We start from the raw sequence: 144,179 nt of genomic DNA on the forward strand, positions 1-144,179 counted from the left end.
CATGTTTTCAAATAACAACATGAAAGTAAAATTTTCTAATAGCCATGAAAATATTTCAACAGAAAGGAGTTAAAATAATTTCAAACAATATCATGTAATACTAGTTTCATCTTTAGGCTTTGGTTAGTGTTTAAATGGACATGATACCAAGTATTTTCAATTTCATAGTTAAAATACAAAGAAAAATCAAAAGTGACATTTAAAATATAATCAAAGAATAAACATAGGATATCATGGAATGAACATTGCAATTATAAAAAAAAATGTTTACTTATCAATCGATATTATCGGACATTCCTAAAACATTTGCTTGCTCGAAATACCCATGAGGTGAAAGAATCACGAAATTGAAAACATCAATGGACAACCTATGCTCAAACCATTTTTAATTTTGTCACTAAAAATTTAATTGAAACAAGATATAGTACTCATCTCAAACAACTTACAAAAAAAAATCCTTAGTGGCACAAACTCTCCCAATATTTGTATTAGAGCTTAGAAGAATTTTGTACACTCCTTTCAGGACTATTTACAGTACGCCACTTCTCTTTAGTAAACTTCAACAACATATTGCACTCTTTAAATATAAAATTAGATACAATTTCAACAAACAAATTAAGAAATTAAGAGTGAAATGCACATGGACACTGAAACCATTGAACACACGTTGTGTTACTAATAATAAGATTGTTTTTAAGAGGTTAAAGGAGGACAAAATACCAACCTACTATGATTTAAGAGCCTTTTGAATATTTCCATACTTCTTTCTCGTGGACTCTTTCAGCATGCATTCGAAAGATCGGGTGACAAAGTAACCTGTAGTTCAAGCCATTGAATTAAAATAAGAAAATATTATTTTTAGCCTCTCTCTCTTGGGAGTGTTGGTTTTGCATTGCCCCTATTTCTGATTGTGTTGTCCCATCATCCAACCTACATAGGGAAAACAAATATATTCGAGTTTTGACTATATTGGAAATCAAATGTAAAACTAACTCAACTTGATCTTTACATGGAATAGGCGTAATGAAATGGTGCAATAGAGGGATGCTAACACAGAAACAAGAGATGATAAAAGATAATAATGGATCATTGTTTCATGTATCAACATATGCTCATCAATGGTACATGCATTTCCTTACTCCATGAAATCCTTCACATCTGCTACCCTCTTACTAGACATGACCCTCGATCCCAGAGCTCAAGCGTAGTGAGAATAGAGCTTCTGCAGGCATGCATGTAGCTTCATATTCATAGTCAAACCAATGAATGTGGTAATGACATTGAGATTTCATGTTCTTGGCCAACATTGTTTTCCCAGAACAATGTTCTTGGTAACTAAAATTTCTCATTCTCATTCTTGTTACATGTTTCCTGCATTGGTCATCATAGACAACTTGATGTCATCAAATCAAATAGAGAAAGAAATTTAATCATAAATCCTATAGTCAAATATTAAGGTCTATCTTGCATAATTAATTTTAAGGAATTGCTCATCATATCTTGGTAAATTTATAATTTAAGATCCTAATATCATGGACTATAATCAATATTATTAGCCTCACATAGTGCATCACAAAAATTATTCTCCTTATATAATGACCCAAATTTAAAATTAAAATCATAACCTTCACAGTTGTCAATTACAACCATCCATCATTAGCCTCAAATGAGGGTTACGTATATTATGGATTTAAGTGACAACTATAATCTAATTGAAAGATACAATATATGAAACATGTATAAATATTTGAAAATGTAATCAATGTGATGTGATTTATACATGTTTAAAATTTAAAGATAAAAAAGAAGTTAAAATAAATAGTAATAAGTAATAAGTAAAAGTAAATAAATAATAATACGTAAAAAATAAAAAGTAAATAATAATAATAAGTAATAAGTAAATAATATTAATAGTAATAAGTGGATACATAGTAGCAAGTAAAAATAATACAAATAAAAATTTAAAAGGTTTACATAAATACACTATTTTTTACCCAAAAGTTTATACATTACTGATAAATGTTCTTAACATTTATTTAAATCAAGTTGCTATAGGTGTGTGGGAGGCTAAGTTGAAACCAAGTGGAATTTTAGAAAAATATAAAAATAAAAATAAAAACAAAAAAGACAAGTGTATTAAAATCCACAATCTATGTAAGTCCAAATGCCTGGGAGTTTGGGATAAAAATAAAATGAAAAATTTATGTAAGTCCAAATGTCTAGGATTTCAGGATGAAAATAAAATTACCACTCAAAGAATAGCCAAATATCTCGGAGTTCAGGATAAAAATAAAATGAACAAACAATGCCCAAATGTCTGGGAGTTATCGATAAAAATAAAATAATCAATCTATAAAAGTCCAAATGTCTAGGAGTTCAAGAGAAAAATATAATTAGCACTTAAAGAATACACAAATTCTGAAGAAGAACTGATGATGCAGAAGGCTTTTAAAAATAATAAAAACTAGTTTCTTTGAAAAGCATCGTCTCGAGAGATTAAGAAGTTCAAGATATTCTGAATAAGAACTGATAATGTTGAAGGTTGTTAAAAATAATAACATCTAGTTTATTTGAAAAGCACGGACTGAGGAGATTCATAAGTTTGAGAGGCTAGGGTACGCAGGCTATTTAGCATATTTAATCCTCTAAATATTTGGATATCTGACTTTAGATGGCTAGAAAAGATTCATGTTGGACATTTTATTTGCAAAATCAGTATATAAAAGATTTATCAAATGAGAAATAATATTAAGAAATAAATTATGCCAAAGAAATGCGTAGATCCATATATATCCGAGATCTAAGGTGTAAACAATCTCGTAATTTGTAAAAATGCCCGTAATGTGTAAAAATGCTCGAACTCCAGATCATGTAAGGAGAAAAAACGAACTTTATTAGAGAAATTCATATAAATTGGATTAAAACCAAATGGTGTTTTCGAAAAAAGTGTGGAATGTAGATTTATAAAATATCAAACCCTAGCTTGTGCTTTACAAGTACAAACTAGAACTGCGGTTTCTCCACCTTCCTCATTCTCTGCATTAATATTCAATGTACTCCTTATTTCCTATGGATTGTACATATACACACACAGAGAGGAACATACATCATCCTCGCTTAAACGTCCCGCCTAGCAAATGAGCTCAAATATATCACCACTTGCTGCATATTCCATGAGTATAGATATGTGGGTGAGAGTCAGAAATACCTCCTTGAAGCCAACTATGTTGGGATGTCACAGAGATCTATGATTAATAATCTCGTGCCTCAAATTTTCATTAATCTTCCTCCGCTTCTACGCATGTTCCTTCCCCCACCAGACACCAACCACCTCCCATTAATATCGAGCAGTAACCACACGAAACTAGTAGAAAAGATCCCTCTTCCGTATGCTCTGTTGGGAGAAGTGAGTGCCATTATGGTGACACATGTTAACGAAAATAGCACAGGAAAATACGGAGCAGATCCACCAAAAATCTAGCCTCACCACAGAGATCTAGATCATTGCTACCATTCCAAAAACGGTCCCAAGTTGTAAAACAATACGAATTATCACAAAAGGATTTACTATCTATAACCCCTAGGGTTTACCACCAAAGCACCCAAAACCCCAAATTTACCACCTCTACATTTTAATCATTTTTTTGGTGGTGATCAACCAAATTTTGGTCCACACAATTATACCATGGCGGCAAAACCTTCTCAATGAGAACAAAAAATTCAATGAGAAAATAAGAATAGAGGAAAAAATCAAAAAGAAAGCAAGAAAATTGAATTGCGAAAAAGAGAAAAAAAAGGAGTGAAAAATACCTCAGAATCTCAACAATTTTGACCTAAGCAAGTGTGAGAAGATAGCTAGAAGAATTATCTAAATTGGAGAAACTTATTGATCTCACATGCATGTGTTACAATAAATCCAACTTGGATCCTTTTTTTGTTTCATATGAGCCCCTCATCATTGCTTTCCATAATCAAAATGCTAATTTTTACATGTAGCATCCAACTTGTTATGAAAATTTAGTGAAATATTTATTTACACCCCTCTCACTTGCAAAACAATTTTATTTCAGCTGAATTGGGTACATGGGCCTAAATAATCTATAATAGGCTGGTGGCTTATAATAAATTATTTTCATAGCATTTCACGAACTAGATTTTATTTATTTACACTTTTCACAATAAATTTTATTTTACCATTAAATTTTATTTTATTGAGTTTCCTAAAATCATATATTAAAATTGATTCTCAAATAAAATAAAATGGATATATTTTTTAATATTAGAAGTTAGTTTTAATTTGCTCCATGGTGTAGATTAGTTGATGATGGAATGGGATGTTAAGGCATTTTTTATAATGTTATTGGTTTAAACTTAGATTAGCTTAGTTTAGCACCTGTCAGGTAATGTGGGTATACTTGGAGGTGATTGTGGTAGTGGAAATCAGATGTGAAAATTGATTTTCAAATAGAATAAAATGGTTATATTTTTTAATATTAAAAGTTAGTTTTAATTTTCTCCGTGGTGTAGATTAGTTGATGATGGAATGGGATGTTCAAGAATTTTTTTTAATGTTATTGGTTTAAATTAAGATTAGCATAGTGTACCACATGTGAGCTAATGTGGGTATACTTGGAGGTGATTGTCGTGGTGGATAGAATTGATCCATGTCATATAAGTATGAGCTCGCTCTAGTTGTCTATTTTTTCCATATACAAAAAATAACAATAATAATAATAATGTTATTTTTTTAATTTTATTGAATTAATTATTTATAATCAAAATTATATGTTATTAAAATCTCATGATTTTATTGGAGTTAGTTTAGGTGATGGAAATAAGGTAAACTAATTTTCTTGTAAGCATTTTCTAAATTGTCTCACCACTCAAACACTCCCATAGAAAAAAAAGTCTTAACCCCACCTAGAATGACTAAAAGACAGCTCTCAAGCAATCCACCCAATGTCACCTTTGTGGCCTTCTCTCACTCTTTAAACTATAGAGAATTATTTCCTTCTTAAGGCGGGAATCCATAAAGATTGAGCTAAGCTTGGTCATTGAGTAATGAAGGAAACTTACTTAACAAAGACTAGTGATTTGATACTACTCACTCTCAAAGTAAAAGGTCAGGGATAAGTGTGTGAATAGTCAAACAAACCATGAATTATGGACAAATTTTGAATGATTTTAATTATAAAACTATGCTTATTCATGAAATGCAATTATACTTGAAAAATGAATAATAAAACTTGCTTAATTAATGATATAACAGGAGATGCTAGTGAATCATATATACAGTGACACAATAAAAATAGAAAATGAATCATAAATTGTGTCCGTACAATTAAGGCATTAGATCATTCATTCATCGTATTCATCAGCATTTGAGATTGAGATTTGGTTATCATCATCAAGAGACCATTCCATAATTAAGATATCATACACCCATAGTATTAACTATGTTTGAGAAGTCAAAGAGTTATGCGCTTGCAATGATAAATAAAGGAAATATTCAAACATTTCATTGCTACTAAGCACATTGAAGACAACAAAATTGAATGTGGACCACTTATACATTTTTAACATTCAAATGTCATCCATTTATCATCAATTTATCACCAATTATAGTTGGGTAGTTTGTAACTATATAATTGTGACCCAATGATGTATTTGTAACATTCCAAAGTGTGCAATTAAAATTAATGAACCATGAAAAATACCATTAGCATGTGAACACATTAACCTTTAACACTAGAGATCAATGTAAGTTTTAAAGCACCCCTGAACAACAAGAAATTCCGTATCATGTCAACATAAAATATTTAAGAATTGAGTGCATTGTCTAAATTGTGTGCAAGGTGCAACATTAATGGCACTGTTGGGCTTCGATCACTATCTTGTTAATGTGTGTTAATATGTGATATTTAAAATTGTAAACTGATCATACATATACAAAAAGGAAAGCAAGTAAACTGTCAATATAATCTAAAAATTGTGACTTGTTAGCCTTATGAACCAAGTCATTTCATGTTCTCATTAATTGATTTGTGTAAGGGTGTGGTTAAAATGTCAGATGTGTTAAAAAAATATAAGAAAAAAATGTATCAAGAAAAAAATTTGACCATGATGCAAATTTGTAAACCCTTTTCACAATTATTAAAGAGCTTAAATGTCAATATGTTTTACAAATTCATGTACTCATGTGAAGCTTAAGATTGTTTACTATGTCATAGATACATTACCTAGATATGTCAAATCCATTATGAACAAGTATAAATATGATAATGTGTCCTTACAAGTAAAGCACTAATCATTTTTAATTTATCCTCATCATTTTTTACTTTTCCACTTATTCTCTAGTCATATATTTTAGTCCTAGACTAAATGAGTAATTTAAGTTAGTCACTTTTAGTTGAGTCACTTAATATATAGTCGTATATTTTATCTCTAGACTAAATTAGTCATTTAAATTAGTGATTTTTAGTTCAGTCACTCAAAATTTCTCAAATCTAATAGTAATTCACTTGAAATAATTATGGTGACTAAATTTTTTAGTCACGTAGTCACTAATGCAGCATTTTGTACTAGTGATATTTAAGGTTGTGACAACTTATATAAATGGAAGTGGAAACAAAAGGATACAACCCTGTACTTTATATGGAGAAATATTTTTTATACTTTTACATTTTCTTGAGATTTCTATGTGAATTTGAGATACACACCTCGGGAAGGAGACCTTGATAGAGTCGATATCTAGCTTGTTTCCACCATGAAGACTCATAATTAAATTGCTCCTTATTAAACATTACACCACTCCTTTTGCGTGTAAAAAAAAAGTATTTTCTAAATGGAGGCTCAATCTAACATAATAATGACAAGAAGATTTTACGTCTATTTTCCTACTATGCTCATAAATAATCGATGTGGATCATGTAGGTGAATAAGCATCATGCATATACCCACCATTCATGATTCTAGAAATTGAAATTCAATAAACCAAGTTTATACATATAAGAGGAAGCATGTTTATTAATTAACAATAATTAATTAAGGAAAGGTTATTGGATATTAAGATTTAAGTGAGATTATCAAGCTATCTACAATAATCAATAACAGTGAGCTAAAGACAACTCACTTTACAAACATAGATTTTTCCTATCTTAAAATCATCAATATCCGTACATGACATTCACCTTGGGAAGAATTTTCTCGTTTTGCATAAATGGATGCCAATTTAACTGTATTACCAAATACTTCATCCGTCTAACAATAATTTTAATTTAAAATTATCCAAAAATATTGCAAAAGGGAAAAATAAGTAAAATAGAAATGCTCTAGAGGATATGTCAAGCATACATAAATGAGATGCTTCAAACCCTCAGATAATAAACTTGAAATCCACAGTGGTGGCCAAGTATAAAAATCCTCAACATTGAATATTACTTATACCCATTAACATTAATGGAAATATTTAGTTCCATGATGTGAAATTATATCACCACCCATGATCAAAGGTGCAAGCTAAGTATTAGAAGTTTTTGTTTCTTAAGCAAGATTCAGGTGATACAATTTTTGCAAAAATTATTTGCTAATAAAAAAATAATTATTATAAACCTACGTGTTTTTTATACAACTATTCTAATAGTACATCCTCCCTTTAAAAAATGCATGATTATACATGACACTATGAATTTAGTAGCTCATGTGATGCATATTGCACCTGATCGATGGAGTTGTTGATTCAATGGAATATCTTCTATGACATGCTCACTCTGTTCATGGAGATCCATCACAAATAGTTGATTCTTATCAAATTTTCCAACTAAAATTAGAGAGAGAAAACCACTCAAAGAACACTGCACTCCCACTCTTTCAATTCATATCAATTTATAACATCTGTTACAATAATTATGGATAGTAAAAATGTGAAGTGATGCAACGTGGGTTGGTTGAATGGACAATAAATAAACCATAAGAAAAAATGTAATCATATAACACTTAGTTTTATAAATAAGAATAGCTATTTCAACAATATTTAATAAAAACTAAATATATCATTATAAGGTAGAGGAATGTGGAAAATAGTTTTTTTCTATAGTCATAAATTTCCGCTATTAACCTTTTTGTAATTTTAAATTTATTATTTATAATTTCTATATTTATTTACCTTTTTACATTTATCTAATATAATTATAAATTTTCACAAATTTATAGAAAATCTGATCCAATGTATTTATGTTTTCGTAATCTAATGAGAGACTCAATTCGATTCAATGGTTCATAAATATTCTCAATATAAAATAGCATTGATGTTAAATATCTAAAAATTTAATTAAATTTACTTACTCATAAATTCTCTTATTGTAAATGCTCTCATAAATTTAATTAAATTTACTTACTCATAAATTCTCTTATTGTAAATGCTCTCATTCTAAATGTCTGTTGACATTTTGAATTTTGAAATGAATAAACACAAACAAATGACATATATCAACCACCAAAATGAAGCTATTGTTACAAAATAGTCTTCATTTAAATTTGTCGTATGTATTTGTGTATGTGAAAAAGAGACAAAAATTAACAAACACTAAAATAATTATTTATGGAACTATGTCTTGTTTATATCATAATATATTTAATTAAAACTAAGGAGAATATATTTTATTTATATAGAATATAGATTTGATCACTTTTCTAGTTTATATGTAGCAATTATAATGTAATTAAACAATGTATCTGGTGTTTTAGATAACACTCTTTTGTAAACTTGATAAAAGATAATGATCAACATGAATCAAACCAAACGACATATATCAACCACCAAAAGAGAGGTAATTCTTACATAGCTAGTCTTGATATTATTGCATCTTATCAACCACCAAAAGAGAGGTAATTCTTACATAGCTAGTCTTGATATTATTGCATCTTATCATATGTATGTGTGTATCTAAGAAAGAGACCAAAATTATAAAATTATAAAATAACTATTTATGGACCTATATATTTTTTGTATTCTAATACATTTAATTAAATTTATGAAGAATATGATATATTTATATAGAATATAGATTTTATCACATTGCTAGCAACTATAATGTATTTCAACCAAAAAAAAAAATCATAAAGGATATATATATATAGATATATATATATTACCTTTTTAAACATATATAAAAAAGAAAAAAGAAAAAATAATATATATCGTAAACTTGGTACATTTAATTTAAGTCTTATATCACTAGTGTTAGCACCTAAATCTGCCCTAGGCTGAAGGAAGGTAAAATTCAGGGTAACCACAAACCACGCTCAGTCTGGTAGCTAGCCCTATCAGAACAGGAGAGGGCTTTCTCCGAGTCACGCTCAATGAATAGATAAGCAAAAAATGGTCTGAGGTGACTTACAGTGAAATATTGATCTTAGGCTAGTAAGTGAATAGGGATACGAGAAACGATTTTTATGAATGAATGAGCTTCTAGGATGGTATGGACCAATGGTCAACAAAGAACAGAGAATGTAATACGAAGGCACAGATTACTTCGTGAGGCAAGGTAGGCGGAAAGTGTAGCAATTTAGTTTGAAATAACGCGGAATGGAGAGATTGTTTAGGAGAGTGAAAAGGGCATAGGAACATGAATCCTTTTCAACAGAAGAAGAACACTGAACATGAAATTTTCCCTCAGGCAGAGCAATAAAATTGAATTCTACCTTATCTAACTCAGAAAATTTCACTGGAAATGAACATTAATTGAATTATGAAACATAACGAAATACATATGAAAACATAATAGACACATTTGCTACACTCACAACCACATGAATCTCATGAAACAGAGCTGTTGCCTTTCATTAATTTTCTGTCAAAATATACAGTGAAGAAACAGAGTTTCTTTCCCACAGTCTCCAAGAAGTTACAAGCCAACCAACCCTTTGCAAATGGTTTGCATACAATATATAGAATGTGCCATGAAGAGATATAACACCCAAGGGTTGGGGAGTTCCTCGAATCATTACAAATGGAGATGAAGAGCCAACCATCAGCTACAGGTGCAACGTTACAAACATGAAAAATGGCTTGGGTGACTGTTTGCCTTCCTTCGCCACTTGGATAGAAGCCAATCTGGAGAGAAAATACTTTAAATGTCACCTTAGGTGCCAAAAAACTGAAATGTAGATGAGCGGGCCCACTTGGAGAAGTCGCGAATCGAAATTTCGCGAAACGGAAGCAAATTTGGCAATTTTTCCTGTGTGCGCCACGCCATTTTCTCTGTGCACCGCGCTACTTTGGAGCCTGATTTGAGGCACTTGCAGGTGTCCAAAATGTGCCCAAGTGTGCTTGTTGGAAAGCCCGTCCTATCTACTTTCTAACCCAGATAGAATTTCTAAATCTGGTGCTCATTTGCCCCTCCAAATTTTCATTCTCCCAAGACTGCTTCGTGTGTGTCAAAAAAGGGGCAGAGAGGCCATTTTATGGGTGTTTTTGACCTCCTAGAGACTCAGATCTTGCCCAAATTTCTTGTCCAAGCACCAATACTCGTTATTTTCCATGCTGAATCCAATAATGCAAACCATTCTTCATTTGGAGCTCGTAATTTTTAGTGCCGCGCCACTGGGAGAAAAAACCTGTGTTTTGCCCAAAAATTTGTCATGTGACCAAAATTTCCCCAAATTCCTTGAAATTTGGGCTGGAGGTTGTCTATGGGGTGCTATGCTGTGCCAAAGAAGCCTCAACCAAGATTCAAAGCCGATCTTTCTCTTTTGCCTCTTTTGCCTCTTTTGTTACTTTGCTCAATTTTTCCTTCAAGTTCCTTATCCAGGCCTTTGCACTCATATTTCGTGTCCTATAATGATAATCCATGTGTCTCAGCAAAGCATGGTCCTTGTCGGCTTTTTCTAGCAGCCTCTCCAAGTGCATGTTAATGCTCTCGAGATGGGCCTCTCGGTCCTCATTGATCTCTTGCTGCAATGATGTGAGCTCAACTCTTCTTCTTTGTGCAGCTTGGCGATGCTCTCTAATGTTTTGTAGCTCCATGATCACCCGCTGATCCTCTAGCTATTTGTTTTTCTGCTCCAGGTACTTCATGTTCCACTTAGCCCTCTCCAAGTCAAGGGATAAGGCCTCAATCACTGATTGCTGCTCCTGGATGATCTCTCTAAGCTCTGGATTTGTAGGTTCTGTATCTGTCTCATCATCATGAAGGAGAACAAATTCTGTCTCTCATTCACCTGATGGCTCATCTGAAGGCCCCTCATCATGAATGGGCTCCTTACCTTTGTCCTGTTCCTGTGTTGTCGATGTAGGAAGCGAGGCCCCTTCCACCCCGGGTGGAGATAGCACTCGCTTTGCCGCTGCAAACAAATGTCTACTGCCTCTCTGATAGGTGATGAACACTGGCATAGTAGCGGCCTCATGGCGCTCATACTGATGAGAAGGACCACCTATCTCATGATCTGCCTCTGATACTACCTGTGGAGTGCTGAAGAAGTCACAGGAGATGAATTCCTCCCAAGAAATGCCCTACAATCCCAACTGATGATCCACCAAAATCCAGATAAGAGCAAAGTGATAAAAACTGTTGAGCTGCTGTTGAGGGGTCTTATGCTGCATGAAATTTTTCATCCTCTCTATGTTTCCGCAAATGAAAAATGGGAGGTTCATCATCCGAACCCTGGTAAAGTGCATGAGCAACCTGATGTGATAGGCATATAGGCGAGAGAACCTCCCCTCACAACTGAAGTACTTCATGATCAATTTCATGAGCGGAGCATACTCATCTTTCAAAAATATGAATTGGAAGACTCTTGTGAGATGCCTCAAACAATTGGCCTTAATGTAAGGCTCATAATGATGCCTATCCACCTTCTTCTTCTTATGCCACTGTTCTCCAACATTTGGTATGCCTATTGCCACTGAGATAGTTTCGGGTGTCAATGTGAAAGTGACCCCGGCCAAGATACACTGACCTCCACGTAGGTGAAGCACAAACAGACGGGCCAACTCATGATGAACTCTGACATTTTCCACCCTTTGACAAAATTCAAAACATGCTAGGTGTTGGAAACATGACATAGCAAGAGGGCATGCCTACAACTCAGTGAGGGTGTTTGGCTCATCCCTAACATGTTTTCCCCTCCTATGATGTCTCCGGGGAGCCTGTTATCTTGAAGGTGTATCACTCTAGGTCTCCACCTCATACTCTGATGAACCCTCAGATGCCATGACTACTGTTTATAAACTGTATTTAGACTGCCCCTTTGATGATGGTGAAGCTGGGTGTTGTTTGTGATATCTGCCGCCAAGGGGAACAATGAAACAAAGGGAGTATTAGGAGGTGAGTAATGTAATGGGAATAGGGGTTATAGGGAGAATTTTGTTTAGGGATATGTATGGGTTTTGGGTATTTTGACAAGTTAGGGTTTGGGGTTTTAATTGAGCAATAGGACAAAGGGAAAGGGACTATGGGTTTGGTAGTGTTAGGGTAGTGATAATAGGAAAAATGGCATAGGGGAATAAGGAAAAGTGGTATGGCAGGAAAAATAGAGCCTTGGAATCAAAAACACAATGGCACAACCCTTGCAATTTATGTGCTTCACAAAACAAAATTGAGGGAGTTTGTCAAATTCTAGGTGCTTTGTCTCTGTGCGCCTCGCACAAAACCCAGTGCGTCGTGCTCTGGGTGTACGCCGCACTAGTTAAGAATTTGCACTGCAGGTGGGCTCTGTGTGCACCGCGCCTTGTTTGTGCACCGTGCCCTGTGTGTGCGCCGCGCCCTGTGTGTGTACCGCGCCCCTGCCTATATGCATCGCGCGCCTTTAATGGCCTCCAAACAGCTCTAGATTACGCGCTTGCACACCCACGACTTTGCAATGCTTTCCTTTTGCCTTTGATTGCACAATGACTTGGATTTAGGTGGGAGTTTGTATATAAAGATTTGGAAGTGATGGGTTACATTTTTGCTTTTTCAAAAAACCCATTTTCTAATGTTTATGTTTGACACTTTTTCACTGACTTTAAAACAACCCTGATTTTCACTTTTCCTCTGAATTTTGGCTCAAGTGATGAAATTTTCGGCACTCTTTGCAGGGATTGCTTGGTAGGACATTTGGCCATGGAAACCATGACTGCACTTGAAGAAATCAATTGAAGACCTTTTTGAAAATTTTGTCACCAATAACACTATTTGACTTTTCTTCAAAACAGAGTTTTGAAGAATAGTCGAAGTTTATCAATATGGCGATGAAACTCTCTAAATCATTACTTTGCAAGGGCATCACTCTTGCCTGCATGGCTTTACTGGACATATTTAAAGACCAAATTGATTTAATCCCTAGACCTAATGACTGCAAATTACCTTTGTCCATTAAAGGACCAGACGTTGACTGTCATGGACTTTGGTGATCATTGACAAAATACCTAAGCCAGCAGGGGCCAGACATGATGGGAAATGACTAGTATGACCTTCTCCATCAGATCATGGCATGCCCCTAGTGGAATGCAACTGAGTGAAGGCAGCGGGACACCTAAAAATGAAATGCATAAAGAGTTTTGATCTCTAACGGAGGACTGACCAGACTGACTCTAACAACTAGTACAAAATGGCTAATTACAGTCTAAAAAATTAACTAAAGTTTCCATATAAATTATTATTTTTCAGTCGGTGACCAATAGTGTCTAATTTACACTATCTTATAACGCGACCAACTTTTAGTCATTAATTTGTTGTCTCAATTTTATCATCTAGTAGTATATTTAGCCATAACTTTGGTCATTAATTGCCACAATTAATGACCAAATATACAAAAAAATATATTACTATGTGACTACCCAAGAAAACTAATTAATGACCAAAGAACTCTGACCAAAATGTTGGTTGTGGTATAAAATACTATAAATTTCTTCCCTTCTAGAAGCGTCTAATATATGTTGCCGAATTATGGATCGCTCATGTAAAGATGCAGCCACCCCAATGTCTCGTGCCCACAGGAATCGAACACAGTGATTAGCACCATGACCGGTGGTCAGTTGAGGCAATCAGTAAAACAATTGGTGTTGCCCTTCTTACACTTAATTTTCCAATGGAACTGTTCTAGATAGGTGGACCATTTCTCATGACGATCATTCTGCAACTTGTCGTGTGTCTTTATGAACTGTAGAGGTCATTAGTTTATGTGGATGACCGTTTCTTTCCCCATAATATAATTCTTACATTGACGGTAGGCCTCAACAATGGAATAAATTTCTTTATCATAAGTGGGATACCTTTACACTGTGTCTGAAAGTGTCTTACTATGGTAAGCCACTCGATGCACATGCTAGGTATGAACCACACCATCACGTAGTCGGAGGCATCTGTCTCAATCTCAAATGGTTGTTGTAGGCCTAGTAATTTGAGCACTAGTGTCGAACGAAGATGATTATTAAACTATGGTAATGCTCATTGTTGGGTTTCCAACAAAAAAAAAAAAATCTTTTGTTGCACCCTTTGTGACTTTACTTAAAGGCCGATTGATATGAGAGAACCCCAACATGAACCTATGGTATAAATTGGCAAGACCCAAAAGCTGCGAAGAGATATTAGAGTGGTTGGGGCTGGAAAATCCTGAATGACTTGTATCTTAGATGGGTCCACATGCACACCCTGCTCATCAATGATGTACTTGAGATATTGAACATGGGTCAGGCCAAAGGGGCATTTCTCCATGTTAGCACACAACTTTTGTTTTCGAAGGGTTTGAAGAACCTATCAAATATGGTGGAGGTGCTCTTCCCGAATCTGGCTGAAGATCATGATGTAATATAAATACACCACCACGAATTCATTGGTGAAAGGTCACAAGATGCCATTAATCAATCTCATGAAGGTTGCAGGGGTGTTTGTCAATCTAAAAGGTATGACCAACCATTCATAAAGACCCTCCTTGGGTTTGAAGGTAGTCTTCAAGGTATCGAAGGGTTCGATAGGCACCTAGTGATAGCATAAGTTCAATTCAATCTTGCTGAAATAGTTTTCCCCCTTGAGCTACTCCAGAATGTCATAAATTTGTGCGATTGGTTACCTATTCCGGACAGTGATATTTTTCAGTGCCCAATAGTCAATACAAAGCCTCCAGGTCCCATCCTTCTTTTGTACTAATACAATTGGGCTACCACAGGATGATGAGCTTGGCCTGATGTCCCCTTTATGCGGTAGTTCTTGAATCTACCTCTTGATATCATCATTCTCAAGAACAAAGCATTGATAGATCGATCCATTGGGCAGTGGCACGCCTGGGGTCAGATCGATGGAGTGCTTGACATGACAGTGTAAAGGTACCCCTATGAGCGAGGGAAAACTATCCTTGTACTCCTCCACGACATTTTCCATCTGCTGCTACTGTGCAGAGGAGCCTTGTGTGGAAGTTGTGGCCACAAACTTCTTCTTGTGTTGGGGGTGAATCATAAGGAAAACAAATTTCCTAGTCTGGGAAATGATCTTACTACATTTTTTTGCAGTGCTCAAAGAGATGGTGGTAGGTGGGGCTACCTTTGGTAACATGTACAACTTATTAGCCAAAGTAATAATCACAGAATGAGGTATAGACTCATATATGACATGCCTCTTCCACAAGTATGGTTTTCCTAATAATACATCAAAAACTTCAAGAGGAGCAATGACATACAGTACCTCATCCATGAAGGGCTTCATGTTGTAGGGAAGGTGGCACTACTCACTGATGCAAAGATCTCGTCCTTGGTGAAGCCACCCAATGGTGTATGGTTGTGGATGTGTTGTAGTATTTAGGCCCAACTGCTTCATGACCTCTACTGAAATGAGGTTCTTTTGGCTCTCATTGCGACAATGAACTGTAGCAGAGATCCCTTCACCCACATATGTGAATGGAAGAGGCATTCCCCCTCCTCTAGATCCTTAGGTTCAATTTTTTGGATCTTTGTGATGGTCACAGTGGCATTAGGCTCTACATCAATGATCTGCTTCCCTTGGTTATTTCCCTTATCGGGTTGTGATTCAAAGTTAGAACCTACATCTGATTCGGAAGCCTTCAGCTTAGCCACAAGTGACTGCTTGGCCCGACACTCACTTGTATTAAGAGTGGAGCTCTTATGGAACTCACACCATTTTCTCGTGTCCTTCTTCATCTTCATGGTGTTCGTATTTGCTTGCGTCTTTGGCGGTTTGTCCTGGGTAGACCTACCTTGGCTTGGTCCTTTTTTCTATGGTTTGGGGGAAGATTTTCGTTTCTTTAGATTCATAGATCCAAATTCCTGCATTCTTCTGTTTAAAATTCTGCTCAATATTTATAGCGTGCCGATACACTATGTTGAGCGAAGAGATTTCCAAAACTCCATCTCATCCTGGATGTACTTGTGTATAAAACTGTGATACTTGAGCACCAAATGTTGCTCAATATCCTTGATATCTAGCTTCGTATAAAAGATATGGAAATTATTTGTGAACTCTAACACTGCTTGGTCCCTTTCCTACCATAGCATGTTCTACTTTATGCATTTATCTTCATATCTCTCAACAGGGTAATAATAGGGTTCACTCTGAGAAGTGAAAAAGTAATATTTTCTGGATTGGAAAAGTTATGAACTGAAAAATATCCTTCTAATATATTTAACCATTTATCTATGGTGTTTGATTCTACTAGGCCTTTGAATATGGGAATATGAAATTTAACTTCTGTAGTGCCTCCAGAGTTGCTGCTAGATGAAGATGCATTGCCTATGGATAACCGTCGAAGGATTTGCGCAAATTTATCCATCATCGCATCCCTCTTTCACTTGAGGGATTCCTAGAGCAACATTTTTGAAAGGATATCCTTCCCCCTCATCTTTATCTTCTTCTGGCATGGCAGGTTGTCGGGATTTGTGAGGTTGATCCTGCAATTTCTCAACTAGATAGAGCCCTAATTCCTTATACCCTGACTTCATTGGGGACATGCACAGAAAAACAGAGAAAAAGAAGACTACTCTGATACCACTAGGCTGAACTTAAATAAGAATAATAAAACTTATAGATATAATCATAAACATAGAGATGCAGCAAAAAAACACTTCGTTTCGTTAATAGAAAATTATTGAACTACGCTTACAAATAGAATGGAAATAAGATAACTCGGGGCATGGTAGCTTCTCTCTAAGAAGAGATGTGGTGGCTACATACCTCTAAACTAAATTACAATGAGGCTGAAGGGCCTTTTTGTTACTGGACAATAAGGGAAAACCCTAAAAAGGAAAAAGCCTAACCCGAGTAGATGTAACACCAAGAGCTTATGGGCCCCATTGGGGTTAGTTGGGAAACCAACTTCCCAAGGTTGTAACTTGGTCATATTATCTCCATTTGACATGTATGATACCCCATTGGAAATATATCTCCTAGGAATACAACTACTGATGCAATTTCTATAGAAATCGTTAGATTTCTATTTTGCCAAAAAAAATGTTGTTTAGGGCCTCAAAACGGCTTTGGAAGTTTAGGACCCGAAAACCTGTGAAAAATAGTAAATTGTGCTACATTTAAGGAAACTGAAAAACTGAAAGAAACAATGGTGAGGGTCCAAGTGGAATAGGTGGGTGGCCACCAAAATCCACTTGGATCACATCTTCCATCCATGATAGTTGGATTTATCATGGAGCTTGTCTTCTGTCGGGAAGTAGGATGAGGAACCCATTGAACCTTTTGTCCTTGTCCAACTATATTTGGTGATTTCCCTTTCACTCTTTTGTGGGATTTGTCTTCACCTAAACTCTAATTCCATGTTAATTTTAGGAAATAATGGTATGTTCTATGCTTTATAGTAATTTTACTTCAATTTCCTAACTAGCCCAATATCAATATTCAGTTTAGCAATCACATCAACATGATAGTAAAATACAGATAGAACGTAAACATAAACAATAAAAGACAAGAAAAGACAAGAGGAAACAATATGTGGCACCATCCAGGGACAATCCCCAATGTGGGGAACCCTTTGTCATTTCTTCTTATAGTCTTCAATAGTTCAGGAGAGTGAGAGATAGTACAATTTACAAATCTGATAATTTATAATAGCAGCAAAAGAGCCATAACCATGAAAAGTCAACCATGGTCAACAGCGAAAAATTTATCCTCAACAATTTGGTCAACTTTAGTCAACTTTGTCCTCCAAAAATCAAGATGAGTTAGCCCTTAAAATAACCCAAAAACAACTCAGTCAAAACTTGGTCAAATAGCCCACCTGCAGTCAGCCCTAGTTGTAGTCAATGCTGGTCAACATTCAAAGTTTGGCCTTGATTTCTATCCCCATAAATGTGGCCTTCCCAAACAGAGATAGACCTCACAAAAATGCAATCAAAGGTGGTCAATGCATGTTGGTAAATGCTTGGTCAATCTTTCCAGAAATTTCGTCTCCTGAAAATTTGGCCTCCTAAAATTTCATTCTCCTGAAATTTCAGCCTCGTGAAATTTTTCTCTATTGAAATTTCAGCCATGTAAAACTTCAGCCACCTAAAATCTCAGCCTCTTGAAATTTTCCTGTCCTAAAAGTTCAAAAATGTATCAAGAGAGAGGTCAAGAAATCCATACCCAATCAATGAGGAGAGAGAGAGAGAAGTGTGAAGATGAGCATGTCCAAATGAGGCTAAGTCACCCTCGATTTATATGCAATGTTGAGGATGAATAGATGTGATTGTTGGGCTTCTGAGCCTATATAAGTTTGTTGGCTGACCTTGAAAATTTGAACATAATCAAAATAAATTCATAACCTCATTTGTACATGTTAGAATCAGATGATATTTAGATAAATCCTACACCTCTCAGATAGAGGAATCTAAGAAAAATATCATCTGTCATAAATAAGATGACCCATGTGGATTTTGGCCCTAGCTGCAAATTTTAACAAATAGCCACTATGTGGTTGAGATTAAAAACTTTGTTTTCCTTAGAGTGGTGACCTGCAAGTATAATCTTTGTCCCATGACATGATTTCTAACAATATGTAACGATGATCTTTAGAGGAGCTACATTACCTCACATTTACTTTCTTTCACTCCAGTCCAAAATCATATGTATCACTTGGATCCAGCAATGATTCATCTGCTAGGTATTACCCTAATATTTGAAAGTTGAAGCACACTATTCCAACTTTGTTCCCCATTCTAATATACGTTTCCCTTCTCTGGAAAATAGAGAAGAGTTAAAGTCTCCCACAAATTCGGGCACATAATTTTTTAATGCACCAAAATAGAAAGGTGGGAAATAAATAGTCTTTTCTGCCACTCCGCCTTCACATTTTCCTTTTCAATTCAAATCCTAATATTCCCCTTCTCATATTTGGAAGAAACATATTCTCCATTATAAAAAATCTCTAAGTAACAACTCCATATACTCTACAAATTACTCCTAAAACTAGCTCCAGAAAAAGACTTATCACATAATTGACGAATGCAACAACCTATAAAAGTAGGCAATAGATTGTCTTATACACTACTCGTCTCCATATTTTCCCTATCAATTCAACTCTAACAAACAAATATATATATTAGAAATATTGAATTACTGAGCAATGTGCTACAAGATATATGGATATCTTTATTATATAGTAGGTAAAATCATAAATGTTAGATATTTTCTCCAACTGTTGAGATATGGACATGAAACTAAGGAAAAATTCAATTATTGTCAGAAAATTCTAATGCAGCAAAACCTCTTAAAGTCCATCAAGGACTTGATGTACTAAAATATGGGTGTTTGAAAGGTGAGAGTGATTAACAACTCAATGGTGGTTATCTAATCCCTCCTTGAAACTCCCCTACTTACAAACCTGAATCTTGCCAAATTATGTTAAACTCTAAATGTTGAAGAAAAATAAAAGGCTGATGTACTAAAAGACAAAGGCTTTTGAAAGGTGAAAAAAGTCAACAACTCAAAGGAGGTTATATAAACCCTCCTTCAAACTTCCCCTAATTATAAACCTAAATCTTTCCAAAATATGTTAAAGTCTAAATGTTGAAGAAAACCAAAATGCTATTTAAAGGGTTAAAATACAAGGAGTTTTTTTGTGTTTGAAGGAGGGGTTAAGAGACTTAAGCTCCATGTGCCGACTCACATGAAGTAGAAAAGTGTTAAGACAGGAAACCCTTCCCATAATAATTATCATATCATGAGGTAAATGTGGAAGATATGGCTTAAACAAACTCACCTTATAATCTTATGCACTTTATTTGATTCATTCTCTAAAGAACTATATTTCGGTGGAAATGGATCCTACATGTGGGATTAATTGATTCATCCAAGGGTGAATTTTGGTCCTCTATGACATTAGAGAAAGCCTTGGTGAGAGGGATAAGGGCTCAACTATATGACGATTACAATTGTTTGTTGTTAATGAATTTGAGGTTAGGGCTAATACCCTTTATGCCAGAATCATTGTGATAATTGCATCAGAATTGTAGGTGGTCTTTGGCTATAAGTGAGGGTAAAATATTGGTAACTCAGTTTATGTCCTTCTAAAAGATAATGAGTGCATTATTTGGTGGAATTTATGGAACTATGATGCAGTGTTTCCTGGCATAGAGGGAATGGGATGTTGAACCTCAGGCCTTGAGTCGATAAATGATGGTTGGGTTCACATTGGTTCACCTCAACCTGCCTCTAGAGGTTGAGTTATGTTCCACTCTCATCCTAAGAAACACCTTTGTATACTCTACCTCCTTTTCCATACAACATTCTATGGATACACCCTAACCTATCATATCTCAGGGATGTTGGAAGGCCCCACTAAATATAAACATGTGGCTATCTACTTTGATTCTAGCTCTACAACAATGAAATATGAACACCTAGAGGCGAAAAACTTATGTGGACGTAGTAACTAAAGCCCAAAATGGGCATTACATTTTTTTATTTCTTTTAGTAACCTAGTGTGATTTTTTAGTATCATTTACATTATCCCATTATGTTAAGAAGTATACCTATGGGCTTCTAAGAGGAATCTATGGATATGCCTCCATAGATATTTTTTCTGGCTACTTCAACCTTCATCCTTGGCCGGGAATTTGAGGTCATGGTTGTTCAGGACTACATATTTTTTGTAAACTCAAGTTGTATGGTATGGCCATAAATTTTATAATATAAACTATACCTCCCAACCTTGAATAAAACACTTTATATGTTAGACTCATTTGGAAGTTTCATTTTTTTAAATCTTGTAAATGACAATGCATTTTTGGTCCTGAAATTTACTACATCACCCATTTTCTCATGACCGTTTTTCACTTGGGAGAAACAAATACTAATGGCATCTCGAAAATTTAATGAAAAAACACCAGAAACAATGATCCTAGCCTCTTTCAATTGGATATATAACTTGAAAAAACTAGATGAAAAATAAGGAGACGAAGGAAGCGACCACACAAGGGTTAGGGTTTTTTTCTTGCAGCTGGCGACCTGATTTTTTGATAGTTCTGCCCCCGTGACCTGGAGTCTGTGGAGTCGTTGGGCCATTTTCATCACCGTATGGACATCCCAATTCCTATTCTACCATTCCCTATCAAGGGTAGGCATTTCCCAAGTTCCCTCTTCTGTTTCATTCTACCTGCTCCCCATCCTCAACATCGACGAGCACAATTTTTTTTGGAAGGCAGCTGGTGTGGGTTTGTCAAAGTGGTTATGGAGGACTTAGTAGATTATTTGGAGGACTCTTTGGAGGGCACCCCCATATAGACAACACCACATGCAAACTTGTCAGTCCTGCATCGATTTACCAATGATCTTTTGGATGAGATAGAGACGCTACCCTCTTTCTCTGGGCCATCGAGCTCGTTTGCTACTCATCTAGTGCTCACCCCCACCTGGTCGCCTTTCTCATCCACTCTTGAGCCACTGTTAGCCCAAACCCTTGTGTTTAACACCAAAGGAACCACTCTTGTTGGCTCATCTTCAGGCTTTGCTTCTTTCCCCCCATCAGCAAGTTCAAACATCCTCCCATCGGCTCCCCCTGGTCTCTCAATAGGGACCCCTACGACCATATTCTCCATAGCTCCCCCTCTAGGTATTTTTACTCTAATTAGGCCAATCTTCGGAGATTTCCCAATGGGGGATTCCTCAGAGCCCTCAATCCCTAATCCTCCCATAGCCTCGCCTTCTAGAGGCTCCCCACAAGATCATTTTGAGGTAGGGCTCCGACCAAATAAGAAGCAGAGGTGCATAAGAACTAAGGCAAAAGAAGCAGTCCTCTATTTGGGAGAGGACATCCAGTTGGGAGACTCAATGGAAACTATAGATAGGGTTTTGGTTGACAGAGTACAAGGAAGAAATTACACAGTAGCCATGTTGAAGCAATTGGTGGCCGAAGTCTGGGGCCATCATCTAGCTAACCTCCCTTTCGTTCAAACCTTTGTTAAGGGTTGGTTTGCGCTCAGATTTGCACGAGTTGAACACACGAACTAGGTCCTCTCATCAGTGTGGCACATTGAATAGGCTCCTATCTTGTTGAGAAGATAGAATCCACTTTTTTATCTAGAGAGTGAACACCTGGGTGAAGGCCCTCTTTTGGTGTGATTACCTGGTCTTCCCCTTCAATTCTGGTCTGAGGATGTATTTAGACACATTGGAAATACCCTTGGCACATATTTGGACCATGAAAAAGCCTATCTATCAACTGGCATGATGGCTTATGCAAGAATCTTGGTCCATTTGGACACCAGGGAGGGCTTACAGGAGCACATTACTCTTCAATGGAGAAATATTTCAAGATTGCAGATATTGGATTATGAAGGGGTGCCCTTCCATTGTAGAAGGTGCCACAAGGTTCGACATGTTTTTTGGGATTTCCCTCTTAACCCTAAGGCGAAGGCCAGGGAGATAGGAAAGGAAATTCCAACAGCGAATCATCAAGCAAAAGAAAAACCCCCTCCATTAGGAGAGGCAAAGACACATGCTCACTCTGAAGTAGTCAAAGGAACCCCTTCCAAAGAGGCCTCGAAGAAGTGGGCTAAATCATAGTATCGACCTCCCTATCCTCCATTCACCAGGGCAAGGGTGGTAGCAAGGGTTGCGGGTATTCCAGGTAAGAGCTCTTTAGTTCCCTGTTCCTCTCAAAATTGTGCTCCTTCTTATAGTACCTCTCATTCTGCATCTGCTAATTTTAAGATTAATGAAGTTCTGACTCATTTTCCCACCCCTGCAACTTGTGGTCTCCTTCCCCCCTCCCCTCTATCTCCTTCATCCCTCCCTCCATTTCGGAACCCCCTCCCCCTTCCCTTGCTCAGGAATCTAGACTCCCTCCTCCCTGTTACCCGACCCGTTCCAAGACAGTGAACCTTGTCCTAGACCTATTAGGCATTGATCTTGACTCGACTCCTTTTGCTCTTAAGCCCCCCCATGGCTGTCCGTCTTCTCTGTCCAAAGCTAAATTACAAGCCAGGGAGGACATAGCCTTAGGAAGGAAAATCACTATCCACAGGGCCCTTAGAGCATTGAATGCCATGGCTGAACCCCCCTCATGAAGATCCTCTCTTTCAATTATAGAGGGTTAGCTAGGCCAAAAAATAAAATAGCATTTAGAACTCTGAGCATGGAAGTCCCTGTTGATGTTATTCTCCTACAAGAAACCTTGGGTAGCACTGAAGCTATCTCTGGTTTGCTCGTTTTGATGCTCCCGAGCTGGTCTTTTTAGGCCCTTGATGCATCTGGGAGATCAGGAGGCATGGCCCTAGGCTTCAACACCCAAACCATCAATCTTATTCACTGCTAGGGTGCCCCTGGGCATTTGGGGACTAATCTATTCCTAGTAGAATTAGATACTGAAATAGGCTCATTAATGTCTATGCCCCTTGCCACCATAGGACTGAGTTTTGGGAAAATATTTTGAGCTCTGAGCTGTTCTGGAAGGACCCACTAATTCTGGGAGGGGACCTTAATTTCTCATTAGGCCACTCGGAATCCTAGGGTCACCATGCCCAGTCTGACCCCCTTTCAGATTTCTTTGAGAACATTTTGGAAGCACACAGTATGGTGGACATCCCCCTAGCAAAGCTGCAACCCACCTGGAGGAATAACAGAGTTGGGGAAGCTAGCCTATCCAGAAGATTAGACCGCTTCCTTCTTAAGGAAGGCCTTCTTAGCATAGGGTTCAACCTCAGGCAATGGGTTGGCTCAGGAGGACTATCAGATCATCTACCTATCTACTTTGAAATCAGAGGAAGGATTGATAAGCCTAAGGGTCCTTTCAAATTCAACTCTTCCTAGCAAAAAGAGGCATCCTATGCTCACATGGTCAAGACCTTCTGGTAGGCCCAACTTCCTGATGCTAGAGGGAATATTGCAGAGGGCTTTGTGTCTAATCTAAAAGAATTGAAGAAACTCTCAAAAATTTGGGCACATAACAAGAGAATGTAGGATGATAGAACCCTCTGGGAGACAAAAGCAGAGATTGCTAATTATGAGAATGACAAGGGTGGAGTCTTCTCCTCAACTGATCAAAAGGACAAGCTCACATCTCTATATGCCTCTCGAGGCAAAATTTTAAAGGATAGAGAAGAGACATGGAGACTGTGAAGCAGGGAAATTTGGCTGCTTGAAGGTGATGATAACACAAAATTCTATCACAAATTTGCAAATGGGAGGAAAGCAGTTAACACTATATGGCAGCTCAATAATGAGAATGGGATCCCCTTAAACACTTTCCCTCAACTATCAGCTTTGGCTACTTCTCACTTTAAGCAGACTTATAGAGCTCCCACCAATGTCTCTCTAGCGGAAATCATTCAAGTAGCCCAACTAATCCCCCATTCTGTGGATCAAGAGGAGGCACTAGATTTGGTAAAGGAAGTCTCGATGGGCGAGCCAAAGGCTACTCTCAAGTTCTTTAATAGAGACAAGAGTCCAGGTCCAGATGGCTGGAGAGTGGAGTTCTTCCTAACCTTCTTTGTAACTTTAGGCCCTCATCTCCTCAATGTTATTAAGGCCTCTAGGAGCAAGGGTAAGATGCTGGAAGCCTTCATCTCCACTTTCATTGCCTTCATCCCCAAATCAGCCAACCCTACCTCCTTCGATGACTTTCGACCCATTTCTCTGTGTAATTACATCTACAAAATCATAGCTAAGATTATAGCCAATCACCTACAGCTTATTCTATCTTCCCATATCTCCCCAGAGCAATTTTCCTTCCTCCAAGATAGGCAAATCCACGAGGAAGTTGAAACAACACAAGAGGTCTTGCATACCCTTCAGACTAAGAAATTGGAAGGAATAATTCTTAAGGTGGATCTCTTAAAAGCCTTTGACAGAGTAGACTGACTCTACTTTAAGAATGCTTCTAACTCATACAAGGTTCCCCTTTGTTTTTCATCAAATGGATTATGTGTTGTATCTCTAACATACCTTTCAGTGTGCTGATGAATGGAGCGGCTTCCCCCTTCTTTCACTTAGAGAGAGGTCTTAGACAAGGATGCCCTTTATCCCCATTTATTTTTTTCTTATCATGGAAGGTCTTAGTAGGATCATCAAAGATGACCACTCCAGAGGCAGACTCCAAGGAATCAAAATCACTGATGGATGCATTCTGACTCACTTGTTATTTGTGGATGATGTCTTGATCTTCCTTAATGGAGGTATAGGGGACTTGACATCCCTGAAGAACTCTTTCTCCCTTTTTTAGACAGCCACTAGAATGATTGTAAACTGCAAGAAACCAACATTAACAACACTCGGCTGCTCACCCCATGAGACTCATTACACCCTCCTTCGGTTCAACTTCAGTTGTCTAATAATGGAGGAGGGGCTTCAATATTTGGGCTACAAGCTCAAACCCCTGCGCTACAAAATAACAGACTGGGTCTTGCTCATACCAATACTGGAAAAAGGGTTGAATATTTGGTATCACAAGTACTTATCCAGGGTTGGCAGATTAACTCTAATAAAAGTACTAGAGGCCACCTCAGTGTATTGGATGGCCCTGGCTTGGAATCCGAGATGCATACTCACCAGGATTCAAGCCCTATGTAGCCAGTTCCTATGGAAAGGAAATCAACCCGGCATAATTTTTTCCTAGGTCAAATGGGAGGCTCTATCTACTCCAAAAAAATGGGGAGGCTAGGGAATCAAGAAGCTGGAGGACTTCTCCTCAGCATTAGCAGCAAAGCTAGGCTGGCAGCTCATCACCTCAAATAGCCTATGGACAAAGGTGGCCATTTCTAAATACATTGCTCCTCTAAATGTGTTAGATTGGCTAAGACAACCCTCAAGAATCACATCAGGGATATCAGTAATCTGGAAGGCAGTGCTAAAATCTCTAGAGATCATTAGATCTGGCCTCACATGGAGAATACAAGATGGAAACGCTGTGAGGATCGGGGAGGATCCCTAGATAGGATGCGAAAATGCCCATAGACTACCCCCCGAGCTTAAAGTGTGCCTCAGCGAAGTGGGTATTACTCATATCAGCCAAATTGCAGACCCAGAACATACCTCTATGTTTCAACAAGCCTGGAAATCAGCTCGAAGCCTGCTCATTCCTCTACAATAGGAACAGATCTGGAACAACTATAAAATGGAATTTACTAAATCTCAAATCAGAATTCGAGAGGGGGCAGATGAATTAATATGGGCACATGCAAAGTCTGGGAAATACTCTCTTAAGGAGGGTTATTTGATCCTAGCAGATAAATATAAACCTCAAGCTCTCGAGGCATGGCAAAAATATTTATGGAAGCTCAAGCGCCCCCCCCCCCCCCCCCCCCCCCCCCAAGAACCCTACTACTCATCTGGACAATCCCTAAAAAAAATATCCCAACAGGGGACAATCTCCTTAAGCGTGCACAGCATGGACCTTTTTGGTGTTGTTTGTGTAAGTGCAATAATGAAACCGTGGATCACCTCTTTCTGAATTGCTAGGCCACAAAATACCTCTGGAGCATGTCCTCTTCATCTTTATCCACCCCTAGCAGATGGCAAGGTGTGTCATTTAATGAGGCCTAGATAAATTGGTGGGCTAGCGCAGCCCCACCTAAATCCAGGAATCTCCCCCTTCTTATTTGTTGGGCTCTCTGGATAGCTCGCAACAACCTCATTTTTCAGAATATTTCGCCCCACTGGCCTTCCATATCGGCCCGTATCATGCATGATTACAACATTATCCCTGATGAGGAAGTCATCCACCAGCCCAAATCCATTGTCCCTGAATCCATTAACCACCTGCTTCCCTGGGCTTACTTTGATGGCTCTGCTCAAGAGCAGGGCTGTGGGGGTGGAGCCTTACTGTACTTATCAGACTCCCATTACTTCAAACTACAAATGGGCCTAGGAAGAGGCACAAATAACTATGCAGAACTATCCTCAGCCAAATTTCTCATCCAATTTGCACTGGAAAAACACTGTAGAGATCTTCAGCTATTTGGTGATTCAAAAGTTATCTGTGACTGGCTAAATAAAAAATCAATTTGTTCAACTTTTTCTCTGAGACAGATCCTGGATGAGGCACTTCGACTCATTACTTTTTTTGACTCCTTTGTATGCTATCACATTTACAGGGAATGAAATTCAACTGCCGATATCTTATCCAAAGAAGCTGCAGACAGGCCTCCCGGCATCTGGCTGATCCAGGAACAGAGGGACGAGACTCATTACCAGTACTACCACTGGCCGTATATAGATACACTAGTTTAAAGGGCTCATGGGGAGCCTGGAATATGTTTTTTTATCACAAGTTATCATCTGTAAATATTCATATTTGCTTTTAAATTATCAGACATATAACTGACAAGTACTCTTTGACAAGAGTAATTTTGATTAAAAAAATTTGCTGAACTAGCTCATATGTGCCTCCTTGCATGGATCAAGGCACCTTTTTTTTGCTATCATGGACCTTTCTTAAGTGTTGACAGACACTCTTCCTCTTCTACAGCATATGAAATATGCATATACAACATGTAATTTTCTTCTTATAATGAAAATTGTGATTTTTTCCAGGGGAAAAAAAGGATCCGAGACTATGATTTCTTCATTCTGTGGTCTATAGGCTTCAAAGTCTCACATCTGGAAGTTACCATTTTGGGGGTTGAATGTCGAAATAACCAATTTCCTTTTAGGTTTGGACCTTCTATAGATGCTTGTCTAGTTGAATCATATTTTGGAATGGTTGATGAGAATTGGTTGTGGTCATTTCAGCACTGATTCTTTTCTGATTCAGATCGTATCTCTTCAAGGTGGCAATATATGCACTTACTAGATGCTCATTAGATAGCCCTCCATCACCTAGTCAAGGGGATATTTCTACAAACAAAAAATCTTCATCAAAATCATCTGAGGTTTCCATTGAAGGCACAATTTTATTTCCTATTGATTTCATTTTGAAACATGTAACTTTGTCTTCACCAACTCTTTGATATATTAGGTTTGAATCAAAACTTGGGCAGTGTGCTGGAAGTTCCATAGAAAGTCCTAGAAGCTCATATTTGGGGAAGATATGATCCTGGAGAGACATTGTGCTGAGAAATTTTTCTCCCCATTTTGGCACATATCCTTCATATATTTCAAGATGCAGGTCCATTGCATCCACAAAATTTGAACCTCCACTGGGTTTGGATCAAATACAAAGATTGTTCTACTCTAGGTACATCGTTATGTTATATATAGGGAACCTTCAAACTATAGATTATACCTCATGTTTTTGTTCTTTTCCAACAGAGGTGACCAATCTATTTTGGTCAGTACTTTAGGAATGGCTCTTCTATTCATGTTTAGAGCTTCATTACATTTACCATGTTAATGTTACCTTTTCTACACATTCGAGTCATTTTTTGGACAAATTCAGGTGTAAGAATGTCTCTGCTATTTTTTTACAAACAATCTAAATCATATATTAGAGGTCAACAAAATACAATATATGACCTACCTTCATTACATTTACCATGTTATTGTTCCCTTTACTTCACATACGAGTCATTTTTTGGACAAATTCAGGTGTAATAATGTCTCTATTGTTCTTTCTTGAAAGAGTCTGAATCATATCTACACATTCCATCAAAAGAATACAATATATGACCTAGGTCACCAGTGTTTGAGTTCTATGTAGATGTTTTTGTTATCAATGCAACAAATATGTTTCCTGGATCCCATTTTTCCATTCCAATTCTAAATTTTCATCAGTTTTGACTTCATGAGTTAGATTCACCATAGGATCAGGTGCATAGATATCCACCTTTTGAGCTTGAAGTCACCATTGTTCTTCCTTCTCATCATAATTTCTATTTTCATGCAACACTTCAAAATTTTGACAAAATCCATGGTATTCAAAACTCTAATTGAGAAATATGGAGCAACTAACCTTCACTTTACCATATGGATCAGCTAGAGGAATGTACCGATGATCATCATCAGATTTCAGCATAACAATCACATTATTATTTTGCTCAAACTCATATTGAAATTATGTATTGTTGTAGGTACCAATGGCTCCATTTCCCCTATTTTTTGAAAATTTAGATTCCTCTACCTTCAACACTTCACAAACCTTCTCTTCTACCATCCAACTCTTTCATTACCTGATTTCAAGGTTTTGTTCCACCTTTCATTGAAAATATAACCATTTAATGGATATTCTAGGTCATCAGGCTTAGAGAAGTGTGCTATGATCCTTTTCTTTTGTAGTGGATTTCCCAGATAGGCTACAAAAATGGTGGATATTTGTTTGATTTGTTAATTTGTCGTGCAAGAAAAGGCCCGATCCTTATTGTTGTCAAGTGTGGGAAAATTGTCAGAATATGGTACCCCCAATCCATAACTATTGTGAAGGAGATCTGGACTAGAATCATGTTGAATGCCATTTTGACAATACCCGTTGTTTTTATAGGCTACGTATTCTTCTACAAGATAAAAGGGGCTTTGAAAATTGGGCTGTACATATTCATGAGTGCCACATTTCTGGAAGCTTCTTTCCATCAACCTCTACATCAATATGACCAAATCTCTGAGTGTAAGGAAGTATTCCCTCAAAAACCATTGTGAAGTTATGAAGTGTTATGTTTTTAAACTCAGGAGGAGTAAAAAGAAGACTTCCATGATCAGTCATATCATCCTTTGAACATCCATCCACCATTTCAAATTTTCCATCACCATCTTCCTCAACGACATTGATTTTACTTATTATTCTTGGATGTTGATCAGATGAAATAGGTGTGAAGGAGGATCCTTTATTCTCTGGACCTTTAATTATCAAAATATTGCAAATATTAGTTCTAGGAGGAAATGGAACATGAGGGGCCAAAATGTAGAGAAGCACACAACACGATGAAAATTTGAAAACCTAAGTGCTTAATTCTTTGAAGAGCTACAATATTCAAATTTTGGAATAAGCATAAAAATGTCATCAAAACAAGAAAACCTATAGAAGCCTATAAACATACATTATATTTACAAACTAAGATTATTATCAAAAGTCAAGATGATTATTAGAGAAACTGAACAAACCTATACACGTACATTAGATTTACAAACTACAATTATTGTCAAAATTTTCTCACCATAAAATATAAAATAACTTTTTCAAGAATTATGGGAAACACTTTTTCTCAAAATTATGTCGTTCAAGCATGCCTCTACCCATGGTAACAAATATATTTGTGCAGACTTTGTGATTTTTGAAGTTTCCATGAACAACCAACAAGACCAAAAGGGTAGAAAAATTTCATATTCAACAAAAGAGAGGAGAACAAGGAGTCTATGTCCAAAAATAACAACTAAACACCCATGTCCATGAAGCCCCTTTCTTTGTAATGTTTGAAGACATTGGAGTAACTCATATTTTTTCCCCACTATTGTATAATCATTGAATGGTCCCACTAGTGACATTTATTTTTAGAAAGTTGAATAAAAAACAATGAAAATTTTAGTTGAAAAACAATTATGCTAAACAAAACAAACAAAAAGGATTAAGATAGAAAGTTAGATTCCATAAAAATATTATTGAAATGTGTGGAAGTATTGGGTCATCGGTGAGCTCCACAATATTAGTCATTCTATGAATGGTGTGGACGTATAGCATTGGAATGGCATGAGTTTCATAGGGATAATTTTGGTGAGAGAACAAAAAGAACCACTGAAATCAAGTGTAACAACAAAAAATCATACACATTTCCACTACTCCTAGTGATTTTAAAGAGAGGCCATGGAATAGAATCATCATTGACTTTAACAAGGTGACCAATAATCTTTCCAACCATTGGGATTATAGGTTTCCAAGGAAAATCTGCCATGATGGCTATGTGGTTTTCCTGACATGTAAAAGGATCTAACTTCATCCCCTCCAGGCAAAAGGTATATTTTCCATGCATATTCTTCCTTTTCCACTGATATCTGTCATAAGATTAGTCTATCACACCTTTCCAAAATAATCCCTCCACCACTATAGGACAGAAGTGTACATTGCAATGGCAGAAGGTGTGAAGGGAGGTATCATGTCCTCCATGTAAAACCATAATTATGCTTCAAAGTGAACTATGAGGGTGTTGACGGTGCTGGATCCGCCAACATATTAGGTGATCTCCTCAGTAAGAAGTCCCAACTAGACCTTAGACCATTTCATATAGGAGTCCTAGCAGTGGGACATACGATATCATGTTTGACCATGGTTACGTGCAGAGGCAAGTAAGGTGTACTTGTTGGTAGCAAGGTTGTGACATATGCAACAACTCAAGGAAGGTGCACGAGTTGTTTTAACACATGAAGAGTGAGGTGAGTGTGCCCCTTGGAAACATGTGAAAGCATGGAATTAAGGAACACATGAGAAAAGATGAATCACGCACTAGAAGGCAAGTAAGCTAGCAATCCATAGTGATGGTTAAACCAATAGAAAATTTCAATAAGATTCATACATACATATACAGAAAGAGTATATACACACATGGGTAAGCAAAGAGATACATATGTCATTTAGAGTAAACAATATAGATGAAATACAATATGACATATGCATGAAACATGTTTACTTTGTTATATTAAGAAGTGAAAGTTCCAGTCATATAATACAACCATGACCAACAACTAGTTTCGACTGTGGAATGTTACAGTCACTGTTGCCTACTCATCCAAAGAGAGATACTAGCTTTGCACAGTGGAGAAGCCAAGGCTGGTTACAATACTCTCGAGGCTTTCTCTAAGATACTCCTATCAGAAGCTTAGCTAACCATCGGAGTTATGAGGGACTATATATAACAAAGAGTTGGATGGCCCTTGAAATTCCCCTTTATGAGTGTTCATCTACCCTCATGACTCTTAATTTACTCTATGAATGAACAAGCCATGCAAGACATCACTATGACTTGGACAATTGTGGGAAGACCAACTTTTCAACAACCTCACGATGGTCGATAGTAGAGAACTCATGCCAAGCCTAGTAGTCCATGACGGTTTTCATGTACTCTATGGTGAAATCTTTCTGGAAATGAACTCTTACCTCTATAGCATCTGGGTACACTTCTATGGCTCCTCTATCCAACTCGTTTGATAGCATGTGCATCATTGTCTTGAGTGCAGCGAGACTAGCGACATAATCATACATGGTTTCTGCACTGATCACCAAGTCTGCATTAGTGTATAAGCACATCAAACCGTCAAAGTACAAGTCAAGCTCCTATAGGACTTGTGCCTTCGTCTTTTCCTCGATCAGTGTCTTGATAGATGGGATTGCATGTGCGTGAACAACAACATAAATACTCCTGGATACCCGTGCATGGGAAGCTTGCGAACTAGTGATGAGCTGTGGGAGTTCTTCATAGTTTTGGATTTGACTCTGGATGCATGCCTTCAACTTGACCACTCTGGGGTTCATCATCTTGGGCAAGTGTAATGAGGCTCCATTGTATCTCATTGTCCATGCTTGCATGTAGTCAACAATATTATACATGTTTGAAAGGATATGTGCTCTCCTAGTACATAGTTGATGTCAACCATTAAGATAGATAATTCCCTTATGAACGGTACCAAACATGGAATACAAAACCCACATGACTTTCTCAAGGGACAATACTTCATCTACTATCGCATTCTTCAAATCCGTTCAGGCGAATGCAGTAACCAGTTTTATTCCTTGCTTGGCCATATGTAACTCATTAGCCATTTGCTTTTTCTCAATTATCAAGAAGTGAACACTCGAGATAGTGGCTTCGACATATGCTATTGTAGCATCGGCCAATGTTGTTGGATTCTTGCACATGTTAGACACGATCACTCATTCCTCAAACTGCACAAGAGATGTGTGATAATCTCGAGTAGACACTCTGCACGATTGCACAACTCTATGTTGCGACTCGTCGAATGATATGTTGTGCATATCTTCTTCCAGATTGTCTCCAAGGACCTTAGTGTTTCCTTCGTCACTTGGGATATGCTCCACTTTTCGATCTGGTGAAGTTGGTAGGTCAACCTCTTGGTGGTAAGGCATGAGGTCAATGTCTTTCCCTATCTCTTTTTGCTCCATATCCATATCCATCTGCTTAAGTGCTTGCTCAATCTCTTGAGCGCAGTCTTGCACCTACGACTGCTCACCCTATTTGCTTGGTGCCATCTGTTCGAATGATTATACTGCATGTATGGGCACAATTTCATTTGTATGTACATGATTGACCCCCTGTTGTACATGTTCTTACTGTGCTTCCTTCTCCTGTCTGTGAAGATCCTATTCCTTCCAAAGTTGTTCCTTCAACTCATGCAACTCCTTCACTATTTCCTCCATCCTCTATTTTTCTTTCTGCCTTTGCGCATTCCTCCTGTCATGTTGTTTCATCTTCTCCTCATTTGCCAAAGTTTCTTTTTGTACACGTGGGTCTGCTCTCAACTTGCAGCTTTGTTCTACCTCTGCACTGTCAACAATCTTCCTCTTGCCTTTGTCACGTGGTGGTATGTTTAGCTTTTTTTTTGTTGCTCTCCTGGATCCTGTTTTGCTAACCACTCCACAATGATGTTGACTAGTTCATTGGGCCTAGAGAAGCTGTAACAACATCCCATCAGTCTTCCTCTGCCAGGTGACATTCCCCTTGGATCCCCTGAAACTTTACTCTCGTAGTGATCTTTCACAGTACAATGTGGGTGATATGGGTTGAAGCTTCGGATGCCGAAAAGATATTTCTTGATCTCCTATATTCTGACATTTGCATGCCTAAAGCTCTGCATCTTGGATAGCCTGACCCACAATAGAAGAGTGGGCCAAGGTGTCTTCTTCTCCCGATGCAACCTAGATGATACTTCTTGCATGACGAGCTTGTCCATGGAAAACTTCGACAAAATATGTAGAGGCTTCTCCGTGATGTACATCTGTATGAAGGTGTCAGACGGTGAGGCATACCAATCGACTATATTGATCAGTGCCTCCATTGTTGCGTTCAACATGCAAGGTGGATCCTTCTCAAATATCATCTTATACACAGGGGTGATAAATTGATCTAACAGCTATGTGATAACTCTTCTAAAGTTGAATTCCAAAAACAGTTTACAATAAGTGTTGACAAAGCTTTTTGCCAATGTCCATGCCCACTTCATGCTCGAGAACTCCTGAAGGGCATAGATTGCATCCAATATGTAAGCATACATGTCGATTTATTTTTGAGAACCTTTGGGTGGTTATTGAGCTCCTGTTAACTCTTCCTTCAACCTGTAAGCCAACATGTCAGACTAGTTGCATGCTTTTCCTTCATTGGTCAAATGGTCCAATGTGATCACCCAACTATACGGGAAGGTCTCAGTGTTCTCTTAACCATACAAGAGACATGAAAAGGTGATGGAGTATTGATATGCCTTCCGTAGTATCCTCGTCTTGTAAATCTGGTTGGGTGTCATCCTAAATTTGGCCAGATCCTTAACTTAGTTCTTCAATATATCCCTAGAATTGGCATTACTGCTGGGTATGGTGAAGGGTGTCTCCATGGTGATCACTGGCTTCGATAAATGGTACATATGCTAATAATATTATGCCCTGAAGGTAGTAATCTTTGTCCCATTGACATTTCTCAATGTCATCATCTCGAGATTAGTGTGTGAGATGATCCAATGTATCATGTCTGCACATGGGAATGAATGATACCTACATGGAATCTGGTACAAGGCAGAATTGTGAATGTTCACATAGACTTGGCGATTTTCGATATCTTTCGCAAATGTTCCTGAGAATGCATCATTGACCTCATGCCATTTCTTCTTGGTGTATTTTTCTATGATTAGCTTTTTGTCTTCATAAATCAGTAAACTCATACACACTCGGTTAACTACTGCTACAGTTGCACTTCCATCGGTGTCCTTTGACCCTTCTCTCTTGGAGACTATTGATCGTGAACTATTGAGAGATGGATGAACACGTGCTATATTTGGAGACATGGTGACATGCTTGGCAACAAATCTATCAGCTAAAACCAAAGAAAACTTGTGGAATGACATCCAACATACCTTGGGATTGACTAGAAAGGATTGTACAATTTCCACTGGAAGGCAGGGGGACTAACTACCGGAACTGCGCAAAAGGATGTTTGGACTATCGGGAGGCTAGTTGGCTACTGGAATTGCATAATGCGCAATCCAGACTAGCCTTAGTGGTGTTGGAATTGCGTAATGCATAATTTCAATTGGAAAGTGCTGGAGGTCAACGGACTGCATTGCGCAATTTTTTGGGCTATCAATCACTGCCTCTCAGAATTATGCATGGAAAGGCTAGAGGATAGTCACTTATCAGAATTGAGCATTTTCTTGGAGGAAGGCAGAGCCTTCCCTCTTAGAATTGTCTTGATGAGGCAGATTTTAGGCCAAGGTTGCCAGACCTGCCAATGAGAAACTAAAAGTAAATGAAGATGTGAATGTGTGACGATACTGAGTTTTAGGAGTGAATGATCATGCATGCAAATATTGAATACAAGATTCAGAAAATTGATCAACATGCATGTGTGTGAAATGAGTCACTGAATCGGCGACCATTCGTGAAAAGGAGTGTCATGCATTTGAAAACAATGAGATGTTAATGAAAATTCCAAGGATGCTTGTACAAGTTAACATGCATGAAAATGAAAACAAGCATGCATATAAATCAGGAAGAAAACACTCACACAAGACAAAATGCAAAAAGTGACAGAAATGTTGCAAAAGACAAGTTACGTGGACTTACCCGGAAATAGATTAGTTGGATGTGTCAAAGACTCCTGGATGTGTTGTGGGATTTTAGAGCTCCAAGATCGATGTGAAGAATGAGCTCTAAAGCATCAAATAAATAATTTTGAGGCTCATGATCCACATGCCACAAATCTAGGAAAAAGTGATAGTTGGAGAAAAGTTTCTAAAACGATATTTGCATGTAACCTCCAGTTGTTAAAAATAGCTCCCTCAAATATAGTGATTCTTTTTGCATGTTACTATTTTTATTTTGGGAAAAATCTACCCAAGCATGCAAGTTAAGGTTTCTCGGTCCCAGGTAGAACCAGTCAACTTGAGGGCACATGCAACATTCTACCTAAGTGAGGGGAAATTTTGCGCAGTTTCTAGGAGGAAGCTGGGCTGGTTGTCTAGAGGGATCTCATAGTTTCTGAGAGGAGAAACTAACTGTCACCCAAAATTGCACAATTTTTGGGCTGAGCAGCACTGCTAGGCTAGATTGTACAGTTTTCACTAGGAAGGTTGTCTGATAGGATTGCACAGTTTCTGAGCCAAACAACCTTCTAGTCAGATTTCGTAATTTATAGGTGGAAGGATGGTTCCCCTCCAGAAATGTGGAATTTATGGAGAGAGCTTTGCAACTAATATCTAGACGAAGTCCAGAGTATCAACCTGTGAGGGGAGTGAATCAAGCTATCATGCATAGGCTAGCAAGCTACTAGAAAAGCATTAAAGCTCATGTACTTGATAGGACAAGACATGCTACTAAGGATGGTTGGGAGGGAGGCTCCAAAATGAAGCTAAGGAAAAATTTTGGATATTTCTTGCAGCCACTACAACACTTGGTGACACACTAGTATAAATCTAGCTCTTTGAATGGACCGTGTTCATGAAAAGGAAGTCTATCACCTCTGGAAGTATTGTTCAATTCTATGTTTGTCTTGGTTTCCACACTTGCTTAATTGTAGGATGTAGCATCTTCCAAGCTCTTGGTTGATCGACACACATTCCAAGCTAAGTCAACATGGTTGATTTGATTGGGCATGAGGTGTGTATGTGTGCACAAGCAATATAGTCACTAGAGTTTTAGTTTCATCTCTAGTGTTTCTCTGCTGCTAGCATGCCTCGACAGTACCCTGACAAAGTCACGTAGGAACACAAGAATCACTCTGCTGCCAGTGAGCCTGTTCAGTACCCTGGTAGAGTTACTTGCATGACCTCTTTGTGTAGGAAGAATTTCTCTTCTTTCACCTTATTCATTTTTCATTTTTTCCGAAATTTTTCAGTGTATCATTTTTTTCATTTTTCATTTTCATAACTCTGCATAGCACTTATTGATTTTAGAGGTGGAAGAGGGATCTTGAATTATTGAGAGAAGAAGAGGTTGTTGCTTCAAAGAAGTAGTTTATATATACCTTTGATGTGCTTGTTAAGGCTTTCCCCCTCACCTTACTCTACTTGACTGACCTGACAAGGATTAACTCAAAACAACCGACTAAAGTAGGTGACACTAGTTAGCGCGCAAGCGTTGTGGTTTCACCAAGGTTCACTTCGAATAGTATGTACTGTCAATCGACGTATCATGGACTGGAGATAACAAGTTCTTCATACCGAGGCAAGACAATAGATCACCAAGTATTGATAACTACACAAGTCCTCTTGTAGTTTACCTAGCTTGTTTCAAGAGTCACACACAGTTTGATGCAAAACTAACCTATGAGCATAAACAAGCAAACAAACATTAAAACAAGTTGGAAGAATAAGTAAATGAAAAATAAAAGTGATTAACAAAACATGCATGCAAGAAAAAAAGCATTAAAGGTAAGAAGAAAACATACATGCAAGATAAGAAGCAAACATACATGCAAGAAAATAAACCAGAAGAAAACACTACTCCTAGTCCTAAGCTAATGGTGCATGGCCCTGATCACATTAAATGATACTTCCAATGCAACCATCGGTGCATTAGATTACCCACATTGGTGAAGGCATGGTTTGCGAACAACATAGTTGTGCGAACCAACAAACATGAAAGATATAGCAATGAAGAAAAAACCACTCCAATTTTAAATGTGTCCAAAGAACATATGTGACTGCAAGGGCATGACATGAAATCTGTGAACTTATCATGATGTGTGACACTGCATGAAGCTATTAAGAATATGCATACTCCTAATTGCGACATAAAAGAAAAAGAAAGAAACAAAGACAACTTGAGTTTTGCACGTGTGATTGCTGCGTAGGATTCCTCCAATGCATGAGCGATGGGATCATGTAGCTCGAGTGGAGGAAGCACGATATGTGTGTGAGATTGATGTTTAATGCATATATATGAGTGATGAGGAGCCTTGGGTGTTTCAATAATCTCCTGATCAGAAGCAAAATGAACCTCAGGACAACGAGGGCCTGACATAACCATCATCTCAGGTTAAAGTGCCTCAATGGTCTGGAGGGTTTTTACTTGGTCAACGGACAGATCATCACAAACATGTGGCTTGGAAAAAGCAACTACGATAGAATCATCATCGTGATCGAATACGGGAGTAAATAGATGATGACAACTATGATTAAAAAAAATCAATAATTTCATAGGTATCATCATGATCTGATGACTCAAATAGAGGGTTAGCTGAGACGTGGACAAATTCACCCTCTATGTTTCCAGAAAAAGAAGATGAAAAATCAAGTGGATTTTCAATAAAGGATTTGTCCTCTATGTTGTCGAATGATGGACTAACATCCAGTGTGTTTTATGAATGATCGACAAAGGGTGCATCCCTAGACGGAGATACGCATGCAAAATCATGGATGGAAGAATCACTAAAGATGTTAGGAAAGAATAGAGGAGGCTCGGACAGAAGGAAGTCATCCTTCACCGAGGATTGATTCTAAGGCTCTGAGTCACACTCCTCATGAATGATAGTGTAGGTTGGTTGTGCAACACCAACTCCAGCGATAGCTTGATCCTCACTCACAACAAGTGTAGAGTTTGGAAAAGAACACAAGATAATTCAATCTGGAGTATCAACGAAACACGAAGATGGAGGTTGAGGTAAAAGAGTCATATGACAACCCATGGGCTTTGCATACAAATCAGTGTGAAAATTAAGAGAAGTGATGTTGGGAGGATGTGACAATTGAACGGATGTGTATGCCTATTCTCCCGCATCACTCTACAGTGGTGGAGCTATTTGATGAGGGGAACGCAGATAGTCACTTGTGACAGCAATCGTGTCCATCTATGATTGTGCAGCTCGATCACCGAAGTATGTTGAGCAAGGTTTTGGCTCAACCTTCTTCTTGGGATTAACTAATTTGTTAAGTTTGTTTTAGAATCTATCCCAAAGATATGGAAATTACATTCCACTTTTCGGAGCTTGAAACTACAGCAGAAGGAAGCATTCCCAAAATTTCATTGGAAATTAATGCGGGACCTTCCGTTGCTGTAATATTTTTTGGTCAAGAGGTTCTAGATCAAAATGATGGAAATTAGATAAAATGAGATCACAGAACTGCTCAAGTGAGTACATGCTGCTAGGAGGCAAACTATAGCACCATCATTGTGGGGATTCGCGAACTGTGTATGTGATGAGCCCTAGAAATGGGTAACTATATGGGCTCACTCCACTTCTTATTTTGACTTAATCCAATGGGCAGCTGAGCAAGTCAAGTAGGACTGTTGTTTATCTTTAGTTCTAAGAAGCCGAGTTCCTTGATTTTAGGAGGACTGTTGGAAGTCCCAATTTGTATAAATAAGAGGGCTTCGAGCCTTAGTAGGTTAGCCAATTATTAGTTTATTTTCGCACTTTTGTGCAGCATTATGTTCAGCTCATTTTCGAGTTCCTTTTGAGAACAGTTTATGTATTGTAACTACTATTTTTGATAATGAAGATGAAATAGTTTTTGAGCCAGCACTGATCTCTTTCAAAAGGCTGAAGCTCTTGGGTTAGGACCCAACCCAGGTTTCCCAGCACCTCCTACTATGTACTTATATGTTTTTGCTTCCATTCATGACTTAATTTCTGTTGCATAGATTCATTTTACTTTGTTAGATTAGTTGCTTTTGATGGTTAGCATAGTTGTTGTTGTTTAAATTAATCAAGTAGGTTACTGTAGTGATAGAATAAGATTCAAAAAGGCCAACAACAAGCCCTAATATCCTTTCTCCCTTCTTGGGACTATGATTTGAGGTCAAGGCACTACTGTTGCCACCAAAAACATAGTTTTTGCTCTTCCATGCAACTGCTAGTGTGATAACATGATTTGGAAAGGTTGATAGATTAATTCAGATTCAATTTCTTAGATCATTTTATGTTATTTTACCATAGTTCTCTCGATATGATTTTTTTTTCATAGGTTACTATTCAACATTTTCTGTTTGTAGGTCAGAAATTAGGTCAAGCTAGAAAAAGTTTTGTTCTCATAGTATAGTTAGTTCTTTCTTTCATCAGTTTTGATAAGTAAATGTGCAGATCTCTTGCAGGACATCTCAGCTCACTATCCATCCATAAATAGCCAGCACCAACTCACTTCTCATAGATCTCCCAAGTCATTCGCAACATTTCGCCAATCTACCCTAATTTCTGCATTTTTCTCCATAAAGTTGTTTTCTTGCCATCTAAACAAATCCAACCATCATGTTCATCCCTGATCTTATTTGACAATTTATAGACACCTCAACACCTTCATCCAACCTTTATTTCCCCTTTCACATCATTTTTCTACCTTCAAAACTCTAAAAATAGCTCTCGGCCTCCTCCTCTAGAACCTCTTGTGGATCCTCTTGTAGATCCCCTGCAGCCTCCTGTAGAACTTCATGTGTGTGATTTTTCGAAGTCTAATTACTATGGAAGCCTTCAGAAGGGTACTAGGGGCTTCTTAGGACCACTCCACACCTTCATCCACCTCTCCAACAATCAACTCCATCTTCCTTTGCCACCAACCCCATGCAAAATCACAACCAGATAAATCACAAGCATAATAGTGTCACATAAAAACACTCAAAAATACAAAAAAATGTTTTCTTCTGATTTCTTTTCAGAAGTAGCTTGAATAAATGCAATTTTCCTTTTTAGTATTCAATGGCACTCATTTCATCAGTTCCATCTTTGTTCTTGCAAAAGTAGCGTTAGTAGGTAAATTAGGGTTTGCTAGGGTTTGCGTTACATTTCAGTTTTCCTTCTCTTTCTGCAAATAGAATAGCCTAATTAGAGTTAGTTTTCTTTCATCATAGTTAAAAGCTTCTTCTGAGAATTCATAGAAGTTGGTTTAAGCTCCTAGTGAACTTGCGCCAGCTGATCAAGTGACAGCCTGCAGTAAGAGCTAGTGCTTGTGCATATAGCACCATTGCTTCCAAGTTTGTTACGAACTACTGGGTTGATAAACGTAAAGTAGGGAGCCCCAAGAGTTGCAGCATTATTGCTGAAATATTGGTGCTCACCAATATGATAACAACAGACTGACCTCTTCCGCATAGAAAATATCTGCAGTATGAAGGAATGCATAGAAGTCTTCTCAGTAATCAGGCCAAGCTACTTCACCTTCCCCATAATACATGAATTCAGAAAAGAGATAAAAAAACTCCCTCGTGATGTTGAGATGTTTGGCATGTGAAAGACATTGTGGAGGGATGAGTGTAATAGAATCCATGATAGATGTGCAAAAGTCCAAAATAGGATAAGAGCACACAGCGTGTCATCTAGTCCTACTTCTATTACCATAAATGTTTATAGTGTTGGACCCACCAACATGTCAAGAGATCTCCCTAGTAAGAGGTCCCAACTAGACCTTAGACCGTTTGGTGTAGGACTCCCAGCAGTGGCTCGTACAGTAACGACTTGACCGTGCTTGCACACAAAGGAAAGTAAGATGTCCCTATTGGTAGCAAGTGTGTGACATATGCAACAAGCCAAGGAAGGTGCATGAGTGGTTCTAACACACGGAGGGTGAGGTGAGTACACCCCCTGCAAACCTATGAAAGCACAACATTAAGAAGGGAACACATGAGAAAACATGCATCACACACTGGAAGGCATGTAAGCTAGCAATCCAAAGAGATGGTTAAACCAACAACATATTTTAGTACGATTCATACATACATATTCAAAAAGAGTCTACACAGACATGCGTAAGAAAACCGATACATATATCACTTACAGAAAACAAGATAGCTGAAATAGAATAAGGCATATGCATGAAACATGTTGCCTCTATTATTTTAAGAAGTGAATGTTCTAGTCATACAATACAACCCTGACCAACGACTAGTTCTAGTAGCGAACAACACAGTCACCGCCACCTACTCCTCCAAAGAGATATAGTAGCTTTGCATAGTGCAGAAGCCAAGGCTCATTACAATACTCTCCAATATTTCTCTAAGATACTCCTATCAAAATCTTGGCTGACCAAAAGCCTCTATATTTAGTTATGAGGCAGTATATATAGCAAAGGGTTATGTGGCCCTTGACATTCCCAATTGTGACTGATCATCTACCGTCACGACTCTCCATCTACTGTATCACTATTACATCCAACTATCGACACTTGAACTTCCACTTGTAAAGATGTTACATGCAATCTACACATGTACCCATGTCAGAAAAAATAGGCTTGAGAAATCCATGCAAAGGCATTTCTATGACTTGGAAAACTTTGGGAAGACCAACTCTTCGACATCCTCACGGTGATCGATAGTAGAAAAATGATGCCAAGCTCAGTAGTTGGTGATGGTGCTCAAGTACTCTATGGTAACATCTTTCTTGAAATGAACTCTTGCCTCTGTAGCATTTGGGTGCACATATTTGGCTCCTCTATCAAACTCATCTGATAACATGTGCATCATTGTCTTGAGTGTGACTGGACTAGCACCATACTAGTGCATGGTGTTTACACTGATACCTAGTCTGCTAGATATGTGCATCAACTCGTCAAATTATGAGTTAAGATCCAGTCGAGCTTGTGCCTTCATCCTTGCCTCAGTGAGTGTATCGATAGATGGGATCACATGTGCATGCAAAACAACATCAATACTCCTGAATACCCCTGCATGGGAAGCCTACAAACTAGCGATGAGCTACAGGAGTTCTTCATAATTTTGGATCTAACTCTGGATGTGTGCCTTCAGCTCAACTCCTTTGGGCTTCATCATCTTGGGTAAGTGTAATGGGGCTCCCTTGTATCTCATTTTCCATGTTTGCATGCAGTCAACAGTAGTATGCAGGTTTCACAAGATACATGCTCTCCTAGCACATCGCTACTTCCAACACTTGAGATGGACAAATCCCTTATGCATTGTACCAAACTTGGAATACAACACCCACATGATTGTCTCAAGGAAAAATACTTCATCTAGTATCACCTTCTTCAACTTTGCTTGAGTGGATGTTGTAACCAGTTCCCCTCCTTGCTTGGCCATCTGGAACTCCTTGGCCATTCACTCGTTCTCAGCTATCAAGAAGCAAATAGTTGAGATAGTGGCTTCACCATATGCTCTAGTAGCATCAGCCAATGCTTCTAGATGCTTGCGCACATTAGAGATGATCATTCTATTATGCTCTTAACCTGCAAAATGATACCCAAATACAGAATATGCGAAGAAAAGATACCCAGAACACCGAATAGCAATGATTTTATTATTCAGAGAGTAATGTTCACTTGCCTCTTCGAGGGGGCAACCTCCAATAGAGCAGAGCTCGATTACAAAATAAGACACAATGCTCCTCGCAGGGAGTCTCTATCCTTTATACATGACTCATACATGCAATACCACGGACCAATACCGTGGGTTTTATTAATACCATCTATCTAATACTACGGCCCATTTGCAACTAACTGTGGTTCCATCGTTAATTGCGGATTAACCACTTATAATTATTAATAGGGGCTTTATTGACTCTTGACTATGACGTGATCCCATTACATAAATAAGGGGGTTAGGGTGGGACCCGAACATGCCCTCCCCCTTAAGACTAGCCTTGTCCTCAAGGCTGAAGCTGCGGAAACTGCTGAAGAATCGTGGCTGGTTCCCAAGTTTCATTTTCTCGAAAGGTGTCTTTCCATTTGACGAGGACTTCCTTAATCATGCGGCCGCGCAGTTGCTTGTCTCGTGTGTCTAGGACCTATTCAGGTTGAAGCCAGATGGACCCTTCTTCGTCCAATTCAGGTAGACTGGTCTGAATTCTGCAATTGTTCCCAATCACTTTCTTGAGGCATGAAACATGGAAAACTGGATGGATTTTTGCAGTAGGTAGCAAGGCCAACTTGTAAGCCACTTCTCCAATGTGCTGAAGTACTTGATATGGTCCATAGAATTTGGGAGATAGTTTCTGACACCCCTTGTCTTTGAGTGATGTTTGCTTATATGGTTGTAGCTGTAAAAAGACTTGATCCCCTTCTTGAAATTGGCGCTCGGAGCGATGCTGGTCTACTTGTTGCTTCATGCGGTTCTGAGCTTGATGAAGATTCCCTCGAAGATGGGCGACCATGGTTGCGCGGTGTTGTAGGAGTTGATCCACTGCTTGTACTTTTGAGCATCCCTTGAGATACGAAGTAGGTGAAGGTAGGAGTTGACCATATACTGCTTCATAGGGAGTCATTTTGGTGGTGGCATGATAGTTGGTGTTATACCACCATTTAGCCAGAGGTAACCACTGTACCCAAAGGTGTTGCTTTTTTGAAGTGAAACACCTAAGGTAGGTTTCTAGACATTTGTTGATGGCTTCGGTTTGACCATCTGTCTGCGGATGATAGGAAGTACTGAGTTTTAGTTGAGTGCCTTGTATCCTGAAGAGTTCCTGCCAAAAATTATTGGTGAAGATCGGGTCGCGGTCGGACACAATAGAAGTGGGCATGCCATGCAATTTTAATATCTGATCCATGAAATATTGAGCGACCAAAGTTGGTGTAAATGGGTGGGGTAGGGCGCAGAAATGAGCATACTTCGACAGTCGGTCCACAACCACCATGATGACTGACTTGTTCCCTGACTTTGGAAGACCTGTAATGAAATCAATAGAAACCTCCGTCCAAATTGATGCCGGAATGGGAAATGGTTGTAATGTGCCTGGTGTGTTGACGGTTTCCCCTTTGTGGCGTTGACAGACATCGCATTCTGCTACGAAAGTAAGGATGTCCTTTTTCATGCCTGTCCAAAGAAATGATCTTGTGGTGTGAGCATATGTCTTCTGAAAGCCCGAATGTCCTGCAATGGGAGATGAGTGCAATTCTGCCAAAATGCGACTTTTGAGGGTGGATGTTGGTGATATTACGACTCGGTCCTTGTAGCGAAGAATATCATCCTGCCATGAGTAGCCCTTGGTGGAATTTGGATCTACCTGCAATTGAGAAATGATTTGGGAGAGCCTGGGGTGTGAAAACCATTCCCTGCGAGCCTCTTCAATCCATTCTGGAATGGGGAGGGAAATTGCTAGCAAAGTAGTTTCCTCCTCAAATTGGCGAGACAATGCATCTGCTACACTATTGTCTTTCCCTTTCTTGTAAATGATCTCATAATCATATCCCAACATTTTGGCGAGCCATTTATTTTGTTGTGGGTAGGATAGGCGCTGCTCCAAAAAATATTTAAGACTGTGATGATCTGTGCGGATTTGGAAACGTCGCCCCAATAAGTAAGGTCGCCAGGTCTCGACTGCATGTAAGATGGCCATCATTTCCTTCTCGTAGGTAGATTGGCCCAGATTCATCCCACTTAGTTGTTGGCTTGTGAAGGCTAACAGTCGCCCTTCCTGCATTAAGACCGCCCCAATACCTGTACACGCAGCATCACATTCAATGACAAAAGATTTGGTGAAGTCAGGTAGTGCTAAGACTGGAGTGGAACACATGGCATTTTTTAGAGCTGTAAAGGCCTGTTGTGCTTCCTCATTCCAGAAGAATGAATTTTTCTTTAGGAGTTTGGTGAGGGGCTTTGCTATGCAACCATAGTTGTGGACAAATTTACGATAATAGCCTATGAGACCCAAAAATCCTCTCAAGCTCTTCAAGGTCTTAGGTTGAGGCCATTCCTGCATTGCCTGGATCTTTTTGGGGTCCACCTTGACACCATCACACCCCACAATGTGGCCCAAATACTCTACTACTGCCATGCCAAATGAACACTTGGACATCTTGACAAATAATTTATGCTTGCGGAGCAGTTGTAAGAGTAGATCTACATGCTGAAGATGTGTGGCCCAAGTGTAACTATAGATGAGGATGTCATCGAGGAAGAAAAGGACAAATTTCCTGAGATATGGTTTGAGAATGTGGTTCATAAGGCTCTGAAAAGTAGAGGGGGCATTACAAAGACCAAATGGCATGACCAGGAATTCATAATGGCCTTCATGAGTTTTGAAAGCAGTCTTGGGAATGTCGACTTCCTTCATGCGAATTTGGTGGTAGCCTGAGTGAAGATCCAGCTTAGTGAAGAATTGAGCCCCATTGAGTTCATTCAGCAAATCATCGACCACCGGGATGGGAAATTTATCTTTGACTGTCAACTTATTGAGGGCCCTGAAGTCGGGACACATCCGCCACTCCCCATCTTTCCTGAGCACCATGACCACTGGGGATGAATAAGGACTAATGCTGGGACGAATGACACCTTCTTCCAAAAGTTCCTTGATGATTTTTTCTATTTCATTGTTTTGGGTGAACGGATATCTATATGGGCGAACATTTGGGGGTTGGGCCCCTAGAACTAAGGTGATGCTATGATCATGCTCCCCTCGCGAGGGTGGAAGCTCATGAGGCTTGTCAAAGACCGATAGATGGTTATTTAAAATCTGTTGCATCTCAGGATGAATTGGCAGAGGCTTGGTTTCGCTTGCCAGGATGGCATTAAATTGAGCTACAACTCCATGATTTCCCTTTTTTAACAATTTTTCCATCCTATGCGAGCTGATGATAGAGGGGGCTCCCGCCTAGAGTCCACGGAGGGTATGTGTGTAGTTGTTCTACTTAAAACTCATATATAACTCCTGGAAATCCATTGTGATTGGCCCAAGAGTGCGGAGCCATTCAGTGCTGAGGACAATGTTGCAACCCCCCATGTGTATGGCAAACATGTGGGTTTTCAACTGATAATCCCCCATTTGAAGTTTGACATTTTCACAGCGGCCTTCACATTTCATTGTGCCTCCATCCGCAATTTGAACTTGGAAGTTAGAAACTGCTCGTACAAAACAATGCACTGCTTCTGTGAATTTTTGATGGATGAAATTATGTGTACTTCCACTATCAATCAAGACTACTACTGGGTGATGTTTAACAAAACCTCTGATTTTGAGAGTTTGAGGGGAAGAAATCCCTGCCAAAGCATGCAACGAAATAACTGGTTTGTCAGAGAGATTGTCCTTTTGGTTGTCTTCTTCTAGCGGCTCATGTTCCTCGAGTGGTGGATCTTCCTCTGTTGAGCTGTAGTCAATGGCATCAATTTGAAAAAATTTGGGCTCCTTGCATTTATGACCTGGGGAGTATTTTTCATCACAGTAGTAACATAGTCCTTGCTTTCTTCTGTCGGCCATTTCCGCAGGGGACACCTTTTGGACCTTAAGTATTTGAGTCGTGTTGTGAGCCTGTGGGGGGCGACCTTTAGTGAAGGAATTTGGGCGACTGTATTGGGCTGCTAATGCACGTTCCACGTTACGAGCTACCTTGCAAGCCTCCGTCCATGTGGGAGGGTGGTGCAGTTGGACTTGAGCTTTGATGGCTTCTTTAAGACCACTGATAAAACATTCCGTGTAGAACACATCTGAGAGACCCCAAGTGCGGAAGGCTAAGGCTTCAAAAGCTGTAATACATTCATCCACTGTACCAGTCTATCGGAGCTTAGTAAGACGACCCAAAAAAGATGATTCTTGGTCAAAGCGGTCTTGAAGAGCTTTGGTGAATTTGGTCCAAGTCCTAAAAGGTCCAGTGCAACGTTGATGCCATTCCCACCATTGCCACCTTTCATTGTCCAAGTACATGCTCCCCAACATAAGCTGAGTCTCATCATCTAAGATGTGATTCAGTTTGAAATACTGCTCCATTTGTGCTATCCATGCCGACGGGTGAGAACCGTCAAATTTATGCATATCCAACTTGGGAGGTTGCTGACTGGGTTGTTGGCGGGTGTGCCAGATGTGAGGAGAGTGGCTAAACTCACCCTCATTGTGTCCATTGCCATTATGCTCCTCCTCGTGGGCTTGCTCCTTGCCCTTCGAGATTATTTTCTCGACCATGCTACATAGTCCGCTAAGCTGAATGTGGAGGGTTTGCACTGATTCTTCAAGTTTGTCCATCCTTTCATTGGCCATCGCTTGAGCTCTAGTTTCTACCATACACCAACCTGATTTTTTGAAAATTGGGACCGCCTAAAAAAAATTTCCACTAAGAAGTGAATGGTACCACCGTGCTCAGCTCGTCGTCCTGATTCTAATGGGCTAGATCACCAATAAGCGCGCCGAAAGATCTCAAACATTTTTTTTTAATTTTTTTTTTAATTTTTTTATTTTTCTCTGAACTCCTAACGGAGTTTTACTCCTTCCTTATCAATAGTGCAATCGCCAAATCCTCAAAATGTCAATGCCTCCAAAAGTCCTACGAAAATTATACCCCGGTATAGGAACCCTTCACAACGACTCCGATCTAGTGGATCTGAGAGATCTGAATGGCAGATCTGATAGCTCTGGGTGGCGGAACAGACTGCTTCTGCAGATCTGATGGATCTAATAGATCAGAATGGCTGATCTGCGAACTCGAGACTGCGAGATTGATGTCTGTTGCTGCTGCACCCCTTTGCACAAGTGGATCTGGAAGAGATGATGTGTGATCCCCCGATAGAAAAGGGAACTATGGTCTTGAGGAGTGTTAGGTGCTACAGATCACAATATACATAAGGGTCTGGCAGTAGTACTTCACCCAATGTTTCAGGGCTCTAACTAAGGAGGATCAACCATACCCTTAGCTGTACAACCCGACTACCCTATCGTACAGGTGAGTAATCTCTCCGAGTGCTATTCTCGGTGTACTGTAGCCACAAGATGACCGACGGTTTATCTATGGTGAGGTTTCAAGGGAGCCTAGGGGGCTTCCGATATACCCAGAGGGTACGTGGAAGATAGTCCGTGCGCGGTTTTGTCTAATGCACTACTACTCGAAGGGGTACCCACAGGGGTTACAAGGGAGTCCAACAGACGTGACCACCTCTTGTATTTCCTGCGTGCATGCCTCCCCAAATCCGCAGGTTTATGCACTCAATGACAGATCCCGTGGTTTAAAGATGCTGGAACACATCTCTAGCCAAAAAAAATTTGCTAAGAAATTGAGATCCAATCGGCCCTGGAAAGTGCTTTGATACCACTTGTTATGCTCTTAACCTGCAAAATGATACCCAAATACAGAATATGTGAAGAAAAGATACCCAGAACACCGAATAGCAATGGTTTTATTATTCAGAGAGTAATGTTCACTTGCCTCTTCGAGGGGGCAACCTCCAATAGAGCAGAGCTCGATTACAAAATAAGACACGATGCTCCTCGTAGGGAGTCTCTATCCTTTATATATGACTCATACATGCAATACCACAGACCAATACCATGGGTTTTATTAATACCATCTATCTAATACTACGGCCCATTTGCAACTAACTGTGGTTGCATCATTAATTGTGGATTAACCACTTACAATTATTAATATGGGCTCTATTGACTCTTGACTATGACGTGATCCCATTACATAAATAAGGGGGTTAGGGTGGGACCCTAACACATTCTCTCCTTAAAATCCATAGGATATGTGTGATCATCTGGAGTAGACACTCCGTGTGATTGCAGAAGTCTATGTTGCAACTCGTCGAATGAGATGTTGTGCATCTTTTCTTCTAGATTGTCTCCAAGTATCTCAGTGTCTCCTTGGTCACTTGGGACTTGCTCTGCTTCCAGATCTAGTGAAGCTGGTAGGTCAACCTCTTGGTGGTAAGGCATGAGTTTGATCCCTTCCTCTAGCTATTGTTGCTCCATATCTATGTCCATCTAGTCAAGTGCTTGTTCAATCTCTCAAGCGAAGTCCTTCTTGTACGACTACTCACCCTGCCTGCTTGGTGGAAGTTGTTCCGATGAGTCTACTACGTGTACAGTCACAGTTTAATTTGTCTATAAATGTTGCACCCCCTGCTATGCCTGTTTTTCTTGTGCTTCCTTCTCCTGTCTTCAAAGCTCTTGTTCCTTCCGTACTTGCTCCTTCCACTCATGCAACTCCTTCAGTGTTTCCTCCATCCTCTACTTTTGCCTTTGCCTTTGCAAATTCCACTTGCCACGTTGTTGCCTCTTTTCCTCTATTGCTAAAGTTTCTTTCTGTACAAGTGGTTCTGCTCTAAACTTGCAGCTTTGTTTTTCCTCCATGGCCTCGACAATCTTCCTCTTGCCTTGTCACACGCTGGTATCTTTACCTTTGTTGTTGTTGTTGGTGGTGCTCTCCTAGATGCTACTTCAAGCTTCTTCGCTAACCATTCCACAGAGATGTCAGCCAGTTCATTGGGCCTAGAGAAGATGTAACAATATCTCCATGGGTCTTCCTTCACCCAATGACATGCCACGTGGATACACTAAAACTGTACTCTCGCGTAGTGATCTTTCATAAAACAATGTTGGTCATATCAATTGAAGCTTCAGATGTGAAAAGGATATTTCTTGACCTCCTCTATTTTGACATCTGCATGCTTGAGCTTTTGTGTCTCATGCAACATGATTCGCAATGGAAGAGTGGGCCAAGATGCCTTCTTCTTCCGGTGCATCCTAGTTGATAGTCTTGCTGAGATGTGGTATGATACTTCTTGCATGGTGAGCTTGTCCATGGAAAACTTTAGAAAAACATGTGGAGGATTCTTTGTTTTGTACATATGTATGAAGGTGCCAGATAGTGAGGCATACGAATCCGCTATATTGATTAGTGTCTCCATTGCTTCCTTCAACATGCAAGGTGGATCCTACTCAAATATCATCTTGTACATCGAGGTGACAAAATGATCTGACAGCTATGTGATAACTCCTTTGAAGATGCATTCAAAGAACAATTTACAATAAGAATTGACAAAGGTTTCCATCAATGTCCATGCCAACTTAGTACCCAGGAACTCTTGATGGGAATAGATTGCATCCAAGATGTGAGTGGACATGTATATTTATGCTTACTGACCTTTAGGCAATTGTCGAGCTCTTGATACCTATTTCTTCAGCCTGTGAGGCAACATGTCAAACGCATTGCATGCTTTGCCTTCATTGGCCAATTGTTCCAACGTGATCACCCAACTCTTGTGCTCTCTTGGCCATACAAGTGACATGAAAACATGACCAAGTATTGATATGCCTCCCACAGTATATTCGTCTTGTAAATCTGGTTGGGTGTCATCCTGAATTTGGCTGGCTCCTTTACCCAGTTCTTCAAGATATCCCTGGAGTTGGAATTGTTACTGGGTATGTTGAAGAGTGTCTCCATGGTGGTCATTGGCTTCAAAAAATGGTACATCTGCTGATAATAATATCCCTTGATGGTAGTAATATCCATCCTCCTAACACTACTCAATGTCATCATCTCGAGATTAGTGGACGAGATGATCCAATGTATCATGTCCGCGCATGGAAATGCGAGATACTTTCATGCAATCCGGTACAAGCCGAACTTGTGAATGTTCACATGGAATTGGTAGACATTGATATCTTCCCCAAATGTGCCTAAGAATGCATCATTAACCTCTTTCCATTTCATCTTGTTCTCTTTATCTACGATTATCTTCACGTCTTCATATATCGACAAACTCATAGACACTCGTTCAACTGCTGCTCCAGTTGCACTTTCGTTGGTGTCCTTTGTCCCTACTCTCTTGGAGGCTATTGATCCTAAGTTCTTGAGAGACATATGAACACCTGTTATATCTGGAGACATGGTGAGATGCATGGAAAGAAATCTGTCAGCTAAAACCAAAGCAAATTTGAGGAACAACATTGAACATATCTGGGGATTGACTGGCAAGGACTGTGCAATTTTCACTGGGAGGGTGGGAGACTAACTGCTGGGACTATGAAAAAGGTAGTCTAGCCTGTCAGGAGGCTAGTTGGCTATTGGAATTGTACAATGGATAATCCAGACTGGCTTGCTGGGTGTTGGGATTTCACAATGCACAATTTCAGTTGGCAATTGCTGCAGGCCCAAGGACTACATTGCATAATTTTCTGGGCCAACAGTCATTGCTTCTTAGAATTGTGCAAGGCAAGACTATAGGGCATTCACTACACAGAATTGTAGATTTTCTAGGAGGAAGGTAGAGCATTCCCTCTCAGAATTGAGCAATGTTGTCTTGATGAGGCAGAGTCTAGGCCAAGGTTACGAGACTCGCCGAGAGGAAATTGAAAGTAAATGAATATGGGAATTCATGGCAATATTGAGTGTAAGTAGGAGGGAATGATTATACATCCAAACAGTGAATGCAAGATTCAGAAAAAAGAACAACATGCATGTGTGTGAAACGAGTTTCCGAATCAACAACTGTTCATGCAAAACAGTGTCATGCATGTGACAAGAGTGAGATTTTAATGACAAATGAAAAGATGCATGTACAAGCTAACATGCATGAAAATGATATAAAGCATTCATAGAAATCAAGCAGACAACACTCACACAAGCCAAATCACAAAAAGCAACAAAAATGTTGCAAAAGACAAGTTAAGCGCACTTACCTGGTAATAACTGAGTTGGATGTGTCAAAGACTCCTAAATGTGTTGTGGGATGTCAGAGCTCCAAAATCGATGTGAAGAATGAGGTCTAAAGCATCTAATAAATAATTTTGAGGCTCATGACACACATGCCACAAATCTAGGAAAAAGCGACACTTGGAGGAAAGTTTTTAAAAACGACCTTTGCATGTAACCTCCAGTTACAAAAAATAGCTCCCTAAAATCTATGCATGTTTCTTACTATTTCATGAAAAAGAAGTCCATTCATGCAAGTCAAGTTTTCTCAGTCCCAGGTAGAAGCGGTCAACCTAAGGGAATATGAAAAAACTTCCTTAACTTACGGGATATTTTGTGTAGTTCCTGGGAGGAGGGCGGGTTGGCTGTCCAGAGGGATTGCGTAATTTTTGGGAGGAGCAGTTGACTGCTACCTAGAATTGTGCAATTTTTGGGTTGAGCAACACTACTGGGCCAAATTATGTAGTTTTCACTCAGAATGTTTTCTTACAAGATTGCGCAGTTTCTGAACCGAGCAAGATGTCAGTTAGATTTCTGCAATTTCTGGAGGGAAGGTTGGTTCCCCTCTAGAATTGTACAATTTCTTTAGGGAGTTTCTCAGCCAGTAGCTGGACCAAGTTTGGAGTAGCAGACTCAGGGGAGTGAATCAAGCTATCATGCACAGGCTAAAAAGTTGCTAGAAAACCATTGAAGCTCATGTAATTAACAGTGCAAGACATGCTATTGAGGATGGTTGGTAGGGAGGCTCCATAAGGAAGCCAAGGGAAAATTTTGGAGCATGGTTGTAACTGCTACAACGGGAAGGTGAATTTTATAAGTAGTACTTGACTTTATTTAGTGGGGGGAAGCCACCCTTGGTGTTTAGACGTTGAATGTAGGACACCCAATATGCACTCCCAAAGTTTTCATTGAAGTTGGCCACTGCCATAGCTTGTTTAGTGCCTATAGAATATGAATCGGACTTTGATGTTATTTGGTTTCATGACGCCAAGTAGAATGATCAGTCTTTACCATCCATGAAAGGAATATATTGTATCAAGAACATTTCATACCCTCAACATCATAAGAGAAATCTGGAAGTACGATATGGCTTGTGTTCATAGATAAATAAATATGTAGCTCTACTTAGCAATTTATATTTTAAAGAACAAATTCCAATTAAAAATAGAGAAATGAATTGTTTTCTGATACAAGAAATGTGTACATAAAAAATTGATACAGTAAAAACAAGGCACGCATATTCTGATAATATAAACCATTTTTTGAAAAGACCAAAAAAGATAAATGGTAAAACCACGATGCAAAGAAAAAGGTATGGATTGAAAACAAAAGAAAGAGGCATCGCTGGAAGAGTTCACTAAAAGAATTACCTCGAAACCATAAATGGAGATTGTTGCATGCTATATTCACCAAGAGACATGAATTTGCAAATGGTCCCCATTACATCACAAAATTTCAAATGAAACTCATTGTTTTTAATGGTATTATATCATAACAAAGAATGAAAACTGCTAATGTGACAATCAATTGATTTTCTCCCATATTGGTTTTCTCTCCAAGGAGATTCACTCCTCCTGCTAATTTCTTTTGAGAAGGTTACTACCATATGCCTATATTTATGACAGGTTTTTCATCTGAATACTACATTTTTCGAGATACAAATTTTCTTGCACTTACAGAAATATATTATCATTACTTTTGGTATATTTTTACTTTAGCTTGGGCACAGGGACCCTTGATTTTCTCCATTGTACTCTCATAGCTTGGGCACAAGCACCCTTTATTTTTACAAAATTTATACCTTTATATTCGTAAAATGAAAATACAAAATTTCTAGTTGGGTCAGATGAAAGTGATTGATCATATAAAATGCAATTTCTTGCACAGCTAAAAACCACATTTTATATCCAAATGTATAAGAAAGAGTTTCTTCCTCCAAAATGAAATTGCTTTCACCACTAAAAACAACATTGTAGATCCAAAAGTATAAGCAAGGGTTGTAACATAAGTATAAAAAGTATTATAGGATTCATTCCAACTATTCTTCCAGGCCTATAATAAAATAACATGATGACTGGAGTGATTTCCATACTCTTGATGTTGCAATTTCATTTCACAGGTGTAAGCCTATCAGAAAAGCAAAGCTATTGATAAATATAAGGACTAGTGGTATCAGGTTTTCGTGATGCTATTAATGAAAGCCTCCATCTCTCATAAATATGGAATGATATGTTTCAAGTGGACTATGTACATAGTAAACTACATCATTTGAAAAACACAATGAAGCATGTGTTCTGTTAATGTTGAAGTTTAATTGATATTTGTGAATGTGCTATAGAGTGAAGAATTTTTCATTAAAAAATTAAATGAATGTTTGTATAACAAGTGAAATGGAACAAATTTGAGAGGATTAAATGAGTATGGGAACGATATATGGGCATTTCTAAATAACTTTGAATGGATATATTATTGGCCTTTAGTACATGATTTTCATGGACAAACAAAAACGCTACCCTAAACTATTTGAACAATGGTATCACAAATAGAGCAGAGAAAACATGCCTCATCTATCCTGAGAGAGAAATTTAAGCTTCTACTCTAGCATACTTAAAACATTCGCAAAGGACAAGGACAAAAAAATATTTTCACTCATAAACAATAAATATTACAAGATTGGTGTAGAAATCTTATTAGAGAAACCAAAAAGTTACAAGATAAAGCCAAGTTGCAAAATACCCAAAAGCTTACAGGGTGCATAAGTTTTTTCCCTTCTATAGAACCGATCCCTCATAGTTTTTTCATTAGCTAGCATTACAATATTTCTAAAATTATTTCTTCTTAGAAGATAAAGACTTTCACTTAAAGTCTTCAAACACCATACTAGACAATTCCATTAAGGAAGGCATTGAAATATCATGTGTAGGCCCATCAATCATGGACAGGGGTGTAAATATGTTTGATATGGTAATCTTAGCTATTAAATTTATTTGCAAACAAGAGTTTTGCTAGATCAATTAATTTGAAACTTCAAAGTTTTCCAAAATTATGCAAATGCAGTTTGTAGTAGCCAAGAAATCAGTGCATAGGGTTGCAAATAATTGATGTTAGTTAAAAGAAATTCCTCATTATATTGGTCACTCTGAAAAGCTAGTAAGGAACCAGTTAAAAATAAACCTTTCGTACAAAATTAAAACAATAACAAACCTTTTTATAATACAGTTGCTTTACATACATGTACAGACTATAGAACCATACAACAAGTAGTGTAATGCTACAGTATGTGTTGTAACTCAAATTGACGCAATTAAATTTTTTTTTCCTTCTTCTATATTGGCTCAAACTCTGTTGGATTTTTCTCTTCTTCAAATCTATTTGGGTGTTCTCATTCATTTGACAAGTTACAACTTTGTCCAACATTTTCCATAAAAAATATGTGGGATCAAACATATCTATTTGTATTTGGTGTAAACAAGATACTACATATTTCATCATATTACCATCAAAGGGAACAAACTTGAATGTTGTGCCTGGAAGTTTCAGAATAGTTAGGATGACTTGTCATATGATTCATAGATATTTTCTCTTTTCTTTTGTTGGAATTGAAATAAGATTGATATTGGCACTAGAAACAGAAATTCCTTAAGGCATATGGGAAATGCATAATGCAATTGCAGTGGGTACCACCATATTTATCATTTACGGTGGCGGTAGTCCCATAAGTATTTCTACCAATGACTTACAGGTTCTTAATTTAAATCATTTAAAATTAAAATGGTATAGAGTGGTTGTGCAAGGACCTCAGAAAAATTTTAAATCCTCGAAAAGGTGAACGCATTAAGAATAATAACCTTTCTAAGACAATTGAAATAAACAAGCTCGTGGTGAATAATGTGATTAGGTGCTATATGTTTGATGGAATTCATGATAGCTACAGGCATGTTAGTTTCCAAGTTGTAACTAGACAATGTTTGGTTATGGCAATAGATCCAACAAAGAGAAATAGGGTTACGTCCACTTTTGAACAAGATGAAACTCACAAACTAAATGTTTCCAAGGCTTGGGACTTTAATGATTTTTAGTACAAGGTATTGTAGTCTTCACTTGGTGCAAATGTTTTCGTTGATGTAGGAGATTCCTACAAAATGAAATATGTTTCCCTATATGGTGCCTATCTACTAGATCTTGTAATCTTAACCATGTCACTAGAACCCAGAGATAATTATGAATTCCAAATTCAATTTTCTCTTGAACATGGAATTTTTACAATGATGGGTATCATATCTGCACAAAGGTTTCCTTACCCTTCTAGTGCACTTGACATTGGTTCATATAGAAAAATGATGTCATTATGAATAACATTTACGTTTAGAAAATGATTAAGAGATCCAGTAAAAAGGCACAAGTTTCTATAATTTTCGATTATATATAGGATTGGGTTGAGAACATAGAGTCGAGGTCAGTTTATTTAATTCATTTGTTTCTAGTTCAATACCAAAATAACATCAGAAGGATGTCATAACGGTTTATTAGAAAAATCATCTCATGACAATGTATTTAGTGCCAAAAAGGTCAATGTCTTTGCACTGTTGATTCCTATTTGGGTAACATTTTTAATATATGGGGTTGTCTTTGCATAATATTTTACTTTCTTCATAGAACAAGGCAACACATTGGATAGTGATTATTGAACATATTGAGATCCCTTCTGCATCCTTGCAGCGTTTCATGGCCTTCCGTATTGTTATGTTTGTTCCTATGTATAAGTGGATTTTTTTTCCACTAGAAAAAAATTATTGGTCTCATGCATGACATTATGATGCTCCAAGGGATAGGATTTGGTACATTTGTTTATGTTCTTGCCATGATAGTTGCAACAATCACAAAACTCAAAAGACATAAATCATCAAAGGATAATGGTTTAGTAGACATGACCAATGTAACAATTCCAATGATTATCTTCTATTTGCTTCAACTATACATTCTTAATGGAATATCATAAATCTTTGCAATTAAGTCAAGTACAAGAAACAATGAACCTTATGAAATTTGGGGCAAAACCAGACACATTCTACATTAAAGAAGTTACCAGAGGAAATGGAAAAGGAAAACCTTACAGACAAGCATGAGATCTTATTCAACTCATGCATCCTTCATGATTGCAAGGATTCAATCATCGCATTGAAAACAACCAAGGATATCTTTGCTTGGTCTGAAGATCTCAAAATTGTCAATTGGTGCATTAACACAATTTCATGTAAAGCAATGGTGGACCTGTCAAAGGTAAAATTGTCTTACAACCATACTAGAGGCCAAAAATATTATAAGACATTTGAGAGTGATTCAAGCCCTTCATTAAGAGAACTTCATAGCCAAAGGTACTACATCAACCCAACGATTCAAATGATTTTGTTTTATTGTGGTATTTTCATTTGAGAAACTCTATGAGAGGGGTATAACCATGCTAGAATCCCTTGGAAGTGTTATGTCTTGTTTAGTATCTTTTTTTCGAGATTTAGATGATCTACTGAATTCCTGATTTCCCAATAGAAATTTGTGATGATAGAAAAAATAATGTAGAATTTCAATGATTATTGCAAGATTTTCCATGAAATTTTGTTCAATATTAGGAAAACAAAGAGCGTGTTATAAATTTGGGCCTGAATTTGTAGTTTTTGGTCCTAATTTTTAGTTTTTGGAAACTAGGGCCAAACTCCACCTTGGATAGCTCATATGATGTTGCTAATATTTTTATTGGATAAATATTTTTGAGAGGTGTAGGATTGATCTAAATATCATCTCATTCTGACATGTACAAATGAAATTATGAATTTATTTCTACTATGGACAAATTGTCAAGGTCGTCTAGCAAACGTATGTAGGCTCAGAAGCCCAAAAGACATCTATTTTCATACTGAAGGATGCATATAAATAGAAGGTGAATCTACCTCATTTGGACATCATTCATTCTCACACATATCTATCTCTCCTCATCTCATTGCATCATACAACTTCATGGCAACATTTTTCTCCTCCAAATGTCTGAAGTTTGATTGTGGTCTTTTGTTTTGGCCATTGATTTAATTGTTGGAAGGTTTAACTAGTGTTGGTTGGGCAGTAGTTGACTGAGTTTGAATGCATTTTTCTTGGGGAATATTTTTCTGGATAGGACACATTTCTAGGCCCAGAAATCAAGGCATTCAGAGTTCTTTGACCAGCATTGTTGACAAAACGTTTGACCACAGGTTTGAATCTCCCTTGACTGATATTTTCAGGACTATTTTGAGCTGATTGAAACTATTATTAGAGGGCAAGATGTCTGGGTTTGACAAAGTTTCTTTCGAGGAGATATTCTGCCACGTTGACCAGCATTAACTTTCTGGTTAGGGCATCTTGTTGACTACTATTTGACTGGACACATTTTGACTATGATTCGGCAAATAAATTTGTACATTGTACTCTCTCTCTACTAAACTTTTGAAGAATAATAAGAATATGTGATCAAAGGGTTTTCCCCATATTGGGGTTTTTTCCTTGCACCTACCAAATATTGTGTCCTCTTGTCTTGGCTTCCCTTATGGTTATTATTTATGTTCTATCTACATTTTACTATTATGTTAATGTTATTCCTAATATGGAAATTGATATTAGGCTAATAATGAAATTGAAGTAAAATTTCTCTTAAGCATTGAGGATACCATTGTTATCTAAAATTAACATGGTATCAGAGCTGAGGTGAAGACAAAGCCCAAGAAAGAGTGAGAAGAGCAATGAATTAGATCTATTGATCAAGGAAAAGATTCAAGGGCCTCCACATCCTACTTCAAATATGATGATAAGCTTCAGGATAAGTATGATTATTATGCATGGAAGATGTCCCTTGATTTCACTTTAGAAGAGAAATATGTTATGGACTATGTGCATGGAAAAGATATTGAACCTTCCTCGAATGCATCAGTTTCTTCTAAGACAAAGTACAAGAAAGATGAATTCAAAGTCAAGAATATCACAAGGGATTCTATTCATAAGAATTTAGTTTCTTACATGTATGATTTGAACACATAAAAGGAGATATATGATAGGTTAGTTGGCATGTTCAATGCTGGCAATGCAAATCAAGTCATTTTTCTCAAGAACAAGTTAAAGGACATAAAGAAGGCAAAAGGTGAACATATCCAATCCTACTTCATGAGGATTTCCAAGATAAAAAATGATCTTCTTTTCAAATGGAGAGGTTATTGCTAACATGGATCTCACTGTCATTGCGCTTGGAGGCCTCCCTAGTGAATGGCATGTGGTCAACACTACTATCCTCAACAGTGACAGATTCCAATTTTTTAACAATTGTTGACTATATGTTCTCAATAAGTGACATGGATGATGGAAATGGACATGCCTTCAAATAGGAATTATCCTACTACATTCTCCTCTCATGCCAAAAGGAAGAACAATGCATGTTCAAAGAAGCAATGTCAAGGAAGACTGGGATTAAAAAATGCAAGCAGGGGAAGATGCTTCATTTGTAATAGGTTTGGCCAACATGCTAGGGAGTGTCCTAATAGAAGGGATACACCTCATGATGATGACAACAAAAACCACAACAAATTCAGGGGCAACAACAACCAAAGGAATGACAGGTTCAACAACAAAGGAAAAAGGAATGCTTCTGATACTCAACTTGGAAATGATTGACCTCCCAAAGATCAAGAAACTCCAGTTATGATGAATCTGATGTTGTAGATAACAAGAAAAAATATTTTTATCTTATATATTCCTCTCTACTACCTCTACTCTAGACACTTTTGGAAATTGGTTCATTGATAGTGGTGCCTCAAGGCACTTCACTCAGTACAAGGAGGCTATTCCAAATTTGATAGAAAAGGATACAAATTGGGAAATTATCCTTGGAGACAATGCAACCTATCACGTGAAGAGATTTGGAAATGTTAATCGTCAATTGAATCAAGTTAACGTCATTCATCTACAAGAAGTACTATATGTACCCGATCTAAAGAAGAACCTGGTATCCATCTCGGTGATGGAAGACAAAGGATTCAAGGTGGCATTCATCGATGGAAAGGTATGTGTGTGGAAATGAAATTTTCAAGAAGTAATTAATCTTGTATTCAAGGTTGATAGCATATATGAAGTTGGAGGAAGTCCATTGGGAGCTATGTATTGTGACATATCTCTTCAATCTGAACTATGGCACTAGAGGTTTTCTCATCTTCATTATAAGGCTATACCCGATGCAAGGAAGATGGTTATAGGTATGCTTGAATTCAAAATAGAGCAAAGGTTTTTGTCAAGGATGTGCCAAAGGAAAACATACAAGTGGACCATTACCCTCAAGTGATAGCAAGACTACTCACATTTTGCAATTGGTTCATTCTGATCTATCTGGTATGTTTCCCATGACATCTTTGGGTGGATATTTATATTATGCTATCTTTGTGGATGACTTCTCTTCCAAAACTTGGATATATTTCTTGAAGAAGGAGGACGAAGTGTTCTGATTGTTTCATTCTTTCAAAGCATTGGTTGAAAATCAAACTGGGAAGATGATCAAAATATTAAGGACCGATAATGGAACCGGATATGAATCAAATCAATTCAATGACTATTGTAGAGAAGTTGGCATTAAGAGGGAGACTACTACCGCATATAATTCTAAGAAAAATGGTGTTGTTGAAAGGAAGAACCGTTTTATCACAGAAGCCACTCGTGCCATGCTACATGATCAAAGCCTTCTAATGTTCCTATGGGGTGAAGCTACCAACACTGTCGTGTATGTTCAAAATAGATTCCCTCATCAAGCGTTGGAATCCAACACTCCTGAATAAGTTTTCGCTGTTAAGAAACCTATTGTTTCTCATTTTATAATTTTTGTTATTCCCGTGTATTTTCATGTGCTGAAAGAAAAGAGAAGAAATTGGATCGATCTGGGAAGAAAGGAACATTTGAGGGCTATAGTGAAACTTCCAAGGCATATAGGATCTATGTGCCTGGTCAAAAGGAAGTGGAGATAGTTCATGATGGAAATTTCGATGAAGACCCTCATGGTTTAGGGAAACTCTCGAAGATACTGAGAGACATATTGCACCAAGGAGGACATTTCATAAAAGTAAGAAGCTGATTATGTACCAAGGGTACTTAATTGGCATGAGCACCATTATTCAATATGAGCCTTTCTCATTTGAAGAAGTTGTGAAGCACCAAGTATGGAAGGATGCTATGAATGAAAAGTATGAGTCGATTATGAAGATTGATGTTTGGGATGTGGTCGCTAGACCCCAGGATGAATTTGTTGTCACCTTTAAATGGCTCTACAAGATCAATCATGGAGTAGATGGAAGTGCTAAAAATTTCAAGGCTAGATTTGTTGCTCAAGGTATCTCCCAAAAGGAAGGTATGGACTACGATGAGATATTTGCACTAGTTTCCTCATATACCACCGTCTGTTCGATCATAACCCTTGTTGCTTCGTAAGGATGGAAATGACACTAGATAGATGTGAAGACTGCCTTCTTGCATGGTTCACATAAGGAATATTTCTATGTAGAACATCCCAAGGGGTTCGAAGTCCAAGATCGTAAGACACATGTATGCATTTTGAAGAAAGGCTTCTATGGGTTGAGGCAAGCACCTCGGGCTAGCATGAGAGGATCAACAACTATCTGATGAAGTTGGGATTTACTAGAAGTGAAGCTAACCTGAACCTTTTCTTTAAGGTTAAGAATGATATACCTCTCATCTTGGTACTTTATGTGGATGATCTCTTTCGGATAGTTCCAAACCCTCGCAATCATCAATGCAAAAGGGAGTTTTCTTCCGAATTTGAGATGAAGGAAATAGGACTGATGCATTATTTCCTAGGATAGGTGGCTTGGAAAAAGCCGGGTGAGATTTCCTTTCTCAAGGAGAATATCTTTTGGATCTACTTGAAAGATTTGGGATGGTGGATTTCAAGTCCGTGATTACTCTGATGGAAATTAACTTCATGAAGTTATGCGGAAGTGATACGGGGCCCAATTTGGTAAATCCTTCTGAATATCGTAAACTCGTGGGGGCCCTAATGTTCTTGGTAAACTCCCATCTGGACATATGTTTTGTAGTGAATAAATTGAGTCAGGTTATGGTTGAGCCTCAGCACATTCATTGGATTGCTACCAATAATATTTTGATATATCTTCAAGGCACAATAGACTGAGATATACTGTTGGGAATGTGAGGCTCAATGGTTACTTTGATGCAAACTGGGTTGTTAGTGTGGTGGATCGTAAAAGCACATCTGGATGTTTCTTCTCTCTAGGTTCTGCTTTCGTATACCAAATGAGCAGGAAGAAGAATTCAGTTGCTTTGAGCACCACTTAGGCTAAATATATTGCTGCTAGCATGGCCTCCTGTAGGCTATTTAGACATGTGCTAGATACAACCATGATATTTTGTGACAACCAAAGTGGGATTCATCTTTCTTAGAATCTCGTGTTTCATGACTGCTCCAAGGATATTGATATCAGGTACCACATTATCCAAGATATGGCACAACAAGGAGAAATAAGGGTCCATCACATTAGCACTGACGAAAAAATCGCAGATATTCTTATGATGCCCCTGGGGAAGGTCAAATTCTTAACCTTCCATAAATGACTTGTTGGTCCATGTTGATATTGATGGGCACCCACCAATACCACTTGGACCCCCACCATTGTTTCTTTAAGTTTTTTAGTTTCCTTAATTGTATCACAGTTTACTATTTTAAGATGTTATTCGGACCCTAAACTTCCGAAGTCGTTTTGAGGCCCTAAACGACATTTTTTTGGAAATCTACCACCAATTATTTTCTAATAAAATTGTCTCTTACATCATAGTCCTCGGAGAGATCTTTCTAATGGATTATCATGCCCATCAAATGAAGATAATATGATCAAGTCGCGACCCCGGGAAGTTGGTTGTCCAAGTAACCCCAACGGGGCCCATAAACTCTTGGCGTTACATCTCCTCGGGTTAGGGTTTTGGTTGTTTAGGTTTTGCACTTATTTTTCAATAATAAAAAGGCCCTCGAGCCTCATTATAACATAGTTCAAAGGCATATAACTGCCATATCTCTCTCAAAGATAAGCTACCATCGCCAGAGCTAGTCTTATTTCCATTCTATTTGTAAGAATATTTCAGTATTTGATATTAATGAAATGAAGTGTTATTTCTACTGAATCCTTGTATTTATGGTTATATCTGTTATTTGTTACATTAATGTTTAAATATGGATCAGTGGTATCAGAGTGATCTACTCTTTCTTTGTTTTTCTTCACATGTCCTCCATGAGGTCAGGATATAAGGAGTTAGGGCTCGAACTAGTCGAACCTTTGCAAGACCATCCTTGCAAATCGTGACTACCTCCCATGGAGGATGAAAATAAAGATGACGGGGGAAGATATCTTATCAAAATATTGCTCAACGAATCCCTCGAGCGAAAAAGGAACATGATGGAAAACTTTTCCCATATCCTTCTGTTAGAGTCGGTCTGGTCATCCCTCTCTCAGAGATCAAAACTCTTTTTGTATTTCATGTTTAGGTGTCCCATCTCACTTGATCAGTTGCATTCTATTAGGTGCATGCCATAAATCTATCGGAAGGGAATTTTTCATTCATCCCCCTCATGCTTTGCACTATTGGCTCAGGTCTGTCCATCAAAATCAAGTCTTAAAAGTCATGTGCAGTCATGTTTCAATTTCTAGGTCATAACAGTCATTTTAGTCATTAGGTCTAGGGTTAGTCAAGTTGCATCTTCACAAGGTATAATAAAGCCAGCAGGCCAAAGGTAGGTTCTTGATAAGTTGTTATTTCAAAGATTTTTATCATCATATGGATGGATTATGACTTTTCTTCAAAACTCTATTTTGAAGACAAGTCGACATTTCGTTTTTTGTAATAATTTTCCAAAATTTTTCAGTTCTTGAATTCTTCAGGCGCAGCCCTGGTCTCCTTTTCCAAATCCCATGTCAGTTATTCCTGCAAAAATTTGCCAAGAAATTCATCATTTCAACCAAAAATCAAGGAGGAAACAAAAAGTCAAAGTTCTATTAATTGTCAAAAAGTGCCAAATTCAAAACATTACAAAAATGGGTTTTGAAGAACCAAAAATCAAACTAATGTCTTTATAAGCTTTTGCCATAAAGATCAATGTCATTTTGCATGCCAAGGTCAAAGGAAATAATTTCAAACTAAATTTGGTGAGCAAGTGCGTGTTTTGGGGCGAAATATCTTGCACCTAGCCGGCGTGGCACACAGAACTGGTGGCACGACGCACTGGAAGCGGGTGGCATACTGGGAGTTTTCGTCCAGTGTTATTCTGAACGGGCGCGGTGCACTGGGCTCTTGGCGCGGCGCATACAGTCCAAAGCCCGAAATTTCTTGAAATTTCACCAATTTGCTCATACCTTGTGTGAATTTGCCAGGTAGGGCCTTCTTCTTGACGTTGCATCAAATTTTGTAATCAATGATGGTGGTTTATGGGTAACAATTGGTGAACACATATATCAAGCCCTCTTTTTATAAACATAAGGCAACTTGCTATCAGGGTTTTAGAACTCACTATTTTGCCACCAAGATTATTTCTCCTTCCCCGTGTTCCCTTGTTTTCACCAATCCCTAATTCCCTATCACCTAAATTCATTATTCCCTTCTCCTACATCCTCTATCCCAAATCCTCCAACCTCACACCTCAAAACCTATACAATAATCCCAAACCCTAAACCCTATTCCCATATATCCAATCCCTCAAACCCTCTCCCATATTTCCCTATTAAGTTTCTCCCAATAATTCCCATTCCTCACTATTGTTTCCCATTCCTAATAGTCCATGTTGCATTTGTTTTTTTTCCCTTTGGTGGTAGACTTTGCTGGCAGACTTTGCACCCTAAAGATCATTCAAAACAGTTTTCATATACAACAGCACCTTTTCTTCAAGATATTTTGTACAGCAGTCATGGCATCTAAGCATTCATCGGACTATGAGGTAGAAACCCAAAGTGACTCACCCTTGGAAGAATAGGTACCCCGGAGGCCTCATAGAGGTGGAAAAACATCCGTGAAGACTAGCAGGCTGCCCAACGAAGCCTAAATGATAGGACACCCATTCAGCAGGAGATAGAGGTTGATCGAGAGATTTGGCTCGAGAGACTCAACATTCACTTTGAGGGACTGCTGGAAAAGGACAATAAGGACCTTTCATTGCTAAGACACATGGATTTTAACTACATGGCATGGAACAAGGTATGCAAGGCACGAATCATGAATTTAAAGGCAAAATTGAGGAAGGCAATAAGGAAGCAAAAGAGGCAAATGGAGCTTGATTGTCTTCAGATATTGGAAGAAGCCTCTTTAGCCCAGAATAACACTTAATGAAGAAGCTCCAGCCCAAATGTCAAGAAATTTAGGGCATTTTTGGCATTTTGGAAAATTTTTGTACAAAAAACAGGGTTTTTCTCCCTCTGCACCGCGCCACGTGGCACGCGCTTTTTCTAGGGAGATCCAAATGGCAAAAAAATTATATTTTTGTATTTGTCATGAAAAATCATGACTACTAGTGCATGGCCAAGAAGTTTGGGAAAGTTTTGAGTCCTCAGGAGGTCAAAAACACTCAAAAAATGACCTCTCTGCCCCTATTTTGACACACAGGAAGTAGTCTTGGGAGATTGAAGTTTTGGTGGGGTAAATGACAACCAAATTCAAAAATTACACTTGGGTTGGAAAGTAGACAGGCAGGGCGTTCCAACAAGCACACTTGGGCTCAATTTGGACTTCAGGAAGTGCCTCACACGCAGCCTCAAAGTGGCATGATGCACAGAGAAATTGGCGCGACACACAGACGATTTTTGCTCAATTTTTCACCTTCCAGCTTAGAAATTTGGCCAGTTTGACTAGTTTTGCTTTGTGATGTAATTTTTGATCTATCTTGATGTAATTGGATAAAAATGATGTAATTTTGGTACTTAGTTACTTGTTCTAGAGGATTCATTCTCCAAAAAGTGAAAATTTAATGAATGAATCAATTTCCTACCTTATAGAGGCAAGTTGTTTTGACTGCCTAGATTTTAGTGCTTTGTTTAGAATTGTTTGAAATAGCTCCTAGAATGATGAGCTCGACCACTAGAGGCAAGGGAATGGGTTGGGATAGTCTATATCATGTATTTTCTAAGTCATTTTCAGGGTTGGACTCTTGGGAAGAGTTTGGCACTCTATTGTACATTCATTTCTGCATTTTTGGCAAAGGAAAGACCAGGGTTTTGCAGCATTGTTTGGGATCCATGTGGCTTTATGTTTTGATGGTTTGCTTCTCTGAGTAATTGTAAGTTTATCTTGTGTTATGTGTATCATTTTCAAGCTTCTTCTTCTGAATTTGAACAAATGAGTGATTAAGGTAGAATTCATAGCTGCTATGCTCTGCCTTTGAATTTGTTTAAATTTTCATGTTTTCATCTGTTTAAGGAGAATTCTTGAGACTTTCTTGCTCTCCTTAGCTCCTCACCAGTTTGATATATCCATCTGACTTGCTTTAAAGCATAAAAATGATTTTCTTCCTTGCCCCAATCAGAACTCTGCAGAAATTGTGCCTCATCCCCGAGCCCAAATTTGCCTTTCCCATTTTTCAACAAAACCCTTAAAAAACCAAATCAAATCCTTGCACTTAATACCTAGCCTAAGATCAGTTTCAAATTTAGTAATCTCAAGCCTCATTGATTCCCTTTTGCTGATCTTCACCCAGAGAGAGCCCTCTCCTATCCTCGTAGGGCTAGCTACGAGGCTGAGCGTGGTTTGATGTGGACCTAGAACCTTGTCTTTTCAACTTGAGACAAATCTAGGCTCTAACTCCTTCAGTGGCTACCCAAGGGCAACACATCTACTTTTGGAAGCTACTCTAGAAGTGCGACACCCTTTAAGGTACAAGTTAACTTTGGCATTCCCATATTTGAGGGTCGATAGATGCAGACGTAGTAGATAAATGGTTAAGTCTACTAGAAGGATATTTTTTTGTTCAATATTTTTCCAGCCAAGAAAAGATCACTTTTTCACTTCTCAAAATAGCCCCGCACATCAAGGACTGGTGCGAAACCTACTATGAGTAGAAGGATGAAAGTACCAACTCACTTTTTTCAGCCACACCCACTTGGAACTCATTCCAAGATGCCATTAAGGAGTAGTACTACCCTGTCAGGAGCTATGAGGATAAATACATAAAGTGGACAATGTTGCGATAGAGAAGGGATGGAGATGTATTGGAGTTCACCAATGCTTTTCATACCCTGCGCACAAAGTTGGGTATCAAGGATTCTAAGAAGAATTTGGTTCTCCAGTACTACAACTACCTCCATAGGTACATCGAGGAAGAGGTTGAATTCCTGAACATCTCCTCACTCGGCACGACATACTTATACGCTGTTAAGATCGAGAAAAATTTTAAATAGAAGAAGAGAGACTTTGGATCTGTGAATCTTAAGCAAGGGAAAGGTTCCCCCAAACCGTAGAACAAAGGACAAAGCCAAGGTGGGGTGGCTCAAGACAACTCGCCAAAGCCGCAAGAAAAGAACAACACAGTGATTTAGCCAAAGTTAGGACCTATTTTAACTAATTCTGACCTTGCTCCTTAAGTCAACCTGTGGCCAGGTAACCGAGCTCAGGCTAAGCTGGATCAACTTGTCCTGACGATGAACCACAAAACGCGTCGACAAAAGATTGATTATGTGATTTTGCCGAAGATTTTCTAAACAATGTGATGGATCACAGAAGTCTAAACTCCTTAAGAACAACACAGTGAAGCCAAAGAGGGACACAGGAAGTGGTGTGAGTTTCATAAGAGCTCCACTCACAACACAAGTGACTGTTAGGCCAAGCAGTTTATGGTGACCGAGCTAAAGGCTTCAAAATTAGATGCATGTTCCAACTTTGAGTCAGAACCTAAAAAGGGGAATGATAAAGTGAAGCATATTATTGATGCGGAGCCCAACGCCACCATTGCCACCACGAGGACCTAGAAGGAGGAACTCTAAGAGGAGGAGTGCCTCTTCCACTCCCAGATGTGGGTAAACAGTCACCTACTATAGTTCATTATCAATAGCGAGAGCAAAAAGAACCTTATTTTGGTAGAGGTCATGAAGTGACTGGGCTTACTGACCACAACACATCCACAACCGTACACCATCGGGTGGCTTCAACAAGGATGGGATTTTCGCTTGAGCTAGAAGTTTTTCCTTCCATATAACATCAAGCCCTTCACGGATGACGTATTATGTGACATTTCTCCCCTTGATGTTTATGATGTATTATTAGGCCAAGCATACTTATGGACACGATATGCTATGTATAAGTCAAGGCCTCGTGCTGTTATTGTTACTTCAGGAAATAATTTGTATAGGATACCGGAGGTAGTACCGCCTACCACCATCTCTATGGTTATTGCAAAACAATGCAGTAAGATGATATGCCCTTAGGGAAAGAAGAAGGGGATGGCCATGACCTCCAGACAGGGCCCCTATGCACGGAAACACAAATAGACAAGGTTGTGGAGTAGTACGAGGACTTCTTCACCTCCCCCGCAGGGGTTCCTCTGCACTATCAGGTCAAGCACTCCATTGATCTGAACCCAAGTGTGCCACTTCCCAATGGACCAACCTATCAAAGCTATGATCTGGAGAACGACGAAATCAAGAGGCAGATTCAGGAGCTGCTGCAGAAAGGTCACATCCATCCATGTTCATCACCTTGTGGGAGCCCAATCGTGTTGGTATAGAAGAAGGATGGGAATTGGAGACTCTATATTGACTATCGGATGTTGAACAAAGACCACTTTCTAGAATAGGTAGCTGGTCCCATCGATTGATGATCTTCTAGACCAATTGAAGGGGGAAAAATATTTTAGCAAGATTGACTTGAAATCAGGATATCACGAGGTACCAATCGAACCATTCGATGTGTGGAAAACTGCCTTCAAAGCCAACGAGGGCCTTTTCAAATGGCTGGTTATGTGTTTCAGGTTGACGAATGCTCCTGCAACCTTCATGAGGGTAATGGATGACATCTTGCGTCCATGCACCAACTCATTTGTAGTGGTATACTTGGATGAAATCCTGATCTTCAGTTAGGGTTGGGAAGAGAACCTCCACCACATCCGATAGGTTCTCCAAACACTATGGCAAAACAAGCTATGTGCCAATTTGGAGAAATGCACGTTTAGCATGACCTAGATTCAATATCTGGGATACATTAGTAATGAAATAGGGGTGCATGTGGATCCAACCAAGATCCAAGTCATTCAGGATTGGCCAGTTCTAACCACTCTGACAGAGCTTCGCAACTTTCTCGTTCTTGCCAATTTCTACTACAAGTTCGTTTTGGGATTCTCTCATATCACTTGACCCTTGAGTCATGTCACCAAGGGAGGAGCAAAAGAAAAATTCTTTTGGTTTGAATCTCAATAGAAGGCATTCACAAAGTTGAAACATCACCTCTTCTATGCACCAATGCTCAAATTCCTACACTTACAACAACCATTGGAGATCAAGACAGATGCCCCTAACTATGCTATTGGGGCAGTCCTTACTCAACAAGGGCATCTAGTGGCATATCATAGTGAGACACTTTTAGACACAATCCAGAAGTATCCCACATATGACAAGGAGATGTATTCCATTGTGTAGGTCTGCCGATAATGGAAGCATTAAATTTTGGGGAAGGAAATGGTCATCCACACAGACCACCGACCACTGCAGTTCATAAAGAGGTAAGGGAAGTTCCAGACTGATCACCATCATATGTGGTCCACATACCTACAACAGTTCCATTTGAGTATCAAGTATAATAAGGGCAACACCGATAATGTTGCAGATTGCCTCAACCAACCACCGATAATGGCGTTAACCACTGTGCTCAACTCTTGTGGGCACGAGACTTATGTTTGGCCACTTCTCTACAAAAGAAACTTGGAATTTGGCCACACATACTAGACGCTCTTGGGGGCTCAGCAAGTTCAAGATTTTCACCTCTAGGATGCCCTATTATGCCACCTGGGACACCCTTGTGTTCCTTCAAGCGAGCATGCAAAGATGATTTGGGAAGCACACTACAGTTGGGCCAGTGGGCATTTTTGGGTCGAGAAAATGGTGGCAGTACTGCAGAAGTATCTATTGGTTGTGTTAGACTCTGTCTCATGTCAGAGATTGATTCTTCTTCAAAACCCTGTTTTGAAGAAGAAATCATTAATGTGTTGTTTAAATTTGTGTAATTTATTCTCTAGCTCTTCAAAAGGCAGCAGCAAACTTCAAAGCTCCTAGCCCTGCACAAGCACAATTTGAAACATTATCAGCAACCAAAGTCTGGCAATTTATTTCTGTATATTATGCTGCCCTTCTTGTTGTTATCCTCTCTTGGAGGCCTCCATTAAATCCAGTTCAACTTCTCACAGTGCTGCAAAGGCCTTTGTTTTGAAGCGCCTTGATTACACTTTGCTCTGAGAAATAACGAAAGTATTGTTTCTGGTGGTTCTTCATCCTATCAAGATGAGATCTTAGATACCATGGTCAACATAATATATCCGAGTTTGTTGGAAACCACAACAAAGGTGATGACCGAATTGAAACTGCAAACATTTCATGTAATGTTGTTGGGTCGGCTTCTTGGGTTCCAAATCTGACACGCAGCAAAAAGGATAAGGGTGAAATCTCAAGCGCTAACAGGTTGAATCTTTGACTGAATGTCGGGAAGTAAATCAGATCCTACACTGCCTGTGCCATTGACAAACCAACCATCAAGAATCAAAGCATCTATACTTCGTTGCCTACCCCTAGTCAACATTGGGAATCCATCTCCATCGATTACATGTTGGGCCTTCCTTCTACTAAGAGTGGAAATGACTGTGTTTTTGTAGTCGTCAACAGATTCTTGAAGATGGAAATTATGGATGCCTGTAAGAAGAATATCAAAGAGGAAGCCACTACTAAACTCTTATTTGAATGATTGTGGGTACACTTTGGGATCCCACAGTCTATCATGCCAGATCGAGATAGTAGCTTCCTCAATACCTCTTGGTCCAGTCTCTGGTCGATGTTGGACACCAAGCTCGCTAAGTCCACAACTTTCCATCCCCAAACTGATGACTAAACGAAGGTCCTCAATAGGATGATCGTACACATTATACGCATGTACAAATCAAAGCTTCCAAGCACATGGGATCAGAGCTTCCTCTATTTCCGAGCTCTCCATAGAGCTCTCCATACCTCGATTGGAAACAACCCTTTTTGGGTGGGCTTGGGATTCTAGCCACTATGTCTCGCTGATGTGGCCATGCCATTTGCAGCTACTCAGGAAGATTCAGCTCATGTCCAGTCCAAAATTGATAAGGCAAACAACTTCATTGAGATCATCCAACATATCTACCAGTAGGTCCACAACATTCTAGAGAAATCAGATGACGAGTACAAGCAGCGACATGGTTAACACAGGGTGCCACACAAGTTTCAAGTGGGTGATAAAGTCTAGTTTCATTTTTAAAAGACGTGCCTTATCGGAGCCTATTGAAAACTCAAACCACTACAATATGGTCCTTAGACCATTTCCAAGGTTGTGGGAGACAATGCATTCGAGCTCAACACTCCCCTATTCATTGGCCTACACCCATTGTTCAATGTGGATTGCCTTCGACCATACCTCCCACCATTGATAGACACATCAAACATTGCAAAACAACTCACACCTACATAGTTAAATCCATATTACATGGAACAAGCCACAACTGATTAGATCATGGACACGTAGACCAAGCACACTCACAAGTAGAAGATCCAACTGTATCGAGTTGTCAAAGTAGGCCAACTCCTCCACCAAGGAAAGTGGCTAACCAGGGACCAAGTTTAGCAGAAGTTTCCTCATCTCATGGAGGACCATCGCTTCCTAAGTGGGGAGGAATGACCCAGGTGGATATTGGTGGCCAATTGCCAATTCCACTTGGAACCCCACCATTTTTTCTTTCAATTTTTTAGTTTCCTTAGTTGTAGCATACTTTACTATTTTTAGTAGTTTTTCGGGTCCTAAACTTTTGGAGGCATTTTGAGGCCCTAAATGATTTTTTCGCCAATATACTACTATGGATTTAGTAATAAAATTGTCTTTTTCATCATAGTCCTCGAAGAGATCTTTCTAATTCAGTATCATGTGTGTCAAATGGAGACAATATGACCAAGTTGTGACCCCAGGAAGTTTGTTGTCCAACTAACCCCAATAAGGACAATAAAATACTGGCGTTACATCTCTTCAGGTTAGCGTTTTGGTTGATTAGGGTTTGATCTTATTGTTCAATAATAAAAAGGCTCTATAACCTCATTGTAACACAGCTCAAGGCATGTATTTGCCACATCTCTTCTCAGAGATAAGCTACCATCACCCGAGCTAGTCTTATTCCATTCTATTTGTAATGAAATGAAGTCTTATTTCTACTGCATAATTGTATTTATTGTTATATATGTCATTTGTTGCATTCTTATGTAAATCTAGATCACTTGGAATCATGGAGAGACCCTCCTATTAGGGTCCCGTATGAGATGGATATTTAGCTTTGGGAGCTCTTAGGGTTTTTGGGTACTTCTTGGAACGATGAGTGACCAAAGGGTGAGTGGTTCACCTTCCCCTAGTGATGCATTTTGTACACTAGGAGTGGTTCACCTTCCCTTGTGATACCCCATTTTGATATATGGATAGGATGAGTGATCCTACCCATGTAACCTCAGACTCATGGGAAGTACCTCTCATGTTGCCAGTGAGTAGGAAAATGAGGATAGGTACCATAGTACTACTGATGGGCACATCATTTACTACCATACTCCCTATGCTATGATGTTTGATATTGATATGGGATCAATGGAGACTGACTTCGGGTCAATGCAGAATGGTATGACACATTCTCGATCATTTTTTCTTCATTATTTCTTCATGGTTCAGCAAAGGATATCATAGTATAGTAGAGAAGAATAGAGCATAGCATATCATAATATAACAGGGATGTCAAAGATGGTACATATTGACAAATGGTTTGGCAGGTGGAGTTATCCCTAGTTGAGAGGGAGTGTTAAATTTGGAAACTAGGGCCAAGCTCCACCTTGGACAACTCATATGATGCAACTAATATTTTTATTGGATTCCACATTCTATGAGTTCTAGGATTGATCGAAAGATAATTTCGTTTTGACATGTACAAATGGAATTACGAATTTATTTCTATTATGGACTTATTGTCAAGGTCAGCCAACAAACTTATGTAGGCTCTGAAGCCCAAAAATCATGTATTTCCATCCTCAATGTTGCATATAAATAGAGGGTGAATCTACCTCATTTGGACATCATTAATTCTCACACATATATCTCTCTCTTCATATGAGTGGGTCCTACAACTTCAGAGAAACCTTCTTCTCCTCTACACATGTCAAGTTTGACTGCGATTTTGTATTTTGGGCATTGACTGAAATGTAGGAAGGTTTGACCAATGTTGACCAGGTAGCAGTTGACTGAGTCTGACTGTCTTTTTCTTGGGGATTATTTTGTTTGGGAAAGCCACTTTTATGGGCGCAAAAATTGAGGCATTCACATATGTTTAACCATCGTTGACCGCAACAATTTTGACCACAGGTTTGACTTTGCATTGACCAAGTTTGAATGATATTTTCGAGACTAATTTGGGATGATATGGACTATTGTTGGAGGCCTAGTTGATTGGGATTGATGAATATGATTTGGAGGAGATATTCTGCCACGTTGACCATCATTGACATTTTGGATAGGGTGTCCTATTGACTACTATTTGACAAGATAAATTTTGACTATCATTGGGAAAATAAATTTGTATATTGTACTCTCTCTCTTTGTTGAACTTTTGAAGAACAATAACAAGATTTGATCAAAGGGTTTTCCCCACATTGTTGTTTTTCCGTGGCATCTACCAAATATTGTGTCCTGCTGTCTTAGCTTGTCTTCTTGTTATTGATTATGTTCTATGTGCTTTTTACTATTATGTTAATGTGATTGCTAATCTGGAAGTCGATATTAGACTAATAACAAAATTGAAGTAAAATTTCCCTTAAGCCTAGAACATACCATTGCTATCTAAAATTAATATAAATCCATACATATATGCACGCTCACTAGAATGAAATATTTATCTCTCCCACTTATGTTCACATTATCATTACCTAAATTCATGTGAATAATATGAGAGGGATCATGAGGCTTCATTTGAGGCTTCCCAAAGTCTCCATCCTGTGCAACCAACAAATTACTTGAGTGATGAATAATTCATCCAAGGGAATATTGGAAAAGAAAAATAGAATAAATAGTTAAATGATGAAACATGTTACATTTGAAATGGTTTAGAATTGAAATTATAGGTGTCTCTATTGGAATTATGATACAGGTATTGTCCTTGATGGAAACTCACATAAATGACAGTTCATAGTGCAACAGGTTAAGAACAAAACATTAAAGATTGGACTCTAGAGATTGAAGAAAGAGAGGTATACGCTGGTTCATTTTGTCCAAGTAGCATGTACACACAGGTCCGTAGAACAGAAAGAGCATATATGTATACATACACTATCACAAGAGGAAAAGCGCATACAAGTTGGAAAAACAAGGAAATTCAAGACGAGACAATACCAGGGGTCAATACCATCATATTATCCCACAATATTGAGCATAGTAATGACTATTTGATCCCATCCAAGAATACCACGGGTACTAAGTGGTTTTGGTCCGAGGTATTGAAAAAGGATCTAAGTATATAAGGAGGAGAAGATCAAATGGCTAGAGGTGTGCAAGTAATGAATATCTTATGAAGAGTTAGATCAAAAGAAAATATCCATGTTATGGGTTTTAGATGCTTTTCTTGATCCGAACTAAGGATGCACCTAAGTGGATAATGATGGATGAGAACTAATGTTGGATCAGGATCAAAAGACCTGAAATGAATTATCATTATGTGGCTTCATAATGGATAGTCTAAATATCAATGCTAATGCATGATTCACACTGTAAATGTTCTGATCTGGGTACGACTGAAGTCTAGAATAGTTGTGATGTTTTAAGTTAGTATTTACAGATCTATACGCTAGTTCGCTTTGGTAAAAGCACGTATACACGATGGTTCGGCACATCAAAGTAGCGTATACATTATGAAATATGATGTTTTGTTAGGCCCCTATAATACTAGTGATTCCCCCATTACTATTGTCATTGTATCCCTTATTGTTATTATTGTGCCCCATAGAATCCCACTATTGTTATTTTTGTGCCTTTATATTATTATTGTTAGGTCGTCTTTGTTAGATTGTGACCCCTTAGACTCCTATACATAGAAAGGATTTTTTCTCATTTGTATCATCCGAGAATTGTTCATTTGTGTAATGTAAAGGAGGTTGCCCCCTCGAAGAGGTTGAATTCTAAGGCGTTGATATATCTTTTCTATCTTTTTGTGAGCTGGTTTCATATCATTTGGTATCAGATCTTTGGATTCTAGGGTTCCGCTGCTCCAAACAGGTCATCATGGAATTTTCGCTATAACTTTTTTTTTTGCGACGTTTCAGAAGCGAAAAAAGAACCCATTTGAGATGAAATCTTGCTGAACCTCGGATCTAAATTTCATATCTTGTCTCGCTATATTTACAGCGATATGATCTGAGGAAGTTAGGGTTTATCAAGCTCCTGAATTTCATCTAAAACATGTCATCGTAGAATGTTCGCTGTAACACCTTTTCTACGAAGTTTCAGAATTAAAAAAAAAAAACCCATTTGAGAAGAAATCAATTTGAACCTTGTTTCCAAATTTCACATCCTGTCAAACTATACTTTCAGAGATATAATCTGACGAAGTTATGGCTTTTGAAAACCCCTGAATTACATTCCAAATAGCTCACTTTGGGAAAATCATCATAAATTTCTCTCTGAGCATAAGATTGAATTTTCGTAAGAAGTTGCAGAAAGAGGACAGACTGTAGTTTTTTGGGTACCATTTTCAGAACCTAAGGTTCAAAAAATGACCCGCGGCATGTCGTACAAGTTTTCTTTACTAAACAAGTCTATACGCAGGTTATCGTGGGAGATTTGGCATAACTCTTCATTGGAGAATCCAATCATGAGTAGACTTGCGGAGTTAGAAATATTACTCAGAGGGTTACCATAGGAAGAAATTTCAGGCCTTGGAGATCCAAAATTACAGAAATACATAAAATTCAATATCAAGCTCCTAGAAAGTGAAAAAAAAGGTGTGTAGTTTTTTTAAAATTTTTGCATAAGATTGGTTTGAAAAATTAGTTTGAAGGAATTCAAAGGGCATAGTGAAGCATTATTCTCGGTAATTGATGGCCCAAAGAAAGAAAATGAGAACACCTAGTAAGCAAGCTGAAAGATCTAGCATGACTCATGAAGAAGAGGAAGAAATGCAACATGATATATCAAAATTATGAGACCAAGTGCAACAATTGTCACTAGCACAGAAAGTAATAGAATCTAAGATGGATGGTTTAAATAAAGACATAGAGGTTGAGATGTATGGTGTGGAAGCTAAGATGGATGGTTTAAATAAAGGCATGGAAGCTAAGATGGATGGTTTAAAGAAAGACGTAGAAGCTAAGATGGATGATGTGGAAGCTAGGATGGACAATTTGAAGACAGATTTGAAGACAGACATGGAAGATTTGAAGATAGATTTGAAGGAAAATTTAACAAAGTTTCTACAAGAAATTCTTACTAATGGTGAAATGGTAGTAAAGAAAACACATGATGAGAACAAAATAAATGTTAATCATGATTACATAGACTCTAAGATTGGATCGAAGAACCACCATGTTCCAAAGATCGATATGAGGAAGTTTGATGGCAAGGACCCAGGAACATGGATACTACAGATGGAGCAATTTTTCAATCTCCATAATGTGAAAAACACACAAAAGGTACGCATTACAACTTTATATTTGGAGCCAAATCATTTTGTATGGTATCGATGGATTTTATCTCATAAAAAAATTGTCACTTGGGATATTTTTACGGATCAAATGATAGCACATTATGAGGATACAAAAAGCAACACTTTTTTTTAGCCAATTGATAAATCTCAAACAAAATGGTTCAATGATGGAGCACATTGAGGACTTCCAAAAATTGAATATAAGGGTAAAAGATATTCCAGATGAGCATAGGATTGATGTGTTCATAGGGACTTTAAAATTTAACATCCAACATGAGGTTCACGTTTGGAAACCAGATTCATTGGAGAAGGCATTCAGGTTGGCAAGAAAAATGCAAAACAAAATTATGGCAACAAGGAAGCCTATCACTGACAATCATAAAGATGGAAGTGTTGTTTCCCCTAGCCATCCACAACCTACAAGGTTGACAACACAACAATTGGAAGAAAAAAGAGTAAGAGGGATTTGTTATAGTTGTGATAGCAAATACACTAAAGGTCATAAATGTGCTGAGAAGAAATTATTCTACATAGCTTGTGAAGAGGAAGAAGAAAAGGAGCAAGAAAGGTCAAAAGAAGAGGATATACTCTAGGAACAAAGCCTAGATAAAGAAGAAATGAATCTGACCATATATTGTAATGCATTGGATGGAATTTCCGCTCCTTAAACTATCAAGAGAGAAGGGCATATCAAAAAGAAAAAGGTAATAGTGTTGATTGCTTCGAGAAGTACCCAAAATTTTATTCATTGCAATATAGCCAAGGAATTGAATTTCTTCCTATATCCAGCAACAGAGTGTCAAGTGATGGTTGCAAGTGGAGGAACCATAAATTGATCAGGAAAGTGCCATAATATCAAGCTATCCATGGGAGAATATGTATTGAATAGCCCAATGATTTCCATTCCAATGGGTGGTGTTGATGTTGTACTAGGAGTCCAATGGCTACAATCCTTGGTTACAATAACTTTTAATTTTGAAGAACTATTCATGAAATTCTTTGCAGAAGGAAAGGAAGTTGAATTAAGGGGTATCGTAGGGAAACTAGGAAAGATACTCAACTTCTAAATAAAGAACAACATTACACACTTACGTTCACTAGAGTTTCCCACATCGAAATCATCCATTGCTCTAGATATCCAAAAAGTATTGGACAATCATTCCAAGGTATTTTAGACTCCCAAAGGCCTCCCACCTATTCGTGATCATGATCATGATATAAATTTGATTCCAGGAAGTGTTCCTCCAAACATCAGGCCTTCCAGATATCCCTATGTCCAAAAGAGTGAAATTGAACGTATGGTTGCAAAAATGCTAGAGGCTGGTATAATTCAACCTAGTCAAAGTTCTTTCTCTGCTCCAGTAGTATTGGTCCAAAAGAAGGATGGATCATGGCACATGTGTCCAGATTATAGGGAGCTCAACAAGCTCACTATTAAAGATAAAATTCCCATTCCTATAATTGATGAATTATTGGATGAATTACATGGACCAATTTACTTCAGCAAGCTAGATCTTCATTTAGGATATCATTAAATCATAATGAAGACTAAAGACATTCCAAAACAACATTTATAACTCATGATGGTCATTATGAATTTTTGGTCATGCCTTTCGGCCTTACTAATGCACCTTCTACATTTTAAGGTTTGATGAGTTCCATTTTCAAACCCTTCCTTAGAAAATTTGTGTTAGTATTTTTTGATGATATACTAATCTACAACAAGCCTTGGAAGGATCATGTCCAACATGTTGACATGGTGCTCAAACTATTGGAGGAGAAACAATTATATGAAAAAATCTCCAAATGTTTCTTCGGAGTACAAGACCTGGAATATCTGGGTCATATTGTATCTCATCAAGGTGTTAAGGTAGACCTTAGCAAAATTAAAACCATTAAGGAATGGAAAATCCCCACATCCATAAAGCATCTATGAGGATTTCTCAGGTTGACAAGGTATTATCGTAAGTTTGATAAGAGTTATGGGAGAATAGAAACACCTCTAACAACATTATTGAAGAAATATGCATTCTCATGGACTCCAAAAGCAACAAAGGACTTTTAACATCTTAAAGAGGTAATGTGCCAAGCACTAGTCTTAGCTACATCGGACTTCACAAAAACCTTTATTGTGGAATGTAATGCCTCAAGAAATGGAATTGGTGTTGTTTTAATGCAAGAAGAAAGACCCATTGCTTTCGAAAGTCGTCCAATCAAAGGAAATTATTTACACAAAGCTATTTATGAGAAGGAAATGATGGCAATACTACATGCACTTAAGAAATGGTGACCCTACCTAATGGGAAGACACTTGAAGGTAAAAAGAGATCATGATACTCTTAATACATATTAGAACAAAGATTATCTTCAAAAGAGTAGTAAAAGTGGGTCACAAAGATGTTGGGCTATGACTTTGAAATCATCCACAAAAAGGGGAAGCAAAATGTTGTGGCAGATGCACTCCCAAGAAAGGATGAGGATGTGGAATCATTTCTTCGCGCCATTTCTATTATCCAACCAGATTGGATAAATGAAGTAAGGGATGAATAGAAGAATGACGAGGAAGTGTGGGCACTCATTCAAAATATACAGCAAGATCCTAGTACATCTGATACATTTAACTAGGAAAATGATTTGTTATGGTAGGTTACACCTATGTAAGAATTCCCAACTCAAACAAAATATTCTTAGGGAATTGCACACCTCTCCCTTAGGAGGGCACTCAAGATTTCTAAGAACCTACCACAAGGTTAAGAAGGATTTTTCTTGGGATGGCCTTAAATCATATATTCAAAATTTTGTGGCAAACCGTTCAGTTTTCCAACAAAATAAGGTTGAAACAATTAAGACCATAGGACTATTACAACCTTTGTCGATTCCAAGCCAATGTTGGGAGGAGGTTTCAATGGATTTTATCACAGGTTTACCCAAGTCTAAAGGAAAGAGCGTTATCATGGTCGTAGTTGACAGACTTACCAAGTATGAACACTTTTGTGCATTATCACATCCATGTAAAGTGAGTATAGTTTCTACTGCATTTATTGAAACAATTCAAAAGATACATGGAAATCCAAAGATTATTGTAAGTGACAGAGATCCTATTTTCACTAGAAAATTTTGGACATAATTATTTTTCTTGTATTGGTGCTCAGTTAGCTCATAGCTCATCTTATGATCCTCAATTTGATGGGCAAATTGAGATAGTAAACAAATGTTTGGAAGGATATCTTCATTTCTTTGTATCTGATAAATAGACAAAATGGGTCAAATGGTTGCATATGGCTAAATGGTGGTATAACACTTCCCTCCATACTGCAACAAATTGACCCCATTTATGGCACTTTATGGATATCATCCACCATCCATCACATCATATTTAAGAGAAAATCCTAAGTTTCCAGCAGTGGAAGATCACATTGAGCATCAACAACAAGTTCTCCAACTCTTAAAGGATAGCCTCACCTTGGTGCACAATAGAATGAAATAGCAGGCAGATCGACATCTCAACGAAATAAGTTTTGATGTAGGTGATTGGTTATTCCTACGGCTACAACCATTTAAGCAAATGTCCCTCAAGAAAGCTAAGAAGGATAATAAATTATCACCAAAGTATTATGGTCCATACAAGGTGCTGCAAAAGATAGGTACTATGGCATGCAAATTTGAGCTTCCTGTAGCTTCCCTAGTGCACCTAGTTTTCCATGTTTCATGCTTAAAAAAGGTTATAAGTGACAAGATTCCAGTTTAAACAATACTTCCAGAACTTGATGAGGAAGGGAAAATCATATTGGAACCTGAACTAGTCAAAGAAACAAGAACCTGACCACTACGAAATCGATCAATTTAAGAGTATCTCATCAAGTGGAAGAACTTACCTGTTGAAGATTCCACATGGGAGGAAGAGCATTTTATACAGAAGCATCTAGAACTACTCAAGCATTGAGGACAAGAATTTTTTGAAGGAGAGGGGCATGTTAGGTCCCTATAATACTAGTGATTCCCCCATTACTATTGTCATTGTATCCATTATTGTTATTATTGTGCCCCATAGAATCTGACTATTGTTATATTTGTGCCTTTATATTATTATTGCTAGGTCGGCTTGGTTATATTGTGACCCCTTAGACTCCTATATATAGAAAGGAGGTTTTCTCATTTGTATCATCCAAGAATTGTTCATTCGTGTAATGTAAAGGAGGTTGCCCCCTCAAAGAGGCTGGATTCTAAGGCATTGATCTATATTTTCTATCCTTCTGTGAGCTGGTTTCGTAACATGTTTGAAGTTGCAGTTGGTTCTCGTTGTTGATGCAGACTTCTTGGTTCAGATATGTGTATTGGTTACAATGATCTGTTTGTTCCAGTTGATTGGTTGAATTTGATTAGGTTTGAATGATTGTTTGATTCAGTTGTGTCAGAGATTCAGCTATGTCAAAGGTTCAATTATTGTTGGATTCAGTATATCACAGGTTTCACTGATTGATTGATTCAATTATGGTTGCTTCAGAGATTGATTATTGGGTTTCAAAGATTGATGATTAAGTTTCAGTGATTGGTTGATGCAAATTTATTTGATGGATTTATTTTTGTGGTGATTGATTTTGAGATTCAATGTTACTCATGGGTCCAGTATGAAAATTTGACGAAACGAGGCCTTCATACTGTGGTGTTGTGTTCAAGGAGTATCGAGTCTAAAAATCTATGAAACGTGGTCTCTAGAGGATGCTAAGTGTTACAGTATTTAGTGAGGAAGTCAAAGCTTCCTACCAGTTGCTAGTGATTTGATCAGGGGGTTGAAGCTACGTTCCAATAGCAGCTAGAGAATGAGTTAAAGTTCGAGCCTTCTATAGGCCGGTGACTATATACTGGTAAACATATTGGCAAGTACAACGTCAAGGGGGTTGGAGCTCCCTTCTAGTAGTAGTTGGAAAATGAGTGAAGGTTGGAGCCTTTTGTAGGCCGACACCTAAGTACTAGTAAATAGATTGGCTAGTACAAGAGCCAAAGGGTTGGAGATCCCTTCGAGTAGCAGCTAGAAAATGAGTGAAAGTTGGAGCCTTCTATAGGCCGACACCTACGTACTAGTAAATGGATCAACTAGTATAGGAGCTAGGTGGTTGGAACTCCCTTCTAGTAGCAGTTGGAAAATGAGAGAAGGTTGTATCCTTCTGCAGGTGGGTGCCTACGTACTTACATGATTCTGCACTAGTAAAAGATTGTAAACATGTTTTCCTTATATTAAAAGAAGACAACAACAGGTGGTTTTTGTCCCACATTGGGTTTCAACCTTAAATCTTGGTGTTCATGTGTGTTGCTTTTGTTTGATGGTTTATTATGTTATTACTCCACATGGTTATTGTTTATATGGTTAATGAAGTACTGATGCACTGATTAAAGATCAACATATGATGAATTAACTGAATCATAAGTTTTTTGGATATATGTTGGTTTCTTTAAAGACAGTTACGTGTACATGCGAGTTACCTTCACTGAAGTAGAGTATATGAATCAGAGTATGAAAATAAAAAGTTATTGATTTGACTAATATTGATTCACCCCCACCCCCCCTCTCAGTATTATTTCCAACAGTCTCTTCCAACATAGAGAAACAATGATCCAACTCATATTTTCATTGTCTACCAGCTTATCGAAGACAAATCACCAAAGCCACATGCGTTAGGTCACTTACATCAACCCAAATATAGGGAACATAATGAAAAAATAAATAAAAGAAAAATATATTTTCAACTTCTACATCTCTCAAATAGTCATTACTTGCAAGATACAACTCAACTAACTATGTTGAATCAACAACATATCTTACTGTGGAAGTTCCTTGAGTGCTAGGTTTGGAAGTAGTTGCTAGCGCTTTTAATGTCTTTTCATGTTGTACATTTGAATTCCTAAGTGTGTTTGTGTCATATGTTATTGCTCTCCCATATGCAGTAACATTGATTTACTAGGACCTTATAGAGGATTTGTCTACAAACATTGATCATGCTTTTGTGTGGCCTATGCTTGCATAATGAGATGCATAAGCATAGTTGGGTTTACCACTATATGTATCAATATAGAACACATTATATTTGAGTTGGAAATTATTGATCTATTTGTCTGTGAACCTATATGAGTTATCTTGGTCTCTTTTCCTTCTCCGCTTTCTTCCTCACATACAAATGGAATCCTTAGACTTAAATTAATATTATATAGTTTAGCCTATTGTGAAGGACTTCAATGTTGTTTGCAGGAAGTAGAATGGCCTTCCAAGTATTGAAAGTAGATAATTGTTTAGAGGGAGCCTATTACATCGTTTCTTTGAAAGGGAGGATCATGATAGTATTGGAGTATAGTGGGGTGGGAGATTTGATAAAAAAACACAATTCCACCACCAGAATATACCCAACAGTTGGCCCAACATAATAAGAATAACATAAAGGCCAATTTGATAAAATTAAATTTTGATAAATATTTCTTTTTAATTTTATCAAGGAAAACATTTTGGATTCAACTAAAAGTATGCACTTGTTATGTGTATCGTAGATGTGGATTTGAAAATCAAAGTATGATGAGTTTGGCCCCTCAATTGTTCACTGCAAGTGCTTCTAGAGTACCGGATGTTTGGTACTTCTATCTAGGAGGAGAACTAAATGCATATGCCTTAGTAGTTTTAGGTTCGATGGAACACTAGCATTGTAAAGATATTTCTATGTTTATTTGTGCACTAACTTTCTTGAGTCAGTTTTGGGGCTTCATTTGTTCATTATGTTGGATTCATGAAATAATTTGAGCCTGTGCTAAAGGATTTAATTGGAATCCTTACATTAGCAAAGCTCAAGTTGTGCTAGTATTTTCCACCCTATTGTGCTTGATTCATTATATTTTCTTACATATATTCATACAAATTGGGAAATATTTAGCATGTGTGAAATGTCTCTACATGATTGTGATCATTGTAAGGCGATGATTTGTTATCATGTTGAAAACTTGTTGCATGTTTTGTTTTGAATTTCTTCATAGGCTCATAGCTTTGAACATGGTATTTACTTCTCACATCCTAATATTCCTAAAAATGACTTCTAAAAACTCTGTTTAATAAAATAAATGCATCCCAACTAAATGGGTGTATAGTCATTATCTCGAATTCATTTATTATCACTTTGAGAGATTGGCACCAAAATCTTAATGACTAGATGGGTCATTCTAGATACAACTTAAGAGAAGAAGCAATGGATTCAACAACCATAACATAAAATTAAAATAAATTAGATCTTATGAATCATTGAAAAGCTAGACACATCTATACTAAATCTAACGAATTGCCTTGTGATAGAGATCAACGATAAGTACCTTGTTCCACTATAATTTTTATTTCATTTGGTAGCCCACGACCATTAATCTAAACAACATCACGATTACCAATAGATCTGCTAACATCAAGTGTTCTTCTAAGGATCTGCCAAAAGATAGAATACAGTCAGTGATTGATGCATTACAAGAGAACATTTTTGTGTATAGGCTGAAGATGAACATAGCCAGTATTTTTTATTTCAAGAGATGTACATCTATCAACGAAGGATTAATAACTTACTGAAACATTGCTTGTGTACTAGTCACCTGTAAGCAAAGTGATATCACCATTAGGCAGAGGGAATTGAATAGGGGTCAGGACCCTACCAGCTACATTTAGTGCTCCAAAGCCCCCTACAACTTTTTGCAGATACAGTGATGGAAAGTAATGGTAGCTATCTATGTGGTCCTTCACTTGGAACTTATACATAAATTTATTTCCTTGTGGTATAAGGGTGTTTGTGCCAAGTACTCCATGTTTCTATGAATTTGTCCATTATCTGGTGGTCTATGATCTTCTATAACAGCTGGGGCGTCACTAGGAATGTGGATGTATTGTTTGATGTGTTATACAAAAACAATGTAGTTTTCAAGTGTACATTGCCTTTCTATACTTTTAACAGATGATTTGTTCAATTATAGACCATAAGAGAAGGCCATCCCAACGAAACCTGTACCTATTCAAATTATTTGCAATGATCATCTTATAAATAAAAAAATTAAATAATAGTAGAAATCGCCCATAGTTGACATTTAGTTTCATTTTTCATATCAAGATTGAAGTTGTCCCATGGGAATAGAACCATAGAAAGAGCAGAGGAGCAAAGAACAATTGCATTTAACACCTCTAGACATTGAATCAACCATTAAATGGCTCAGAAACTATGGAGAAAGGGGCTCAAATTTTTGTCAATAAGGCCTATGTTGTTCTTCAAGAACCGATCCTCAACCTTGAAGACCCTAATGGTTATTTTTCCTAGTATGGACTCGCCAAAATGATTTGCAATGGGTGATTTTTTTTGTACCATTTACTCCCATCAGTTCTTTAGCAAAAGAAAAATAGTCCTCTCAAATACCACGACCTTGTCTCCTGAATTGTACATTGTGGGCATGTCATCACCCTCATTCTTCCTGCCACTCTCCATAGAGGTAGTGGGTTGAACCTTCCTTCTCACTATAACCAAGGGCTAGACTTGATGTGTGTCACGGGTTCGATTTTCACTATCACCATCATGGTCCTACTGAGGTGGGAGGAGTGACCTTAATTCTTCTATTGGCAAGAACAGTTAAATGTTATATGCTTTGAAGGGAGTTTGAATGAGGCTAAAATTTGAGACTGAGACTGAAATTGAACCATGTTCTCACAACGATTACTATGATGCTAATCCCGAGCACGACATCATGCTCTACAAGGGATATGCGAATTATTTCTTGAGATATTTAGTGGTCACGGACTCCATATTTAATTCTTATTGTTACAGTGCTTTATGTTGTATACTCCCTCAAATTTTTGAATGTGATTGTTGCTTCATATGACACATATTAGGGCATGAGTTTTGAAAGCTATCGAACTGTCTTTGTGTGGTGGGACTCTCTTTGTGTTAGTGGATTTGAAAAATAATGTTCACTATTTTTATTTGTCCTTTTTCAAATATGCTTATCATTTATTATTTCTTCTGAACAAAATCAGAATGTGTATTTTTCTTTTGAGTGAACACTAGAAAAATAACACTCCATTAAGTGTTCAAAAAATAAAACTTTTATATGTAAAGGGAGTCCATTATGTTAAATACAAGGAAGGGGTAATATTTCTTGTAGAAAAAAAATTACAACAAGGGGATTTCCAAGAGAATTTTGTGGAGAAATTTTGACTAGAGGTGTAATAAATTAGGGTCAGCAAATTTATTAAGGGAAAAGGAGTAATTGTTTGGTTGGTTTAATTGGTTCTTATCAATGTTGTAGTATTTGTTTAGTTCTTTATTTCCTCAACTACATTCAAATTCCTGATGAGACATTTTTCCTATCTTTATAATGCTGGAAAGGTAGAAACCTCCAAGGAGAAGGAACACCCCACAAGTGTATCTCCAAACGTCTTGACCCTTCATACTAAATCATATGTTATTAGTCTATACTTGCAGCATATTGGATATAATCTTTTAGTTATATTGGCAATCATTTCATTTCATCTCAAGTGTAGCTCAAATCACTTTGATTACTTACTAATGTTGGGTTTCTCTATAAAATTTTGCTCGAAGTAAAAAATAACATGACTTTCAAGCTAGAAGGGTAGTTTCCCAAGGAGTGCGACCACCACAAAATTGTATTTAGATATGTCTTTCACCTTGTTAAATCATATGTCATTATTATAGAATTGCAACATTTTGAATATACTCTTAGGTTACAGTGGAAATGATTTTAGTTCAACTCAAGTGTAGCTCAAATCACTCTAATGAGTTGTAGATCTCAAGTTTCTCCATAAATTTTTCCTTGAAATAAAAGAGAGAATGTCCTTCAATCTTTAATTCGATGAAATACATATCCTCCTTGTGAACATTTTCTTAACTTCATTGAGTAAGCGTTGATAATGGTCTTCCTAGTTTCATTGACTTCATTAAGGAATTAACATTTTATTCAGCAACTCTTGACTGTGAGAGGATTAATTCTAGTGAGAAGTATCACGTGTGTGTTGTTCTTTTTTAAATTATAGTTTTGACCTCTAGGATTAATTTGGTTTAAGTCTTGTAGCTAGTAGTCATCAATCCATTCGGTGCCATGTGGGGTATTTTACTTTTTAACAAATCCACAACACCTCTGTTGCATTGTGATCTAGTTACCTTGTTTAAAAACCCTAGCAAACAGCTTGAAGACCATCTATTGGCACTAGTTGGACTTTAACTTGAGATTTCCCAAAAAATGAAAGGAACTAATTGTGAGGGTTGCTTGGCCAATATTACACTCATAGCCTAAGACTCTTTGGTCATGAAGGGAAATCAACTATAACACATCAAACACCTTCCCTCACAGACACGCATGGAGGCTCTACACCTGTAAAGGTTTTCATACGTGTTGTTTACATGGTTTTCATATGTGTTGTTTACGTTAATCATTATTAATTTTGTGACTTATTATCTAGTCATATATTTAGTCTAGGACTAAATTATTCATTTTAGTTAGTCACTTTTAGTTTGGTCACTTTCTATCTAGTCATATATTTTATCCCTAAACTAAATTAGTCAATTAAGTTAGTCATTTTCAGTTCAGACACTTAAAATTGTTCAAATTTGGTAGTAATTCACTTGAAATAATTGCGGTGACTAACTTTTTTAGTCACCTAGTCACTAGTTTCATCATTTTCTATTAGTGTATCCATATTGAATTTTGTTCTAGAATGGATGAATTCCACGAGAATGAATATATAAAATCTTCAATCACATCATGAACATACAAATATAAACACCTATACTCATGCCCTTTGGAAAGCTATCATTTTATTTTTATCCATACTTTATTTTCCTGAATAAATTGTGTTTGTTGATTGAATGATATCAACCATTAATGTGCACATATTATTGAATCAATTTATAGAAATGAACAAATGAGATTGTATAAATGATTAACTAGAAATCATAGATTTATATTTTGGGTAAAATGGAATCAATTGTTCTATTTTATTAGATGAGAGAAACACTTTAAATCATTCAACTTGGCATGATGTGTGCCTGAAATTTAAAAATACACTCCCACAACTCCTTTTATAACCATAAAAATTACGAGGAAGGAAATAACAGTGTTTCCCATTAGAAAATACACCGGTCATAAGAGGTTGGGTAATTTAACTCCGACACATACATCCTGACCATTAATACATATGATTTCATACGAACCGAAATTTAAAAAAAAAATAGTAGCTCATCTCATCGCACATCCAGTCAAGATAGACATAAGAGCACCTATCACTAATATCTAGTCATAAACATACCTATAAATGCATTAGGATTCGAAGCTTAGGCATGCATGATCTTCTATAAAAATAAGTTGTAAGACAAAAAATTGGAAACCAATCTCAAACGTATATTAATTATTTATCTCAAATAATGTTGTACACAATGTACATATAAATACATAATGAACTGTTGATTTGGTTTCCCTGTCTTCCTAGAATCTAACAAATACTCACCAAAACACAAACCTAATCCCGAAGATTAGTTGCCTAACATTCCCCCCTTAATCTGAATGGATGTATCAAAGTCCTAGAATGAGAGCTCAAAATACAAAAAATCACCGCAACCAGGAGTTGAATGTCTCTCAGAAATGGTTTTCAATGATCACCACAAATCGAAGATGGTGGATTTTAAGAGAAAACCATAAAAGATACCCACATCTAGAAACTTCATAACAATTCTTAGACCAATAAAAAATTCCAAATCTAAAACCTTCAATGTAGTTCCTCGGACAATCCTGAATTGGAAGTGTTTATTCACAAACAACTCCTTCAGAAAAAACTGAAGTTTCTCTGACTATAAATTTGTCTCTAACTGCTACAAGTTGTGGCTTAGGCTCACTTCTAGATCTCAGACTTAGGCTTGCTTGATAAATATGAGAACTTGTAGAAGATCATCAACAATTTCCCCCTTGTTAGATACACGGTTATAATATGAAGTATTCTTCATCACTACAAAGCTAATCAACACTCTCAAACATATCTTGCAGTATGACCTATAAATATTATTGGTTTTTTTTACCATTCCCAAGAAGAAATCCATCTAAAATTTAGTGTTTCTCTTGTAGTAATATTTGTTCTGGAGCATCTATTTGAATGGTGATTTCACTTTCCACAATGCTCACATGGGTGAATATCAAAAAACCTACCTTTCACATGTCCAACTCTATCACACTGTCGACATCAATCAATTTTTTTTTGGAACAACACCATCCATAAATCCAGCACTACAAAATTGTATAGGTTTAGAAAAATTAAGAATATGAAAAGATACATCGAGGAAATCCTTATTATATTCCAAACCAGTTCTTTGTTGGTTATGAGTAATTTCATTCCACCTTCTTATAAAGGTTTTGGGATGAAAATGATTCACATCTATATGAAAATGACTCTTGCATACCCTTACCTAAACATGACTTTCTACTACATCTAAATTTACTTCTAAAGTGATTTCATTAATATTTGGCTATTGTTTGGAATTAGGATCATCTCGTTGTACTTGAGACTGAATCACGAGTAATTCAACTGGCCTCAATGCATCATGTAAACAAAATCTAATATCAACAAGACTTTCTTTTCTGATATTTATAGTTTCGTCAGTAGTGGAACTAATGAGATTGCTTAAAATTTCTAATACATTTTTACTTTGAGCCATTTTTTTCAATCTTGGGTGTCGAGTTTGATAGAAAATGCAACTATTTTACAATATAAAATGAAAACAAAATTTCACCAGATAACAAATAGTGACATGCTCAAATAAAAGGTGAGTTGTTGTGATAAAAATGTGCTCTTCTTGCTGTCGAACAGGTGTCTCCAGTATCGTAACTTCGAAAATTAACTTCCTTTTTATTTTGTAAAAATAGATTATCAAGCACAAGGATTTGAACTTGTGACCTTTAGTATACCATATAACTATATAAGTTCGACTAACCACAATTTATTCTTCACAAGTTCAATTTCATCATGCATTTATGCATCCAAAATACTCTAATTCTTTGGCCATAAATAGTTAAACCATTTCTTCCAAGAAGTCATTCAACTTCAGAGTCACAAAACCATTTCTTCTGAGCATCATTTATTTAAAAGGACTCCCTTCATGGAAAGCAAAGTCAACTATTTTGAAAACTTTAAATTTCTTCATTATCTCTTTAATGTTAATTCTCTACCAATTTTAACACACCACATCTACCTACCAAGGCTAGACTACGTATTCAACAATATATTTGAAGGGTAATATATTTCATCAATTTAGGGTTCTTTTAAGATACACTTAAAGTTCAATCAATTTCCACTTAAATTTCACTCAAACTTGAAATTTTCATACTTAATTCTTTCACGAGGAACATTTATTTTTCTTATTGCACTTCAGGAACTTTGATGTTTTATGACCAAACTTTATACTGAGTATCCAATCAACCACCAATAAATAAATAAATCTTATAAACTGTTACTCTTACTTGATTGTTTCATTCACCTTCAGTGATTAACTTTCTCAAGCCTTGTTTGTTTTCAATGACAACACAACAAAAATATTATATTATATTTAATTCTTTTATTTTCATACCTCCATGCTCTATGCATAGCCATCAAGTTTATTCTAATGAATCTTGAAGTAATAATAAAAAGCAAACAAATATATTCCTTGATCTAAAGAAAATACCTCGTATAAAATCATGAAAATACCTCGTATAAAATTTTAAAATTCCGTGAATTTTGTTTTACTTGTTTTAACTGCTTTTACCCTTTGATAAAGATTTTCCACATTTTCATCACCAAATCCAGCATGCCAGATATCTTTAAAATTTTACTTTAAAATTTCCTTTTAACCTCCAATGCCAAGAACATTTTGTTAAAAAAAAAATCTTTCTTGAAAGGGCCTTCCTACTCTTTGGCTACAATTTCTTTATCACAATGTCTCTATGCCACAATTCCTTCTTCATTTAAGATTAATAAAATTTTCATTCGATTAAAATAAGAATACATACCCTTTCTTTATGCTACAACATTATTTCTTCACTACAAGCTTCTGTAGGTAACTGGTTCTTCTTGCTTGAACATAGATTACACTTGTCTATTTCCCCTTTTAATTCAAATATGCACCAAGCTCTCTACATGTTATTAGTCGTCTATATTCATCACAATTCATAGAAGGAATGTTCGAAAGGAGCTCAAAGTATGTGAAAATAGTGGTGCCCAGGAAGATCACAAAACAAGTCACTCAACAAAATCAACAAAACGGATAAACCTATGCTCTCATACCATTGTAAGACAAAAAATTAGAAACAAAATTCAAATGTATATCAATTAATGATCTCAAATATTGTTGTACAAAATGTACATATAAATACATAATGGAACTGTTGATTCAGTTTTTGGGTTTTCTTGGACTCTAATAACTACTCACTAAAACAAAAACCTAATTTCGATGATTGGTTGTCTAACACAAGCAACATTTTGGCAACCTAAAAAACTATCTATATGCTAAACAATGATGGAAAGATAAATTTCACAAGCAAATTTTGAATGGCCCAATTTTACAGTGCAAGCTCGTGTTGTGGCTATGGTTCAAAATGAAATGCATGGGCCTCAAACAGATTTTCCTCATCACTAGTGACTTATCTATATGCAACTCTAGGACCAATCTCCTAGATTCGAAGAAAAGATGCAGTGACCAAACTCTTGGATTCACAAAAAGATGGCTCTTAGAGACTCTACAGCATATACTACAGGATCTTAGTTTCATTAATAAAATACAACACTCCCGTTAAATACTCCAAAACATATAAAACAAAAATACAATAGTTCACGAAAAATGGACATAATTCACATGTATGGAAACTATTTCAATTTGTTGAAAGTAGATAGTCTAGGTTTCTCTGGTTAGAGTTACGACATCAGATAGGATAGGGGAAACAAACACTCGCATGTTCATGGTGCATAAACACTAAGTAGATGGAACCCATGGTAATGGCTTTGTAAACATGCATACCTGGAAATTGTTGCCCATTTCGTAGAACAGGGGAAGCTTCATTTTTGCTCCTCGGCTCCTAGTGATCGGGACTTGTCATTTCTCTGAGCACGATAACTTTTTTCTCCTCATAATCACACAAAGTAATTTTTGAACAAGGTATTTTTTAAGTATTTAAATTTTCCTATATATAGTATTGTAGGCAATTATTCTAGGTTGAAAATTCAAACATACATAATCTAGGAAAATATTCAATAAAAAACATGCAATTGCCTATTAAAATTAGTATTGTTTTTTGCCAAATATCATGCATTTAATCATATATATGTAAAACGTAAGTGAATTTTCAATTAAATTAGAAATAATTTTTTTTAGAAAATGTCCAAAAAAGTATGATATTTACTAAATTTAGCAACTAAAATTTTCCATATTCCTAAAACATATGAACACAATGCATATTTAGTATGAACACAATGCATATTTACGAAGACGTGCTCAATTTTTTCAAACATCATGATTATAGATAATATATGAAACTCAACAAGGAGGAAATACAAAATACCTGGTAATTGTTGTTTAGTGTTACCCTTACTGCAAGAAAGCCTCATTTTTGCTCATCGTACTTCAGCAACGGTTGCAAAGTAATTCTCTTAAAAGATAAGACTAACACCCCAAAACATCAGTGGAGAGACGGAAAATGGCACGTTGAAAAACAAAGGTCAAGGAATGGCCATCACTTATTGTTGCAGTAATGGTCACTGACACTTAATTTTGTGAAATGATGCCAGACCAGAATTTCCATTTGAAACACAATCCAAGTTAGCCCTTGGCTAAATAAATCAATGCTAGTGTTTTTCAAATAAATAACAACATTCAGCCACCAAATTTAATTGTGGAAATTTGACGTTCTCTAATTTCGGTGACTATAAGCCTCCATATTGTGGTAAGTTTGGTGTTCTCTAATTTCCTCAGGTCTCGGCCTCCAAATAGGTATGCTCGTCCTATCTCCAAGTCTTTTTTGTCTCATATATGGCATGTATGTGCCAATAACTATCCTACATGGAAACGTGAAATCATGTGACGATCTCTACTTGACAACAATTTGAGTGGCCAGAACGACAAAATCCTACCATTACAACTTTTTTGATGATATTTTTTAAAGTGGAAATATGTTACGTATCTGATACTCCAATCGATGGCTTTAATTAAAGGCTGACGATTGCATAGATTTTCACAACGAAATGGAATGGTAGACATTTTTTAAACACCATTACGGTGAGACTGGTGACCTCGTCACTTGGGGGTTGTCGCCTTACCCCAACAACGTTGAGACGTCACCTGATAAAAATGGCAATGTCGATCTCCATTCAAACACGCAAACTTTACATTTAGTTGGTGCATCATTCAATGTTTCTTAGTAGCTAGCTAAAACGATTAACATTCTAATAGTGTTCAATTTATATATAGAGGCGAAGGTTTCTTCATAGCCCATCCCTTCTTTTTGTGTGTACCCCTTTGCAACCAACCTAGCTTTCAGTTTTTCTGTAGTTCCTTCTACATTAATTTTCGATTTATATAACCATTTGCAACATATTGTTTGTTTTCCTCTAGGAAGTTCAACCAATTACCACATTCATCATGCTAGTTATAAAAGAATTTTCCCTATATCTTGCAGGCATTTGAGCTTTCCTACCTGATGTCCTGAGTGGTGGGGTGGTGGTTTCAAATCTTATTTGATCATCATTTACTTTTTCTTCCTGCTGCTTTTGTTGTTGTTCATCCTCTGCCTTTGTTTGCTGTTGACCCTGATTTTTCTCCCCTTATTCTTCCACAAGATATGGAATGTCCCATTCCTCATAGTGCTCATCAGGTTCCTCATGATCCTCCTCATGGAATTTAACATCTCTACTAAAAAAGATCTTGTAAGTAGAGATATTAAATAATCTGTATGCTTTATATGACGAACAATACCCTATAAAAGTACATCTGATGGATTTTGAATCTAATTTTTTTCTATCTTCCTTTGGAATGTGGGAAAATGCTTTAGATCTAAATATTCTTAAGTGTTTCAATACAAGCTTATATCCATATAATGCTTCAAAAGGAGTTTTACACTCAAGACTTTTTTTAGGACTCCTATTTTTCAAATAAACCACAGTATTCACTACTTCAGCCCAAAAACCATTCGATAGATTCTTACCTTTCACCATACTTCTAGCACATTCCACTAGTGTTATGTTCTTTCCTTCTATTACTCCATTCTACTATGGAGTATGGGGTACTGTGAACTGATGAAAAATTCCATGATATTTACAATATTTGATAAGCTCATCTTTCCTGTATTCTCCCCCTTGATCAAAACGAACAATTTTTATCTGTTTCCCTGTTTGTCTTTCAATCATATTTTTAAATTGCTTAAAGTATTCGAATGTATCACTCTTCTTACTTAAGAAATACACCCAAGAAAACTTCATATAATCATCAATAAACAGTGGGAAATAGAGTGCACCTCCTAATGATTTTGTTTGCATGGGTCCACAAAGAACAGTGTGCACTAATTATGTACTTGATTTAGCATAGGAATATCTCTTACCATTTCCTTCTTTTGTAGTAACAGCAAATCATTGTAGTTGATGTGGCTGAACCTCTGATGCCAAAGTTCGTACGTAGTCAGGCTCACTATTGTCAGTGCTCGAACCAGTGCATGTCTCACATCCAAATTGTACAGACGTCCTATTCAGATCCCTGTAGCAATTGCCTTCATGCCATTTAGTAGATCTTTAATGTAATAGTTAGATTTTAAAAATTCAACTTTCAAATCATGATCTATAATCATGGATACAGAGATCAAGTTCTTTGTTATGCCAGGCACATACATAACATTATAAATTTGTTTGATACTATTATGTAGAATGACAGAAAATTTCCCACATCCTTTGATTTGATAACTTTTGTCATCACCTAGGTAAATTCTGTGCCACTTCATTGATTTCTTTAAAATCCTCGAGCTAGTGCTTATTCCCTGTCATGTGTGTTGACGCTCCTGAATCTACATGCCAGATGTTTCCATCAACATTTTCATCACAATCTGCCATGGACAATCTGAAATTCTACACCGAATCACCATTCGCGAGATGACTTGCATGTCTTTTTGGCTTATGTTGTTCTTCATGATATTTCCTTTTCCTACACTCCCCGGGAATATGACCCAATTTTCCGCAATAAAAACATTTAGTTTAAGAGTAGTTTTTATTCGAATGCATACCTTTGGTCTGATTTTTTCGTTTATGTGAACTTGCTCTGTTTCACTGTTCTGGACCTCCTTTCCCTTTATAGAAGTTTTTCTTCACCATTAATGCAAGATCGGCACTCTGGGGCTTCAAAGTCAATCTCCTCTCTTCTTCTTGCATCAGTGTACTTGTCAGCTCTTCAAAATGCGATCTTCTCTCTAACATTTATCCCAATGATGAACATTTGATAATCATCAGTGACACCATTCATTGTAATGGCTACAAGATCTGTATTGTCAACTGTATGACCAATGTCTGCTAGTTTGTTCTTTAGATCCTTGATCCTTGCTATGAATGAAGCAATTGTTTCATTCTTCTCCATCTTCAGGGACATGATTTTACTCTTGAGGAACAAAAGATGATTTGAATCCCTGATCTTGTACAATTCCTTCAGAATTCCCCAAATCGCATTAGCTAGCTTACCTTCTCTAATGTGCGGTATGATGTAGTATTTCACTGACATCTTTTACATTGTCCTTGCTCTACTTTCTCATTTCTCCTAATCTGGGATTGATGTTGATCCAGTCGTGGGCTTCGGCTCATCCCCATTCACAATTGTCCAAGCACTTTGCACTTCTAGCAGAGTCTGCATCTTGAACTTCCATTTTGCATAATTGGAACCATCGAGCTTGTTATGCTCGTTCATGTATGCTTCAAATATATTGTTATTCATCTTGGCGATTTAAAAAAAAAAAAAAAATCGACAATTAAAAGATGTTAAATTTACCCCAGATCTATGACAGAGACAGATCATTGTTCTTTAATGTTGTTTGATCTTGCAGCATACCCACAGATCATCGTGTCTTTCTTCTCAGCCTCCAGACAACCTTCTGTTGTCAACTACGGCCTTGGTCTTGGCTTCCCCTTGTAGCTTCTCTGACAACTACAACCTTGTTCTTGGCTTCCCCACACATCTACAGCCTTGTTCTTGGCTTCCTCTCATAGCCACAACCTTGTTGTTGGCTTCCACGATCGTCGCGGATATGTCTTTCTTTTCTGCGACGTCATTGCAGTTGTACACGTCTTTCTTGCAGCGAAAGTCTACAGTGCTCCCATCACAGAGGTACACTCAAAACTAGTGATGATCTTGGAATCATCGGAGTTATCCTCCTCACAACTACGATGATCTCAGTTCAAAGAACCACCCACGAGTGAGTGTACAGGTTCCTCAGCCCTGACACTCTAATACCATGATAAAAATGGCAATGTTTGTATTAATAAAAGAAAACCCACTGGTTAGCTCTACAAAAGAGAGTCTGAACTAGGAGAGTCTGGCTCTGCAGAATGCTCTACATTGTTCATGCACATTACACATTAAATAGAAAACATGGTTTTAGGGAAGTTCGAACAACATCCTAAGAAATAGAAACTAATTCCTATCCTCAGGTTACGTGAACCAACTATACCTATTCTAGGATATTCTCCATTATCTTCAACATTATCGACTTCAATCTCGAGAACCTAATGTTGAACATTGCATAAACAAAAAAATTAAGTGAAATTTTTTGTACGGTGAGGATTAATTACTTCTACCAATAATAGTGCTAAGGAAGTGACATAATAAAAATTTGATTTACACCAATATAACTGCATTTTTATGCATTAGTGAAACCAACCCATCTGACCTTTTCCAAAGTCTATGGTGTATGAAATCAAACAATTGTGTGTGCCATGTGGATGATTCATATTTCATTAATCATAAAATAACCCAGAAAACTAATCACATGGAATGAAATGAGGAATTATGATTGTGTTCTTACTACTCTTTGATGATTCTTTTGATACAAGCTTCGTAAGCATCATGATTTCTAGCTCGCTTCACTCAAAGACTCCAGATTATTCAAACACGGTCGCAGAATTTGTTGAGTTCAGAATCAAATTCATAGTCTCTCAATTTGTTTTAGGATCTCATTAGCATAGTCTCTCAATTTGTTTCATGGTTCATGGTCTCATTGGCAGTGTTCAATTCTAGATGATTAATATTCCATCCATATTTTTACCCAAATTGAAAATTAAACAGAGTAACATTAGCAAAATTAAAAGTTCAAAGTTAAATCAGTATTCACATCCATACTAATGATGAACATATGAGAAGAAATATTAATCACATTCATCTTATAATGAAGTTATAGTGAAGAGCTATATTTTCAATTTGATTGTGCGCCATACCATGCTTATGGGAGTGACAAACACCCAAAAGATTCTTATATATTTTATGGCGTTAAACTAAAGTTAATGTGCTAAATGTGATATTCAAAATTTTGTGGTCTAACGTTTGGTTTGTCAACAAAATAAAGTTGAGACAATTAAGACCCCGATTATGTTATAACTTTTAGCCATTCCAAGTCAGCATTGGGAGGAGGCCTTAATGGATTTTATCACAGGTATACCCAAGTATGAAGGAAAGAGTGTCATCGTAGTTGATAGAATTACTAGGTATGTACAGTTTTATCCATTATTTTATCCTTTTAAATATAGTGCAATTGTTATTCCATTTACGGAAACAATTCAAAAGCTTCATGGAAACCAAAAGACTATAGTAAGTGACAGAGATACTATTTTCACTGGAAATTGTTGGAAGGAATTGTTTTCTTGTCTTGGTACTCAATTATATCATAACTCATCTTATCATCCTCAATCTAATGGGCAAAATGAGATAGTGAACAAATAACTGGAAGTATATCTTCATTGGTTTGTATCTGATAAACAAACATAATGGGTTAATTGGTTACTTCTAGTTGAATGGTCATATAACACTTCCTTCCATATTGCAGCAAAAATGACCCCATTTATTGCCCTTTATGGAAATCATCCACCATCCATCACATCATCTTTAAGGGAAACTTCTAAGGTTGAAGCAGTGGAAGATCATATCAAGCATCAACAACAAGTTCTCCAACTCTTAAATGATAACCTCAGTATGGCACAAAATTGAATGAAACAACAGGGAGATCAACATCATGGTGAAAGAAGATTTGAGGTGGGTGATTAGCTATTTCTATGTCTACAACCATAAAAACAAATATCTCTCAAGCAAGCTAAGAAGGATAATAAATTATCACCCAAGTACTACATCCTTATAAGGTGTTGGAAAATATTGGTACTATGGCATACAAATTGAAGCTGCTTACATCTTCTTGTGTACACTCATTTTTCCATGTCTCATGCTTAAAGAAGATTATGGGTGACAAGCTTCTAGTTCAAACAGTGTTGCCACAAATTGACGAAAAAGGAAAATTCATATTTGAGCTTGAAGTAGTCGTCAAAGCAAGAACTCGACAGCTATGAAATGAATAAATTTTAGAATACCTCACTAAGTGCAAGAACTTACCTAGTGAAGCTTCCACATCGAACGATGAGAATTTTATACAGAAGTATCTAGAACTACTGAAGCATTTAGGGAAACACTATTTTGAAGGAGAAGGGCGTGTTAGATCCCTATAATACTAGTGTAACCCCACGCAGCCCCTTTATTGTTATTGGTGTGCCCATGTAGCCACCATATTGTTATTGTTGTACCTTATAAAAACCCGCTACTATTATTGTTGCAAGCTTACATTATTATGGTTATATAGGCTTTCATTATATCTTATTAATATATGTATGAATTTTCGAACACTTTAACTAACGCAAAAGACAATAGATCAGAAACAAAAACTTAATATATAGAATTTTTTTGATGGGCTTGTATTGGACAGAATATAGTTTTTGTGTTGTAAATGGCTGAAGAATTTAGACGAGAAATGTTTAGGTATGAAAGTGAACATATAAAAATTATTTCTTGGGGTTCTATTGTCTTGGACACTTTTCATGTTTGTTAGTGCCAGTTAAATTTAACATATATAAAATTATCCACTATATAAAATTTCAGTGTATAATTTATGAGCAACCGCCATTTTGTTTCCACATACGGCCTATTTATTGGGTTGGATGGCATATAAAATGGCGGTTACAGGATTGTGAATCCTTGTAAAAGAGGAAACATTTGCTAGTGGTTTGTCCTTCGATAACTTGTGAATACTAAGGCCATTAGACTATTATCATATTTAGAAAGTTTTTTGACGACATGGAGGAGACCACCAAAAATTTTCCTTGTATGTGACTTAATACGCCATGACTGACAGACTGGAGAAATTTTGACAAAGACGTACTAATTTGCCATTTAAATTCACTATCTCTGATGACTATCAACCTTCCTAGCCAGCTGAATAGGAGAGTTTGAAAATAACATTAGCTAAATGGCGAACCAGGTTAGAGGCACTGTTATTCTCACCTTAGCGTTGTTGGCTACAGTTCTAGAGCTCTATCACAACGACTACTAAAAGTAAGGGTTTTCAGCTCTATGACCGAAAATATTTACATACAGCACTTTTAGGAACATGATGAGCATATTAATATCCATTTGATTTTGAATTTGCATTTATACATTATGTATAAATTCAGTTTTAGCTTTGGATTTTCAATATCGAGAGCTTAAAATTAATTGAGATGTAACTTTACGAAACGATTCAATTACTATTTGGAAAACAAGGTGATGGTTCAGAACTAAGAATAAGGTTGTACTGATAACTATTATTAGTATAATTTTCAGAGATTATCTTTCTAAAGAATTTGTTTTCGATTACTGATGCTTTTTTATATTCAAACAAAAAACTAATCATGTTAAACTATAATAGTGTAAGGTTATACTCTAAAATGAACATACCTCTTTGTGGTTTATTTGAATTAGGATCAAAACCGTTTCTTTCACATCCTCATTGGGCCACTTGATATATATATATATATATGCTAGGACATTAAATGTACGTTGACTTTGAATGGGATTAAAAATTTCTACATTATATTTATTTAATATGTTATGATGTTATCACATATACTAATCTCCAATTTATTGGAAACAGAAACTAGTGAGCGCGAAATGGTAGGAGCAAAGGAGTAGCACGAACGTAAAAATCAAGCGCCCGTCACAGACACGTATCAGCATGAACGAGCTCTGCATAAGGTTTTTCTTCAACAAAGTGAACAAGTTATCGTTATTCGGAACTCTTATTCTTGTTCTGATTCGTTATTAATTCTACTCATTTCAGGATAGGAGTTATGGTCGACAGGGTAACTGAAAGCCAAAGTGGAAGATGATGAGTATTAGTATTAAGAGAAAGATAGATCGGCAACAAAGTATTCTACCCCGAAAGAGAGATTACTGGCAGACCCGATCCCCAACATGAGCATTGCTAAAGCAAACAAAGAAGACAAAATGTGTCTTCAGATAGAAACGACTGGCAGTAGGTCATTTTAGTCTGAGAAATATATGTTGCTCCTCATTTTTGTCTTCTAGTAGAAACGGGTGGTAGGAGATCATTTTAGTGTGAGAAATTTTGATCTTCAATCGAGAAGATATTCAGATTATTGATTTTGACTAGATTGTGCTTGCCTCCCTACAATATATAGAACAATAGATAATCAATATCGACAACACGTACTTTTCTTTAGACGGTTGTTTTGTTTGGATAGAAATACAATGGTTGGTTCACGATTTTCAACACCTTTGGAGTATTTTTAAAATCGAAAATCTATGTCGAACATGTTTGTCTTGTTTCCGAGATATATACAGCGATTAAAAGGTCAACTTCCATAAGTAATATAAATTTTAAATTTAGTTTTACAATTTGGGATTTTATAAAATAATTTAACAATATAATTGTGTTTACGGTGGCATGGAGATGTATTATTCATTTCATATTACTTTAGATTTATTTTAAATCTGTCAGGCCAGGCAGTAACTCTCCAAAGGCAGAAAAACTGATTGATGTATTATTCCATAGGTAACCCATTTTTATATACAATAGGGAGTGATTGTTCAGTTCATCTCCCGATGATTGTTCACCTTCCCAATTTATTTATTTACATAAAATTCCCAATCATGAAGATTAGGTGTCAACATTCCCCCCCTTAATCTGAAGGGATGTTGGTGAGTCCAAGCATCATTCTGAATCGTTCAAGCTTTTCCTTTCCAAGTGCTTTGGTGAAGATGTCTGCAATTTGCTCATTTGTGGAACAATGACGGAGATGGATTGTTTTGGCCTCAACATGATGTCGAATGAGATGATATTTAGTATTGATATGCTTTGTTTGATCATGGAACTTTGAGTTCTTGGCCAACTTTATTGCAGAGGTGTTGTCAATCATGAGTGGAGTTGATTGTACTTGTTTTACCTGCAAATCTTCAAGAATTTTCCTGAGCGTTGCTTCAGCTGCTGCCCTGTTGTGGAATCTGCTGGAACTGATTGTTTGCGTGATCTCCAAGAGACAGCTCCTAATCCAAGACTCATAGCATATCCTGAAGTAGATACTCCAGTTTCTTTGTCTCCATCGAAGTCTGAATCAGAGTATCCAATTAAGTTGAAGTCGTCCACCTGTGTATACTTGATTCCAAGGTCTTGAGTTCCCTTCAAGTACCTTAGAACTCTTTTTGCAGTAGACCAATGTCCCTGACAAGGCTTTTGCATAAACCTGGAGAGGATTCCAACATCAAATGAAATGTCTGGTCTGGTAGTAGTGAGGTAAATGAGACTTCCTATAAGCTGTCTATACTTTGTTGCATCCTCAAATTCCTTTCCTTCAATAGATGTGAGCTTTAAGTTTTGTTCCATTGGAGTAGAAAGAGGATTGCATTCTGTCATGCCAAATCTGTTTAACAAATCTCCAATGTATTTCTTTTGAGAAAGAAATATGGATTTTGGATGTTGGGTTACTTCAATGCCAAGATAGTAATGAACATAGCCCAAATCAGTCATTTCAAAACTTTTCCCCAATTCCTTCTTTATGGATGTAATGTAGCTTTCATTGTTCCCTGTCATTAAAAGATCATCTACATATACCACAAGATATACAACTATTTTGCCAACTTTCTTGACAAATAAAGTTGCATCATCAAGATCAAAACGATTGAAGTTGAGTTTCAGAAGATGCTCAGTTAGTTTTTCATACCAGGCTCGCATACAAGGACTTCACAAGTTTGCATACTTTTTGTTCATGTCCTTTCACAGCAAATCCTTCAGACTCGGACATAAAACATTCTCTTTTAGATCTCCATTCAAGAATGCAGTCTTTACATCCATTTGATGGACTTTCCAACCGTTCTGAGCTGCTAGTGCAAAGAGTGTCCGGATGGTGGCCCATTTTGCTGTGGGGGAAAAAGTTTCCTCATAATCGACCCCTTCCTTGTGTACAAAACCTTTTGGCACAAGCCTAGCTTTGTGCTTGTCAAGTGAGCCATCAACTTTGTACTTGTTCTTGTAGACCCACTTGCAGCCAATTGGTTTGGTTCCAAATGGAGGGTCAACCAGCTTCCAAGTGCCATTCTTTATGAGAGCATCATACTCCTTTTGCATCACTTCTTTCCATTCATCATGAGAAGCAACTTCTTTGAAGGAAGTTGGTTCAAAATCTGTAGACAAGTTCAATTCACAATCATAAGTAACATCCATATCAACAGGTGAATTAGAGTCATCTACATCACCTCCATTTTGTCGGTTTGAATTTCTGGTTCCTGTTTTTCCAATTTGATCAGGATGAACACTTTCAAGTGTCTTTGTCATCCACTTTGGGGGACCTTTCTGAGATGGTCCAAGCTGCTCTGTTGATTGAGTTGGGACTGAATCAAGATTCAATCTCCCAATTCTATCAATTACATCACTTAAAGCATCATCCGTTGTTGGAGTTTCATGCAGGGGAGATTGTTCTTTAGAACAAGATTCCACATGTTGATCTAGTATAGGAATCCCCCCTTCAAGATGTGGAATCTGATTATCAAATTCTTGAAATCATTTTGTTTTTGCGAATCTATCCAAGCGATCAAGTTGCTGCTCAACAACATTGTCAGATTTGGATGATTCAAGAAAAATGACATCTCTAGATACAACAAACTTTTTATTTACTTCATCATAGAGGCAGTATGCTTTAGAGGTGTTTGAATACCCCAGGAAGATACACTTACGACTTCTAGCACCAAGTTTGTTTCTATGTACCTTTGGTATCAAAGCATAACAGGTGGAACCAAAGATCCTGAGATGTTTTACTGAAGGAACATGTCCATACCACAATTCATAAGGAGTCTTGTTTCTTATAGCATTTGATGGACATCTATTCTTTATATATGCAGCACATAGAATAGCATCAACCCAAAACATTATCTTTACATTTTTGAAGAAAAGCATGGATCGTACCATATTCAAGATTGTTCTATTCATTCTTTCAGCTACACCATTCTGTTGGGGATTATAAGGCACAATTGTTTGATGTTTGATCCCATGTTGGCGAAGATAGTTTTCAAATTCATTTGATGTATATTCTTTTCCATTATCAGTGCGAATAGACCCAATATGAGATTGTGCATCATTTTCAATCCATTTATGAAAATTCTTGAATGTTTGAAAAGCATCAGATTTGTTCTTCAATAAATAAACCCAACACATTCTGGTGTAGTCATCAATAAAAGTCCTGATATATTTATTTCCATTTGCAGAAGGAACAGGCATTGGACCACATAAATTTGAATGAATGAGTTCAAGCTTCCTATGTGCTCTTGAATGTGAATCATGAAAAGACTGTTTGCTATGCTTTCCTAGAATGCAAGCATCACATTACTTATGTTTCCTAGGAATTGTAGGCAAACCAGCAACACCATTTTTCTTCAATAAGCGGAGACTGTCATAGTTTAAATGTCCAAATCTAGCATGCCATAATAAACTTGATGGAAGTGTACCTTCTTCACGATGAGAAATATATGAGAAATGTTTTGCATGAGCAGAGTTTCCTTGCAGTTTGAGAAGCCTTTCTTCTTCTATTCCCCTCATGACAAGTGAGTGGTCAGATGCTTTTCTTACCTCAAGCTTGCCGTCAAACATATGAATGGAGTGACCTTGCTGGCGGATGTGGACCAAGGACAGCAAGTTTCTCTTTAGCTGTGGGAGATATAGAACATTATCCAGAAGAAAGTCTGGAAGACCAGGCAGTTTAAGCCTGACTGTGCCAAGCCCTGATGGCTTGATTTTTGACTGATCTGCAAAGTATACTGCTCCATCAACATTGTCAGTGAAATCTTCAAAAAAATCTTTCCTATGAGTCATATGACAGTTTTCTCCTGAATCAAGAAACCAATCATTTTTCGAAGAAGCAAGTGAAGCATTAAACAAATCTTCATTTACTCCAATGTTACATTGTGCCTCAATATAGTGAGCGGATTCAGGTGCTTTACCTTTGTCTGTATCATCAGTTTTACCTTTCTGCTGGTTTCTTTTCTGCTCAATTTTGTCCCATGGTAGCTTTCATGTAGAAGCATCATGTGATCCATTTCGTTTGCAGCGAATGCAATGCAGATCTGCTTTTTCTCCTTGAGAATGCCTGCCCCCCCTACCTCTGAAGTATCTTCCTCTTCCTCTTCGTCCACCTCTTCCTCTTGTAGAATCTTGAGCAAGATGCTTTTCTTTATGAGCAAGGCAAACAGTCTCTTCAGAAGATTCAGGGACTGTCTTCTTTCCAAAGGCTTTCTCTATTTCAGCAAACTTTTTCACAAGAGAGTCAAAGGTTATATCTTTAAGATTTCCATTTGCTTGTAAAGACTCAAGATAATTGGAGCAAGTAGGATAGAGTGCCTTGAGAAAAGCAATAAGAGGGATATCCAACTCAACCTTAGTGGATTTGATATCATGCATTATGGATTTTACTTCAGATGCAAGAGCAAGAGGATCATTATTTTTCAGTTCAAGAGTGAAGAGTTTAATCATGAGCTGAACAACTTCAAGTGCAGAATGTGAGTCATGGAGTTCTTTTAGTTTTTGTAAAGCTTCAAAGGCAGTTGAATATGATGAAATATGGCGACTTACTTCTTCATTTACGGATGCTGCGATTAATGCATAGGCTTTGCTGTTCTTGTTTTCCCAAATGACGAGCTCTTTGTCTGATGTAGGCTGCACTGGGTCATTGTCTCCTTCTCCGACACACACTCCTTTCCACAACTCATTGAAGATGAGGGTGTGTTTTATCATTCGGGACCATTCAGGATAGTTCTCTTTGCCAGTGAGAACTATTCCTACCATAGAGATGATTGAATGCATTCTGTAAAAAAATACTTCTGCTGATAAAAAAAATTTCCTTATGTTACAGCCTTATGCACTATATTTTTTTTTTCAAATCCCTCTAATATTTGATAGAAGTATCAGCATTTCATTGAAATATAATGTACATATCACTTCAATATTACATATCACTTTAATGCTTCAATGCAGCATTACATTCAAATGATAAAAAAAACTGTGCAATACTACAGGCATTCAAATCAAAGGCTGATGATTTTTAAACCCTTTCATCAGCATCTCCAAGTCTCAAAAACTATAATCCTCTGAAACAAACGATGTGTAGACAAGCCAGACAAGTCCCTTCTTCACAAACTCCTTATAAAAACTAACAATGCCCTCTCATTTACTTATCAAAACCAACAATGCGCTCTGATATGTGCTTATCAACACTGAGCCGCTTTCGCACATATTCCAACCTTTTAATCGTTAATATCAAAGTTGAAAGACCTTGACCAAAATAATAAGATATAAAAATAATCACAATGGGATTAATATGATGCAGAAATTAGTAGGAATTTTACTTCCTGAAGAGTGTGTAGCAATACACATTGGTTTCAAAATCCACAGATATTGCCGGTCCTAAAGGAGTCCATGTATACAATCCAATTGTATGCACTTCTCAAAAACTTGTGCAGACTCAACCAGAATGTGAACCGACATTCGATGGCCAAATAATAGGCCCATAATCATCAATCCATGGCGGAAGAGATCCTCGGACCTGTGATTAACAACCAATGCTTCACACAGTCAATGCACTTCGGGATCAATGCTCCAGGCAGTGTTCAACAGCGTTCACAATCCATGTCTGGAGGGATTTCAACGATCTCTAAGTGGATCCATCACAGTATTAAATCAATAGTTACTCTCAAATAATAAATTACAGTGTTAAGCATAACAAGCGCTAGAAGTGGGATCCAAATGGCAGAAATCGGAATTTACATAATTTTTTTTTTTATTTCTGCAATGTCGGATCTATCAAATTTCGGAGGAGGTCGCTGGAAGATTCTCCTGGCCGCCCAGGCTATTAACACTTTTCTGCTTAAAAAGAGGAAGAGGATTGACCCTCTACTGTTGAAATAAAGGAAGTGAAGACTTGAACTGAATGGGCCGAGTAGTTAGGCAACATGGAATCTGAAGAAGAAGAGAAGACTTTAACTGAAGGGGTTGAGTTGTTAGGCAATATGGATTCTGTTGGTGTAAAGAAATCTCGTTGAGAAAGCATTTCGACAGCTTGGCTCATGGAAGGTCTCACATCCTTGTCTTGCTCAACACACAGCAGTGTTGTTTTCAACGATCAGGCAGTGTTCAACGATCTTGTCGATGGCGTTTTCGCTGCACATGGAATCCCTCAGAATGGTGAGAGCGTTAGGTGAGAGAACGGTGAGAGCGTTAACAACCATGAGCATTGGGTGAGAGCAAAATGAGGCACCAACACATCTCTGGGTATGTCAGGCTAGCGACAGAGGCAGAGCAGCGCTCAGCACTGAGGCAGTGGCAGACTATTTCAAGATAGAGGCAGTGGCAGAGATGAAGGGAGTTACGACTATTTTTAGGACTAGCTCTAATACCATGTCAGGCCAGGCAGTAACTCTCCAAAGGCAGAAAAAATGATTGATGTATTATTCCATAGGTAACCCATTTTTATATACAATAGGGAGTGATTGTTCAGTTCATCTCCCGATGAATGTTCACCTTCCCAATTTATTTATTTACATAAAATTCCCAATCATGAAGATTAGGTGTCAACAAAATCAAATATATTTTCACTTTAAAAGAATATTGTATCCCAAGGCATTTGCAGATCCAAGATAAGTGATTAGGATCATCAAAAGTAGTTGTAGTTGTATCATTTCTTTTATGGCTCATTTTGTTTCGTCACTTTAGTTAGGGGACTTTTTCATAAGGGTGATATGTTTAAGTTTTAATTGAAGAAAGATAAGTCATTAATTAAACCTTCAACATATCACCACCCTCACCACCTAGGAAGATAACAACCATGTAGGTGGAAAAGACTTAGCAACAAAGAGAATAACACCTGGATAACACATAGAGAAGCGAGGTGATCCACCCACAACAATTAACACAAAGGAACCACTAGAGACAATGACCATCTCAATCCAGTGTGGCATCAACTAGATCTATCAATCATTTTTTTCTTCGATAGCTAGATGCACATGCATGGTACCAATGGACTACTCTTTTGATTAGATTTTATTATTTGTGTGTTTCTCATGTTTCGAGGACAAAACATCTTTAAGGGGGGTGCAATGTAGTATACCCATGGTGGGATAATATGGGGTACAAAGGGAATTACCGAAGAAAATAAGGTAATAATGTGATGGGCCATAATTAACTTACATTTTACAAAGGACCACAAGTACTTAAGATTAATGTGATAAGCCCATTGTATTAGAAATAAGGTATTGGTGGGGAGGAGGAAGGCAAGAACTAGAAGCTAGGATTTGAAAAAGGGGGCGATATTAGCAAATTGGTAACCATGGAGGGACAAGGAGGAGGGAGCTCCACTCCCTCCTACAGTAATGTGGTCTTGAACAAAGGTAGAGGGACAAGTCGGAGCAAGCAGAAAAACTCCACGGAGAAAGAGGCAAGGATCACTGAGACACAAGTGTTGAAAGGCAGCAGACCACAGGATGAGAGAAGGACCCACAACGAGGCTTGAGAAGAAGCGATAGCAGGTGACAGAGGTCAGAGGTTGGAAAGAAGAACTCCAATGGGACCCTGCAAGCCCAAGGCTATTATTAAACCACGAGTGGTCCTTAGTGATCCGGCTCTACAGGAGTACAGAGATCACATGGCTACCTATGTAGTCATATCTAAGTTCATGGGCATCTGGCCCACAGAGAAAGCACTATACACTTGGATAAGAAACACCTAGAAACCGAAAGGAGATATAACTATTCATTTGGGTTCCATGGGTCTCTTCACCATCGTTTTCAAGAACATGGAGGATAAGGACAGAATATTCGAAGGAGGACCCAACTTCTTTGTTGTCGCGGGTCTCTACATGCGACCTTAGATGATGAACTTTGTGCCAGAGTGAGAAACGTTCACTTCAGTCCCAGTATGGATTAGACTATATTCCTTACCTTCAGATTACTAGCTATCGGAATCATTAAAAGCTATAGGCAATAAACTAGGACATTTATAAAAATATCAGAGGCTATTCTGCATGATAAATACACATCCTTTGCATGCATATGCATTGAAATTGACTTATCGAGTGCACTCCCGGATGAGGTCATACTGGAAGTTTATGATGAGGAATGGGTGCAGGTAGTCGGCTACGAACACATCCCGTTTAGATGCCACAAATGTCATGAACATGGGCATCTCTTCAGAGAATTCCCACTCAAAAAATGACAGAACAATCTGAAAGGCAACTTTGGTAAAGACCCTGAAGGTTACAGCAAAGTGGCAAGCAAGGGGAAAGGAGGGGGGAAGAAGCACCAAAAGAAACCCAGTGAGAACAAGCTACCAAGTCACAACAATTTTGAGATTCTGGAAGAGGAGGGGAAATAAAATGAAAAGAGTAAAGATATTGGGAACACCTCAATAGAAAGGAAAAGAGAAGATAACATGGACACAATACAGGAAGACAAAGAAAGGAAGGAGGACCAACTAAACAACACAGGACTTGGAGAAGACCAGGATATGACCCCCAGTGAAGTAGGAATGGAAGATCAAGACCTACAGGAGATCCTTGAGAGGGAGAACTAGGAACTTGAGCAGTTTCTAGAACGGAGCACTAACAAAGGAATCGACTCTTTGCCTCAAGAGAAGTGTGATAGAGTGCAACAACTCTTCCTCAACAGAGCCCAAAAAAAGGCAGCTGGAGTCAAATGGAACTACGACAGCCAGGAGAATAAAGGGGTCAAACAAATGGAGATCACACTAGGAAGCTCCACCAAAAATTTAGGCAAAAAAAGAGGAAGAAGAGGATAGAATGATCTCCTATCAGAATGCGGGAAACTCCTGATTAATTCAGGTAAGATGAAAGATCTCACCAGTTACTCTTTTACAAACACCTCATTATGAAGCTCACAACCTAGAATATTAGTGGCCTAGGCAACAAAAGAGAGCAAAGAAATCTTAGTAATAGAATAAAAGAAGAAAAACTAGATATGGTTTTCATACAGGAAATCAAATGCTCAATAGAAATGATCAGGGACCTTCACTGCAAATGGCTCAACAACTATGAGTACCTAGAGGTCAAAGCCAACAACACAGTCGGGGGAATTCCTACCCTCTGGAATCCTCAAAAAAATGAGATCACTGATGTAGAAGCATCCAGAAATCATCTCTCTATTACAATACAACCTCTGGGGGACAAAGATTGTTACTTGACTAGAAATGTCTATGGTCGTCAACTACTTGAGGATAAACTAAGACTACTCACCTCACTAGAGAAACTAAGAGGAAGACATCCAAGCATTCCCTGGATTTTGTGGGGGACACCAATATGATCAAATCAATTTCAGAAAAAAAAGGGGGAAGCAGAATGTTGGGGCGAGACTCACTCACATTCCATAACTTCTTAGACAACATGAGACTGGTAAGCATGGAGACAATAAGTGGCAACTTCACTTGGAATAACAAGAGAGGGGTAACAGCCCAAGTTGCCTCGAAATTAGATCACTTCATAGTTTCGGAGGATCTCCTTGTATTGGGTCACTCCATGACCACATGGATTCTTCCTTTTGGGGGTTCAGATCACTGGCCTATTCAGTTGGATGCTTCTTTGATCATAACACCAAGAAAGAGACCTTTTAGGTTTGAAAATGCTTGGCTCACTCATCCAAACGTCTCTAATAACATTAGAAAGTGGTGGGTGGAAGACATGCCCACTCAGGGCACAAAGATGTTCATCCTGCATCAGTGTCTTAAACATATCAAATAAAGGCTCAAAGATTGGAATCAAAATGAGTTTGGCAACATTTTCGAAGCCAAGAGAGAAGTGGAAGATAAATTACAAGAAATCAATCAAATTCTCATCAAGAAAGGATTCATAGAGGAGAGGAAGGTATTGGTGGACTCTCTACAATAGGATTAGGACAATAGATGTCAGCAGGAGGAGATCTTCTGGAAACAGAAATCTAGAGTAATGTGGATTAAAGAAGGGGAGAGAAACACCAAATTCTTTCATAAATATACAATGAAAGACAGGGCACATAACAGAATCACAAAACTACTGGATACACAAGGGAAGGAGTTAAAGACTCATAAGGAAATGGAATTGGTGCTGCTTCAACATTTCAAAAGTATAGAAATGGAAACCTTGGTAGATAGATCACACTCCATTAAGAACTTCACTAAGAATATTCCCAAGTTGGTAACCAAGGAAGACAAGTACAATCTCAATAGGCCAGTAACAGAAGAAGAGGTCAATGAAGTGATCAAAGAGATGCACAACGGGAAAGCTCTAGACCCAGATGGTTTCAATGTGGATTTCTTCAAAACTTGTTGGGAGATAGTCAAACATGACATTCTTGATGTGGTAGAGGACTGGAGAACATCAAGAAAAGTTCTCAGAGTGATTAATGAAATTTTAATAGCTTTAATCCCTAAACAAGAAAAAGCAATGACACCAGAAAAATTTAGACAAATATCTCTTTGCAATGTGGTGTACAAAATCATTTCCAAAGTTATCGCTAACAGGCTCAAACCTCTACTACCATCTCTAGTTTCAAAGGAGCAGACTGGGTATGTGGAAGGCAGACAAATCCTAAACAACATCATCCAAGCGCATGAAGTGGTCCACTCCCTCAAGACCTATAAGCAAGCACGAATTATTATACAGCTGGACATAGCGAAGGCCTATGATAAAATTAGCTAGCAATAGATAAAAGAAATCCTTAAAGTGTATGGCTTTGACTACAACTGGATAAAGTGGGTCATGGCACTAGTCACAACAGCAAGCTACTCTATCCTTCTCAATGGCTCACCTTCTAACACTTTTAGGCCTTCATGAGGCCTTAGGCGAGGCGATCCTCTCTCCCCATTCCTTCTCATACTCATGATGGAAGGATTGGGCAGAACAATCAATACAGCCAAGAAGGAAGGAAGAATCAAGGGGCTAAAACTATCTTAGAATGGGGAGGCATTGATGCATCAACAATTTTTGGATAACACAATGCTACAAGGCACACCCACTGTTAAGGAATCCAAAGCCTTTAAGCAAATCCTGAATGACTTTGCCCATTCTGCAGGCACAGAGGTAAGCCCTACAAAATCCAATGTTTTCTTTTTCAATATTGGCATTTCAATCCAAAGACATCTTTCCAGAATTCTTGGTTTTCAATGAGATAATCTTCCCTCTAAATATCTCGGTATGCCTCTTACTGAAAAACCTCTGAGTAAGGCAATTTGGGAGGCAGTTACAAATAAGCTTAAGGACAAGTTCAACAACTGGACTAATAGATCCTTGAATTTAGTAGGAAGACTAGTTCTTACAAAGGTGGTAATTCAAACCATTCCAATCTACATGTTCTCTGCCCTTCTACTCCCTAAAGGAGTTTTAGAACAAATCAGAAACATTCAAAGAAACTTCCTTTGGGGTAAAGGGGAAGAGAAAATGAAATGGTCCCTGGTAGCATGGGACAAACTCTACAAACCCAAAACCCATGATGTTTTAGGTCTCCATGACCCGGACACCGTGAGCAAGGTCCTGGGGGCCAAACTTTGGTGGAGATGGCTAAAAGAGTCCAACAATCCTTGGACCAAGTTATCGAAACAAAAGTATGCAACAAATTGGCAAGAAAAGGACCACATTCATATGTCGGGGCACATCAGAGGTTCTCATATTTGGAACAAGGCGTGGGAGAATATAACTTTAATTCAGAATCACAACCTCTGGGAGATTAGAAATGGGAATATGGCCTGGTTCTGGGAGGATAACTAGCAGCAAGAACATAATCTATGTAGAGACAGTCTAGATATCATCAAAAATGACACCCTTAATAAGGGTCTCAAGAGGGTAAGTGACTTTTGGGACCAGTCTAGAGGGGAAAGGAAATGGGGATTATGGAGAGTACCATCTTACAATGCAGAAACTCCTTTGAAAACCCAAGAAAAAATGTTTGAAGAGATCTTAGAAAAGACATAGATTCTAACCTCCACTACGGATGATATTCTTAAATGGGGTAGAAATAATGAAGGTAATTTCAACCTCAAAGAAGCCAAAAGAATAATCACAGGATTCGACCATTCAAATGCTGACAAGACTTGGGAAAACATTTGGAGCAATCCTCACTGGATGAAAATGTTGGAATAATACTGAGAGGGGGGGGTGAATCAGTATTATCAGATCAGTAAAACCTTTCCAATTTCATACTCAAAAACATATACACTACTTTAGTTAAGTTAACCCGCGTGTACACGCTACTGTGTCTAAAGCAACTAGCGTATATCTAGAGATCTTATGATTTAGTTATCTTATCTTCAGTAAATGCATCAGAACATTATTAACCATATTAACAGTAAACAGGTCCAGTATAACAGAACAGATCATCACACAAAAGACACACACATGAACACCATGATATAAGGTGGAAACCCAATGTGGGTGAAAACCACCTGCTGCAATTCGTCTCTTTCTTCTTTAATAAGAAACTTCTTTTACAATGTACTGGTGCAGTCATTTACCAGCACGCAGGCTACAACCTGCAGAGGGCTACAACCCTTGAGATCTTGTTCCAAGCCTTGAGATCTCGTTCCATCATTCGTCATCCTCCACATGAGTGAAACCTTGGTTCAGATCACCAACCCATAACCAGCACTTGGACCTTACACTTCCTCAGATCTTCATCACTCACAGACTCTTGCACCTTACTTGCTCATATTTGCCTAATGATCTTCTCCTTATATAGCCTTAGGCCCTTTACAATACCACAGTCCAAAACCATAGTAACACAATACCATCAACTTCAAAACTAGGGATCAACACGTCCATCGAGACACCATGGTCCAAAACCATAGGCACAACTTCCAAAGACTAACCGCCACGGACCAAAGGTATGTTTTCACATGTACGCGCTTTTACTGAAGCCAACCTGCGTGTACACGCTGATTTTCCTTACTGAACCTGCGTATATCGCTTTCTTGTCCTGCTGTACTGAGATCTGTCCTCTGATCAAGTTGCCATCACTTGTACCTGTCTCTGAGTGAGTTGCCATCAAGGACAACACTTGTATCATAATGCCAACAATCTCCCCCTTTGGACTTGATGGCAACCACCACACCAAGTCACTCTCCCCCTTTGACATCAAGGGCAAAGGGCGAACCAAGATATTCTCTTCTTTGGTATACCTTCTGCTATCCATACTCCTCCCGAGTACCTGCTGTAATCTCCAAATGTGCTCCCCCTTTGTGTATGCCAAAGTGTACCAATCTATCCATCCTGCTCTTGCTGAATTGTGCTGTTCATGCTCCCCTTGGCTGTAGGCAAGATTTGCAAAAGATGTTCTTCATAGAAGACCTTCCTATCACCAAAAGACTCAATACATACATTCATCACCCAACCTAGTGGGGATTGACTCATCCACCTAACCATGTGGAGATACATTAAGAGTTTACTCATGATAAGACATGAACATTACATCATTCATCCCAGGCATAGTGGGGAAACCAACATAGGCCATTACATGACCTTGACATCATAAAAGAGATATCACAAAAGAGATACATGACATAGTGATGAAATATCTAGACCAAGACTTATGAAGGCCACCAGCAGCATCATGATCTGTACCATCAGCCTACAATACCATTCCTTTGATCAAACAGCAAGATGTATCATTTATCTTCATAGACTTTATCAACAACTTCTAACCATAATGCCAACAATGCATTATTTGAAGTATATGCTCCCCCTGAGCCTGTGCCATAAGTATCAAGACATTTTCAGACATCCTCAGCAGATTGTAACTGTTAACCAATAGAGCATATACTGGACTGGATCATATCAGACCCCTTTTCTGAGTCTGTCCCCACTGCTTTTTGACAAACTGACATATACGCGACTTTTCAGTGTGAAACTCGCGTATATACGCGGCTTTACTTCATGAAACTTGCGTATCAGAATTAGAACACTGAAGTTTTATACCTTCAGCTCCCCCTGAGTCTGTTATGTCTGTGCTGTGCTGAGTACCCTGTGTTGTGCCGCATTTTTCTGACTGAACTTCCTTCTTCTTCCATATCTTCAAGCATGTTGATGATTTCTTCTTATCATCAGCTTTGTTGCTTTATGTCCAAACTTGTTACATGCATAGCATCTTACATGTTTCATATTCCTCTTATAGCAATCAGCAACTTTGTGGCCAAATATATTGCAAGAAAAGCAATATCCATTAAGGTACCTTGAATGTGATGATCTTTCTGCATGATGGTCTTGAAACCTTCTTCTTCTACATATGGCTGCAACATGTCCAAGATTATGACATACATAACATTCAACATTATTCATGGGAGGAGTAAAAGATTTTCTTTGAGGAGTCTCTTTCCTTGATTGTTGATGGGGTTGTCGTTTCATCTCCTTGTAGAGCCTTTCAGATTTTGCATCAGAGATTCTTGTCTTACTTTGTGAACCAGATTCACCTTCCATAGACTCATGAAAACCGAGACCAGTTTTGATAGCAGGGGACCTTTGACTACTAAGAATATCATCCAAGATCTTAGTACTATCTTGAAATCGTAATAGTTTATCCTTTTCTTCTAATTTACATTTCAAGATATTTACCTCAACTTGATGTTCTTCTTCTTTGTCCAAACATTGCTTCTTCAAGGTCTCTTCAGCTTTCCTTCCTTCATCCAACTGATGCCTTAGTTCGAGGATCTCGTTTTCATGCTCTTTATTCAGCGCTAGCAGCATTTGTCGAATTCTGGAGGCACATTCCAACAGATCTTCTAATCTGATGATTTCTTCTTTGAGGGCATTCTCCTTTTTGCTAGGTAGATCTTGTTGATCTATGGTTTGATCTGATGCTTCATTTGTTTGTCCATCTTCATTCTGAGGTGATTCAGGATCTGAATTCTTGCTTCCACTCAACGGCAGGTTGTCATTGTTCCTTTGAGCTGTCTTCTTCTTCTGACGTGCTTTCTTCCCCATTGTTCTACGAATCTCCTTCAAGCGATCAAGATTCTCTGAAGGACCTGCTCTGATACCAATTGTTGGAAATAATATTGAGAGGGGGGGGTGAATCAGTATTATCAGATCAGTAAAACCTTTCCAATTTCATACTTAGAAACATATACGCTACTTTAGTTAAGTTAACCCGCGTGTACACGCTACTGTGTCTAAAGCAACTAGCGAATATTCAGAGATCTTATGATTTAGTTAGCTTATCTTCAGTAAATGCATCAGAACATTATTAACCATATTAACAGTAAACAGGTGCAGTATAACAGAACAGATCATCACACAAAAGCCACACACATGAACACCATGATATAAGGTGGAAACCCAATGTGGGTGAAAACCACCTGCTGCAATTCGTCTCTTTCTTCTTTAATAAGAAACTTCTTTTACAATGTACTGGTGCAGTCATTTACCAGCACGTAGGCTACAACCTGCAGAGGGCTACAACCCTCATAGCTCTTGTACTAGCCGATCCATTTACTAGTACGTAGGTGCCAACCCTACATAAGGCTACAACCTTCACTCGTTTTCAGCTGCTCCTGGAAGGTAGCTACAACCCCCTGGCTTTTGTATTAGCTGATATGTTTATCAGTACGTAGGTGCCGGCCTACGATCTTCCCGGGACCATGTTTCATACATTTTCATACTGGATCCATAAGTCAATCACCATTGTAGTACAACCTGCATCATCAATCACTGAAACACCCAATGTTGAATCACTGTAACCCTGTCAACAATAACCAGACAACATAACAAAAATCAGATCCAACTCCATCTTCAAATATCATACTTCACATTGTATACGCTACTTGGATGAACCCAACCTGCGTGTATACGCCCTTTTACCAAAACCAACCCGCGTACAGATCTGCAAACTCTAACTTATAACTCCGCAGCTATATCAGACATCAAAGCATACCCAGATCATAACAATAAACATGCGTCAATAGATCTGATCTATCCACAGTCATACCATATGAAGATAATCATTCCAAGCCTTGAGATCTCGTTCCATCATTCGTCATCCTCCACATGAGTGAAACCTTGGTTCAGATCACCAACCCATAACCAGCACTTCGATCTTACACTTCCTCAGATCTTCATCACTCACAGACTCTTGCACCTTACTTGCTCATATTTGCCTAATGATCTTCTCCTTATATAGCCTTAGGCCCTTTACAATACCACGGTCCAAAACCATAGTAACACAATACCATCAACTTCAAAACTAGGGATCAACACGTCCGTCGAGACACCATGGTCCAAAACCATAGGCACAACTTCCAAGGACTAACCGCCATGGACCAGAGGTACGTTTTCACATGTACGCGCTTTTCCTGAAGCCTACCTGCGTGTACATGCTGATTTTCCTTACTGAACCTGCGTATATCGCTTTCTTGTCCTGTTGTACTGAGATCTGTCCTCTGATCAAGTTGCCATCACTTGTACCTGTCTCTGAGTGAGTTTCCATCAAGGACAACACTTGTATCATAATGCCAACAAAAAATCAAAATGTTCATATGGCTAGTTGTACACAGAAAAATTCTGACCTCGGGAAATCTCAGAAAAAGAGGTTTTGTAGGGCCTTGTAAGTGTCACTTATGTGATCTACAGGAGGAGACCATGGACCACCTTCTTAGCATGTCTGAGTTCACCTCCTCCATCTGGAACTAGGTAGCCTCTATCTTCAACCAAACAGATAGAAAGGAAAATGACATTAGAGAAACTTTAAATAATTGGAGGAAAGATTTCTCGGAAAATGAAACAGTCAATGTGGCTTGGACATTGATCCTAGGCTTCTTAATCTGGGATGTGGGGAAAGAACGCAATAATAGAATCTCTAAAAATAGATCAAGCTCAACTCAAGGTATTGTGACTCAAATTCTTAATCAGCTCAGAGAAACAGTTAAAGTCTTTATGAAGCAACCTCCTGGGAAAACCCCTATTCAAAGAGACATCCTCATCCTAGAATAGCTGGGTCTTTAGGCTTATGATACAATAGATAACAATAAGAAAGCAAGGCAAAGAACAGAAAACAAAGCCTTCTGGCAACCTCCCCCTCATGGCTTCATGAAACTAAACATTGATGGAGCTTCAAAGGGGAACCCAGGGGATGTTGGTTACGGAGGAGCTATCAAAAATATAGAGGGAAATATCCAAGTTGTCTTTCACAGTCATTTGGTGAGGGCCACCAATAATATGGCGGAACTCATGGGCATTGAACAAGGCTTAGAGATCCTAACAGAATACAATCTACCCAATACAATTATAGTGGCAGACTCAGAATTAATGATTAACTCAGTTAAAATAATAAGCACTCGCTCAGCACCAGATAAAGTTTCAAGGAACAAGAGACTATCACAAATGTTTCATAGAGTCCAATCTCACCTTAGAACACTTGAAACTCTAAGCTTTGTTCATGTGCAAAGAGAGGCCAACAGGTTGGGAGACAGATTAGCCAATGAAGGAGTCACCTACACTTGAGAAAACAAGTGCCTAGTTTGGGAGACTGTCCAGACTGGATAGCTTCGTGACGACTGTAGTATGCTGGCACGTGAAGATAGGGAGCATCACCAGAACTCCAAAGGAAATCAGTTAACAGAAATCTCAGATGATGAGAGTTAAAGGCACAAATGACAGGTAGGCTAAGTTCTAGGCCTTAAACAGAAAAAGAAGATAGAGGAATGGCAAGGAGAGTAGAAAGAGAGGAAAACCAAAAAATGGATCCAGGGCTTCTTCTCAGAGAATGGTGGTTTTGTAGCCTATACCAGAGTTATCAAAAGCTCGTAGGGGCTGGAAACAGTTTCACCAGAAAGCCTCCAATGCCACCAATGGATCTACTAGTGGCCCTCGGCAGATTGAGAACACCACCTTCAGCAGCGTGGTACACCCCACACATATTTACAACTCGAGACCGAGTTGAGCCGTCGGATTGGGTGGCAGGAAATCGAGGGCTATGAATCGTCATGCTTGTTTGTGGTAGGACTGGGGCAATTTTTCTATAGTAACCCGGGTTTTTGGGTGGCTCTATTTACTTAAGCAGTTTTTAAGAAACGCATGTGATGCCATTGATCATGCAACACATGGCTCCAGACAAAAAGGAAATACTGCCTTCATCACACAAGTAACGGTCTTGCATGTAATCCGCACGATATTCTTTGCCATCGTCAGATCGGGAGGTAACTGATCGAGGGCTGAGGTTGTTAGGGCTAGTTGGTGGTGGGACCGCGATGGTGTGGCCTTAGTTTCACATGTCATCGGGCATCAAATCAACCACAAATGGACTTTCGGTAGAGTCAATGACCAAGTGACAAATTGATCCAGAATCAAAGTCAATTCCCATCAAGTCCGCAGACTTCCATGGATGAAGATCGTCGGCTCAGATTTGCATATATATTTGTACTTCTAAGGGTGACTCTCCTTAACTTTGTGGTTTGTAAAGTGAGTGCGCATGTGACATTGGCTTTCATGTATATTACGTAACCTTTTTGTTGATTTAGTTAAATAGAAGGTTTGATTCTTGCCTGAGCGAAGAAAAAAAAAGAAATAAGGTATTCAGAGACCCATGGTATTGTATGTATGAAGCCTATATAGAGGCTAGAGACTCTGCATTAAGATATGTCAAGGATTATTGTATTGACAAGCATATGGCTTGAGGGTTGTTCTCTTTTCTTAAGGAGTGATAGTATGGTGTTGCCCTACCTCAATGTTTTGGTATTAATAAATAAGTATATATATTTATATCCTTGGATCGATGTTAATACTTCTTGGGAATATTTTTCATTTTTATGTAATTTACAGGTCAAATCTAATACACTTTCATAATTGGTTGCTTTTAAAGTTCATATTTTAAGAATTCAATGCATTCTCAATATATGATTTGATGCTTTCTAGATTTATTTACTTTCAAGTCATTAGAATAGATTTAATTTCCTGTTGGTAAAATTGATTTACTTTCATGTCACTAGGATAGATTTATTTTCATGTCAATATATTAAGTTTACTTTTATCTCAATTATCATTTCAATTTCATAGATTAAAATTTTGGTTTCTAAGTTCCAAAGTTGATACTTTTGAAAAAGAAACTATGTGCATACTCATCTTAGACATTCTTAGTGAATAAGTTTTATTTTAGTATTTTCATTTCTTTCAATATATTAGGACTCCTTTTTGAAATTAAAAGTTGATTATTATCATGTATTTTCCACGTATATTTCACATGTTTATTAACCCCGGGTTTGACACTTTAATGACAAGTAATTTAACTAACACTTAAATTACCCAAGATTTTGGCGTTGTTGTTGGGGAAGTATACATAGGGGTTAACTTTCAATCTCAAATTCCTTTTTAGCTTCAATCTCATTTTTTTTAGTTGCATTCATTTTTAGATGCACCAATTTCAATCAATTTTTGTACTGTACGAGTTTCAACACTAATCCATTTATGGACAAAATATCTAGAAAAATGATCAAGCATTTTTTTAAGAGAAAGCACTACATTGAACACTTGTTCTAAATAGTAACTATGCCACAACATTCACCCATTCATCAATAAATACTAGCACCAAATAAAATTTTCCTACTGAAGATTGAGTTATATTTTTCGAAGTTGGATGTGTGCATACTAGATACCTTGATCTGTAAATGGCTACATTGGAAATACTCATATACTTGAAAAAGAAATTTCCCTTTTCAAAATAGAGTAGGATAGAATAGGAAATAAAATCAAGCTTGGTAGTGTTTTAGGGTTTTTTATTTCATTTTTTTCTTTAATTTTTCATTATTAGTGGTGCAGTAAGAGCCACCTCATTTAGTAACCATTGACAGGAAAATCTACAATAAAAGGGATGTTTGTAAAGAAGAAGAACAAGTGGGGCTTAGAAAGCTAAAATTTGAGTTTTGAGATCAATTCTTCTTAATTTATTTTTCAAATTCCAAATTTTAATTGTACAAAGAATTGACAAAACTTATGAGTATGCTTTCTTCTTGCGCCTTGTTGCGACCTAGAAGATTAGAAAAGAAATTGGATAAGTTAGTCTTGAAATGAAATTTTGCAATAAAATCCATAGTTGAGATAATAAATAACTACAAGATTTAAATTTACTATTCATTCAAAAAAATGGTTAAATTTTGATCTCCCATTCATAATTAGATTTATCTCAAAATTTATAAAAAAAAATATATTCCTTTTAAAATAATTAAAAAAATAAATTAGAAATAAAAGAAATAATAAAATAACTTTAAAAGTAAACTCTTTTAAATTAAAAAACTAAAATTAAAAAAATAATGAAAAAAAACACAACAACAACATCAAAAACCAAAACATTACAAACAAAAAAGCCAAAACATTAAACAAAAAACCATATATAATTTAAAATAGATAAAACAAAATTATAATAATTAAAAAAATACTAAACCATAAAAGACAAACCAAAACCTAAAAAATAAAACATTACAATAAAAACCAACAAAACAACCACTAATAAAACAAGGAAAACCAAAATCCATAAAACGTACATAATATGTCCATGCAAAATAAAACCTATAAGAAAATAAAATAAAAATATAACAACAAAATAAAAAGAATTCATAAAAATAAACAAAGGAAGGTTGAAAACGTAATGCAAACAAAACAAACAAAGGTAGGGTGAAAACGCAGCGTGGAAACAAGGCTCAAATTTAGTTTTTTCCGGTTACTGCCTTTAACCTCCATCAAAAACCTACAATAAAAAAAATTAATGGAAGATGGAAAACCATCAAATTCCATCGGCTCCGAGCATGGTTAAAGTCTAACTACATAATGGAAGATGGAAAACCAATTTTTGTGGACAGTTGTGTTTGAGTTTCAATTGAAAACAATGTCTATGTGCTTCATTACCAATGACATGTGTAATGCAATAATGAGCTTGTTAGATTTTAAAGCGAAAACTGTGGTTCAACCCTTGAAGCAGCGATTTGTTTTTCAACTATAAAATGAAACCCCCAATACAGAAGATATAAAACTTAAAAAAAATAGATGATGGATTTGAAAACTAACGGTTGAGGGTTTGAATAAACAATGAAAAAGGGCACTGGATTTTGAAGATTCCAAATTTGAATTTCCCCCAGCTGCTTCTTCAAGCTTGAGATTTAGCGATCAATTTGCATTTTTCACGCGTGTAGCGCAATGGTTAGATTCTTCAAATTTTGCCGGCCCAGATCTCTCATCAATTCTTTTGGTCGATTTTCAATTTTTGGGATTGTTTATTATTTTGTCGCAATATTAACTTTTTTTTTTTTAATATAACGTTTTCCAATTCATTTTATAAGTTAATTCTCTGGTTTAGTTGTAAAACATTTGGATTTGACCAAAAGGTCATGAGTTCAAAGTTCTGTCGAGCGTGTTAATTATTTGACAATTTTTAACTAGACGATGGTTCCCTGCTACATAGTGACATCATATTGGTCTATATGGCAGCATAGTATTCGACAATTTTACAAAATGATTGCCTCACTGTCACACTTTCTACAGATTCCATGCTGCACTTCCTTGTGTTGCCATGTGGTACCCATGCCTTCATTTTTACTATTTTCTAAAACTTCAGAAGTGCATAACTTGCTCATATGACGTCTGTTGGACAACAATTCAAGCGCCGTTGGAAAGATATGGATGAGCTTTATGCAATGTGATATTTTTCATTACTATTTGATACAATCAAATAACGATAAATTTTTTATGGATTTTACAGCAATTAGACTTGAAAAAAACATTGAATCATTAAAAATGTGTTTCTGATATGAATTTTATTTAACTTGATTTTTGAATCACTAAAATTTGATATAAATGAAGAAATTATCAACAAAACACTGGTGATTAGTCCAAGATGCATTGCTCCTTGACAGGTAAAAGTGAATTTCATTTTTATTTTACCTTCCTTGAATTTGTATTATTGGCACTATTTATGAATTTGTTGCATATATATTGTATGAAGAGAGATTGATCACCTCTGTCCTTCGAGAATCTTACGTTTCATTGCAGATAAATGCTAATCTTCTGCCAGTTCCAAGATGATAACAAAAATATCAATCTATGGACATGTTGTTTTCAAAAACCAAATTCTTTCTGAAGAACATGTTTCAATGAAATCACGAAGAAGTCAACTCCACGTGATATCACATCCATCATACCATTTCTATAAAAAGAAGCCTCTCCAAATCTAATCATGTCATTTCTACTCATTGATTTTTCTCTTTCCCTAAGCTTATGATTCATCCATGAATTTCCGTCTTCCTAGAGAATTACTTCAAAATAATTTTCCTTTGCAAGTTTCACGCTTTCCTGCCTTACTTACATTTCATCCCTAACTCATGAATAAATGCATTCATCTCATCTACAATTTTGAGTTACATCGTTGTCCTTTTCCTTGTTTTCCAAATAAAACTTGCCTTATAAATGCAAATATTTCATCTATGGTCCTGTAAATCATTACTTATGTTCAACTTCAATGATGAGGGATTCATAAAGGCCCTCCTAACAATTCTTGAACCATAGACTTTAACACATTAACTAGGTTTGAGACTAGAGTTATTTTTAGAACCTTGAGACTTGCATGCGTTAATGGAAAGTTCTCTTGCCAATGAATAGTGGGAATACATCAATGTTCCCTATTTGTTGGATCTCTAGGTGACTCAACTTCAACGCATTTATCTGTACCTAGTAAGATGTACTTGGACATCTTGACTCTCATAGACATTATTGTTGAATAGTCTCGTGTTGCTTAATGACATTCATTAATGGTCGGTAATCCAATAATTTATCTCGATGTTCGAAATCAACAAAATTTATTCACATAGAAAATAATTATGCCACGATGCAGATATGACTGAAGACTATATGATTTCAGAAGTTTGCAACAACGTTTCAACAAAACAAGATTCAGTTTGAAAGCTCAGCAGCAACAACATTAGTTCCAGCGATAAGAAGGCACACATATTCCACATTTAGATTTCATCCTTTATTCATATAGCCAAGAGATGAAGCAACATATAAAATTCTTTGAATTCACATTCCGTGATCTAACAACAACAACCAAGATCTCACAGATGCATGACTTATCAACATTTTAGGTAGGTGAAGGTATGTTTCTTTCCAATATTTAATCATAAATTCCTTGAATGCTAAAAGACATGTATTTGGAAAATTTCTCATGTGACATTGCTTTCCCCATTTTCAAAAGAAAAAAATACCTTTAGCTAGGGGGGTGATATTCATTACCATTTTTCATTTCCATATACCATAACCTCATACATTCTTGACCAACATGCTTCTACCAACTAAATGTTGTTGTATTTTTGGTTCTCTAAAGATGGATGTGTTTTTTAAAAGATTCAAATTATGAGAAAAGATTGATTTATATCTATAGATCTTCATTCTGAATACATTCTTAAGTATTCTTTGTTGTACCAAGAAAAGGAATAAAAGAAAAGTGTTGTCACACAAGAACCAACACTTGAAGTAGTTATGGTTTCCCTACAAGAACCAACCATAAGATTTTCCACTTAGATATTGTTGGGTGTATTTTGTATTCTTTCCATGACTAGCCCCATGTGTGAAATCGACGGGTTATAGGGGGCGAACAGGACCCCCCTCGTTGTGTCAGGTGCACTGCCTCGGGAAAAATATTTTTTGGATTGTATATCAGGTGGGTGGACCTACCTATGGTTTTGTAGATGGGTTTTGCACACATTTTTGGGTATGTTGGTTTTCTACCCATGGTATCTTGTAGATTCGATCAAGGGAACTATGGCTATGCTCTAATCCATACTTAATGGATTGGGGTTTATGGATGCTTCAGAATGTATATATATGTTGTAAGATTAAAAGGAATATAATGAAAAATCAATCTGGTAGTCCCGATTTCTGGATCCAGAGGAAAATCTTTGTGTATATCTATTTTTTGTTTTATGTTCTTACCATTGCTTGTTTTCTATTTTTAGAATTCGTATACAGGTAATCTTTGTAAAGAGTTAAAACCTATAGAGATCTTTTAGATAAAGAATACTTTTCAAAATAAGTCTTGAAGAGTATCTCAAAATTACAACTTGAATTAATATTCTTTTCTACAGAAGGCTACAGTATAAGACAATCAATGAAAAGTTGCATGAGGACATGCAACATCTTCATTTGGGGAAGTGTTGGGTCTCCAAAATGTAATTCATTTCGCGCTCTTTTCTTCCATTTTATTTTAGAATTTTCCATATTCTGCAGCTCCATAACCATACCCTAAGACCATCTTAATAATTAAATATGAGTTTAGACACACTATGTTCCAATACATTTATTTTGATACTTGGAGTGAATTTATGGTTAAATATTAGAAAAATAACATGTACTCACTTATATATAAATTTTGGATGAGTTTTGTGACATGTGTAGGCATATTTGAAGATTAAAATACAGTGTTATTTGGCATTCAAGACTCAAATTCGAATTTCCTCTTCAAACTCTTAAATATTTGAGGAAGATTTGAGATCATTAGTTAAGCACATTTCATGGAGAAAGATCGTGGATGTTTTCATAAGTGTCTCCTATAAAATCTAGAACATATTTGTGAGAGGATATGAAGAGATGTTAATTGCTAGATGTCAACACATGGTTTTAACTACATGAAAGATTTTTTGATCTAGGAGAGATTTGTGGATCTACATTTATGAGTTAGTTATCTTAGTTTTTGTATAAATAGGACTTACTTCTCCTCTCAAAAAGTGTGACAATTTTGGGAGCTATGTTCATGCTTCAATGTACATTTTTGGATGTTAAGGGTTGGTACTATGTTCATGATTGATGTAATGAATACCATTATTGTTCACTTTGATATGGTTGTGGCTTCATTTGGTGTTTGATCAAGAGCTTTCTCAGCTTTCCACCTCTCATTCACTTTGGGATTGCCACTTAATGAGTATGAAATGTATTGTAATGTTTTATTTTTAGTTTATTTATGTTCATTTAAGTATTTTAATTAGATTCATTGTTTACATTATTTCATACTTATTCCATTTATGTTATTTTGGAATTTAAATGTTATTTTTTCCATTTCATAGATTTATTTCTTTTCAATTTGTTTGATAGATATTCATGAATGATTATAATTTGAGAATGCACACATTAGTCATTTCAATTGATCTCTCACTCCTTTCAGAATACGTTGCGTTTAAATTTCATGGTTGAAGAATCCAATGCTTTCTTAATATAAGATTTGTTGCTTTCTAGATTGAATTTACTTTCAAGTCATTAGAATTAATTAACTTTCCTTCTGGTAAAATAGATTTGATTTCATGCCACTAGAATAGATCTATTTGCATGCTAATATAGTATGTTTACTTTCATGTCAATTGTCATTTCAATTTCATATATTACAAGATTTCTTTCCAAGTTTTATATTTGAGATTTTTGAAAGAGAAAGTGTGTGTATACTCATCTTACACATTTTACGTGAATAGGTTTTATTTCAGTTTTTCCATTTCTCTCAATAGATTAGGATTCACTTTGAAATTGAATGTTGATTCCTAACATATATTGTGCACATATACTTCGCAAGTTTATGAACCCCGAGTTTGACAATTTAATTACAAGTTATATAAGTAACAATTAAATTACCCAACAATCAACATTAGCATCATGAAGCCATCACACTGAAACAAGTAATCTCCATGAAGCATAAGCATGAATACCTCTATGAAGAACTAGTTGACCACTCAACTAGTGTTCCATGAACCATCTCTATGCTATGTAGATCTTATCATCACCTATAGCACCCTCCTCTACCTGTAGCAACATAATAAAACCATCATGACATGTCTATCAATGCGCATGCCAACACATACCAACTCTTCCAATAGCATCATGCTAACATCAATCTCCATCAATGCCAACACATATTGAGATACACAATGGTTCATCAATTTGCATTATCATGAGGTTGACATAAGTGCATGACCTCAAGAGTTGACATAAATGCCAACACAACCATCTCACTATTAATACATCATTCCAACCAATAGGAAAACCAAGTCAACATCCACCACACATGCATATGAGAAGTATGACCATGACCATGACCTTGTTGACATCAATGCCAACACAGCAATGCCAACAATCTCTATGTTTGGCATTTATGTCAACCTCATCAACATGCGAGTCTGATCTCCATACACTCTCTAAAAAATAAAGCTCGACTCTATCCATCCATATCTCTCCAAACTCTATACCACTTTGATATGAATGGAAAAGGATCAAGTCCATATGAATAGGAAGCAAGAACTGAAGCACAAGGGCTGTAGTACTACATCTACATGGATGAAATATAATGCATTGAATGATCATCCATTCCTCTATATAACAAACAAGAAACATATATAACAATCAACCTCTATCTCTCCACATAGCAATAACAAACAAATATATCCAAGCACGATTCAAAGAAGCATACCACTAACAACTCTAGAAGCAAGCAACATTATGCCAACATAAGTCAACAATCATCAACATATGCAATAAACATCATAATATCAAACTATGAGAATCATCAAGTAAGCATCGACATGCACATGAGAATGAATGCATCACTCCTCCCTATAGCAACATCATATGATACAACCACTCAAAATTGGCCCCATAACTACATGACAACAACTATCAAAATATCTCATCACATAAGGCGAAGAACCCCACTGTCATAGCATAATATGAGGCATAACGTTAACACCTCCAAGCAGATCATGATGCCAAGAATATATGGCTGAAATAAATAGCAACAAATAATGCTCCCCCTAAACACATGACATCTACAAGCTATAGAGATACCAGTTGCTGGGCTGAAATGACCACTTCCGTTGAAAACAATGCTTCCTTTGATACGTAAAAATACCATATAGACTAAAAATCCACATGATCATGATTCAAGTGACATATACATAATAAATACATGGTTGTGGCAGTCATACAAAGACCTCATACATGAAAATTTCATGATTCATGGCTATATGACCAAAGCATAGTCCAATACAATTACATGGTTGCATGAGCATCATACAAGATTTTCAATGGAATACATGAACACTATAATCATCTCCTATGGACTAATGGCTGAAATACATGACATATCGTGACTATTAAATCATTATTTTCCTATACATGTGGCTTCAATATGACTCATGAGACTCCTCCATAATAATCTTATCACTATGATGACTCATCATACTAAAGACTGGACTCTTAAGAAATACATAATGATGAAACAATAGAAAATACATGGCTATAGTTAGCATCATACAACATCTCATACATGGCTATTCCATGTCACATGTCATCACAATACATCTTGGAGTCATGACCATAATCTATGCATGACCAAATAAATATACATGGCTAACAAATGTGCTCATTTCCACTCATGAATACATATGTAAAGTTGTTATAATCGAGAAATTGAATGAAAGAGACAAGGTAAAACATGAATATCAATACCATGCATAGCTCCCCCTAAGCTCAACATGTGTCCAATAGACAAGTTGATCTTGTGGACCTAAATGTGCATGAGGGTGAAATGAACTCGTCAGTGCTGCTGAAAACTCCATGACATGCTCCCTGTGAGGTTGTGCACCTCTCATTATTTTCTGCCCTCTATATGTATGCATGAATAAGCATGGACTATGGGGGGGAATTCTCTTCGCTAGAAGATTTATTTCTCCTTCTTTCTCCACATAGTTTTGGGTTTCTTCTTCTCCTCTTTGATCTAATTCTTCTATTACTTCTCTTGATTTGTAATAGATCCTCTTCGTTTTTGCTGCCTTTTATGTTTTTCCTTGAGTAATGTGGTAATAAATAATCTCTTTCCATATGGAAAAATATATAGAAAATATAGCACTCCACATAGCTAAGAGGATAAAATCTTCTATTGCTCATGCAAATCTAAGTCATGCATGAACTATGATTCTCCTTCATTGGTTAGATCTAAAATCAGATGCCTTATGGACAAACAGGTGACATGAGTAACAATAACCATAAAAATCATGATTACACCTGAAGGTAAAAAATCCTTGGCTACTAATATTGGTGGAATCTCTATATATCTGGTCTATATCGTTTGGTACAAGAATTTGTTGCAATATTCCCAAACTTATGACAGTTGTAGCATTGTATTTCATGAATCAAAGGAATAAGAAGACTTTTATTCCTTTGAAATATAAAGGAGTTATCACAATCGTCTCTAGGAGAAAAAGGTCTTCTGAATGTAGGAGCTTCTTGAGGTTTTGTTCTCTGCTCCTGGTTGTGTTGCTTGATCTGTTGCTAGTTCTACTTGTTTTTTGCTACTAGCTTTTTATTGCTAACTTTCTGTTGGATATGCTTCTTATTTCCTTGCATCTCATTTTTTGTACTAATGTTGTTTGCTATAAGTTTATTGGGTTCTTCATTGGTGTTCTTAACTGCATGAGACTAGATTCACTCTTTTTAAATCCAAGACTAGATTTCTCTAATGGTGATCTTTGGATCTCAAGCAAATTTTCCAAGGCAACAATGTCCTTCTCCATATTTCATTGCTTTCTGAAGGAAACAATATCTTCTAATTTCTCACATTATTCTACCTTTACTTCATATTTTTTCCCCATTCCTTCCTCAACTCTTTCAAATTCTATGATTTTAACTTTTAAGCTCACAATATCTTCCTTGATCTTGGCCTCCTTATCATCACAGAGCTTCAATATTTTTCTTGATCCTTGCATGCAGTTGTTAGTCTAGAAATATAAGCTCTAAGATTCTTAATAACATTCTCAAACTCATTTTTCTTTAGCATGATCAAAATATGAATCATCAAAATATTAACTTAACAAAAAATAATTAAAATTTATACCTTTGGGTTCAAAAATTTCTAATCTCTTATCATCATCTATTGAATCATGTGTAATGGAAGAATGAGAATCTTGTGATGGAGGTTCTTGTTTTTGGAGGATCTTGTTCTTGTTCTTGTTATTATTCTTATTATTATTTCTCTTCTTCTCAATTTAATTTTTTTGTTATGCCATCTTGAAAAATGGATTCAAGATTCTCCCACATATCTTTGGCACATATCAAACCCACTAGTCTATTCATATCATAATTATGAATATTCTTGTAGATTATGCACCGAGATTGTGCATCTTGTTACAAAATTTCATTTGCAATTGGATCGTTACCACAACCTTCACATACTAATCTCTAAATGTTAGATCCAAAATATAATAATTGAGATTTTACATTTTTGTTCCATACCTTCTAATTTGTAGCAGTGAGGACAACCATTGTAAAAGAAATATCAATATCCTCCAACGAACCCCATATCTACTCTTGAGCAAACAGAGATGCAACCAAGAGCCTTGGTCTAATACCAATTGCAGGAAACCTTTAAGAACTATTGCAAGGGGGGGTTTTAATTAGTAGTGTGATCTATATACAACTTTTACCAATCATTAACTTCAATTACTGAAATACATATACATGAACTGAAAACTCATTAGATTATCCAAGCATATAACGTATAAGTAGCTAAAACATAAACCATGTGAGAAACATAAGTAATAATCAACACATCAAAAGAACATCCACACAAGAGACATAAGATTTATGGTGGAAGCCCTTCTAGGATAAAAACAACCCTTGTTGCTATTGCTCTACTCTGAATTTCTATTAGTCAAGCAATTGATATTTTACATAGCTTGCTGACTCCCATCAGCATGGAGACTGGACCTCATATACAAAATGCCAACACCAATCGGCTAGGAGACTTGATACCACTGATCATCTCAAAATAATTTGTTCTCTATGGATCTCTATAGACTACCATCCACTGTAGCCCACCACGATCAATTGATTCTTGACCAACTACAATTGGACTATCCAACCAACATTGGATTGAGAAACTTATTCCTTTCTTTGAAGTTTCGCTATCCCTCCTCCTCTCTCATGAATTCACTTCTCTACCACTATGTGTTGGAAATAATACTGAGAGGGGGGTGAATCAGTATTATCAAATCAATTATTTTTCATTTCACAATCAGATTTATATACGCTGCTTCAGCTATGGGAACTTGCGTATCTACGCTACTGTGTCTAAAGCAACCAGCGTATATTAGAAAACTTACGATTCATTGAATGTTGATCTTTAATCAATGCATCAGGACTTCATTAATCATAAGAACAGTAAACATGAGCAGTAAAACAGAACAGATCATCACACACATGGACACAAGATGTAAGGTGGAAACCCAATGTGGGTGAAAACCACCTGCTACAATTCGTCTCTATATTCTTTTAATAAGAAACTTCTTTTTACAATATCTATGTACTACTGCAGTCTTATACTAGTATGCACGCTTCTGCCTACAGAAGGCTACAACCTTCTCTCATTCTCCAGCTTCACCTGGAAGGGAGCTACAACCCCCTTTAGCTCTTGTACTAGCTGATGTACTAGTATGTAGGTGCTGACCTACAGAAGGCTACAACGTTCTCTTTCTTCCACGGACCACGTTTCATAAATTTTCAGACTGGATCCATCAATAACATTAATAAAATATATGCTACTTCAATATGTAGAAACCTGCGTGCATACGCTACTGTATTAAGGCCAAACAATGTACACATTATTTTGACATACTGAACCAGTGTGTATACACACCTCTGATGTGCCGAACCTGCATATAGATCTATAAAAGATAATTTACCCTTTTCACTTATTCAGACATTAGTTATACCCAGATTCTCTGATTTATAGATCAAATCATGCGCCAAATATAACAGATCAAAATCACACAAATATACTACTATTCAAGCCTTAAGATCTTGACCCATTAATAGAACTTATCCATCTTTTAGCGCTCAGGTTCCTCCTTGGTTCAAATCCAGCAATGCACCATAACCCAATTCTAGTTCTTGCTCTTCATAAGCTATTCAATGATTGAGTGAATGCCCTTGCCAAATGATCTCCTTCCCTTTTTATAGTATTAGGCCTTACTCAATACCACGGTCCAAAACCATAAAGAATCAATACCATGGACCCAATACCTGCGTTCAACACTTCGAACAAGATATCATGGTCCAAAACCATAGGTCCAAATACCAAGGACTCAATACCATGGACCAAAAATAAGTTTTCCCACCTATACGTGCTTTTCCTTTCATGAAAGTGCGTGCATACATATATGCACCTTTTGAACGTCTATCCCACGTGTATACGCAACTTGGTTAAGAGGAACCTACGTATATATATTTTCCTTCATTCTGAGAGCCTGAATTGTGATCCGTCATCTGAGTGAGTTGCCATCAAGGGCAACACCTGTGTCATAGCGCCAAACCTATGTCATAATGCCAACAATCTCCCCCTTTGGACTTGATGGCAACCCCAAGTTCCTCAAATTCATTCTCCCCCTTTGTCATCAAGGGCAAAGGGTTATGCTCCCCCTGAGTACATGCTGAAATCTCTGCTCTGTTGTGCTGTCCATGCTCCCCCTGACAATAGGCAAGGTCTGCAAAAAGATGTTCTACAAGAAGAAACATGACCTTCCTATCACCAAAGACTCATACATACAACCATTTCCCAACCAAGTGGGGATATACCAATATTGACTCATCCTCCCAACCAAGTGGGGATACACCAAAAATTTACACATGATAAAACAAGAACATTACATCATCCATCCCAGGCATAGTGGGGAAACCAAGATAGGCCGTTACATGACCTTGATAATAAAGGAAATACATGACATAGAGACTAAATATTTAAGACAAGACTATGATAGTCATTAGCAACTATCATCAGCAACATTTGTCAATCATCATTCAGACCAACAACCATGTTCTCCCTCTGCACCTGTTCCACCTGAAACCAAAAAAATTGTGAAATTGAACCAAGATCTTCTAAGATAATGCCAACAATCCATTATTAGAAGAATATATGCTCCCCCTGAGCCTATGCCAGATGGTCTCTATCAGACCCATATCAGACTCTTTTCATCCTGAGCCTAACCCACTGTTGTCTTCAAACCAACATATATGTGACTGTATCCACATAATCCAGCGTATGTACGCAGATCCTCCTCATGAAACTCGCGTACAACCACTTTTCTTTAAGACAAACAAGTTTCAACAACAGGATGATGCATCAAATACTCCCAACTTCTGTCTAAGGTATTCAAATGTCTGCCTTGGCAGTGGTTTGGTGAGTATATCAGCAACTTGTTCCTTCGAGGGAACATACTCCAATTTTACCTTTTGTTCAAGCACTTGTTCTCAGAGAAAATGATATTTGATAGGTATGTGCTTGGTCTTTGAATGCATGACTAGATTTTTGAAATACTGATTGCACTTGTATTATCACATAAAATGGAGATAGGTGGAGTACAAGTGGTTTGAAAATCTTGCAAAATTTGCATCATCCAAAAAAGTTGTGTGCAGCAAGATGCAGCAGCCACATATTCCACTTTTGCTGTAGATAAAGAAATTGAGCTTTGTTTCTTGCTGAACCAAGATACTAATCTGGAACCCATAAAGAATGCACCACCACTAGTGCTTTTTCTATCATCCATGCTTCCTGCCCAATCTGCATCTGTATATGCATGAAGTGTGAGATCTATATCTCTAGGATACCATAAGCCATAGTTTTGTGTTTCTTGAAGATATTTGAAAATTCTTTTATCCTCCTGAAGGTGTGCTTCTTTTGGATTGGCCTGGAATCTTCCAACTATTCCCACTGCATGCATGATGTCTGGTCGGGTACTCGTTAGATAGAGAAGACTACCAATCATGGATCTATAGGTTGGTTGATGTACTACTGCTGAATCATCATTTGTGCTGAGGCTGCATCCTATTACCATAGGGGTACATACTAGTTTCGAATCTTCAATGCCATATTTTTTTAAGATCTCCTTGAGGTACTTGGTTTGTGATAAAAGGATACCATCTTTATTTTGGTGGACTTGTAAACCAAGAAAATATGTCAGCTCACCAAGCAAGGACATTTCAAATTCTTTCTACGTCACCAAACCAAAGTTTTGACTCATGGCTTCTTCATTGCTACCAAAGATGATATCGTCAACATATACGACAAGTATTAGCAATTTATCATTATCATTTTTTATATATAGATTGCGATCTGTTGATCCTTTCGAAAAACCTTGTTGATGGAGGTATTTGTCCAAATGATAATACCAAGCCCTTGGAGCCTGTTTAAGACCATAGAGTGCCTTCTTAACTCTGCATACAAGTTTTGGATCATTTCTAAGGATGAATCCATCTGGTTGCTCAATATACACTTCTTCTTCCAAGTCTCCATTTAAAAAAGCAGATTTCACATCCATTTGAAATACTTTTAACTTTTGAAAGCTAGAAAGAGCAAGGAACATTCTTATGGCTTCAAGTCTAGCAACGAGTGCAAAAGTTTCTTCAAAGTCTATACCTTCTTGTTGAGCATACCCTTTACAAACAAGTCTAGCCTTGTTTCTAATAACATCTCCATTTTCATTCAACTTGTTTTTGAATATCCATTTTGTCCCTATGACATTCTTAGCATTTGGTCTAGGAACCAACTCCCAAGTGTTGTTCTTTTCAATCTGCTCAAGTTCTTCATTCATGGCCTTGACCCAACATTCATCTTTGCATGCTTCAATTACATTTGGTGGTTCAGTGGAGGAGAGCAATGCTAGATAGCTTGAAGCTTCTGAAATAGTTCTTCTTGTTTGTACACCTGCCTCTTTCTGCCCCAATATTTGAGTTTCTAGATGATTCTTTTGAACATACCTAGATGGAGTCTTTTCTTATGCCCTTATCTATTGTTCTGGTGCATCACAGGTTTCTTCTTCATCACAAGTGTGATTTGATGTTGAAGGATAGTCCTCATCATCTTTGAAATCTTCGGATTTTACCTGCCTAGGAATATTTCCTTCTTCATCAACCACTACATCAATACTTCCAACAATTTTTCCAAGTATTTTATTGTAACACTTATATCCTTTGCTGTGGGGAGATTAACCAAGGAGAATGCCTTCATCTGCTCTAGTTTCAAACTTGCCAAGGTTTTCATCAGTCCTTTTGATGTAACATTTTCTTCCAAAAATTTTGAAGTATTTTAGCATAGGAGTTTTACCATACCAAAGTTCATGAGGAGTCTGAGTGATGTTTACCCAGATGTTTGTCTTGTTGAGAATAGTAACGGTAGCAAATGCAGCTTCAACCCAAAAGGTTGCAGGAGTTCCAGATTCATCAAGCATAGCACAAGCCATTTGTTGAACTGTTTTGTTCATCCTTTCTACTACTCCATTTTGCTGACGAGTCCTTGCCGTAGAGAATTCCCTTCTTATTCCATGTTCTTCACAAAAATCGAAGAATTCATCCAAGGCAAATTCCCCTCCTCGATCAGACCTGAGGCATTTGATTTTGTGATCTGATTCGTTTTCAACCAAGGCTTTGAATGATTTGAACTTTTTGAATGCTTCATCTTTATGCTTTAGGAGTCCTATCCAGCACATCCTAGAAAAGTCGTCAATGAACAATATGAAGTATTCTTCTCCTCGAGGTGACCTTTTCCTGGATGGACCACATACATCTGTATGGAAAAGTTCAAGTGGCTTACTTGCTGATCCTTCCTTCTTAGGGAAATTAGTTCTAGTTTGCTTACCAAACTGAGATGATTTGCATATAGTATTGTCTGGAATTCTGATGTCAGGGAGATCACGAACTGCCTGATATTTGAATGCTTTCCTTATCTGAGAGAAGCTTAGATGCCCCAATCTTCTGTGCCATAGCCAGTGTTCATCATTCTTTCTTAGATAGCATTGTTGTTGTCCTCCCTTGAGTATGTATAAATTATTTGGAGTTCTTATGCCTTTGATCACTGTTTCTCCTGCATCAAGCTCACGAAAAATACATCCATTTGATCGAAATATTACCTCATTTCCTTGATCACACATTTGATTGACACTCAATAGATTATGTTTTAAGACATCAACATACATAACATTTCTAGCTTTGACTTTTTCTTTTAAAATAATAGAACCTTTACCTTTTATGAATGCAGGGGTGTCATTTCCAAATGAGACCTTCCTTTCCTTTTCAAAGGCACTATATGACTGAAGTTTTTCTTTATCACCTATCATATGTTTCGAGCAACCACTGTCGATGTTCCACTGATTTTCCTATCCTTCTGTATATAAGGCTATACCACATCTTTCTGGTTGTGTTTCTTTCTTCCTCCATGTTTTGGGACTCAATGAAGCTTGCTCTTTTTGAGTTGTTTGCCGAAACCTACTCTTGCATTCAGAATCTTCATGACCGCAGTTGTTACAAATAGAACATTCTATTTCATCTTCAAGAGCATAAAAGTTATTGTAGGTTCTTTTCATGATTCCAGTCACACTCCTTTGATTTCGTGCTTCCCTGGTCATGATGTTCTTGTAGGCAACACATTGAGCTACTTTGTGTCCAAATTTATGACAAGAGAAACATTGGCCATTGAAGAAATTCCTACGATTATCAAACCTTCCGTCTAGGTGATTGCAATTTCCATAGCCATTCGTTCTTGAGGCAAACTGAGAATGATTTACCTGTGGTTGGTTGTAGCTTCTGTTCATCCCTGAAGTAGATTGTCCCCGATGTACTTGGTGATCTCTGTCCATCCTTGAGGTAGATTGACCCTAATTTACCTGGTGATCTGCTTTATGCCTTTGTTGTTGATTGTCAACCTGTTCACTTCTCCTTGCTGCATGAAGATAACTTTTGGAGGTGGATGGATTTTGTGCTTGAGATGCTTCTTCAGTATATCCAAGACCTGTCTTGATTAGTGGAGAACGCTGCACTTTGATAATCTCATCTAAAGTTTCATATGCTTTAGCAAATCTAAGATTAAGAGCTTTTGTTTTCTCAATATCTTTTGTAAGTCCCACAATTTCACATTGTAACTTTTCATTGTGTTTTTCCCTTTCAACAAGTTGGAATGTCAGAGTTTCTATGATCATACTCTTTTCTTCTAAACAGATTTTAAGTTTATAAATTTCTTCATAGAGATCATTTTCAACTATAGCATCTAAGAAATCATCATCTTGAAAAGCCATCAAAAGTCTGTAATCATTACATTGTTCATCTTCATCACTAATTGAAAATACATCACTGTCTTCATGTGTATAATACCTCTTTTTACTTACATTATGTTTCCTGTTCCATCTAACTGGTTCCTTACCTTTATCAAGCTTATCTTTATGAGGACACTTGGTTGCATAGTGACCGACTCTTCCACAAGCAAAGCATTTGAAAGGTAGCTTACCTCTGAATCTTCTAGAACCCCATTGAAGGTTCTTGACAAAGTTTGATTCTTCCTATCCTTCTGACATATGTCTTGACTCATTGTAATCTTCTTTTCCTAAAGCTTTGAATGCAACTTGTCTACTGTCTGATGGTCCCCCTTTTCTCATTTCAAAAGTAGTTAGTATTTTGTGCAGTTGTGACATGGTAATGCTCTGTAGATTCTCCTTTTCTTCTATGGCAGAAACTTTTTGATTCAAACATAGAAGACAAAGATCTTAGAACCTTTTCAACCATGGTAACTTCTTTTATTTCTTCACCCAAGTTTTTCATACGATTAACAATCTCATCTATACGTAAGAAATAATTAGCCACACTTTCATCATTGTGCATTCTAATATTTTCATACTGAATTCTGAGAGTTTGTAGTTTTGCACGTTTTACCTGATCATCTCCTTCATAGCTCAGAACAATCTTGTCCCATATTTCTTTTGCGGTTTTGAGCTGCATAACCTTGACAAATTCTGATTGAGATAAACATGCTAATAGAGTATTGACAGCATTTGCATTTGTTTCATATTGCTTCTTACCAGCTGTATCTATAGGAGTTGCTCATGGAAATGTGTATCCTGTTTCCACGATGTCTCAAACTTTTGTACCAAGAGATTGAAGATAGGCTGTGATTCTTACCTTCCAATAGCCGAAGTTGCTTCCATCAAAGATTGGTGGCCTGATAGATGACTCCTTTTCGTAGTTTCTCATGATGATAGATCTTCCTTCAAACGATCAAGCTTCTTCTGAAGGACCTGCTCTGACTCCAATTGTTGGAAATAATACTGAGAAGGGGGTGAATTAGTATTATCAAATCAATTATTTTTCATTTTACAATCAGATTTGTATATGCTACTTAAGCTATGGGAACTTGCATATATACGCTACTGTGTCTAAAGCAACCAGCGTATATCATAAAACTTACGATTCATTGAATGTTGATCTTTAATCAGTGCATTAGGACTTCATTAATCATAAGAACAGAAAATAGGAGCAGTAAAACAAAATAGATCATCACACACATGGACACAAGATATAAGGTGGAAACCAAATGTGGGTGAAAACCACCTGCTGCAATTCGTCTCCATCTCCTTTTAATAAGAAACTTCTTTTTACAATATCTTTGTATTGGTGCAGTCTTATACCAGTACGCAGGCTTCTACCTGCAGAAGGCTAGAACCTTCTCTCGTTCTCCAGCTTCTCCTAGATGGGAGCTACAACCCCCTTTAGCTCTTGTACTAGCTGATGTAATAGTATGTAGGTGCTGACATACAGAAGGCTACAACCTTCTCTTTCTTCCACGGACCACGTTTCATAAATTTTCAGACTGGATCCATCAATAACATTAATCAAATATATGCTACTTCAATATGTAGAAACTTGCATGCATATGCTGCTGTATTAAGGCCAACTAGCGTATACACTATTTTGACCTACTAAACAAGTGTGTATACGCACCTTTGATGTGCCGAAACTGTGTACAGATCTATAAAAGATAATTTACCTTTTTCACTTATTCAGACATTAGTTATACCCAAATTCTCAGATTTATAGATCAAATCATGCGCCAAATATAACAGATCAAAATCACACAAAGATACTACTATTCAAGCCTTAAGATCTTGACCCATCAATAGAACTTATCCATCTTTTAGCACTCAGGTTCCTCCTTGGTTCAAATCCAGCAACGCACCATAACCCAATTCTAGTTCTTGCTCTTCATAAGATATTCAATGCCTGAGTGAATGCCCTTGCCAAATGATCTCCTTCACTTTTTATAGTCTTAGGCCTTACTCAATACCATGGACCCAATACCTGGGTTCAACACTTCAGACAAGATACCATGGTCCAAAACCATAGGTCCAAATACCAAGGACTCAATACCATGGACCAAAAATAAGTTTTCCCACCTGTACGCCCTTTTCCTTTCATGAAAGTGCGTGCATACATATATGCGCCTTTTGAACATCTATCCCACATGTTTACACAACTTGGTTAAGAGGAACATGTGTATATATCTTTTTCCTTCATTCTGAGAGCCTAAATTGTGATTTGTCATCTGAGTGAGTTGCCATAAAGGACAACACCTGTGTCATAGTGCCAAACCTATGTCATAATTCCAACACTATGAGGACCTCCTTTCATGTACTTTCTAACTGGATCCCAAGACTTTGTGCTCAACTAGAAATCATCTTTGCATACATGCTCTCAGTAGCAAGATCTCATCACGAAATAAAAGATAAACAAGTATAGATTTGGCTGCGTAAAATCTGTATACAATTGGATATTCACAACAAAATAATGCTACATAATACAACTAAAAACATGAGACACTATGTCTATGTGCTAAATGTATCAACATCTCGTACAAAATGTGTCTCAAAGGATCACGAACATATACTCCAACAAACATACCAAACTATCCAAATGATCACTACTCCAACAACATCAAATCTTTCATATTCTGCAACATTCTTGATATCTAAATATTATTCAATTATAAACACTCTTGGACTGAAGAAACTAGGCTCGACTCAGGATATGAAGCATAATTACATTATCCTTCATTCTTTCCACACATACACTCAACATCTAACTCCATCTACAACCACAAATCTCACAATGTGAGAATATTAAACATGTAGGGTGCAATTGAGCTTGGGCCTAGGATCAAAGGTGTAAAAATTAGACCAAATCATTCCACTAAGGTCACTACTAGTGCACTAAATGCATTCACATCATGAGAGGACATTTTCAAACCATTTCCGTCTTTTTCAAGTAATTCTTGAAGCCTTTGGGAATTTCCAACTTAATTTCCTTTCGAACATCACAAGGAATGTAGAGGAAATCTCATGAAAACCCTTAGTCTCTCCATTGACACTATCTGAACTTGTTTGTGCCATAAACACTCCCTTTATTTGGCCTCCATATGACTAGAGCAATCCAACAACTCCCATAGGCATATGTGCATGCAAATGGGACTTAATCTTAGTAAAAAGAATCAATTCTTTAGTCTAGAACCTCTGCCAACTGTTGGATCACCTTCCCCTTGATCTACACTAGCCTCCAGACCTCTTATATGACCTCTAACACGTTTTCATGTATACCAAACATGCCTCCCAAGTGTCACTACCATGTGGACCTAGAAGGGCCAACAAACAAGGTTGGAAACTGTGCCAACAAGTCCTTCACTCTCTATCAGACCTTTGAACATGTTGAAACACATTTAACTAGACCTTAAAGCCTCTGTAACAAATTTTTAACATCAACATCATCATCATGAATCCATCACATTGTAAAAATTAATCTCCATGAAGCATACAAATGAATACCTAGATGAAGACCTAGTTGACAACTCAACTAGTGTGCCATGAACCATCTTTATTGTATGTAGACCTGGTCATCACCTGTAGCAACATCCTCTACCTATAGAAGCATCAATAGAACATCATGACATTCCCATAAGTGCACATAACAACATATGACAACTCCTCCAAGGCCATCATGCTACCATCAAGCTCTATCAATGCAAACACATACCAACACACACCACGGTTCATCAATCTGCATCATCATGATGTTGACTTAAGTGCATGACCTCAAGAGTTGACGTCAATGCCAATACAACCATATCACTATCAATACATCACGCCAACCAATAAGACTACCGAGTCAACATACATCACACATGAATATGAAAATTATGACCATGACCATGACCTTGTTGACATCAATGCCTACACAACAATGCCAAAAGAAAGGTGTTGACATGATGTTATTTTTGGGCCTGTCCACATTCATATATGGCAAGAGACAAATTCATAGTACTTTAAATGGTTATTTTAATGATTTTTAGATTACTTGTCTTGATGGTATAACTAGACAAAACCAACATTAGAGGCTGATGAGAGAATTGAGAGAGTTAACTATACTAATTAGGTTAAGGGGATCCTTGTTAAGGAGATTCATTAGGGTGGCTTGCTCGAAATACATTAGTTTCTTGAGTAATGGAAAAAAGCAAGGTGTCCTCCTTAGTTGTTACTTTAAATATGACAACACTTATGTATGACAACAAGTAAATGTTATTATGGAGCTAACACTTATGCACATCAATGAGGATAACACTTCAATGGAGAGTACACCACACATGGAAGATTTTAGGGGAGTAATTTGATCTTTTAGGGGGTACACTTCAATGGAGAGTGCACTACTTTTGGGAGTTTTTAGGGGAGTAAGTTGATCTTCTAGTAAACATGTTGGGTTTGTGTTATATCTTTCCGCAACTAGATGCAGGAATTGTACATGGCACCGGGCACAATGGGAGAGTCACAGGTGGGTAACATCCCCCATGTTGGGGTATTTACAGGGGAGCGGTAGCCTCCATCCACAGGGTCGGGGGCAGCACTGTGATATTTTTTTTATGCGGACCCAACAATAGGGACACAAGGATCGAGGGAGGACCCACAGATGGTGGGTGGACCAACCCATGGTTTTGTGCATGGGTTTTGCACATGGTTTTAGGCATGATGGTTTTCTTCCCATGATATTTTGTATATATTGTCAATGGAACTATGGTTATGTTCGAATCTAGGGTTTACGAATTCTTCAACTTGTATATATATGTATTATAACATTGAAGGCAATATAATTAAAAATCAATCTAGTAGTTTCAATTTTGGGATCTAGGGGAAATATCTATGTATATTTTATTGTGTTCTTGCGATTGTTTATATTTTTGTTTTTAAGTATTTTTTTTTGCAGGTAATTTATGTACATGGGTTAAAACTTACATTTGGTATTGGAGCTATTTCAGCTTCAAGGAGATGCCTTTTCTACTGAGGGGTTTTCCTCGGTCATTTTTAGACCCTATTAAGTGGGAGATATGTGGGATCACTTCTTGTGGTGAAAGAATATGGAGAACAAGGGGAAGATATAGATCAAAAAATTTAATGTTCAGACCTTTGAGTTGTGGAATCTCAAGATTGAGGATTTGTTGGTGGAGCGAGATCAATGGATTGTTGTAGATCCTAGTTTGGCACCAATAGGAATGTTCGTAGAAGACTAGGAAAGTATAGATCGAAAGGCCAAGAGAACAATATGATTGTGTCTCTCGTATTTAGTATTGTTCAACATGAAGCTATAAGGAAGGATTTATGGGACAAGTTAGGGACTTTTTACCTAACTAAGTCTCTGGTTAAAAAATTGTTCCCTCAAAAAACATTGTATAACCTGAGGATGAAGCATGGAGATATTGGAACTGTTTGAGCACTACTAAGGGCAGCGGGTGTGAATTAGTAGTGTGGCTTATTATCATTTTTTCTCATTTTAAAATTCTATACTGAATCATGCATATGTTAACCAACAAGACATTATATTATCTTGTAAACATAAACCACGTATGAAACTAAAACAAGGTAATCATATGAGAAACAATAATCAACACATCCACAAAATCCATTACACAAGAGACACAATATAGTTGGTGGAAAACCCTTCACCATGATAAAAAACACCCATGCTGTTTTTGTGTTGCTCTCAATATTTTATTAAGAAAATATAGTATTTTACATAAATTACTCACTTCAATCAGTTAGGAGACTCAAACTCATATACAATCAGTTAGCTCACATGAGCTAGCAATCATTTTTTAATTAAAATGATTCTTCATTTTTCTAATATTGGAATAACTATTTACCTTATAATATATAATTATTAAAACCTTACACACTCATATATTAGGGTTTTACTAATTAATTTATATTAAGGAGGTACCCCAGCCATAAGAATAATTCTAATTAAAAAAATTATCCTATTAATAATAATATAATTTCTATCATATTGGTCAGAATTATTTATTTATTTATCTATTCATTTTATTTCATTTTTTAAATTAAATACTTTTCAACATAATAATATTATTTTAATTAAATATAGCTGTTTATGGGTCAATTATAGTCGTTAGCCTAGTCCAGTCTATTATAGCCATTTTTTCAGTCAACCCTAGCGATTGGTAAGTAGGATCTCCATATTTAAGATATAGCCATGATCCGATTCTTCAAGTTTTCCTAATAATGAACCACACTTGTTGGTTCGAAACGCATCGACAAATGTACTATCATGTGACTTACGCCGAAATATTTTTCTTCACAACTTGATATGGATCACAGAAGCCTCAATTCAACTAATCTCATCCTTTTTTTCTGAGGAAATGATATGAAAAAACATGGACAGCCAAAATGGGGATGCCTTGTCTGTAAGAGGAAATTCCTAGAATATAAACAAAAAAATGTCCTCAAGTGGGATATCTAAATCTCTAGGAAAACCTGTAAAGGTATGGTATAAACTTGGAAAAGAAGGGAACTAAAAAAAGGATTGTAAATCTAAAGCTCCT

This window comes from Pinus tabuliformis, chromosome 4_2 (genome assembly GCF_031772625.1).
Source record: "Pinus tabuliformis cultivar Carrire ecotype Pingquan chromosome 4_2, CPIR1, whole genome shotgun sequence".
Taxonomy (NCBI): domain Eukaryota; kingdom Viridiplantae; phylum Streptophyta; class Pinopsida; order Pinales; family Pinaceae; genus Pinus; species Pinus tabuliformis.